The following is a 132519-nucleotide window of genomic DNA, read 5'->3' on the forward strand; positions in this document are numbered from 1 at the left end:
TTCTTCCTTGCCCCACAGGACAAGGGTTACTTTGTCTTCAATGATGTCTTTAGGTACATGGATGAAACTGAATCTACAAACACCGACTTTCTGCTGGTTAATGGTAGCATTGAAAGTGCCCCGATAGCTCCTTTAACCCCTGATCTTGGTAAACCTTCCCACCCCCCCCACTACTTAATTGTTTTTATTCAACAAATCTCTTTGAAATGAAACCATGTTAGCCTTATATTTCTATTTACTCTCCAGCTCCAGATCATCACGTGTCTGATCCTGCAACATCTATATCTGAAGAAGATCTTAACAATGATGAGGAAGCTTGTGAGCCATCTGACAATGGGGAAGGGTTAGTTGTTGAAGAAGAGGTTGTTGTGGATACTCCAGCTCATTCAAGTCAAAATGAAGTGCGACCACATGCTGAGTTAACCTCATCAAGTCAAAATGAAGTGGGACCACTTGCTGAGTCAACCTCTTCTTTGGTACAAGAGGATGCTCCGAAGAAGTCTTATGCATCAATCGTAAGTATTTGTTAATGTGGACACCTTTTTTCCATGCAGATGTAAGTTTCTTCTTGTGTATTGTGCTTAGTGAAGGAGTTGCGTACATGGTTTTAAATTTCGGCCAAAATTTAGGATTTCGGCCGGGGCAGACACCCAAAGTACCAATTTCAGTTTCAGGGCAGATTTTGGAAACTTCTGCCGAAATATTGGTAAAAAAAATGCTGGAATTTCGGCTGAAATGACCAAAAATCTGAAATTTCTAAATTTCTAAATTTCGGATTTTAATGATTATTTTTCCTTTTTACCAAATTTTGGCCGAAATTTTTTCGGTTTTGTCCGAAACCGAAATTTTAAACCTTGGTTGCGTACAGGTAAAAGGTATGAAGGAGAATAAAGCATCTGCTACAGTGCATGTGCCTACTACTACTTTCCGGGTGGCACCTGTAAACACCGAGAGACGATCGCTGGTGTCTGCATCACCTGCTCCTGTGCCGGAGACTCGTGCTCCTAGCAGCAACAATCTTCCCGATGAAGGTTTCTATCTTCCCTTCCTCATATTGATACACAGTTATCTTCCTCTGAGGTTCTAACAATTTGTTTTGACTTTGGAAGTATAAATATAATATACTCATCTAAGATAACTATTCTTTTCCTTGCAGCCGAAAGTCATTCCATTTATATCCGGGGTTTGCCTTTGGATGCAACAGTTGCTGAACTTGAGGAGGAGTTCAAGAAATTCGGGCCCATCAAACCTTTTGGCGTTCAAGTCAGAAAACTTAAGGTGTTCCTCACATATTGCCTTCTGCTACTCTTGTCCACTTTAACAATTTTTCAGTTTATAACTAGAGGAATGCTAGATTCACAGGCGCCCTTGCAAAATAAGGGGCAAAGGGCGCCCCTATTGGTCAAAAACCATTAAAGACAATTATTGATTTCAATTTTCTGTACCATATTTAATTGTATTTGACCAATAGGGGTGGCCTTTGCCCCTTATTTTTCAAGAGCGCCTGTGAATCTAGCATTCCTCTTATAACTATAACCATAATTATAACTATAACCATAATAACTATATATTCTCTTCTTTTACGTTTGCAGCCACAAGGATTCTGTTTTGGCTTTGTTGAATTTGAGTCGTCAAGCTCCATGCATAGCGCAATTGAGGTATGAGCCTTGCACTTGCCAACTCATTTTCTGACAAATATAGTCTGTTTGTGGTTTCTTACTGATAATGTTTTGCCATTTGCTAATAGGCAAATATAATTAGGCATACTTTAAAAAGTTGTCTTGCTCTTGCTTGATAAGAAATATACTGTTATCTTCAGGGTAATAGAAATTCTCTATTTCTAAGCTGCAGAGAACAGTATCTTTAAAAAAGGCCCTGGGGTATGCCCGTGGGGCACCAATATTGCACCTGCAATACATGGATGACCCTATTATCTTCACTAGGGCCTATGCCACAAATATCTCCGATATTTTCAAAATATAGCGATTTTATCGCTATATTTTGATAAAACATCAAATCCTATAATAATCCCGATAATTTAAAAATATAGTGATATTTTCATTTGATAATATCACGATATTTTTCCTATATATTTACAATTTTTATTTTTTTCTTAATCTTTATATTTTTACGTATTTTTAAATAATTTTATTTATCGTTTTTCCCTGATATAAACCTGAAAAAAATAAAAAAGATTAATATATCCCGAGATTTTCCCTTGCCTAGAAATTCCCGAGAATGATACTTGTGACACCCTTGATCTGTGAATTCAAATTAATATCTTGCATTTATCAAGGAAACAAAAAAAAAAGGGTAGCCCAGTGCACTAGGCTCCGCCATTGCGGGGTCTGGGGAAGGGCTAGATGTAAATAGGTCAAAAAGTTAATAAGATCAAATCTTATGCGGTTAGTCTCAGTGTCGACCAAGTGACTGCATATACTTTTGACTCTATCATTGGTTTTAAATTGGAGGCCATCTTGATAAATATCTTAGCCTTCCTTTGAAAGATGGATCTATTAGCCCTCCTGATTAGGATCCAGTAATAGAAAGAATTGAGTCCACATTTTAGACATATATTTCTAATCAATGAGAATCGGTCAAATTGGTCGCATATGATTTTTTCTCCTATTCGCTTCTTGATCAAGGTAGATTTTTAACATGGGTGTGTGAGCAATTGCATAGATATTTATCAACATATTTCCAGGTTGATCAGTGGCCAGAAATAAGCTGGCCTGTTGATCCAAGAATTTGGTTGTTAAGCATCTTTTCTATTCAACCCTGGCCTGTTCAGCAGCAAAAAAACTTTAGAAATGTTTCTTCTTTTTAAAAACTTCTTCCATCTATTTTTATTTGCTTATAAAGCCCCACATTCTTGTATTTTTCCTGAGCACTGAACTACCAATATTCTATTGTGTTTCCCTGCATTTGAAACATTTGGCTATTGTTATTTTTTCAGGCTTCATCTGTCACAATTGGAGGGCGTCAAGCTTTTATTGAGGAGAAGAAAACTACATCTCGAGGTGAGTGAAAGTTTTAGCAATTTTAAACTTTTGTCTGTGTCTTATAATATTCCAATACATGATATTGAAAGTATTTATGATACTTGGTGATCAACTTGAATACTACTTGGGATTGAGCCTGTAGCTCAATCAATGGTCAAGGCTTCTTCAACCTAGAGGTCGGAGGTTCAATCCCAGCTTACGTACAACAAAACAAAACTTGAATACTACCTAACTCGACTAGGTTTGTACGTGGGTGCTTGGGAACTGAGCATAAAACTCTACTGTTTTAAGATAATGCCTTGTCAGTGATGGACTTGGCTGATTATAAAATTACTCAGTTTTAGTTGAAACCTGGGGCTTAATTATCTGAATTGAATCTGAGCTTTTGGACATTGATATAGAAGCAAGTGATGTTGGGTTAACTTTGTAAGGTTTGTGAATGTGATGTTCTCTGCTTAATTTGCATTTCAGATAGTTTGTACTTGTCTAACCCAGAAATAAAAAGAGAGCTTACCATATTTTTTTGAAGGATAAAAGAGAACTTATAATTCAAAAAAATAAAAATAAAAAAATAAAATAAAAAGAGAACTTTGACAGCAATCTCACACTACTCAATTCTTAGAGTTAACCCAACTTCGCTCCTCGTCTAGCGAGTACTGCAGTCAGCATTATCATCTAGAAATTGCTCATGGATTATATAATTTATATCTACATTAACCAGAGCAACCTTAAAAAAGGAAATGTTATCAGCACGACCCTGGTTTTATAATTGCACAACTGCAGCATATCTTTTCTTTTTTATTTGGCTTGCCAGAGCTTTTTGGGAACGGCAATGACCTTTGACGGCTCTTTAAATAATAGAAAATGTGTTTGTGCAAATATCAAAACATGGTTGTGCTGATAACATTTCCCTTAAAAAACTTCTCAAAAACTGGCATTGCTGTTGTTTTCTTCAGTTGGTGGTGGCAGCGGCAGTGGTGGGAGAGGGCGTTTCCCTCCCAGAAGAGGCAATTTCCGGAACGAAAGTTTGAGAGACCGTGGGAATTTTGGTGGGCGTAGCTTCGGCAGAAGTGATTATGGTGTCAGAGGCGAGTTTTCAGGTCGTGGGCAGGGTGGTCAGAATGGGAATGGCAGAGCCACCCACTCAAGTGGGGTGAACCAGACTGCTGTTTCTGCTTGAAACCGTATGCGGGGATGAACCATAAAAGGCGATGATTTTCAACTGACCCTGTGGTTCCTCATTTCTTTTATAATTTATAGTTACAACTGTGCGTAAAAATTCATTTTTTTGTCAGTTGAGTTTAGGCGAAAGATGTGTTAATCTAATTTAGGATATTTATCGGCTTTGTTTTCATTGAGATTTATGTCTATGATGTTTGGCATTGTCAATAATTTGGATAGTGAACATCACTAGCCGAAAGAGAAAAAATTATTGAAGTTATGAAAATCTTCATGCATTTTTGTTTTCTTTATAGTTGTTGCCTCTGTAAAAATAGCGCAGGCACCCCCTGTGCACTTTAGTTTAAAACCCCTTATCTCTCATCAGTTACCCAATTAGCTTAAAAACCCGAATCTATGATCAGAGATACCCAGTCAGTTTAAACTTTATCCAGCTTCAGCAACTCGGGTCGGGTTGAGGCCAACCAGCCCAACCCGAGATAGCTTTCCCTCAACCCTAACCACCCCACCCAACCATCCAGAGCCTCAGGTTGAGGATGATCAACCCTAACCCTAACCCAACCCGCCTCTAAATTTCTCAACTATTCTTTTTTTTTTCAAATCGGGTCGGGTTGGGTTCGGGTTAGCCAAGGGAAAAACAGAAAAATACAAAAAAACAAATGTAACAGTAAGAAATCACAATCCAATTAGGGAACAGAATTGAGGTTCAGGTTGGGGCCGGTTGGGTCGCCCAAGGCCTCAACCCTAACCCAACCTAAAATTAAATTTTTCTAACCCTAACCCAACCCAACCTAAGGAAATGCTAACCTAACCTGAGGAAAAATATGCCGACCCAGACGGGTTCGGGTTGAGCCCGGCCCAAGTTACACCCTATGATTGACTTGAGGAATTCAAAAGGTGGTACTAATACTTTCACTATTTATCAAAGGGAAGCTCTTGCTTCTAGTTAGTTCTAACAAAATATGCAGCTCTCTATAGAACGGAGAGCTAGGATCATCCTATGGTAGTGATTTTTTGGGCACAACCTATTTATTTGTGGCCCATCAAATGGACGGTTTGGATCGTTCTATGGTGTGAGCTGTACAATACTTTTTGAAAAATACTAGACCAAGTCAGATCAAGCAGGCTTGGTTTGATTGAAATTGGATGTGGCCTAGACGGGTTACACCCTATCGAAATTGACAATACCATGACTTAATAAATGCACAAACTCAGTTTGTCTTTTCTTTTTTAATTGGCTTCTAAGTGCTTTTTTGGGAACTGTAATAACCATTGGCAGTGGGTCTAAACAAGAAAGGAGAAGCTGAGTTTGTGCAATTATTAGAGGAGATCTGCTAGGGACCAACGCAGAAGGCACTTGGCCGCGGCTGTTGTAACTTGTAAGTAGAGAGCAGCCACCTGAAATGAATTAAATGAATAGGACAGAATTCGAGATGTGGCCCTAGTAAAGAAATGGAGTGGCCTTACTAATTATTAAAAGGGCGAATTTTTCATTTGGGAGGACTAAAAGATGTGTTAGTGTTAGGTAGGAGTCCTCTATGTTTAGGAGTCTTTTGAAATTATCTATATTAGTTGTGATATGAACAGTTGAGTAATCATAGGAGTGATTCGTGAGTTACCTATTTGTATTTAAGGAGATAGCAATGAATAAAATGCATGAAGAAATTTATCCCCAAATTTGTGTTTTTGCATAGAAAGGAGGAACGACCCTTCCCTCGGAGTGGGTCAAGTGGCTGATCTTCCCTCTAAGAAGATCAAATCTGTTACGAACCAATTTAGGTTCATAACACCTTTCTTTTTCTCTGCCCTTAGTGCATGTTTTTGTCTTTAGTGCATTTTCTGATTCAAGTAGTTATTCTTGTGATTTATTTGACCATGTGCTGCTCTACATACATCCTTATAATTGTGGAAAATCGATGAAGAAAGGTCTGATCAAAACCCGCGATAAAAAAACAATCACACCACAACAACACACAAAGAACACACTTGGTTTACATGGTTATGCACAAAAGGTCTACGTCCAAGCGTGGTCCTGAGAATATTTCACTAATCAAGAAGTAAATAGAGATTATAATAGGTTCTAGGTTCCTCTTCCCTTACCAACCTTTCCAAAACCCCACCCATTCTTTACGTTCTCTCTTGCAGAAGAATACATAGCTTTCTCTTACCTATTGTACATGCGCTAGAGAACTCAAGAAGTGGGGTCAACAGAGATGGATTATATGCTTTGTTGCAATTTCTGTTTTTTCCCTTAATAAACTGTTAGGCCATGTTTAGATGCCCACAATATTTAGATTTGGATTTCTCACATTTGCAGTTGAGATTTGGAACTGGATTGGATCCTTCGATTTCCATATCAGCTACAACAGTGAAAAAAAAAATCTGATTTCAAATCTTTTCTGCGAGACATTATTTGGAAATTCATATTTATGGTGATCACCTTCACCCTCGCTGCTCCTTGAACTTGCTGCAACAACAGCACAACGTCCGTCCGTACGTCCCTCCCTCCCTCTCTCGTACAAGATGAGCATGAGGATGATTGATGTGTTTTATATCCAAAATTCCAATCCAAATACAAAAACATGAGGTATCCAAACGTGGCCTTACTGTTTCGAAAAATGTAAAGGGAAAAAAAACAAAAAACAACCTTTGTTTTTGCCATGGGAACATTGGAGAAGTCTGATAAATTTCAGTGGACAATGGCTGCGTGGTTCACAAAGAATACACGTTTTTGGGTTTGTTTATTTGTGGCTATTTTGTTTTTTGCTTCCAATGCTTCCAAAGGGGACTGAATCTGAAAATGTTGTCTTTTCAGAAGCTGCTGCGTGCTGTGGGCCTGTTTGCTGGCTCCATTTTTCTAATGCGTAACTTTGGTGATCTCATGGCCATTTGAAGATGGACAGATTGATGTGATATGGACTAATGAATTCTTCTGGTGCTTGCTCCCTGGACTGGTAATGGTCACACTTATTTTGATGTTTTTCTGGTTTTGATTAGGCTAAAAGGGAATGGAATGGTTAGAGAGTATTTACTTTAACTGTTGCTTGTGCAAATTTTAAGAAGCTATTGCATGTATTTTGTAGCAAGGTTGCTTTAAAGTTTTCTAGGGTTTTTGAGACCAACTGTGGTCATTATCAGTCTTAGGAATTGGAATTGGCTTCTAAAATATGTATTGTTGTTAGCCGTTCTTGAATTCATGAGAAATAGACTTAGGATTTGTCATTGTTGATCATATGGAACTGCCATTGCTGATGTTTAAGGGTGTCAATTGGCAAAGGTTTAATGGATCAAAAGGTTCCGAACTTAATTGAGCAGAACTTGGCAGAGTGGCTGGATCGTTTGGACCTGATTCAGATCTATATCTTAAGGTTTGAAATCGTTTTGGATTAGACTGAGACATAGCCACTTAGGACCATCCAATGGACGTTCCAATTCAAAAAAAAAAAAATTTACAAAATGTCTTACCTCCCCAAAATCTGTAACCAAGGAAATGATTTGGATCACAGAATAGAGAGTTCGTATTTGATTTCAGTAACTTCATCTGAACCATAAAAGTCAGAGATGATTCTGGTGAGGAAAATATATCCAAAGATTTTTAAGTTGAAAATCTTTTTCTTGTCCCAAAAGTAAAAAAGAATTGACTATGGTTGTTAGTTTACCTGATATTTTCACTGAGAGTTTGCATCAACTCCTTGGGACTTTATTGCTTTGATGGATGCCACCTTTCCTTCCATGAAGGCTTTGACAAGAAGCCAGTGAAGGTTGAGCTTGCATAGTCCAGGTATATGTAGCAGTTAAAATTTTAGGAACCTTACTGAAAAAAATGGAGATGCTTTGTATTGAAATTCTAGAGAGCTCAGAACCAGTTTCAGGAACTTCATTGAAATCAGGAGACAGGATGTGATCTTGATCATTAGAGTTCAGTTTCTATCAAGGGAAGCTGCCTGAAATATGAAATAAAAGGAAGGAATTTGGATCATGAAAAGGCTTCAGATTCAATTTCAACAAGTTTCACCAAAATCCCATTAAAAGCTTATGCTTTAGATCATTTTAGATGGTAATGAAGATCCATGAGACCCCAAGGCAGTTGTTAAACTTTTAGATAATTTGAGAACGAGTACATAAACTGCTTGTTCCTTAGCGAGATTAAATATGTCTTTCTATTATTGAAGATTAGAAATTCTTCACTTTAGGTTTAGGTAGGGGTGCAGCTGGGGTCGGTTGGGTCGGATTGAGGCCAACCCGACCCGAGTTCCAACCCTATAAGGTTCAACCGGACCCACCCTGAGGAACCCTTTTTTCCAACCTGACCTGACCTGAGTTCAACCCGAGTTGTTAAGCTTTAAATGTACAAACTAAAAACTAAAAATAAAAAATAAAAAATAAAAAAAATGTTGGGTTTCACTCGGGTCGGGTTGCAAGAGCCTGACCCAAACTTAACCCGGGTTAGGAAAACTCAACCTGAATCCGAACCAGAAAGATACCAACCTGACCCGACTTTTTTTCAGGTTGAACCTGACGGGTTCGGCTTGAACCGGACCCAAGTTGCACCCCTAGGTTAAGGTTGACAAATACACCTTTGAGAGTCAATTGACCATATTTTATACTATGGTTACATTTATACTCTGGTTCTATTTAGACTATTATCGTTCTATGGGAATTCCAAATTTTCGTTCCGGTTTTAGATTTCTCAACAACAATTCCTCTCATGGGAATCTTGACCTTAGCTAGGAAGAGAACAGAGAAGGCAATGTCCACAGCCCATCTCCACATTATGAACCCAGAGGCAATGACAGGAACCTGCACCTCTGCTTCTCCCTTCCACCTTCCCGATTATCACCAGCATTCCTGATTCAATAATCATGTTCAATGCGAAAGCAGGCCCAATAATTGTTTAGATAATCATTGCATTTTAGTGTTTTCAAAAAAACCCAAAAGACACATTGCAAACTGATGTATTTTTTTATTTTGTTTATTTTATTGGCACAAAGTTCTTAAGAAGTGCAAAATCTATTGAAAAAATCATCTCTTGTTCTTTAAATAAGATGGAATATATAAATAAAATATCAAATACTTACCACATTACTCTTACTCATACTGGTTTGTCTTTTTTATTGGAAGATTTTATAATGAGGCAAGCGTATTTTGATTTTTTTTCTTAGATAAGGGTTTAGACGGAAATTTGTTTAAAGTTGAGAGAGAGACAGAGAGCGAGAGACGATCGGATCCATGTCTAACCAAGGTTTTAAACTTTGGTTTCAGGGGTAATTTCGGTCCTCACCGAAACCGAAATTTTAGCCGAAATCCCAAAATTTCGGCCGAAATTCAGTAAAGGCATTTGAAATGTTGGTTTTTGGGCCGAAATTACCATGTCGGCTGAAATTTTGTAAAGAAATAGAAAGTTAATATTTGGTAAATTTTGGTTTTGGAATGATTCGGTTTTGTTCCTCACCAAAATCCAAAATTTTCATCCGAAATTTCGGATTTCGGCCAAAATTTAAAACCTTGCACCTAACTGCATTTATAAATATACCAAAAAATGCAGAATTAAAGGAATGATAAATGTGTGTGTGATGTAGATCCAATGGGGCACCCTTGTGGTTGGGTTTTTGCAAGGGGTATGCCTTCGTGCTGCTTTTTTTATATGGCGCCCTTCAGTCTAGCTTTCCTCATATTTCTTTTAAGGCCCTGTTTGGATTCCTTAGAATTTTTTCTTTCCACAATTTGGAGGGAAATGGTAGGGTCATTGTTTTAAATTTCCAGCGAGATGGACAGGTAAGGACCCTAGTATTTCTGTTTCTATCCTTACCGAAATGCATTTTGAAACTGAACTAGTATTGTATTAGTAGTATATTATATCACCATGTCTTATATAATTATTTATATGAATCCAACATGATGTATGTATCATTAATACATATTTATTTGAATTACATGTGAATTATGATTGTCATGCTTCATTGTTGGTTTTTTAAGTCGTGTATATTCTAAAATATCACAAAGTTTCATGTAAAAATTCTCCATTTACGTGTGATTTCGTACATTTTCCTAATTTTACAGGATTTCCACCAAAATTTCTATACGTAACCGAAATGTATCCATTTTTGTGGAAATCGAAACTTAAACTGAAACCCAAATTTAAAACCTAGGTCATGATGACTTATTTAAAGGGATGTCGTCATCAATTGAGGGTTTCTCTATACCATGCTAGTACGGTTAGGGGCCGTTTGGATATGCGGATTTTAGAAAATAGGTTTTTAGTTTGAAATCAGTGTAAAAGAGGGTTCATGATTAGGCTGTTGTGTGCTATCCTGGTTTCTTGGATTTTAAGCAAGAAAATCAGGTTTTAAAAATCTCTCCTGCAACCTGAGATTTCTAAAACCAGGAAAATGGGAGGATCTTCTACTCTCTTGCTGATGGAAAGAAGGGAGAGAAGTCAAAATGAGTCAAAAACGACGGTTGGTCCGCTTCTTCTCTTGTCTCTAACCCTCTTTTACACTATTTTCAAACTAAAAACCGGATTTCTAAAATCCGCGTATCCAAACGGCCCCTTAATGTTTTTTTCATGCATAGTCAAACAATGGAAAAATAGGTAATTCTGGAAAAGTTTTTATTTTTCAAACTGTTCCTGAATATTCCTTCAATCCAACAGTGCCTTATGGGTAGGTTGAATGGCTTTGAGAGGAGTTTTAAGAAATCATAACAGGGTGTCATTTGAGTTGTGGTGGGTTGGGTCTTTGCTAAAAAATGAATTAGAAAAAACCCGAACCCGACTTGATTTTATAGTAAAAGTTCAACAAAAATTCCAAAAGAAAAACCTGAGTTGCATCCGTAGCTATGTGAGTTTATAGGTTTCTATGAATTTTATTATGATCTATTAGGATATATTCACTCTGGATCCAAAACTTAGAAAACCATTTTAATGAGACCCAAAACTTTCACCTCTAGAGAAATAATCTTATTTTTTTCGTAAGCAAGGCTGCGTTTGAACCTCTGACCTCAAGGTTGAAGAACAAAGCCTTATATAAGTCAGAGGTTGAAGAACCTCCGACTTATATAATTTCCCCATAATTAGCTAACTTTGTTTTAAACGTTGGGTCTAAAATGTATTAAATGCATTCCAATTTTAGCTCTGATATATTTGTAAAGGAGAAAGTTTTAAAAGTATTAAACATGTTTTTCGTGTTTTCATTTATTTTGACTATTTTTTACTATGTTTTTTAGCCAATACCACATTAAACTCGAATTTTTCCTGTCCCATTTTTTTGCAATATCATGTTTTGGTAACTATGGGTGCCGCCCTTATGCTTGATCCACGACAGATTCTCATAAGGTCGACCGTGTTTGGATCAAATTTCAAGGGCGGCGCCTAGTTTACGTGGGACACCATATAAAAAATCCCACTTGCAAATGGTTTTGAAGTTAAATATGATTATTTGTAAGTGATGGTCATAATAGTAATGAAAATGATATAATTAAGGTGTCTCATTTGTATATAAGATTGAATTAAACTAATCTTATTTGCCAAAAAGACTAATTCTGAACCGATTTGATCCAACAGCAGTGAGGCATGGTCATTTCAAAAATCAGAGAAGGTGGGCCCTCCATCTCATTTATATCTGATTTTTAAATCAGAAGATGATGTTCATAACAAGCTTTCGTCTTGCGCGTTGTGTTTCCTTTGGATAGATTACTTGCCAGTTCCAACCGAGTACAGTAAAAGTTATAAAGTTTTAGTATAACTTTAGGCATGTTCAGTTGCATCACTTGACTTGGAAAAGGGATGGAAAATGACCCATTTTTGCCTGCCACATTGTTTTTCGCCACGTCATTTCCGAGGGTTACCGTCCAAAGGAAGGCAAGTGAACTAAGAACATGAAGTGAGATGTTATTTATTTTAGAAAGTCACCAACAAGTGGTAATGAAGAATTTTAAATTAAACATGAGAAGTAGATAACAACATGTAGACAATGACTTTAACATTGAATAACAAAAAAAAAACCCTATTTTTTTTTTAGGGAAATGATATTTACGCCCCTTTCATCACCAGGGACACCCATTTGCCAGTGTACTTTGCAATCAAAGCCACTAGATTTTTTTGACATAAAGTACATCATCTCCCTTTTTACCATTGATACACTGACGTTGGGTGTCCCTGGTGATCAAAAGGGGCGTAAATATCACTTCCCTTTTTTTTATCATAAGTTTGCATGATTAATGGTTGAGCCTCTAGCTCAATTGGTCAAGGCTTTGGCTTTCGGTCGGATGTTCAATCCCAGCTTACCTATCAAAAAGAAAAAAGTTTGCATGATTGGCCAGGTTGCTCAACCATAGAAGGAAAGAAGCAAAGCTTTGGCAAATTATACAGTACTAAAATAAATAAAAGGGATTGATATCCCCTCTACCATATTTTGATAATTGCGCTACCAACTTTGTTCTGATATCATCTTGAATGTAGTAACAGCCATGAAAAGCTAATTAAAACGTGAGGCTGATTATACTTTCACTGTCATGTTTTGATAATTCCATGAACTCATGTGTTTGGTTGCACAAAAGTGAGGATGGGTTAGGGATTTTGCTTACTATTTGGCTGTCTCGTCAACAAAACTCCTTGTTTGGTTGTCACTCTGACATTCAGCGGTGTCAACGGATCCACTTCGGATCGGATCCACCTATGTCTTAGTCATGATCCAATCAAATCCCTTATCGGTCGGATCGGATTCGGAGTGTTCTTCGGATCCTACTTCTTGTGCCCCTGTCACGATTCATTTCAAATTGAACCGTCCATCGGAGTGTCCTGGTAGGTCCTACTTACAAAACAACAAAAAATTCTCAACTTTCCTCATTTGAAATGAACTCCTAAACTTCCTCAATTCAGAAAAGAATTAGTCACTATATCTAATAACAACCTATGATTTTGATGAAGAATAGGATTTTATTGTTGAAAAGAACTCCAATGTTCGAGGGTGCATAATGATAAAACTTTCTAGTAACTAATCCTTGTTGAGGGTGAGTGGCAAGTTTACAGGAGAAAAACCGATTGAGGAAAGTAAGAGAAAAAAGATGTCTAGAAAGGAGGGGGAAGTGGAAAGTCATAATCAAAGAAATATTTACTTCATTTTTTATGAAAATACCCCTTCTTTAAGACAATATAAGAAATGTTTTGAGGGTATTTTAGTAAAAAGACTTTGGATCGTGACTATGAATCGAATTTTTTTGCCATGTCTTGATCACGATTCAAAATTTTTCGGATCTTACGAAGAGGATCCCACATATGTCCATAGATCCTTCTAATATGCCTAGATTAATAAGGTTCGGATTTGAACTATCCATCGGACCGTCTGTGTCCATTTACACCCTAATAACATTGAAATCTCTTGAGACTACTAGGGATGTCACCTAGTTAATCAATGAGTCTGGTGATGTGTCACCCTTATCCCCTCTTAAAATATCCAGGCTAAAACTCACAAAAAAGTGGAATTTTGCTTGGATTGCTTGGGAATGATACCTTTTTCCCCTCTTTCTCTGTCTTCCCTGTCTCTTCTCTCCCAATGTTGGTATGACACCCCTACCACAACATACGAGGTTGACACCCAAATACTTCTTACAACTAGGGTTGCAACTCTGGGTTGGGTTTTACCCGACCCGAAAATAACGGGTTTAAAGAGAAAAAAAACATGAAACTCTCGAATAATATGGTAAATTATTTTAGGAAATGGTTTCTGAGCTCTAGCTCAAATAGCTTATTTGAGCTATTTGAGCTAGAGCTCAGACATAGGGTGGGTGCCTATGTTGTTTTGGTTATGTTAGATATTGATTCTATATGACCTAATATAGATAGGGTGTTCCTAAGAAACCATCTCCATAGGATCATGCTAAGCGTTGATTTGTGGAGGTTGAAAATGGACGGCCGGAAATTGAGTCCATTTTTTGCCTCTACAAATCGAATGGTTAGGATAATCGTATGGAGATGGTTTGTTAGGACCACTCTATCTATGTCAGGATCTATAGAATTAATGGCTTGGATGAGTCAAACAGCATGTGAGATGCCTTATTTAAAAACTTTAACTCAAATAAGCTATTTGAGCTTGAGCTCATAAACCACGCCCCCAAATTATTTTCTGTTATATTGATATTATTGTTATCATTGGACTTATCATGTTTGGGATGTGAAAAAAAATAGTTTCCTTCTTAAATTTATGCACTTGATGATGTAAATTTAGGGATTTTTGGTGTGAAAATTTGTCGTTTTAGTCAATCTTTGAAATTAGTCGTTATCTTATGCTAAAAAATAAAAACCGACCCAACCCGAACCAACTCGGAAAACTATCTTGGGTATGGTTGGGTTTATGAATCTAGGGTTTTCTTGAAGAAAACTAAACCCGACCAATAATTTATAGAGTAGGGGTAGGGACCTGAAAAACCCGACTCAAGTTGCAACCCTACTTGCAACTATTCTATGAGTTAAGTTGGAGGCATGATCAACTTATGGTAATGCAAATATCGAGAAATTATATGGTGGCCGACCGTGAAATCACAAAGGGGGAGAGAGAGAGAGAGAGAACCTGCCACCTTGATTTTAGATCTAAAGAAAAGTCAAAAAGGGGGGCTTTTGACTGATTTAAAATCAAGGGAGGGGTGTTTTCTCTCTCCGACCATATAAAATCTCTGCAAATATCTATAGCCTGCAAACGTAAAACAAAATGAGGCGTGCCGTTATCAAATTAGGTTGTGGATTTAAGCTGCCTGAGTAAATAAATAATTAAATACTGCGGGTGAAAAGTACAGGTGGGGACCATTTTCTCGAATAGGCCGAACCGCTCATCTAGTGGTCCCCACTATAGATTCCCATTTCCCCCAAGCTTAAAACACAATCTTGAGTCAAGAGAGGTGGGCCCCACTTGTCTCCCGACGTGTCGCTTTACTGCACGGCCACCAAACTGAAATGACTAAACTGTCCTCAACCTCTCTCCGTCAGAAAAAGCACTTGAATTATCACAGACGCGTGTCACATGCCTATTCGCTGTACTCATAATACCACGTGTGGATGTACCCTTCCTCCTCGTGTCACCGTCAAACCGCCCAGGGACCCGAGGGAGCAGGTCATAGGTTGGGGCCACGTGGCAGCATTAGGAGGATTGGAACCTTAAAGGACACGTCCCGATGCTGACGTGTCCTTCAGATTATCCTAAGAAGATCTCTCTCTCTGTCTTTCTCTTTTTTTTTCTCTGTCTTTCTCTTTTTTTTTGACAGCTGGTGATGTCAGCAATAGCAGAGACAAAAAATAGGCAAGTTGCACGTCATCTACCCGCCACCTACCGACACGTGTCCTTCAGTAACCGCTATCGCCACGTGGCAAGAGATGCCGAATCTGTCTTTGCCAGGGAAAGAGCAAAGTTGGGCCGTGGGACCCACACTACGAAGGTTAAGGCGTTAAGCCCTCCCTCGTCCATTTCCTCGCCGATGTTTTCGGTCTAATCATTTCATTGAGTTTGGTGAAAGACTCGACGAAAATAGAGAACGTTGTACGCAGAAAGTCACTTTTACGATTAGCGGGAGATTTTATAAGGTGTAGGCCCTTATGAAATTGAGATTTTATATGGTGTAAGCCCTTGTAGTCCCTTAGTTTTCCAAAAGTAGTGTACGGACCACGCTGTAGGATGATCCAAACAGTCCATGTGATAGGCTATAACGTAAATAGGTTGTGCCCAAAAAATCATTTCCATAGGATAGGATGATACTAGCCCTCTGATCTACGGAGGAACTGCATATTTTGAAAACCTCTATAGATTGGAGAGATAGGTTCATACTATGGAAATGATTTTAGGGGCACAACTTCTTTACGGTATAGTCATCCTATGATGTGGTCCTCACCGTACTTTCTGAAAAATAATGGACTATAAGGGCTTACACCATATAAAATCTCGGATTAGTGGTATGGTTCCAAACAAGTAGGATGTAGCCAGTAGCATCTACTTAAAATAAAAAATGGTAAAGGTGACTTTCTTCTTCACTAAACGTATAGATATTATTTTTTATAGGATTTGCTACGGACAGTTGGAGAACGCATTTCGCTGGTAAGCTGTTGCATAATAGAGCTGCCACCTAAGATGAATTAAATGAATAAGTCAAAATCTGTTGAAAAGCAGGCCTATGTGGCTGCTCTGTCATGCAACAGCCGGCCCACGAAAATGCTTTCTGAAATGGTCCCTAGCAAATCCATATTTTTATATTTTTTTCCGCCAAGATGCTAAAGATAAAGAAGTTGTTACACTCATTCCCAAGGCCATGTCTGGGTCCGTGAAAGTATTTTCTATGAAATATTAGTTTATCAAGTGGTGGGGGAGGGGCAAGCAGGGTGGATGGGAGAAGGAGGGAATTGAGAAAGGCAGAGTGATGAGAGGGTGAGAAATGACTTAAAAACAGGAAAAAGGATAAAACTCAATCCATTCAAAATTGAGTTTTTGTTTTCCTTATTTTACAGCCAATTTCCATCACCTCCTCAATCATGTCCTCTCAGTTTCCCTCTCCCCTACCCCTATCTCAACACTTTGGGCCCTGTTCGCTTGAGATTGTAGCAACCGATTGTAGGGCCCAAGCGATTACAGGACTCGATATTGAAAGCAATTTTGAGTCCTGTAATCGGTTTTAGGCCCACAATCGGTTGCCACAATCTCAAACAAAATGGGCCTGGGTAAACTAATATTCCATGAAAAATATTCATGGTTACCAAACGTGGCATGCGAGACATTTAGTGGACCCCACTTTCACCTCTTATACGTGATCAGATCCATTGATACATAAACCAGATGAAGCTGGTAACAGTTTGTCTGATGATCCTACGCTCTTGATCCGTCCAGCTTCATTTAGCTTCCCTTGGTGGAATCCAAAATACTTTTGTTTCGGTTGATTGGATATTCATGTTTCTCTTTTTCCAATATTTCTAGTGATGTTGATGCAAGATATGTGTCTGATGAAGAGACAAGATCTCAACCGTTCTTCCAACGGGCCCTACATTGGACTTGATAGGGCAAAACATTGCATTTATTTGGCAATCCTAGCCATACTCAGTCCCATTTGAAATAATTTGGCGAGTAAATGATTAATTAGGGTAGTTTTTTTAGCTTGAAAATGACCATATTTGTATATCAACCTGGAAATAGCGAGTCAAGAACATTGTGGGCCTTTTTTTTTTATTTCAGCATCAATGGTGTGCGTCTCCCTAGTAACACATCGGTCACTCCATAATTAATCAAACAATGGACTAAACAAATTCCTAGATTATGCAACATTGAACAAGCAAAACATGGAGAAATAATTCCAGTTTAGAAAACAATGTGATCAATCAAAAGATAAAACCGCATCAGGATAAGGTATTCGTGAGAACAAACAATTCGAGATAAGAACTTATTCCGGAGAAAACCTATCCTGAGATCAAACAGGCCCTGTGGGTCGTACACAGTGTGACTTGTACATGTTCAGACCGTATTGGTTCTATAAACATGTGGGGTTCTATGTTATTTGCGAGGATTCAAAGCTAATGTGCTTGTTCTTTATGGGGATAGCAGCTCAGGGTTTATTTTATCCTTGGATATATCATATATAGGCTTGTAATCTTTCCTGCAATCAGGGTGCGCAATCCCAAAGTTCAACCAGGATAAAATTATCCAAATAGGGTGGCTATAATCATTGAAACAATTTATCCAAGGATTATTAACCATGTGGAGAATTGAATTGTTCAAACATAGGATAGTAAGCTCGGGAATTGAGTTGTTAAACACAGGAGAATTGAATTGTTCATCATTATAAAATGGTTTGGATTATTGAAGGCCACACTTGTACTTTCTGCTGCTTGTTTTTTAATTTCTTAAGAAAATTAAACTATTATCAAAACATCTTATCATGTAGATAAAATTATCCAAGCACAAAAGCCAAACACAGGAACAACTTATTCAAGGATATCTATTTTCATGATGTTGAACTTTTGTAAGCCTAAATAGAGGGGTAAACACCTTTCACGAAAAAGGGCACTGATATTGGCACTACCTTGTTTTGATAAATGCAATAAATCAACTTGTCATTTCTTTTCTTTTTTAGTTGGCTTCTGACAGCTCTTTGGGAATTGCATTAGCCTTTTGACAGCTGGTTAAATAATAAAAAAGGTTTTTGGAAAAGAAGTCTCCCACTTAATTTCCCTTTTGGGATTTGCTAGCGCCCATTGCATGAGGCATTTCGAGGATGGTCTGTTACATCTGACAGCAGCCACCTCGTGAATGAAGACAAAATCTGCTGAGCCTTTCAGATGCAATAGAACATCCGTGAAATGCCTTCTGTGATGGACGCTGGCAAATCCCTTTTCCTTATTTGTAAAAGGAGTCTTCCGGTACAGATGGAATCATCACATTTCATTGAATTTTACAAATCCAGTCCTGTAATTGATTTGTGACCAAATTACCCATGGTAGGTTTTTTTTCATTCGCATAGAATGACCAAAATCTATCTTTCTTTTGGGTAGGTAAATGGGGTTAGTCAAGACCCCAACCAGATATCATATAAAACACAACAGGATTACAATGAGAAGGCTACAAAACAGCCAGAATGATGGCAACACACTCCCTTGGAATTACATTGAAGAGAAGTAGAAAAGGAACTAAAGGGGCATAATATCAAGAGAGCTTCTAATCGAGGGGAAGATCCTGAAAACATCAATATCTAATATATATTTTTCTAGAGAAATCTTCAATGCAGATGGATAAAAGATCCTTTGGAAGGCTTTGCTTGGGGATGTCTTTTCCTTTGATCAGGCATTCATGCTTGGAGAGGAAATCAACACCTCTATTCGCTTCTCTCCATGTATGGGATATGATCCAATTCTGAAAAGATCCTAGTTCAGATTTTATCTGGTGCAGTATGTGTTGTTTCTTCTAAATGCAGGGAATGAGGCCTATAATGGTGTTAATTGCAAGGAGGGAATCGGATTCGATCCAAAGATTTGTTATGTTTTTTTCCTTGCCACCTTAATACCATAGAATATTGCATCGATTTCTAGTTCTTTGATTGTAGCAGCAGCAGTGTCAATGGAGAAGGCAGTTAAGGGCTCTCCAGAGTTATCTCTCAGTAACCCTCCAATAGCAGCATCAGAATTTAGCTTACACCAGCTTATTTTTGGAGGGGACCAATGACAATGTTTTGGACCAATGACATTCACAAAAAGGGTGAGCTGAAGGTTCTGACAGAGGGAATATGCTCTGCAGGAAGGGAGGTCGTTTAGACCCAGATGAACGCACCTTGATCTGATAATAAGGAGAATTTCATTGAATATTGATTTCTTGTGCTGGAATTTTTGTTCATGAATTCTTCTGTTTCATTCTGTCCAAATGTGATAGATGGAGGCATTGAAAGCAATCCGGAGACCAGTTGCTGATTTGTTTTTCCCCTTGGTGGTTTGCCTACTTAGCTTGTTAAGGATGGCTTGCCATCCTACAAAGCTGTGCTTCGGAATATGGTCATGGTAACTGAACTTCTTTCTTTCCTTTTCATTTGTTTTCTTTCAATGGAAATGTTTTAGTGAAAACTTTTCTATGGCAAAATTTTACTAGAATTTTTCTCTTTGATTGGTGGGACCTATCATCTTTAACAAATATTTTGACCAGGCCATCATTTACTAATATGGTAGGGCAAGAGTAGGCTTACAAAATTCACTCAGAAATGCTTACTTGTCAAAGTAGAAGACTGCCTCTGAAAATAAGGCAAAATAGGAGACTTCTTTTGCAAAAAACCCAACAATAAAAACCAAGTAGAGTTTCTGCAGCAATCAAATCATGGCAGTGGCAATATCATTAGCTAAAAATAGAAGGTGTAATATTTCTTAGGCTACTAATATTGGCACTCCCATATTTTAATAATTGCACTAAACTCATCATGTCGTTTCTGTTTCAATACGCTGTTAAAGATTATTATTGCAATCCCAAAAAGCTCTCGTAAGTCAATTAAAACAGAAAATACAAGCTGAGTTTATACAATTATTAAGAGTTTTTAAATGGTATAAGCTCGTATAGTTGAGTATTTTTCAAAAAGGTACCATATGACCCACACGATAGGATGATCCAACCGTCCATCTGATGGGCCACAACTTAAATAGGTTGTTCCTAAAAAAATCATTTATGTAGGATGACCCTAGCCCTCCCATCTATAGAGAAACTACATATTATGGAAACCTCTATAGATCGGAGAGATAGAATCATCCTATGGAAATGATTTTTATTGGGCAAATCCTATTTAGGCTATGGCCCATCAAATGGACGGTTTGGATCATTCTATGGTGTGGTTTTGAAAAATTGGCTACACGAGCTTCCACGATCTAAATTCTCAATTATAAAACACGGTTGTGCCAATATCATTCGCGTCTACCTCGGCGATTATTGAAATCCTTGGATTCAGAGTCGCGCAAGAAAGGGCAAATTATAAAAAAAGTAATAAAAAAGGACTCGAAGGACGAGGCTGTCTGCCACGTGTCGAGATCTCAGCAAGTAACTGGCCGCAGTTCTGGAGAACAGCTAAGAAGAGAGAGAGAGCGTTTGCACCGAACACCGACACGTGTCTATTGGTATAAAACCCCTCTTAGGGAATGAGACACCTGTCCCGATGAAGCCGAAACAGGCTAAACATAGCGTAACATGTGTCAGCTCAGGGCTCTATAGATCGACACGTGTCAATTCGGTGCACGTGGGCCTTTTCGGTATTTTGGTTATTAACACCCTCGTTTCGCTGTTCTTTCCTTTTCCTGCTTTCGTTTCTCATTTCTCTCATGGCTTCTGATGCGAGAGTTTTCTTTTCTTTTCCGGCGAGTTTCTGCCGGAATATCGCCGGATAACAAAAACCCTAGGGTTTCTCCGAACCGATCGGAGACTCGAAAAAAAAAAGAGAAAAATCGAAAAAAAAAAGAGAAAACTTTTCTGTAGATTCAATGGCGGAAGCTGGAGATATGTTACGCAGATTCGCCGGCAAAAATCACCGCCGGGAACAATCTCCGGCGGAATATTCCGGCGAGATCGAATTGAATCTCGGTCTCTCTATGGGAGGTCGTTTCGGCATAGATCCAAAAGAGAAGAAGCTGGCTCGCTCTTCGTCGATAGCCGGAATTTCAGTTTTTCCGGCCGAAGTAGACTCGCCGGCCGGCGGTGCTCCGGCGAGAACGTGTTCGCTTCCGGCGGAGAGGGAAGATGAATGGAGGAAGAGGAAAGAGATGCAATATTTGAGGAGGATGGAGGCGAAGAGGAAGAGATCGGAGAAGATAAGGAATTTTAGGGTTGGGGTTAAAGATCGAGCATCTTTGGAGAGGAATTGTGAGGAAGATAAGCGTGGAGAGGAGGAGGAGGGTTTGATAGCTCCTTTGTTTAATGAAGGGCCCGCAAACTGGTTTTCTTCGTGGGCCATGCCGGGTTGGGCTGATCGGAGGGTTGGGAATTATGCTCTGAAAACGGGGTTTCCACCTTCTTCTCAAGCCCCAGTGACATCACAGGGTAGTAGCTCGTCCGGAGTTTCGGATTTCGAGAATCGATCTGTTCAAGGTATTGCCTTTTAATTCAATTTCCGGTTTTTTTTCCCTCTTGAAGTGCACGTAGACTAGTAACAGCTTAAGCTCTTGAAGTAATTGGTTGTTTCACAGTTGGAAATTCTATGCTTAGATTCTTAACTTCTTATTTTATTTGAGCTGGTTCCTCTTTTTTTCTTTTTTTTTTCAAATTTCTATTTTGGAATTCTACTGTTTGAACATGGGACTGTTAGGAAACTAGGAATTGGAATAGTACTCTTTGAACTGGGTTTGATCATGAAATCATTTGTGAAAAATGTGATTTTTTAAATCATTAATTTTATTTGAAATTGTAGGGATTTCATTTTTTTCTTTTCTTTTCTTGTAAGATTTACTCACTTGTAATATTGTTTTGGAAATGGGTTCTTTTATTTTCTTTCTTGTCTGTCTCTCTCTAGGGCTTGAAGTTGGTGGTTTCTAGGAAGTGCTGTGTTAAGCTTTCTATGTGATTATTATAACATTCACACACAATTCTTTGGTTTTCTTTACATTGTTTTGACTGTCACTATAAATATGAGTGCTTTTTATTTGGTTAAAATATAATGAATTTACCATTTTCTTGTGTACTTTTGGCCAACTGAAAGTTCTTTTTCTTTTCTTTGGGTCAAAATTGACACTGCTGAAGCATGAGAGAAGAAGGCTGTTGAAGGAGAACACCAGCTCCCTTTGATGAAAACCCTTGAATCCATAAGGAAATAAGAGGAAAACCTTGAATACACAAGGAAAGAAGCAACTGAATTAAGTTTCTTCAATGAAAAATGTAAGTTTACACATCCAAACGTCCAATATTTATATAGATGGATTTTTCTTTCCAAACTTGAGTCAAACTAACTAAAAGACTAAAAGACCTAGAGAAGTAAGGAACATCCTACACAAAAAAATATACTCAATTTGCCTTTAATTAAATTTCTGGTTTTTTTCTATTCTAAGTAGGAAATTATGTGTATATTATTATTTTTCTTTGCGGGAGATTCTACTTAGATTCTTAATTTCTTATTTTATTTGTGCTATTTCTTCTTCTATTTTTTTCCCAATTTTTATCTTGGAATTCTACTGTTTGGACATGGGACTGTTTGTAAACTGAGAATTGGCATAATACTCTCTAGTCTCTATTGGGTTTGATCATGATATCATCTGTGAAAATTCTGAATTTTTTAATCTTAATTTCTCTTTTTTGAAACTGTAAGAATTTCATTTCTTGTAAGATTTACTCCATGGTATTGATTTTCCTAATCAAGCCCAGACATAAGTAATTCTTCAATTTCAAATCTAGTATTTGTAAAGTGTCATGAGAAATTCAAAATTATAGAAAACAATATTGTAGTGAAAACTCAAGTTTCAACCTAATGTAGGAAAGGCATGCACTTAACCATCTTATGTGCTCTTTGTTGTTTACTAATTAGAAAATAAGTATTTATTCTTGTTGTAAATGGAAAAAACAGATGCACTTTTTTTTTTTGTATTTTTCTGACTCTTTAACATTTCAAAACATCTCACAGTCTTCACCAGCTGGTAATGATTTAGACTCACCAGGTGGTAATGATTTAGACTCGGGTGAGTTTTCGGACTTGTCAACCCCAAACCTAGTTTGAATCAGGGCCAAGTCGACTTGTGAGGTGCATTGGGATTGCTGGAATCAGCCACTGGAATTTGGCATCTTATTCTGTTTCCGCCTTATTTCCACCATTTCGTTCACATAAATGGGGAGGAATTGAAACCGGGCGGAATAGATGGGGAAAAAAATGTTGGAATCTGTTTCCCACTTTTATTGGAATTTTTTCTATTCTATTTACAGGGAATCGAAATAAAATAGGAATTGAATTAAGATGCCGATTCCGATTCCTTCCTGATTCCGGCAATCCAAACACACCCAAAATGATTCAGCATGTACATTATTTCCAATTCAAAAGTGCTAATTGTAAGTTTTTTGGGTGGTTCTTTTCCCTAGGATTTAGCGGTTGTACGGATGCAAAGAGCCCAGCAAGTGACCAATCACTGCCGGAGCACATTGAGCAGAAGGCGGCGATCGGCGTCGCCCCCTCAGGCAAGAGATCTGGCAAGGCGGTGGCCGGAGAAGAGGTGGAGAATCCATGTAAGAAGGTGAAGATAGAGAATGGTGTGGTGGAGATGGGAAGGAATGTGATGGAAGAGATGCCTTGTGTTTCTACAAGAGGTGGTGGGCCCAATGGGACGAAGATTGAAGGGTTTTTGTACAGGTATAGAAATGGGGAGGAGGTGAGAATTGTGTGTGTTTGTCATGGAAGCTTTCTCACTCCTGCTGAGTTTGTGAAGCATGCTGGGGGTGGTGATGTTGCACACCCCCTTAGGCATATAGTTGTTACCCCTTCTCCTTCCCTTTTGTAATACTGCTGGGTTTTTTAAGCTGTCCTCCCCCCCTCCCCCGCTTTTCTTGAAGAAAAAGAAGGAAAGGTATGGGTCAGTACACCTTAACCATTTTTTTCTCTTTAAAAGATTTTTTTTTTTAATGTAGAGACCTTTGGTTTTTTGAGAAATAGAGAGATGCATCTCTAAATTTGTTATTAGGAAGAATAATGGTAGCTAGACAGAGAGTAAGACCGATATGGGAGAGCCGAACAATGAGAATGTGCCATGTGCGGAAGAAAAAATCCATGGTTTTTCTGGTTGATTTTCCTAAACCAAAGGGCTGGCTTACTTGTGATGTTGGGGTCATGGACCTCATGGTCATTTGTTCGGTCCCTCCTCGGTCTTACCCTAGGTCTCGTTAGCATTATTCTATGAACGTTTGGTTGTGGGGTATTTACCTTGGAGGGTAGTGGGGGTATCGCTAGCATTATTTTACAGTTGTTTGGTTGCAGTTATTTTGACCTTGGAGAGTAGTGTTGTACATAGTAAACGCGGAGGAGAGACCTAGGGTAGTGTTTGACTGTTTGGTGCGTGTGAGAATAGTGGTAGTGTTTGACTGTTTGGTGCTTGTGAGAATTAGGGGGGGGGGGGGGGTGTCATTACCAATATAGGGAGGGAAGAGAGAGATGCACACTTCCCAAGGCAAATGCGAGAGGGGGCGGGGATTTTGGCTTGAATTTCATAGGGAAGGTATAAGGGTGACATGTCAGCATACATAATAATTAACTATTATGAAGTCGGAGACAGTCTTGGGGGACTTTGAGGCATTTTAATGCTATATTGGCAGCCAAACAAGAAATTTGACACTCAAAATGCCAAGCAAAAGTCCCTTCTGGTTGTTTTGCAACCAAACACACAACCAACGAGTGGCCTGGGGAATAATTGGGGGGTGATTATATCATTTCTCTAATGATGCTTTACAGACAGAGCACTTCTACAATGATATCCACATGATTTTCTGCAAATATTAAAGATATCCACAGGATTTTCTGCAAATATTAAACTGATTTTGTGCGTTAACACCCTTCAAAAACTTACAATTCCCTTTTTTGGGAAATGTTATCAGCACTATTGTATTTTGATGAGGGCATTCCTCACTTCACTAAAAGTATGGCGCAGTATGGCGTGCACCTATGGTAGGGTTGTAAATGGATATTCGAAAATTCGATTACCGTCCGCATCCGAATCAATTTACAACGAATATTATCCGAATCCGTTTCAATTGGTTATTATCCGAATCCGTTTATGAGATATCATGCTCTTAACAGATGCGAATTTGGTAAATGGTACATCCGATCCGTTTAACATCCGAGAAGTACATCCTTTTTATTTATTATTAATAAGAGAAAACTGTTGGTGAGCTTAAGCGCATCATTTTTTTGGTGTGCTTAAGTTGTTATAACGCCTCCCATTGGTGAGCTTAAGCGAGACCCTGCAGGACCCAAACATTTAAACGAATGGGAGGTGTTATAACAACTTAAGCGTACCAAAAAAATGGTGAGCTTAAGCACACCAACAGTTCTCTCTATTAATAATATCATTAATATTTATTTTTAGTAATGACACACTATCATGGGCCCACTTCATTCTTGTTGGGTCACAACGTAAATGGATTGTACCTTGAAAAACATTTCCACAGGATGATCCTAACCCTATGATTTTTAGATGGATTGAGCATTATAAAAACCTCAATAGATTGGAGGGCTAAAGGATCATCCTAAGGCGGAGGATTTAAGGGGTACATCCTATATAAGTTGTGGCCGAACAAATGAATGGTCTGGATCATGCTAGATAGCTGTTATCTTCTAATTGTGTGTAATCTTTATTTCATGTCCATCCATCAACGGTTATCCCAAGCAAATAAACGGTCGAGATCATTTAATCAAGTTCTAAGATAAGATTTTGTGGCCATCTTTCTAAAAGAAAGGGAGTGCTGAGGAAGTATCAAGAGGCCATTGGTACTACTTTTTCACAAATTACAGTAAGCAAAGTGATTGCTATAAATCTGAATATAATAATATAAAATATAAAAAGAAGAGGATATTGTAAAGGATATTCCATTATCAAGAAAACGTTGATTTTGAGAAAAGTCAATGTTTCAAAGAAAGTCTAAGTAGAAAATCAGAGGAAGACGAGAATGGCTTCACTCTGTAAGCACCAAACCTTAATCCCAACTTCTGATTCTTTTCTATCCATGTTTTTCTCTCATTTCCAAGGTTATTTTTTTCATTTTTTGTAGGTTTCTAGTTTGGATTCTTTGATTCTGCCATGGTTTTGGGGATATCTTGTTTTGTTTAGTGGATACTTTGTTTTTTAGCTTTGCTTGCATCTGTAGTTTGATTATCTGAAGCTATTGCTTGATATTTTTTTCCCACTTTAAATTGTTTAAATTTATACTAATAAACTCCAGTCCAATCTAATTGGATTCTGGGTGGAATTTGATTGTAAACTTGCAATCTAAATTTTTATTTAGATTGCAATTTCATTCACAAATTGCACCCAAAATGGAAAAATCCAATTAGATCACACACACACACACACACACACACACTTGAGCACTTTCAATACTAATGTTGCTCTGAACAAAGGGCCCCTGCTTTCATCTAGTTCACACAAATTTGCAATGAGTTGCATATATTTGTCAAAGTTAAATACAAGTGTTTATCATAAATGGCACTCTTTGTTTACTAGAGAGGCGGGATTTCATTTTTAGAATCAGGAGAATCAATGGGTTTATTTGATCTGTGGCAGGGTATATTTCTTTTCTCCTTCTATTACTCATTGGAGGATGTTTTGGAAGGCCTTTCTACCCACTTCCAAGTAAAATGGATTATGAGAATAGACAACCCCTGCAAACATCCCGCCCATACAATATTGCGCATAGAGGTTCAAATGGGGAGATTCCTGAAGAAACTTCTCCTGCATACATGGTAACTTTTGAGTATGCTTTGAGCTTGTTATGTTGATTTAAAAACAATGAGAAATTACATATTTGATCCCATATTTCTTATTTATAAAGGAACAAGGATAGTTTCAAAAGAGAAATCATCTTTGTCGACCTCACAATTGTCAAAACCAACTCCATTGTCAGGAAACAGTTTGCTTTTGCACTGTTATTAAGGGTGATGATTATTTTGATTCAATCATAGAGTTTGTTGTCCTTCTAACTCATAATTTATTTGGGGATGGCAGAGTTAGAACTAAAAATTTTCAGGTATTTGATTGTACAATGATATTCATTGAAAGAAAGGTTATGAATGTTTCTTCTATTCTTTGACATGCGAAATCCTTATCTCTAGGTTATGAATGATGTATGGTTTAGATGTACATATCCTGTGTTATTTGTATCTTGCAAGGGTAATTGGGTTATTTTCTTTACTATGTTTATCCTTTAGATGTACATATCCTGTATTATTTGTATCTTGCAAGGGTAATTTGGTTATTTTCTTTACTTTGTTCACTTCATTCTGCCTAGATATTTCTGTTTCATTCCTTTTATCATACATACACATTGCACGGAAAATCTGAGACATGCTAGTAAAACACAATTTTCTCTTCCTTGGGAGTTTACAAATGCATTGTTGCTTTTTTGGGCTCATCTTTGCCAATGGTAGAATACTCTTTCTGCCATGGGAGTGTGGAAACTAGACGTGTTGGGCTGTATATGCTGTCGTATTTTTCTGTGGTTCCTTCCTTAATTTCTATTGATTAGGGACTCTATTCCTTTCTAATGATTTTCTTTTACTAGTATCTATTGTCACCCTTTGTGTTATTTTTTAAATATGCTACTGTTATTTAGAAACCAAAGAATAAATAAATAAAGTTTCATGTCATGTACTCACTATGTTCTTTCACTTTTAATTCTTAAATTTTCTTTTGAGAGCTGGGATGAGTCTCTAATATTTTTGGCTGGTTTTTGAAGAGAGCTATTGAAGAGGGTGCAGACTTCATTGAAACCGATATCCTTGCTTCTAAAGATGGTTCACTCGTTTCCTTTCATGATGTTATCCTTGATGATACAACTGATGTTGCGGACCATAAGGAGTTCATTGGTCGTAAGAGAACCTATGAGGTCCAAGGGATGAACATCACTGGATGGTTTGTTGGTAAGAATAAGCAGCAACTATTTAGCTGCACTCAATCCATGCTTGGATGATAATTATCGGCCATTACCTGTTTTCCCAAGGATAATACATGGTTTATTGGTATTTGTCATTAATTTTCACTTATTCTGTAAATTGTCAGCTGCCTTCTTTTCAAAGTTGCTATTTGAAAACTTTTCATAGTGCACACCCATGATTTCTTGCAATTATCATACCATTTATGACTAACCCATACTTACCAGAAACTTCCTAGTTAGATGGGAATCTCGTTTCAGAAGCTAAGTTCTTCTCGCTTCCCACGCTTCATTCCTATTCGTGGTTATGATGTTCAATATTCAAATAGCAGAGACTCACAAAGAAATATTGCGCTATTTACGTGTGAGTGATATTATTGGACCGATCCTTTGGTGGGAAATATTCTTCATTTTAGATAATGAAAGCATTCCTTCCTGCGGATCTTCCTCCAACAGAATCAATGGCATCGGATCTAACTCAACTCTCTCCCTTTCCGGCTTAGCCTACCTTATCTTCTATCCCCCTGGTCGTATTCAAAGGATCTCTTAAGAGTGAAAATAACTCTCCCCTTCTTCTGGCATCACAGCAGGGGAAATGCGCTTCCCTTATGCTTCCTACACATTTCCTCTTCATTAAGAGTACACTTCCTAGTTTTTTCCATCATATAATGCCGCAGGAGTGTATTTAAAAAAGGGTGTATTTAAAACTTAATATTCATCTGAAGTTTCAAATGAAACTTATTCGGATCTTTTTCTAGAAACTTAACACTAAATCTACATGAATAAACATGTGAAACTATAAATAAATAAAACTTGTAATTCTAATCAATCGCGACTACTCGTAATATTTACATGCATTAACCCTTCCTCCCAAACCTACTATAACCCTACTCATTTCATACACTTCTTGTTCGCTACAAATAAGGCTTATTACATGCTTCATGTTAACTTTGGTTGGTGCTTCCCACATGCTTCCTCTTTACTTTCTTTAGAACCTTTCGCTTCCCACATTTTCTCTTTTCTAAACCTCGTTTCCCGCTTTCACTCCTCGCACTCAATTCCCACTGCCAAATATGGTCGAACCAAACTTGACTTGTGTGGTTTATAGTTATCACTTCCTTTGTATATAAGAGTCATCTAGCCGTGGTCCCTTGTTAGTTGTTACTTCAACCCTCTCACTGGGACGGAAACAATTGGTTGGTGCCCTCATGCCGCTAGGTCTTTCCAGGCTACCTTGCTTACAGTCTATTCTTTGGTCTTAATTATATTCAGTTCATCGCTGGTATATTTTTTCAACTCTATTCATTCTCCATTTCATTGTTTTGAAAAAAATGGGTGTATGGAAGTAAATCCGTTATGTTCCACTACTGTGGTTAATCTGTGCCTATACTTCATTGTATTATCCTATGGCTATCTTAACAATTTGGGAAGGGGTGGTCCTACTATTTCTACTATAACTTGACGAACCTCTGTTTGCTGTATTATCCTGCTGGCTATCATATTAACTTGGGAAGGGAGTGACCCAGTTATCCGTATAATAACTGGACAGAGTTAAGCTGTGTTTATAATGACATTCCTTTTGATGCGTATTTGGTGTCTCTGGCATAAGAATATTATGATTATCAATTCAATATAAAAAAGCTGAGTGGAATGTAATATTGTAAATTTGTAATCCCAAGCCTGTCAATAATTCGATGTTTGATGGTGTTTGGTTATCACCATTCCAGTAGCAGGCCTTATATATTATACTTAAACTATTGGAGGTAAGACTCAAATATAAACAGGCCTTCTGCTTATACATCAACAATTTTTCATGGGTATCAAATCTATTGATAGAAGTGAAAACTGTGAAGTGACCAATTACTCCAAAAGCTTAAGCTATTGGAGATGGTGTTATTTAAGCTTTTATACTTTAACTCCCCCTCACGCGTGGCCCCTCTTTTTAGGGTTGGCGTACATGTGGCACGTGAGGCCCCTCTTTTGGGTTAGCCATTAAATGTGGATTTTTAATATCAAGGAGTTTTTGAACTCAGGACCTTTGCTCTGATACCATGTGAAACAACCAATGACCCAAAAAACTTAAGCTATTGGAGATGGTGTCATTTAAGGTTTTATATTAAAAAAAAACGATCTTGCCAAACTTTGTCTAACTTAAATTTTTCCCTGTATGAGAGGAATCTCGTAATCCTTTCTGTAAGCTGCTAAGAAAATTTAACACAAGCTCAAATGGATTAGTGAGAATTGGTGCATAGTATCAAGTCCAAGCTTCCATGTTAGTCTACTATACTTCTTTGTTTTTCTGAGTTCTTTTTATTCGTTTTTTAGTAATACCTAGCAGTCAAACCCAGCTCAGAAATTTGAAGTCTTTATAATCAACCTGAATAGGCATAAACAAAAATTGAAAGAATGAGAGTGGAGGTTAGAACATAACATCACACATACCAGGCCATTCTTATAGAGGAAGAGTTCTAATAACACAATTGAATAATTGAAAAGTGATTCCCAACCGCTTATAGAAAAGATGGAAGGGCTCTAAACACAAATTTCAAAGATGTCAAACTAAACTTTTCACTTGCTAACCTAAATACAAGAAAAGACATAAGATAAAACACAGAGATTTAACAAAATCTAGGACAATACTAAACTATGTAGCATTCACATCTTTAACTCTCCCCTCTAAAAGAATTAATGTTCTGAGGTCTTTCCGTCTTCAATAGAAGCTGATCTAGATCCAATGTAGTTATTTATCACAATCTACCACTCAATTAAGCAAAAATTTGCATAGATTAGATAAGCACCAATGAGTAAGGAAAAATTAGTGTACAAAAAAAAATCTGATTTCCTTCTCGAAAAAGATCAACCACGAATTGCAGCAAACAGAAAAATAAAGCGAGAAACACAATAACACAATGCAATGCAAGAAGACAAGATTTATGTGGTTCGGCAGTGTGCCTGCGTCCACTGAAGAAGATTTCCACTATTTCAGTCTAGGGTTACAAACTCTCTTCTTCTTGGCCAAGAAAACCAAAGAAAAACTTACTTCCCGTGACCCTAACATATGGCTTATATATCAGTGCTGCTACATAGAGAAAATTACCGAAATACCCTTTGGTGTAAACCCATAAACTAAATTTACCTTTCGGGACTCTGCCCTGGAAACCCCGGCAGAGGCGCACTGCTCCCTATACCCCAACTCGACCCGCATGTGTGTTGCGCACATTAGTCCATCAGGTGTCATGTATAATGCCAGAACACAAGACATCTGCACAACAAAGTACACAACATAACCTGAATATTCGATAAAAAATGAGATTCTTAAGATACAAAAATACACCAGCAATAGATCGGCATGAATAATAGAAACTAAACAAGCACAAATCATGAATGAACCTCCCTCATTTATCTGTAAACATTCAAAGCGGATTCAGAGGAAGCCTAATAATTTTCTAGAAAAGTTCAAAGTTTTGCTACACAATCTCGGTATTTCCGAAACTTGTTGGGGAACAAAAGAAATAAATGAAACTTCAAAACCAATGTTGCAGTTCTTGCGAATGCAAATAGCCGTGGGTCAGTGCCAAACCAGGAAAGTGATCAAATTAATGTATGCTCATCATGTCCAACACGTGAATCACAAATACTCCGAAAGAGCAGATGTTACTTTTAAAATAAAAGAAGAAGAAGAAGAGAGGGAACTGAAAATTCTTGAAATTTCTCCAAATTGGTTCTAGAGATTAACTATTTTGGGTTTGCATCTCTTAATAGGTAGCATGTGCTGTAATAATCTGAATCTCTCTATTTTTTATGCATAGATCATGTTTTTATGCACATGATCTTATTACCATTCAGCCTATAATTATCATTTAGCAGACATCACTCTTATACCCTTCTGTTATTCATGTTAGACAATACTCTATAAATTTTGAAGCGTAAATGACAGTCTGTTCTACTATGCTCTTAGCCTAAAAGAATTATTAAATAAAGATTAAGCCCCAATAGGGCCCTGATTTTTACATTAACTGAAGCTTATGGTGATTATGTGCAGTTGACTTCACACTAAAAGAACTAAAATCATTACGGGTGAAGCAGAGGTACAAGTTCCGGGATCAACAATATAATGGTCAGTTTCTGTCTAGGACAATTTTTTGGACTTGCCTTTTTCTAGCTTTATTGAGCTTTACATTTTCTAGTATTTACACTATTATTGGTCTTTATTTGACAGTCCAGTGGCTTGTTGTTTTGCTTATATCATGAGAAAATGATTTATTTACTAAGATTCAAGTCTGATGCATCAAAGACAATGATTCAGTCATGGCTAGATAATCCTCCTAGGCATATTTTATATATATATATATATATATAGCTGGGATAGAAGCCTGGGGTACCTTCTGATTGTGATGTTTGATACCTTCAAAATTGAGCTAGGGTTTCCAACCCACCCGACCAATTTTTACTTGCTAGAAGCCACTACTTATTTAGTTACTGTGTGCTTTAAATGTAAAATGACCATTGCCATGTTGATGATCTCTTTCTACCAACCATCACAAAATGGAATTGATATTATGTATGATTTTACAATGTGGTTATTGTCAAAGATAAGCGGCAACATGTATGCGTATGTGTGTATAAAAGACTGACCATCTGGATAGGTCTTTTGTTTCACCTTTTTCACACTTGAACTTTTGTTTCGAATTTTTGCTCTTTAATAAAACTCTTTGCATCTGGTAAAGTAAACAGATGGAAGAAATCCTAGAGGAGATCATCTGGGTACTGAGATTGATTTAGAGAAGAAGCAATAGGAGGAAATGAATAAAAGCGGAAAAAGAGAATGGAGGGCATGTAGTTGTAGGGTTTGAGAGTGCAAATCCCATGATCCCACAAGATGTCTTATATAGTAATGCACTTATGAGTCCTTACAAATTTTCCTACTAGGGCATCCATTTTGATCGGCCCCACCTCAATGACTCACTAATATCAGAAAATACATTTGAAAAGCTATGCAAAAGCCACGCAAACTTCCCATCTCTTAACACCCCTCAAGTTGGATCATAGATATCATCCATGCACATCTTGGAACAAATACTGCCTAACCGACTCCGATCAAGTGGCTTCGTGAATGTATCTACCAACTAATCTTTAGACCTCATTTATGGATTAGATATTAATTTGCTCATTGTCTTCCTGTGAAAAAAATGAAAATCTACTTCAATATACTTAGCTATCTTGTGGATCACTAGATTACTAGCAATATATGTAGCTGACTGGTTATCACATATCACTTTATTTTTATTTTTTGAAAGTTATCACATATCACTTTATTGGCTTGTCAACCTCAACCCATCTCTTTTAGTTGATTCTTGAACCACATTAAATGACATAATTTTAGCCATTGCACAATGCCCAGCCTTTTCACTTGAGCATACAACTACATAGCTTCTTGGCATGCCAAGTAACAAGGTTGTCACCAACAAGAGTACTACTACACCGTATAGTACAATGTTTGTCAAAAGGCAATCCTTTCCAATCTGCGTCAGAAAAACTTTCTAAGTAAGACATTTTTCTTAAAAACAGTTCCTCTAGTGCCATCTTTAAATACTACAGAATATGTTGAGTTTTCTTGGCTGACAAGGAGAGTTTGTAATCCTAAACCAAAATAGTGAAACTCTTCTCCCGTGGACATAGCCACACTGCCGAAACACGTAAATCTTGTGTTTTTTTTTCTTTCTCTTTTTCTTTTGCGATTGTGTTTCTTGCATCTCTTCTTGCCGTACATTGTGTTTGATCCTACTCTGAGAGATTGAAGATCTCTCGGTTTTCTACAGGTTTTGGTCTTGGATTGTTCTAATTCCCTGGATTGTTCAAGAAAGGGGACTGGTATGCATGGATTTAAATTTCGGTCTCGGTTTCGGTTTCCAGCTGAAATTGAAATTCTGAAATCCGGTAATAAAAAAGTATTATTTTTTTAATTCCACAGAAATTTTGGAATAATACTAAAAAAATTTTAAAAAAAAATCAAAATTTCAAAATTTCGGCCATTTCGCAAAATTCCGGTTTCAGTCTCAACCGAAATCTGAAAATTTCGGAAATTTCGGATTTCGGCCGAAATTTAAAACCATGCTGCTATTTAAGATTTCTTGGGATTTATGGGACTGAGGGATGGTCGATGGAATAGGGATTGGAATAAGGTTTTTTTGGTAGAGGATGCAGACACTGGATGTAGGTATTTTGGGACTGAGGAGGGTCGAAGCAAGCCCAGGGTCAGCCGTGTTGCAAGGTTAATGGATTGGTTTACTTGCACAATAAACACAAGTCGAAGCTGATGGATTCAATAACTGAAAACAAGGGATATAAATCAAATGATAAGAGAAAGTACAAACCTAGAATCACTCTAGTGTTCGTAGGAGTCACACCTAGGGCAGAGCATCACACTCCAAACTCCAAAGTATTAGGTCTGTACCAAGCAAGCTGAATATCATAAAATTCTAAAGGCCTTGCATATTTATATGCAAAGCAAACCCCATGAAAATTTGGTTGTGGGCTCTTAGGATTCTAGTCTTATTCCCACTTCAAATTTTAAAGACCAATCTCAAGCTGCCACATAGACAAGACTTTGACTCTTATTCACCGAAATCTTGGACTCCTTATTTGACTAAACACGTAAAAAGTAAAAACAGAACTTTAAATAATATTAATAGGATTCTAGCCCCTAAAAAATTTGAACTCTCCCTCATATCGCAAGTGTTTTATGGGACCTCTTGGGTCACTTAAATGACTCAAGTGAATTAAACATGTGTGGGCCCTCTTGGTTCACTTAAATGACTTAAGTGAATTAAAAATAAAAGACCAAATAAGACCAAACTACTCTTACAACTAAAAGGCAAGACAAATGTCCCCATTATCTAGGGAATCACCCCACCCTCTCCCATCATTCTCATGCCAAGCCAAGTCAAGACAAGGTCTTTGGAGTTGAGTCCTTGTTGTCTCCTTTGGTACACTTCAAGGCGCTGCTTTAGATTCCTATCATTGCCATTTACACATAAGCAATTTAATTCCAAGGAAAGAAACTGCCTGAAACTATCTTACGATACATCAAGGAAGGTTTAACAGTGACATGCTATGATACGTGGTAAAATCTACTAACATAGTCCTTGTGTTGTTGTTGATGTTGGATATGGGCATCTTCTCATGTGATTTGCTTTTGCTCCACGCATTGTGTACAGAAAACCTTTGTTCTTCATTAGCCACTTAAAACTAGTTTTATCCCTTCCCTTCTACCTGATTGAATAACACCAGATGACAGTCTCTCATTCAAACGTGTCATGCAGGGAAATTCACAATTATTACATTTGATGAATTCATTTCAATTGCGTTGGATGCCCCCAGAGTTGTTGGGATCTATCCAGAGATTAAGAACCCAGTTTTCATCAATCAGCATGTAAGTGATTTTCCTTGCTATTTGTTGCTTGAAATAGTTAGTAATGGAATGTACACTTCATGATTAGCCAATTCTTAAATGAGGAAGGGACTGCATTGTGGTTTATACTTCGTTGTATACCCTTACTGTATTAGCAAATGGTTTGCCTCTCCCCATCAAATCTTGTAGCTTTTGGACAACATTTCAATACATGCAGTTAAGGATGTTACTTTCGACAGGTCAAATGGAGTGATGGAAAGAAGTTTGAAGACAAGTTTGTACAGAAACTTCTGGAATATGGATACAAAGGTGCCTATATGTCAAAAGATTGGCTAAAGAAACCAGTATTTATCCAGTCGTTTGCTCCAACCTCACTTATATATATTTCAAACCTGACGGATTCGCCCAAAATCTTCTTAATCGATGATGTAACAGTGCCAACTCAAGATACAAATCAGGTTCATCTCTTCCCCCTTATATTGTTTCTTGTTAACTTATATTACCTACTCCTAACAGATAAGAGGAATGATTTGAATGGAACTTGCCTAGTCCTAACAGATAAGAGGAATGAATGGAATTTGATAATTTATTTTGGAGCCTGACTACATTCTGATATTTTTTACATCCTGCCTAATAAGAGTTTAATCAAGTAAGTGTGCATGTGATACTTGGACTCTTGGGAGTCATTATCTGATTTAGCTAGAAAGACCAAAGTTTCTTTCCTTGTAATAATAAAAGTGGGATTTTTTTTCTCGTAGTACAGATTTGTCTTTGGCTCTCTATTTCTTAGGGCATCATATTTATATGGATGGTTATGAAAACATTTACAACCTCGTATTAAATAAACTAGTGAGACAATATCATTTGCAGTTATGAAATAAAATATCTAATGTCCAAAGTAGTTAGAGATGTTGGATGAACCCCAATATATAGGTCATATGGTAAAGCGGTGTCAGATTCTCTATGGGGAAAGAATATTTTCTCTCCCATACAAGCGCGCGAGAGTTATCTGTACATTGAAACCAGAAAGCACTGCAAATTTGGTTTAAATACAATATCATTTTTGAAGTAGAAGCAGTGTCCTTGATCTGAGTCATGAAAAGACTGCTAAGTTGAACAAGGGAGGAAAAAGAATAGAGATAAATAAAAGGTAATGCCCCGTTCATTTAAGATTATGACAACCTATTGTGAGTGCCAAACTGATTATTGGACTCAAAATTAGACTTAAATTTGAGTCCAATAATCGGTTTATCACTCACAACGGTTGTCATAATCTTAAACAAACAGGGCCTAAGTGCCTAAGTGGAGAGAAATCGTGAGCTATTCCTATTGTGGCAATTCTCTTTTATTAGAGCCTTAAGTTGCTTCACCATTCAAAAAAACCCTTAAGTGGCTTCTAAAGCAAATTACGTATGAAATTAAAAATAGCAATATGGTATGTGCTTCATGAACACTCCCCTTCAAGCTTGGGAAAGATGTCCATCAATCATTTGCGACTTGGAAGAGTAAGAAGCTGATTTCTCGTAAGAGACTTAGTGAACACATCAGCTAATTGACACCTATTGAATGTAAAGAGTAGCGATCAATATAGTTTTAAATTTCCACTGAAACCGACACGAAACAATAAAAAAATTTCGTTTACATCCCTACCAAAAAACATACCGAAACCAAGATTGTTCCATTAAATAATTTGACATTCATTCCATTTAGCCTAACTGTATTGATTTGAAAGTAGGATTTTTCATATGATTAGAACTAAAAAGTTCCCATTTCTTGACACCCAATGGTCATATTTGATGATTGTTCTTCAGCCATTAAATATCAAACACTTCACCGCACAAACCATAAACATCATACTAGACATCACAAACTAGAGAGAAGATGCTCTACAAGTCATACAACATAGGATTTCTAAAGCCTAACTGCAACCTTCAAAACTTAAAGGAGGGCAGCAATAATGGGGATGGAGAATCAACACATCTCCAATAATAATCCTCCAATCTTCCCAAAGTCACGTCCTATTTCTCCCAGACAATGGTATGATCCTATCAGATTCATCGATGCATGCATGAGAGATCTAAATCTGAAGATCTTCACCAAACTTTTGTTTCCCAAAAAAAAAAAGAAAAAAAAAACTGGGTTTTCCAATCAACCCCTCAAAATTTTGCCCAAAAAAAAAAAAAAAAACAATAATATGTATTTTAATAATCACCTAAAATAAGGATCTTTTATATGATCAAAGGCTTGGATGGGATTAAAAGGTGCCTAGGAGCTGTACGGTTGATGTTGTCAATCACACGGCCATACGGACACAAGTGGATAAATACCTTTTCTTCAATCCAATCAATAAGAACCATACGAAATTTAGAGAGGAGAGATACCGTCCGTGGAGACCGAGAATATGAATTCTTGGGTCTCAGACAGGCTCTGATACCATGGTGAGAGAGAGAGAGAGAGAGAGAGAGAGAGAGAGAGAGAGAGAGAGAGAGAGAGAGAGAGAGAGAGAGAGAGAGAGAGTTCATATGTAAAAGCATGCAAAAGTGTCATGTCCACCTCTATCGGCTATGTTGTCTCATCTCATAATTTTACTTGGTTGCTGTTGCGACTATATTGTTTATATTATTGCCATTATTATTTACACTTGATCAAAATTTTATTTGTCTAACATTTGCTTATGAAAATTCCTATGGGTAACATGCAGTCATATTGGGAAATTACTTCAGACAGTTACTTCGAATTCATAAAGGAGTATGTGGTGGGCATTGGCCCATGGAAAGATACATTAGTGGGTACACAGAACAATTATTTGTTGACACCCACAGACCTTGTTGCCCGAGCTCATGCCAAGGACCTACAGGTATTTTATCTTGCTCTCTTGGCATTGTATGTAATAGTGTGTTACATACCTAGTTGCGCATACAGAAAAGAAGAAACCTTCATTTTTGCATGCACCCATATTAGGTAGATATTAAGCTATACATCAGATGCGAATAAGATCACTGGCTACTTCTAAACATTAGTTGAAATTGATGAAAATCTGAATAGAGCTAAGACCCTTTTTGTGCTGGTGTTGATCAGCTAACTATTAAGATTGGGTGTTCCTTTCCTCTAGTCCAGAGGATATCTTGGGGAGCATAATACTAGTTTTGTGCTGTCTTTAGTTTTGTAGTTATTCTCAAAAAGAACAAAAAAAGGCCCTTTTTGAAGATGAAATACTTGTTCCTGGATGATGCCCTTTTTGAAGATGAACAAAAAAAGGCACAAAAAAAAGCATTACGATACTGAAATGTTTTAATTTTGCATTCACTCAGACCAAAGCCAGCCATTTCATCCCTTCTATCACTTTTTTTTTAAAGAAGAGTACTTTTTTGAAGGGCCTTATCATATTTCATTGAATCAAAGCACAAACCACATACATATGTTAGTTCTCATTGATGTCAAAATTAGCATATCATAGACCCAATGGTACAATATGTAATAACTTGATCAGATCATGGCGGTCTCATCTCACTCCCACTATTAAAACTCTTCTCATTCAAAGAAGCACCAATTTACCAAGTCCATGTAATGCACACCGAATTCTGGACCACTCTTTATGAGTCATTTATTAACTCCCCTGAGTCGACTTGGCTATGACCCTACTGAGTCAATAAAAAACTCCTCTTGCATGTCAATAAGAATCTTGCTGCATCAATCATTGACTCACTCGAATCAATATTATCTTTTACCTTGGGTGATCCAAGTAAGAGTTTTCAAACATGGCTCTGCACTGATTGAGTTGAGTGGCTAATTTAGGATTTTTTTCTATTAATTCCATCAGGAATGTGACAAATTGCAGACTATGTAGATTGAATTGAGCATGTACTAGGTAGTGATGAGTATGAATATGATTTCGTAGCCCTAAACCATATAAAGCCTTCATATGCTCTATCTCACAAATATCATTCTCGGGAATTTCCCAGCAAGGGAAAATCTCAGGATATATTAATTTTATTTTTAATTTTTGGGGTTTATATTGGGAAAATTGATAAAATAAAAATATTTAAAAATATAAGCATTAAGAAAATAAAATAAAATATCATAAAAATATCACGACGTTATTGTGATATTATTGCGATAAATGAAAATATCGCTATATTTTTTTAAATTCTCGAGATTATTTCGGGATTTTGTTGTTTTATCAAAATATCACGATAAAATCGCTATATTTTGAAAATATCAGAGATATTTGTCACATAGCATATGCTTCATGTGCATCAAATCACAGTCACATACATGGCATTGGTATTTTCCAATGTATTCTGTCTGTGGATCCGTTTACTTGTCAGAGTTTCCTTTTCCTTTTAGTTCTATTATTCTGAATTGTAGGGCTCTTATCTGCAAGAGATTTATCATCTTTCTATGATTTTTTTCTTATGTTCTTATGACTCTTTCAGGTTCATCCATACACATACAGGAATGAGAACATGTACTTACACTGGAACTTTCACCAGGACCCATATGCAGAATATGATTACTGGATAAACACCATTGGAGTCGATGGGCTTTTCACTGATTTTACAGGAAGCCTCCATCACTTTCAGGATTGGAACAAACCAGCAAAGGATGATAAAGATGCATCTGATTTATTGCGTAAGATTTTATTGATGATCAACTCCTACAAAAAGGTATGAGGACTATTTTTTATTCCTTTTAGATTTTTTAAGAATAGGTTAAGAATATTGTTCTCCAGAGCTCAATGTTCACTTTGGGGTCTTTAAAATGATGTTTCTCTTTCTAGTATTATTATCTGAACATTGGCTATTTATTGCCAATTATGGAATAAAATCATAAAAATTCAACCAAAATTGCTTCTTGGGAGTTTGCTATTTTTTTTTACTACCTCAGTTACTGATTTCGTCTGCTAATGGCATTGTTTTAAAAGGCTTTTACCTATAACCACAATATCAGACTACACAAATGCGGGCAAAAATGCAACCACAGTTTCTGTTATTTGCTAGGAAACAAAGGAAGGCTATTTAGGATAATGTGTCTCCCTTGTGTGTATGTATCATGGCTTGGGAGATTGCCATGCCTCCCATAGCAAGTTACTTTGAAAAAAAAATTGTCGTAATAGATTGACCAAAATATCCCCATTCCAGGGATAAATTTTCATAGGGTTCATTGCTTACATTAGTGGTTTTGGGAGCCAGATGAGGTTACTGATGACTCTGATGTCACCCCCTTGACCAATATGGTGCTGAAAAAGAGTGGCCGATAAAAATGACCTAGAAACAGTTTGCAGAATGGATAAAAATGGCCAGAGTTTCACTGATGGGAAATGGTCTAAATCAGACAGAAAAAGTAATCTAAAACCTATCTTAATATAAACCTTAAATGATGTGGTACTCGTTTATTACCCTAAATGTGGAACTTGCAGTACTCATCTCTATCCCTTAAGGTGAAACCACAAACATGTCAACCCAATGCGATAGCCATATAACATAGATAATATTGTAAACTAGTTCTATATTCATTCATTACCGAAAGGAAGTAAGGTCTGTGATATAACATATGTAACACCTTAAATCCTCCCCGACCCAATTATTGATTTGTCTGAGTCAACTCCCTTTTACTCTGGTCTAGTTCTTGTCTGAGACCGAGTTTTTCTCTCTCAAGTCAGTCAAAACTCATGTGACTGACTCGCACATGAGTTAATGAAAAATCGACCACGCCAATCATTGACTCGCCTGAATTGATTTCATTTTACCTTGGCCAATTTCTCTTCCGAGTCCAAGTTTTATTACACTGATATATAATGTGTCTATATTTGAAAGATTAGTTATATTTCCATTGACAACCAACTTAGAAATAGGGTCCACGACATCGATATACAATGTGTCTATATCTGAAAGATCAGTTTTATTAACATTGATGACCAAGTAGAAATAGGGGTTGATTGTATATTTATATATCCAAGAAGAGAAAAAAAATCACAGAAACAAGCCCAAATTCATTACTATAAAACAAAATAAGGCATTGTAGTCCTAATCCCGTAGAAGTTGATCAATCACTGTTTCAAGAACAATAAATAGAAAGGAAATTTGTTTGATGGTTTGTATCCGATAACAGCATTGACAGTGATGATGATGAAGATGCCGATGAAGTCGCAACGGGTTCTTTAGGCAGTGGTGACAAGGAGAATTATCCGATTGAATTCATGAAAATCCACCATCTCTCTCTACGAGCTTGTTGAATTTCACTTGTTTTTTTTTGACAATTATTCTATGTACTTTTTTTGCTTCTTAGTTGGCTATATAATTTAAGGGTGTTCTCATCGTTTCACTTGTAAGGAGAAGAAACTCATAGAACAGAAACATGCCTTTTTCGTTTTTATATTAGTAAATAGAGGATAAATATTTCCTTCAAAATGTATTCAAACGGAAGAAAAAATGTTGTCTGTAGTGTTTGACTATTAACTAAGTACAGGTTTATTTCTTGGAAAAATTACAAAATACTCCATAGATTAAAATTTATCAACAAAAATCTGCTAATTTTTTGATAATTACTAGACCAATTGCCAAATCACTTGTGAAACTAACAAAAGAGGAGACCATGATATTGTGGCTTGGCAGTAATTTGGTGCTTTTATAGAAAATATGTTCTAATAAGGCAACCATGAATTTTTTTTCCATGGAAAATTAGCGTACCCACTGGTGAGGAAGGGCGGGAGAGGAAAAAGACCTGAGAGGGATTTGAGTGAGGTGAGGATACATTGTTTTCCTGTTTTTAAGCTGCTTCTCACCCTCTCCTCACTCTTACCCTCTCATTTCCCCACCTCACTACTTCATAAACGAAGTCCATGGAAACAAAATTCATGGTTGCCAAACATGACCTGAGCCTGAGGCTTCATTTTCTATTATTTTCTTTTGCTAAGGCAAAGTGTGAGGAAAATGCAGGAGGGAATATATGTCTTTTATTGTGTGAAATTTTTATACTTTTAACACTCCCTGTAACGTGTGACCCTCTATTCAGGGTTGGCCTACACGTGGCACATGTGGCCCTTCTTTTGGATTTGGCCATTGCATATGGATTTTTGCTATCAAGAGGTTTAAATTCATGACCTTTGGCTCTGATGCCATGTGAAACTACCAATTACTCCAAAAGCTTAACCTGTTGTTAATCTTTTATACTTTAACATCAAATGCATTACAAATTTACAATCAGTTGGTAGTCTGATAGCACCTCTTCGCTACCAGACTCCTAACAATTGGTAACAAAGCCCACATTCCATGGCTACCAACAGAGATAGAAGATATAGACTCAAGATTGACACACAACAACGTTCTTTTCAAGGAAAACTCCAACATCAATAAGGAGATAAACCAGACCATGAAGCTATCTTAAACCATAGCAGCAATCCGTCGATAGACTGAGTGGATTACGATGTTTGTTTCCTCGATTGAGAGGAAATCCAATCCAAGCCCATTATGTTTGCTTAGTTGATGTTTGTTTCCTCGATTGAGAGGAAATCCAATCCAAGCCCATTATGCTTGCTTAGTTTATCCTCGTTACGTTGTGCAGAACCAACATATCCGGTGTTATTAGTTTACAAGGAGAATCCAATCAATGGTTCCAATGGTATGAACGGACCCAAACCGTCGAACACTTTTGTCATAGTCATCTGTGTCCGATGCGACCCAGCCGAATATGAATTACATGGGGCAAAATTCTTCTCAAAATTACATCTACAGCATGAATTTGAATCTTGCCAAATTCTTGTGCGAACTGAGGATATACTCAAGGCATTTAAGACTCGTGAAAGCCATTATAAGTTTTTAGTAATGCCCTTTGGACTCACCAATGCTCCAACATGCGGCTCACTTACCGTTCTGCCCCAATAGACTTTACAAGGACATTTGGGACAGTGTTAATACCATATTTTAGCAAAGCCTCATCCTGCCGAAATACGGCCCTACCAACTTACAAAAAGGAAATGATGGTTGTGATTCAAACCATCAATCCTGGTGTTATTTTTGGGGATCCGGGTTGAACTTTACCATCAAATGGGGTCAGGTTCGGGTTTATTCTGATACATGCGTAGATAGGTCCCACTTAGAGTGCAATAAATTGGTTTGGATATCTAGATCGGCGTGTGTTACGTAGTTACCTTATTTTATATTTAGTAAATGGAGATTTGATAGGACTCTTAGCATATTGGCTAGAATCTTAGAATAGCAAGCTAAGGAGATTCCAGTTCATTTTTTAGCAAACCCTCAACTGACCCAACCAAAGTTGCACCCCTAATCAACTGGTAGAACATACTTACTGCATCGAAAAATTCAGATTCGAACCAATCTTAGAAGTTTGAAGTACTTGGAACAAAGGGTGACCGCTACAGAGCAGCGAAAATGGATACCAAGTTGTTGGGGGTACGACTATGATATGGTTGTACCCCTACAATGGTCTCAGATCATCCTCAAATAATTTCAATTACAAGGCACTCAATCCATCTTGGTCACTCGCCAGTACATTCAATGGAAACCAATCAAATCAGACTCATCCAAACTCATCTCGTCAAGGGCCACACGGGCAAACACGAATGCCATATCTATCAGAAAGACAACCACAATGCCCTCAAGTGTTTCTTTTGATACACGAGATCTATGAATAGCAATCCCAACATTAATTTTCATCAAGCATTTGTCAGCATGCAACTTGGGTCATCTTCACAACAGCCATATGAACACACATGATCACTGCAAGAAAGTCGATTTTCACCTGCATACATATTGCTGCAGTCACATAACACTATAAGTATAAGTAACATGTGGCGGTGGTTACATAACACTATCTGTATAAGCATACATGTACCGGTGGATAAATTATCTGTGGTAAAGGTAATACTGGCAATACCTCTAGTAGCGGACTTCCATGTTCATTCACTTTCGATCCAACCAACAATTTGTGGGAAAGTACTAGGAAACTTTGGACACCCTAAATTAGAGAGGCATTCTCCAAGCTAACTAATTCCTTAATCACAATGTATATCTTTCTATCCTTGGTTCTCTTCCATTTATCTTGAAAATCTTCGGTTGTATAATTGCCATTATCTTTAGTAACTAGAAGATTATAAAGTAATGGCTAAAACCCTTTTTGAGTTAAGGTACTTACCTCCCACATGAAAACTTTCAAGGTGAGATATATGTGGTCGATGTCGAGGTCCGAATCAAGACAATAAGTTTATATTGAGGTGCTTGGGAGAGAGAGTAGAGCCTCAATACTTTTATCAGATATAGGGTCACCTTGGCAGATGCCTCTACTGGACTGAAATTGGGGAGTTTGTATTCTCAATGACAAGATCTGCTCTGGCCGGCTTTAGAAATGCACCCAACTATTAATTACAGAATCATTCGAAAAAAAAGAAGCTATTAATTACAAAGAACATATTCAATGTAAAACTAATCAAGCATATCCTGGGCTTTCTCCAAGTCAAATCTTTTAAACAAAATTACCTGATTGGCTTTGTCCGAAAGCAAAAAATCGAACTGAGGTCTTGTTTCTCCAGCTGAGTTGAGCAACTTTTCTTTCTTTCTTTTTTTTGGCACCCAAAAGTATGGATTGCACATTCTTAATTGGTAAGAATTATCCCAGCAAACCTGGCAATGAGGTCATGGATTCAAGTGCCATGAATACATGAATTTTGCATGCCAGCCTAGGATTGCGCCTTCTAATTGTTAGGAGATTTTCCTCTTAATATAAATAATATGGCGTACCTGTTTACTGATTTCTGTGAAAAACAGAAAGAATAGATGATTAGTATAACCTTTTCGATGCGGCGAGTTGAGGCACGGACTAGGTCGCTCTCTTTAAGGTGATTTTGCGCCTCTGCGGAAAACCCTCCGGTGCAACAGATCCGAACGCAATCACCCCCAGGATACAACAGCCCGACGCACCGTCGCTATCTATCTGAAGTGCACAATCAGATAGATCCGAACCAAACAACGAACACTCCGAATGCCCAACAAATAAAACAGAACAGAGAAAAGAAAACAAAAATAACAGAAAGGAAACTGTTCTGTTTTTGCAAACGACTCAATAGAGATGGAAAAACGAATCAGCAGAGATGAAAAGCTCGTCTATCTGTTTTTTTTTTTAAACCAAAGAGAGATTCTAAAACAGATGTAAGAACTGTATTTCTAGACGTTGGAAACAATATCTTTTTATAGAGAAAACGTGTCTGTTGAAGACACCTCTTTAAAACAGTAGAGACACCTTTTTAAAAACGTCATTTAAAAAATTGCCGTTTTTTTTTTTTAAACGTTACTTAAGAGGGTTGTAACGGTTGGATTAAGTTAAAACTGAAGACACGGCATGCACACGCACACGCACACGCCCCGCCCCGACCCGGCACGGCACGGCTCGGCTCGGCGCGCGCGCGCGTGTGTGTGTTTTTTTTTATTTGATCTTGTTCTTTGTAAAACACCAAAGGCAAACAAATTGAATGCCCTTGAAAGGCCCAAGCCTTTGCTCAACACTCCCTCTTATATGGATGGGAGAATTTTTCTCAACTTCCCATCTTGGACTAAACTTTTAAGAGGTAAGAGAGCTACCTTCAAAAGTTTAAATGATTTTGGTGGGAAAGTACAAGAGAATAGAATCAATTTGACATTTTGAATTTTGGGTGGGAAGTTCAAAATTAAAAAGAAGCTTTTGCAAAAGCAAATGTCTTTTCATTTTAATTTTCTTTAGTATTAAAATACTAACAATCCCCCACTTATTTTAATAGAAAAAATACTCGTAAAACTTTACGCTGGGCAATCAGCAAAGTATCACGTATAATAAAGGTGACTATGTCTTGAACCTTTACTTAGTGTTAGTGCATTCTAACTGTAAGGAATTGACAGTGACTATGTCTTGAACTACAATCCTTGGGTACAGAGAGACGTACACCACACACATGATACATAAAGTATTCAGTTGGTTCCAAAAAAGCTCGCACATTACGGCCATGTGCTACATCCCAGTTTTCATGTAAGCATAAGAGAACAAGCCCTTATTCTCTTTGGAAGCGGCCCACTTCCGCGCTAACATGTAGGTGAGTCTATCAAGGATGCTCCTGTAGCCTATACATCCCACTCATACGAGCTATAGATCTCATTAAGAGTAATAACTCAACCTTCCAAACGCTTCAAGATATCATACTTGAGTTACACTATAGGGATGGACTTTGAGATAAACTTGAAAACAGCATGATCGTCCACAAGTTACACTATGACTCGTTTTTCCCATTGAAAACCTAGTTCTTGGGATCTCCAGTCCCTAGGTTGGGTATCCATCATAGGTAACTATTTATAAATGGGCTTTAGTCCCATCCCCCTCGATGTATTGCAGATTTTCTCCCTTGACAAGGCCTTAGTTAAGGGATCTGCCAAATTATCACCAGATCTCACAAAGTCAATGGTGATTGATCCATTAGAAATCAATTCTCTCACAGTACTATGTTTCCGGCGTATCTGTCGCGACTTTCCATTATAGTACTTATTATGTACTCTTCCAATAGCAGCTGTGCTGTCACAGTGAATCAAAATAGCGGGAACAGGTCTTTCCCAAATAGGTATATCAGATAAAATATTTCTCAACCAACTAGCCTCTTCACATGCAGAGGTTAGTGCAATCAACTCAGATTCCATAGTGGACTGAGCAATAATAGTCTGTTTCTTGGATCTCCAAGAAACTGCACCACTACCAATAGTAAATACATACCCAGTGGTAGCCTTGGAATCTTCTGATAAAGTATTCCAATCGGCATCACTGAAACCCTCTAGAACAGCAGGAAACCTATGGTAGTGAATCCCATTATTAATGGTTCGTTTAAGGTATCTCATGACTCGTGATATAGCATTCCAATGTTCTATACTTGGATTACTAGTATATCTACATAATATGCCTACCGCATATGCTATATCAGGTCTGGTACAGTCTGTAGCATACCTTAAACTACCAATAATATTAGCATACTCTTTTTGATTAACACTATCACCTTCATTAGAATACAATCTAATACTAGGATCAAAAGGAGTACATACTGGATTACAATCAAAGTACTTATACTTTTTAAGTATCTTTTCTATATAATGGGACTGGTCTAAAGATATACCACTATCAGATCTTGTAATTTTAATCCCTAAAATTACATTTGCTTCTCCTAGATCTTTCATATAAAAGTTTTGCTTTAATAGATTTTTGGTTTGTTTAACTATTTCCAAGTTAGAACCAAAAATTAAAAGATCATCAACATACAAGCAAATAATAATACAATAAGTATTAATATACTTATAATATATACACTTATCACTTTCATTGATTTTAAAACCATTTGATATAATAACATTATCAAATTTTTCATGCCACTGTTTTGGTGCTTGTTTAAGTCCATACAGTGACTTCACCAACTTACATACTTTATTTTCTTGACCTGGAGATATGAAACCACTAGGTTGGTCCATATATATCTCCTCTTCTAGACTACCATTTAAGAAAGCAGTCTTTACATCCATTTGATGAATTACCAGATTATGGATTGCAGCCACTGCAATCAAAACTCTAATGGATGTAATCCTAGTAACCGGAGAGTATGTATCAAAGAAATCTATATTTTCTTTTTGCCTAAAGCCTTTAGCAATAAGCATAGCTTTATATTTGTCTATGGTTCCATCTGGTTTCAATTTTCTTCTAAGAATCCATTTACACCCTATGGTCTTAAATCCTTGTGGTAAATCTACTAATTTCCAAGTCTGGGTTGACATCAGAGACTCCATCTCATCATTGACAGCTTCTCTCCAAAAGTCAGCATCTGACGAGGACAAAGCTTCCTCTAAAGAAGAAGGATCTCCCTCCAAACTAAAGACATAGAAATCAGAGCCAAAATCCTTGGCTATTTTGGATCTTTTACTTCTCCTAGGTTCAATTTCTACTTCAGGGTTTACCTCAGTCCTAGGCTCGGTGCCCCCACTATCTCCAATAGTCACGGTACCCCCACTATGTCTAGATTTAAAAGGAAATTTATCTTCAAAGAATTCAGCATCCATTGACTCTATTATTACACTGTTATTTAGGTCTAAAAACCTATATGTTTTGCTTGTAAGTGAGTAACCCATAAAGGCACACTCTATGGCTCTACTTCATAATTTGGGTCTCTTAATATTAGGAAGTCTTACATAAGCTAAACATCCCCAAACTCTAAAGTAACTCACATTGGGTTTCTTATTTTTCCAAAATTCAAAAGGTGAGACTTTAGTTTTGTAATTAGGAATTCTATTAAGAACATAGCAGGAAATTAGAATTGCTTCTCCCCATAAGTTAGAAGGGGCTCCTGAACTTAGGAGTAAAGCATTCGTAAGTTCCACTAGTGTTCTATTTTTCCTTTCTGCAACCCCATTTGAAGCGGGAGAGTAAGGAACGGTTGTTTCATGTATAATTCCTAATGACTTAACAAAGTCAGTGAATTCTAATGATTCATATTCACCTCCTCTATCACTTCTTAGTCTCTTAATCTTCCTATTGAATTGGTTCTCTACTTCTAATAGGTATTTCTTAAACATTTTTAAGGCTTCACTCTTATGTCTAATTAAATAAATGATTGTATACTTAGAAAAATCATCTATAAAGGTTATAAAGTATCTTTTACCACTACGGGTCAAGATACCGTCTAACTCACAAATGTCACTATGAATTAAGTGTAAAAGTTCTGAATTCCTTTCAACACTTTTGAAAGGCTTTCTAGAAATTTTAGCCTTACTACATATTTCACATTTGTTAAATTCTTCTAAGACTACTTTAGGAATCATACCTAATACACTCATGTTATGTACATATTTCCTATTTATATGACACAACCTAGCATGCCATGAATTAACAGAAGAAAGCATGTAAACAGAAGAATCACTTTCATTCATTATTTCAACATTCAGTTTGAACATTCCATCACATGCATATCCTTTACCAACAAAAGATCCAAACTTGGTTACAACATACTGGTCAGACTCTATGGTTTGTTTAAAACCAGCCTTGTTAAGAAGAAAACCAGAAACTAAGTTCTTCCTCATGTCTGGAGTATGAAGAACATCCTTCAGTATCACTTTCCGCCCTGAAGTGAAGCAAAGTTCAACGTCCCCAACACCGAGTACCTTTATTGTATGCGAGTCCCCTAGAAGCACCTTCTTCTCATTATCTGCATGAGCATACGTCTTGAACCACTTCCTGTCAAAACACACATGATGGGACGCACCAGTGTCGACCCACCACCCTTCAGATCCTCCAACGAAATTCACTTCAGTGATCATAGCCACAAGTGGCTCTTCTATCACGTTGGCTTGAGGGATTGGTGCAGTCTTCTTTCGTCGACACATCCGTGCAATATGACCATTGAGCCCACAAATATAGCACACAATTTTGGAATAGTCATTCTTTCCAGAAGTTGTGTTTTGGTTGGGACGCTTGAAGGTACCTCGGTTTTGGTTCTGTTGCTTTTTCTTCAACTTCTTTTTGGGCTTCAGATTCACTTGCGGTTTCTGATTTTGGTTCTTAACTTCAGAAATGACATTCACATTAGTTACAATTTCAGTATTCCCTTCTTTCTTATCTTGGTTACGGTTTTCTTCTTCGATCCGAAGACGAACAAGAAGACCTTCCATAGATAATTCCTTAGTTTTATGAAGAAGGGAATTTCTGAATTCTTTCCAAGAAGGGGGTAATTTGTCAATCACGGCTGCAACTTGAAATTGTTCACTTATGATCATTCCTTCTGCTAGAATGTCATGAACAAGTTTTTGCAACTCGTGAGTTTGAGAAATCACCGTCTTCTCATCTACCATGTAATATCGAAAATACTTACTTACAGCATATTTTTTAGACCCGGCCTCTTCCGTATCATACTTCTTCTGTAAGGCTTCCCAAAGTGTCATGGAATCCTTACAGTCACTATAAAAATCGTATAATTCGTCGGATAGGCAATTGAGAATAAAGTTTTAGCATAGGAAATCAGAATCTGTCCAGTTCTTTTTCAAAGTAGATCTAACTGGTTCAAGTTCTGATCGCCAAGGCTTTGGGTCTTCCAAAACATGGGCTACTTTCTTGGTGGATAAATAGAAAAACATTTTCTTCTTCCATCTCTTAAAATTAGCACCACTAAATCGAAAAGGCTTATTCGGATTTGAGGAATCCGATATAATCTCATCATGGGATGCCATATTTTAGAAAGAGGAAAACAGAAACGAGAATCACCTGAAAATTGTTAGGAGATTTTCCTCTTAATATAAATAATATGGCGTACCTGTTTACTGATTTCTGTGAAAAACAGAAAGAATAGATGATTAGTATAACCTTTTCAATGCGGCGAGTTGAGGCACGGACTAGGTCGCTTTCTTTAAGGTGATTTTGCGCCTCTGCGGAAAACCCTCCGGTGCAACAGATCCGAACGCAATCACCCCCAGGATACAACAGCCCGACGCACCGTCGCTATCTATCTGAAGTGCACAATCAGATAGATCCGAACCAAACAGCGAACACTCCGAATGCCCAACAAATAAAACAGAACAGAGAAAAGAAAACAAAAATAACAGAAAGGAAACTGTTCTGTTTTTGCAAACGACTCAATAGAGATGGAAAAACGAATCAGCAGAGATGAAAGGCTCGTCTATCTGTTTTTTTTTTAAACCAAAGAGAGATTCTAAAACAGATGTAAGAACTGTATTTCAAGACGTTGGAAACAATCTCTTTTTATAGAGAAAACGTGTCTGTTGAAGACACCTCTTTTTAAAAACGTCATTTAAAAAATTGCCGTTTTTTTTTTTAAACGTTACTTAAGAGGGTTGTAACGGTTGGATTAAGTTAAAACTGAAGAGACATGACCGTTGGATTTATAAATAAAAAATCCGTTTAGAAAACCCAACACACACGCGCCCGCGCCCCGACCCGACACGGCACGGCTCGGCGCGCGCGCACGCGTGTGTGTGTGTTTTTTTTTTATTTGATCTTGTTCTTTGTAAAACACCAAAGGCAAACAAATTGAATGCCCTTGAAAGGCCCAAGCCTTTGCTCAACACTCCCTCTTATATGGATGGGAGAATTTTTCTCAACTTCCCATCTTGGACTAAACTTTTAAGAGGTAAGAGAGCTACCTTCAAAAGTTTAAATGATTTTGGTGGGAAAGTACAAGAGAATAGAATCAATTTGACATTTTGAATTTTGGGTGGGAAGTTCAAAATTAAAAAGAAGCTTTTGCAAAAGCAAATGTCTTTTCATTTTAATTTTCTTTAGTATTAAAATACTAACACTAATCAATCCATAACTCAACGAAGGGTCTCTGGTCCGATCCAAGGTGAGCATCATAGGTGGAACATACAATGATCCCATCAAAGAATGCCACCTTGAAACTGGACATGGCAAATGCAAACTAAAAAACGACATTCTGTGGTACCCCTAAACCCCACAAGCTGATTTGGTCCTTCTGTGCAAATGGCCTATTCGACACCAAAATAGCTTATTGGATGACCCATAGAATGTAGTAAGCAACACATTTAAAGAACCTTTATAGAGAAACATTTGGAATTTTATTTGGAATGCACTTCCTCTGGTTTAGAGTAAAGATAGGCATCCAATTAGAGTTATCTCTCAGCACAACCATCCATTCTTACATTTGTTCAGTTTCTCTGCATTTCTGAAAATGGATTCAAACACGTTAGTTTCCTGCAGATTGGCTGATAACCTCAAAGATGCAGTCTGTCAGTGGTGTCAGCGGCATCAATTTTCCAAATCGCTAGGAAGAACAGAGGTCCTTTGGTGCCCTCTTCTTACACTCACCAACTTGGATTCTATTGCAGGCAAGAAATCTATCAATCATTCAATCCAAACAGTGGAATTTCATAAATCCCTTGCCATTGAATTTGAATTTATGAATTTTGTCTGCATCACCCTCCTCTTTAGCCCACTTCCTGTTAGAGGAATTAGGTCAAGCAAGAGGTTGCTTGAAGCATTACACCCAAGGTATCTAGTTTGGAATACCAAGTTTGTTGCCTCCAGCCCCTATATATATTAGATACACTAGGGTTTTAATAGGTTAGTTGGCTCTAGCCCAAAATAAGCCCACTACACCGGTCCATTATCTTATTGGGCTTATATTAGAACATACATGGGTTATATTATATACCCAACAATCTCCTCCTATGTTCTACATATAGCACAATCCAATAGATAGATAGTGTAATGTTCAAAACAAAATATTGAATCATCCACATCACCATATGTTCTATATCATAAAAGATCTGTAATCCAACTGAAAACACGAATCCTTTTATGACAAACCAAGAGTTTTAGATATACAACAAGCTAAACTCAACCAAAAGGTAGTTTCACATATAAGTGAACCCCACTGATCTTAGAGGAATTCATTCATGGGATATGATTCTTATCGAGATCCAAAATAAAGTTCCACAAAAAAGTGAACTCTATACATACTGAAATAAAAGCATAGTCTTTATGACTTTAGAAGATTTAAGTAAGTCATCTTCAACAAAGTCCAAATCAAGACAAGCTCCTCCTTTTTCGCCAATCCCTGTGAATTACCAAATATGGATTTCATGAAAATGAATCCAATCATTTGTGTAAAACACTAAAGTATCTAGTTCTACCTGAAGAAGAACTTAGTACAATTCCATAATTCACGAAAGTATCTAGTTCTACCGGAAGAAGAACTTAGTACAATTCCAAAATGACTGAAAAGTATCAGTATCACTCTCACCATAAGCAACATTGTCAAGTTTCAATAAAGAACAAGACCTAAACAGCTTCTTTTGCAAATAATCATTCATAATTATCAAGTTTCAATAAAGAACAAGACCAAATAGTTTCTTTTGCAAAGAACCATTTCATGTTTCTTTTTGGAATGTTACAATCATCTTATCCATATTTGAGTTAAGATGTATCATCAAGTTTGGAATGTACAATCTTTCCCAAAAAGGACATGTCATCAAATGTGGAATGACATATAACAATTGTAAACATCATCGAAACATATCAAGTGCTTATCTTGGCCAAGAGAGGGAGATTCGAAAAATTCAAAATAACATGGATGTAGGTTAAGACATGTCTACATGGTCTTTAACCCCATCTTCCCCACAATTTTAAATATTCGATCTTTGGCCAGTCCCTATTGTGAGAGCTTCGGCCTATTATCCTTCGATTATGTATCAATCAAAGTGATAATCCCGTGTTCTTGAGATAATTCAGCATATGGCCTGTTTCAGCCTAAGATGTCTCCTCTTACCATTAAAGAGTGAGTTCTTCACAACCATTGTTGTAGCTTGATTATCACAGAACACACATAAGGAACTAATCCTTAACCCACTAAAGAACTAATCTTTAACTGGGTCAGTGGAATGCCATAACCATAATCAGATTCTTTATCCCTTATCTGTCATCTATAGCTGAACTTAGGGCATAAAGTTCCAATTCGACTTCCACACAACAGCAATAAATTTGTTGTCCTCTGATTCTGAGCCCCAGGATACATCAGAATAAACTTCCACAAAGTGGATGGCCACCATAGTTTTGAGTGCTCTTAACATCTCATCAGTTGTATAAGGGCATCCCTATGCTCATGGCCAGGAGTGCTAGTCAAATGACTCAGCATGCCAACTATAAAGGCTAGGTCTGGTCTAGTGCAACACATAAAAAACATGAGACTACCAATCAGTTTAGAATAATCTAACTGATCCACACACTGTCTCTGCCTTAGAGATCAGCTTCTTGGTATAATCAAAATGGCGTCTCAATCGGTTTGCACTCACTGCATCCCCATAAGGAAAGTATTTTTTCATATAATGGGCTAGGCCAAAGGTGATTCCTTGCCTTTCAAAAACTTACTTTCGTACCAAGAATGGTGTTAACAACACCGAGGTCTTTTCATGTCGAATTCTTTACCCAAGGTTAGTTTCACATTAATCACCACACAGAGAGATTGGAAACAAGAAGTAACATCTACATACAAGCAAATAATCATAACCTTATTTGACACAAAATGATAGTAAAAGCATTTATCAGAGTAATTGATCAGAAAACCCAAAGCTCTTTACCACTTTGTCAAATTTTTGATGTCACAATGTAGGTGTTTGATTATGACCATAACAAAATTTTGTATAAGCACATACAAATATCTACTTACAGTCCATAGTCTTAGCCATTTTTGGCAAATCGACTAGTTGTCAAGTTAGATTTTCTAATAGAGAGCTCATTTCATCATGAATGGCTTCTGCCCATAACAAAGAGTCCCTAGATCTCATCACTTCCTGATAGGATGATGGATCATTCTCCAAAGGGTAGGTCATAAAGTCCTCACCAAAATTCTTGGGTGCTCTACCCCATATAAATGAAGTGCATATACCAAAATAATAGTAACTACTTTAACATCTTATAAAGTTAGTTATTTACCTGAAGAAAGGGCCAAGTTCGCAGTACCAGTGTGAGTGACCTCCATGTCTGCTCCACTAGCCATTGTTCCAGTCTCCTTTACTTCGATAACACCAGTGAAAAATTTCTTAGAGTAGTAAGCATGACAAATGGCTTCTGTATCTAACCACCAATCCGAAGAAGTACTGGCCTTATCTTTTCCCAACATGGCAGTGAAACTTTTAGGCTCAGCCTTATCTACCAACATAGTAGCTTCCTTATATGGTGTGTCCAAACGATTAAAGTTTGACCATCTCAAAGGGAATTGCAGTCTTGTCCATTTTAGTCAAATTTACCAAAATAAAATATGGAAAGAGTGCACCTGATTTGCGAAGCGCGATAACCAAATAAAAATAACTAAGTCGTGAACCAAATCCAAACTCGAATCCGAGATATCCAAGATGAAACCCAACAGCAAGAGATTACCACCAAGGGAAAAACCCAAACCCAACCTATTGGGATTTACAGGGGGTGAACCAAGAACAAAGAACCAGCCAAGGCGAAACCCGAGGTGAGAGTTGTTCATACTATCCAACTGTCGGCAAAACTAGTTGGCAAGAACTGGTCGAAAACCAATTGCAAATCCCAAAACAATTTGGTTTTCTGTATAACTCGCGATTTCCAAAGCTGTTTTCTTGCAAGTCTTGTCTAGATTTCTCGCCAGAAATAGCCTTGCGGCAAAAACACCAATTGCCGTGAGTAAACCCCCAATATGAGCAACAATCCAAGCCATGAGTAAACCCCCAAATTCCGAGTGATCTACGGCCTCGAGTTAAATTCCCAAAAAAAATAATCGAGAATGTAAGACCAACACCAAAACAGTAGGTTCGGCCCAAAAAGAAACAAACGTCCGAGTTTGATGAGAGTGTAACAAACGTCCCAGTTTGTTCGGATGGTAGCAACAAGGGTCTGTTTCAAACGAGAAGCCACATCACCATCTTCTTAAAAAAAATCGATTCTCAACGGTGGAGGAAAGCTTGCAAAGAAAGCTTCAATGGATTCTTTTGTTTCCCTTGAAAGAGATCTTTTGTTTCCAACAAAAGCAATCCTTCCTTAAAAAAAAAAAACTTAAGGATAGCAATCAGTTTCTTTTTTTTTTTTGCTATTTCTGCCCAAATTGTTGCTATTTCTGTCCTTTTTTGTGTGTGTGAAAAGAAATCCGCCAGAAAGTTGCAGATCCGGCAGAGGTTCCAACGGTAGTTGATGACCGACTATGGTTCCAACGTGAGTTGCAGCATGCGAAGAAAGCTTCAATGGCAGAAAGCGTTTAAAGCTTGTAAAGAAAGCTTTAATACCCACCACATCTATGAGGGAAGAAACCCACGGCAATAATAGCAGACGTAAAAGTAGACGTCCTTCTCAAACGAGCTCTGTGGGAATGCAATCCACGCTCAATTGTTCAACTCTGCCCCAGCCAAACACAAGTTATAACACTAGTTGCAGAGAGATCATGGCTGCCAAGTGAAACCCCCAAAATCGTGAGTAAGAGCCGTGTATGGTGGGGGAGGGAATAAATCTGACGGTGGGCTTTACCCAACTAGGGTTTATTAATTCCCACCACGGCCCTTTCTGCTTATGTGGAAGAAGAAACCCACTAGGGTTTCGCGAATAACCCAACCGTGTAATTCTCCCTACAAATAAAACGAGAAAAGAGAGATCGTCCCAAGAACGATTTTACAGGAGTGAAACCCACGGCCAAACAGTTTTTCTAGAGAAGATAACTACGCCTAAAAAACAATTTTGAGGGAGTCAAACCCACGGCTAAATCTTAATTCCAACGAGTGAAATTAAAACCATGAGCGAGAGATTAAAAGACGTCTTCTTCTTCTTTTTTAAGTTGAGGACGTTCCCAAAAGAGAAAATCTAATGCTTCAAGATTGTTAGAGGAATTAGGTCAAGCAAGAGGTTGCTTGAAGCATTACACCCAAGGTATCTAGTTTGGAATACCAAGTTTGTTGCCTCCAGCCCCTATATATATTAGATACACTAGGGTTTTAATAGGTTAGTTGGCTCTAGCCCAAAATAAGCCCACTACACCGGTCCATTATCTTATTGGGCTTATATTAGAACATACATGGGTTATATTATATACCCAACACTTCCAACTCTTCTCCTCTATGAACCAAACAGGCCATCTTCCTCCCACTATTACTACTAAAAAAATTACTTGGGTTCTCCACAGCTTGGGCAACTAAACTCAATTTTTATGGATTCATTAGGTAAAACCCAGCTTGAGCTACGACAGCTAAACTCAATTTTGATGGATCTTCATTAGGTCATAGAATAACTTTTTATTTGATTGATAATTATATGAAGTTGAAGATATTTTTGCCATTTGCATCAAGCTCAAAATGGATCTTCTGCAAGGGTTGGGAAACGAATGTGAGAAGCAAAACGGAAGGGGGAAACAAAGGGAGAAAATTAGAGGGGAAACAAGAATCGAGAAAGCAATAAAAAATCCTATGAGAAACACATTGAGAAACAGCTCAGGAAACGAGTTCGAAACATTTCAAAATCGATAGAGAAACGCCAAGCGAAACACATATGAAACACAAGGGAAGCACTAGAGAAATATGTGAGAAATGCAACTGATATGTTTTTATTTTTATTTTGGTTATTTTTTTAATGGTATTTTTATTTTAGTTATTTTAATATTATTACCTTTTATTTTTGAAAGGTTTATTACCCTACTTTTTTTATTTTGTTTTGTATTTTCATAATTTTTTTGAAATAACTAAAAAAATAAGCGTGGAGAGGAGGAGGAGGGTTTGATAGCTCCTTTGTTTAATGAAGGGCCCGCAGACGGGTTTTCTTCGTGGGCCATGCCGGGTTGGGCTGATCGGAGGGTTGGGAATTATGCTCTGAAAACGGGGTTTCCACCTTCTTCTCAAGCTCCAGTCACATCACAGGGTAGTAGCTCGTCCGGAGTTTCGGATTTCGAGAATCGATCTGTTCAAGGTATTGCCTTTTAATTCAATTTCCGGTTTTTTTTCCCTCTTGAAGTGCACGTAGACTAGTAACAGCTTAAGCTCTTGAAGTAATTGGTTGTTTCACAGTTGGAAATTCTATGCTTAGATTCTTAACTTCTTATTTTATTTGAGCTGGTTCCTCTTTTTTTCTTTTTTTTTTCAAATTTCTATTTTGGAATTCTACTGTTTGAACATGGGACTGTTAGGAAACTAGGAATTGGAATAGTACTCTTTGAACTGGGTTTGATCATGAAATCATTTGTGAAAAATGTGATTTTTTAAATCATTAATTTTATTTGAAATTGTAGGGATTTCATTTTTTTCTTTTCTTTTCTTGTAAGATTTACTCACTTGTAATATTGTTTTGGAAATGGGTTCTTTTATTTTCTTTCTTGTCTGTCTCTCTCTAGGGCTTGAAGTTGGTGGTTTCTAGGAAGTGCTGTGTTAAGCTTTCTATGTGATTATTATAACATTCACACACAATTCTTTGGTTTTCTTTACATTGTTTTGACTGTCACTATAAATATGAGTGCTTTTTATTTGGTTAAAATATAATGAATTTACCATTTTCTTGTGTACTTTTGGCCAACTGAAAGTTCTTTTTCTTTTCTTTGGGTCAAAATTGACACTGCTGAAGCATGAGAGAAGAAGGCTGTTGAAGGAGAACACCAGCTCCCTTTGATGAAAACCCTTGAATCCATAAGGAAATAAGAGGAAAACCTTGAATACACAAGGAAAGAAGCAACTGAATTAAGTTTCTTCAATGAAAAATGTAAGTTTACACATCCAAACGTCCAATATTTATATAGATGGATTTTTCTTTCCAAACTTGAGTCAAACTAACTAAAAGACTAAAAGACCTAGAGAAGTAAGGAACATCCTACACAAAAAAATATACTCAATTTGCCTTTAATTAAATTTCTGGTTTTTTTCTATTCTAAGTAGGAAATTATGTGTATATTATTATTTTTCTTTGCGGGAGATTCTACTTAGATTCTTAATTTCTTATTTTATTTGTGCTATTTCTTCTTCTATTTTTTTCCCAATTTTTATCTTGGAATTCTACTGTTTGGACATGGGACTGTTTGTAAACTGAGAATTGGCATAATACTCTCTAGTCTCTATTGGGTTTGATCATGATATCATCTGTGAAAATTCTGAATTTTTTAATCTTAATTTCTCTTTTTTGAAACTGTAAGAATTTCATTTCTTGTAAGATTTACTCCATGGTATTGATTTTCCTAATCAAGCCCAGACATAAGTAATTCTTCAATTTCAAATCTAGTATTTGTAAAGTGTCATGAGAAATTCAAAATTATAGAAAACAATATTGTAGTGAAAACTCAAGTTTCAACCTAATGTAGGAAAGGCATGCACTTAACCATCTTATGTGCTCTTTGTTGTTTACTAATTAGAAAATAAGTATTTATTCTTGTTGTAAATGGAAAAAACAGATGCACTTTTTTTTTTTGTATTTTTCTGACTCTTTAACATTTCAAAACATCTCACAGTCTTCACCAGGTGGTAATGATTTAGACTCACCAGGTGGTAATGATTTAGACTCGGGTGAGTTTTCGGACTTGTCAACCCCAAACCTAGTTTGAATCAGGGCCAAGTCGACTTGTGAGGTGCATTGGGATTGCTGGAATCAGCCACTGGAATTTGGCATCTTATTCTGTTTCCGCCTTATTTCCACCATTTCGTTCACATAAATGGGGAGGAATTGAAACCGGGCGGAATAGATGGGGAAAAAAATGTTGGAATCTGTTTCCCACTTTTATTGGAATTTTTTCTATTCTATTTACAGGGAATCGAAATAAAATAGGAATTGAATTAAGATGCCGATTCCGATTCCTTCCTGATTCCGGCAATCCAAACACACCCAAAATGATTCAGCATGTACATTATTTCCAATTCAAAAGTGCTAATTGTAAGTTTTTTGGGTGGTTCTTTTCCCTAGGATTGAGCGGTTGTACGGATGCAAAGAGCCCAGCAAGTGACCAATCACTGCCGGAGCACATTGAGCAGAAGGCGGCGATCGGCGTCGCCCCCTCAGGCAAGAGATCTGGCAAGGCGGTGGCCGGAGAAGAGGTGGAGAATCCATGTAAGAAGGTGAAGATAGAGAATGGTGTGGTGGAGATGGGAAGGAATGTGATGGAAGAGATGCCTTGTGTTTCTACAAGAGGTGGTGGGCCCAATGGGACGAAGATTGAAGGGTTTTTGTACAGGTATAGAAATGGGGAGGAGGTGAGAATTGTGTGTGTTTGTCATGGAAGCTTTCTCACTCCTGCTGAGTTTGTGAAGCATGCTGGGGGTGGTGATGTTGCACACCCCCTTAGGCATATAGTTGTTACCCCTTCTCCTTCCCTTTTGTAATACTGCTGGGTTTTTTAAGCTGTCCTCCCCCCCTCCCCCGCTTTTCTTGAAGAAAAAGAAGGAAAGGTATGGGTCAGTACACCTTAACCATTTTTTTCTCTTTAAAAGATTTTTTTTTTTAATGTAGAGACCTTTGGTTTTTTGAGAAATAGAGAGATGCATCTCTAAATTTGTTATTAGGAAGAATAATGGTAGCTAGACAGAGAGTAAGACCGATATGGGAGAGCCGAACAATGAGAATGTGCCATGTGCGGAAGAAAAAATCCATGGTTTTTCTGGTTGATTTTCCTAAACCAAAGGGCTGGCTTACTTGTGATGTTGGGGTCATGGACCTCATGGTCATTTGTTCGGTCCCTGCTCGGTCTTACCCTAGGTCTCGTTAGCATTATTCTATGAACGTTTGGTTGCGGGGTATTTACCTTGGAGGGTAGTGGGGGTATCGCTAGCATTATTTTACAGTTGTTTGGTTGCAGTTATTTTGACCTTGGAGAGTAGTGTTGTACATAGTAAACGCGGAGGAGAGACCTAGGGTAGTGTTTGACTGTTTGGTGCGTGTGAGAATAGTGGTAGTGTTTGACTGTTTGGTGCTTGTGAGAATAGTGGTGGTGGTGGGGGGGGGGGGTGTTATTACCAATATAGGGAGGGAAGAGAGAGATGCACAATTCCCAAGGCAAATGCGAGAGGGGGCGGGGCTTTTGGCTTGAATTTCATAGGGAAGGTATAAGGGTGACATGTCAGCATACATAATGATTAACTATGATGAAGTCGGAGACAGTCTTGGGGGACTTTGAGGCATTTTAATGCTATATTGGCAGCCAAACAAGAAATTTGACACTCAAAACGCCAAGCAAAAGTCCCTTCTGGTTGTTTTGCAACCAAACACACAACCAACGAGTGGCCTGGGGAATAATTGCGGGGTGATTATATCATTTCTCTAATGATGCTTCACAGACAGAGCACTTCTACAATGATATCTACAGGATTATCTACAGGATTTTCTGCAAATATTAAAGATATCCACAGGATTTTATGCAAATATTAAACTGATTTTGTGCGTTAACACCCTTCAAAAACTTACAATTTGATGAGGGCATTCCTCACTTTACTAAAAGTATGGCGCAGTATGGCGTGCACCTATGGTAGGGTTGTAAATGGATATTCGAAAATTCGATTACCGTCCGCATCCGAATCAATTTACAGCGAATATTATCCGAATCCGTTTCAATTGGTTATTATCCGAATCCGTTTATGAGATATCATGCTCTTAACAGATGTGAATTTGGTAAATGGTACATCCGATCCGTTTAACATCCGAGAAGTACATCCTTTTTATTTATTATTAATAAGAGAAAACTGTTGGTGAGCTTAAGCGCATCATTTTTTTGGTGCGCTTAAGTTGTTATAACGCCTCCCATGGGTGAGCTTAAGTGGGACCCTACGGGACCCAAACATTTAAACGAATGGGAGGCGTTATAACAACTTAAGCGCACCAACAAAATGGTGAGCTTAAGCACACCAAGAGTTCTCTCTATTAATAATATCATTAATATTTATTTTTAGTAATGACACACTATCTAAATTTCCTTTTTAGAAAAGAAACAAAAAACAAAAAGTGTTTTGCGTGGGAAATGGAGTAATCTCTCATTTTTAAGGGCATTCTTGGAGTTTGACATGGCTTCTTTATGAAGCAACAAATGTGGGCCGTAGGATGAAATAGACAAATGGATGATGGCGATTGAAAGAAGATGACATAGCTTCTAGAGAATTCTAAACCAAAAAGGCCATCTAGGTCATTGATGGAAAATGGACGACTCGGATCAATTTTCCAACTTAGGTTATATAAAAATCCAAAATGAAATTAAAAGAGGAGAATTCTAAGGTTTGCAAGGAGCAGTAAGAGAGGAGAAATGAGGAGGCCGAGACACCATCTCCGGTTATCCCAAACAAAGATTTTGCACGTGAAGTTAACAGCATGGGTCACCAACTCAGCATACATGGTATGTGTAAGACATCTATCATGTGCACTTTAGAATGGGGAGTAATGTTCATCAAAGAAAAAAAAAAAAATTTGCACGTGAAGTCCAGTAAATTTTAAAAAGTATCATGGGCCCACTTCATAGAATGACTAGAATGACCCAAGCCATTCATTTGTTGGGCCCACTTGAAAAACATTTCCATAGGATGATCCTAACCCTATGATTTTTAGATGGATTGAGAATTATAAAAACCTATAGATTGGAGGGCTAAAGGATCATCCTAAGGCGGAGGATTTAAGGGGTACATCCTATATAAGTTGTGGCCGAACAAATGAATGGTCTGGATCATGCTAGATAGCTGTTATCTTCTAATTGTGTGTAATCTTTATTTCATGTCCATCCATCAACGGTTATCCCAAACAAATAAACGGTCGAGATCATTTAATCAAGTTCCAATATAAGATTTTGTGGCCATCTTTCCAAAAGAAAGGGAGTGCTAAGGAAGTATCAAGAGGCCATTGGTACTACTTTTTCACAAATTACAGTAAGCAAAGTGATTGCTATAAATCTGAATATAATAATATAAAACATAAAAAGAACAGGATATTGTCAAGAATAAGCACCAAACCCTAATCCCAACTTCTGATTCTTTTCTATCCATGTTTTTCTCTCATTTCCAAGGTTATTTTTTCATTTTTTGTAGGTTTCTAGTTTGGATTCTTTGATTCTGCCATGGTTTTGGGGATATCTTGTTTTGTTTAGTGGATACTTGGTTTTTTTAGCTTTGCTTGCATCTTTAGTTTGATTATCTGAAGCTATTTCTTGATATTTTTTTCCCACTTTAAATTGTTTAAATTTATACTAATAAACTCCAGTCCAATCTAATTGGATTCTGGTTGGAATTTGATTGTAAACTTGCAATCTAAATTTTTATTTAGATTGCAATTTCATTCACAAATTGCACCCAAAATGGAAAAATCCAATTAGATCACACACACACTTGAGCACTTTCAATACTAATATTGCTCTGAACAAAGGGCCCCTGCTTTCATCTAGTTCACACAAGTTTTCAATGAGTTGCACATATTTGTCAAAGTTAAATACAAGTGTTTATCATAAATGGAACTCTTTGTTTACTATTTCATTTTTAGAATCAGGAGAATCAATGGGTTTATTTGATCTGTGGCAGGGTATATTTCTTTTCTCCTTCTATTACTCATTGGAGGATGTTTTGGAAGGCCTTTCTACCCACTTCCAAGTAAAATGGATTATGAGAATAGACAACCCCTGGAAACATCCCGCCCATACAATATTGCGCATAGAGGTTCAAATGGGGAGATTCCTGAAGAAACTTCTCCTGCATACATGGTAACTTTTGAGTATGCTTTGAGCTTGTTATGTTGATTTAAAAACAATGAGAAATTACATATTTGATCCCATATTTCTTATTTATAAAGGAACAAGGATAGTTTCAAAAGAGAAATCATCTTTGTCGACCTCACAATTGTCAAAACCAACTCCATTGTCAGGAAACAGTTTGCTTTTGCACTGTTATTAAGGGTGATGATTATTTTGATTCAATCATAGAGTTTGTTGTCCTTCTAACCCATAATTTATTTGGGGATGGCAGAGTTAGAACTAAAATTTTTCAGGTATTTGATTGTACTATGATATTCATTGAAGAAGAAAGGTTATGAACGTTTCTTCTATTCTTTGACATGCGAAATCCTTATCTCTAGGTTATGAATGAATGTATGGTTTAGATGTACATATCCTGTATTATTTGTATCTTGCAAGGGTAATTGGGTTATTTTCTTTACTATGTTTACCCTTTAGATGTACATATCCTGTATTATTTGTATCTTGCAAGGGTAATTTGGTTATTTTCTTTACTTTGTTTACTTCATTCTGCCTAGATATTTCTGTTTCATTCCTTTTAGCATACATACACATTGCACGGAAAATCTGAGACATGCTAGTAAAACACAATTTTCTCTTCCTTGGGAGTTTACAAATGCATTGTTGCTTTTTTGGGCTCATCTTTGCCAATGGTAGAATACTCTTTCTGCCATGGGAGTGTGGAAACTAGACGTGTTGGGCTGTATATGCTGTCGTATTTTTCTGTGGTTCCTTCCTTAATTTCTATTGATTAGGGACTCTATTCCTTTCTAATGATTTTCTTTTACTAGTATCTATTGGCACCCTTTGTGTTATTTTTTAAATATGCTACTGTTATTTAGAAACCAAAGAATAAATAAATAAAGTTTCATGTCATGTACTCACTATGTTCTTTCACTTTTAATTCTTAAATCTTCTTTTGAGAGCTGGGATGAGTCTCTAATATTTTTGGCTGGTTTTTGAAGAGAGCTATTGAAGAGGGTGCAGACTTCATTGAAACCGATATCCTTGCTTCTAAAGATGGTTCACTCGTTTGCTTTCATGATTATATCCTTGATAATACAACTGATGTTGCGGACCATAAGGAGTTCATTGGTCGTAAGAGAACCTATGAGGTCCAAGGGATGAACATCACCGGATGGTTTGTTGGTAAGAATAAGCAGCAACTATTTAGCTGCACTCAATCCATGCTTGGATGATAATTATCGGCCCTTACCTGTTTTCCCAAGGATAATACATGGTTTATTGGTATTTGTCATTAATTTTCACTTATTCTGTAAATTGTCAGCTGCCTTCTTTTCAAAGTTGCTATTTGAAACTTTTCATAGTGCACACCCATGATTTCTTGCAATTATCATACCATTTGTGACGAACCCATACTTACCAGAAACTTCCTAGTTAGATGGAAATCTCGTTTCAGAAGCTAAGTTCTTCTCGCTTCCCACGCTTCATTCCTATTCGTGGTTATGATGTTCAATATTCAAATAGCAGAGACTCACGAAGAAATATTGCGCTATTTACGTGTGAGTGATGTTATTGGACCGATCCTTTGGTGGGAAATATTCTTCATTTTAGATAATGAAAGCATTCCTTCCTGCGGATCTTCCTCCAACAGAATCAATGGCATCGGATCTAACTCAACTCTCTCCCTTTCCGCCTTAGCCTACCTTATCTTCTATCCCCCTGGTCGTATTCAAAGGATCTCTTAAGAGTGAAAATATCTCTCCCCTTCTTCTGGCATCACAGCAGGGGAAATGCGCTTCCCTTATGCTTCCTACACATTTCCTCTTCATTAAGAGTACACTTCCTAGTTTTTTCCATCATATAATGCCGCAGGAGTGTATTTAAAAAAGGGTGTATTTAAAACTTAATATTCATCTGAAGTTTCAAATGAAACTTATTCGGATCTTTTTCTAGAAACTTAACACTAAATCTACATGAATAAACATGTGAAACTATAAATACATAAAACTTGTAATTCTAATCAATCGCGACTACTCGTAATATTTACATGCATTAACCCTTCCTCCCAAACCTACTATAACCCTACTCATTTCAAGCACTTCTTGTTCGCTACAAATATGGCTTATTACATGCTTCATGTTAACTTTGGTTGGTGCTTCCCACATGTTTCCTCTTTACTTTCTTTAGAACCTTTCGCTTCCCACATTTTCTCTTTTCTAAACCTCGTTTCCCGCTTTCACTCCTCGCACTCAATTCCCACTGCCAAATATGGTCGAACCAAACTTGACTTGTGTGGTTTATAGTTATCTTGTATATAAGAGTCATCTAGCCGTGGTCCCTTGTTAGTTGTTACTTCAACCCTCTCACTGGGACGGAAACAATTGGTTGGTGCCCTCATGCCGCTAGGTCTTTCCAGGCTACCTTGCTTACAGTCTATTCTTTGGTCTTAATTATATTCAGTTCATCGCTGGTATATTTTTTCAACTCTATTCATTCTCCATTTGATTGTTTTGAAAAAAATGGGTGTATGGAAGTAAATCCGTTATGTTCCACTACTGTGGTTAATCTGTGCCTATACTTCATTGTATTATCCTATGGCTATCTTAACAATTTGGGAAGGGGTGGTCCTACTATTTCTACTATAACTTGACGAACCTCCGTTTGCTGTATTATCCTGCTGGCTATCATATTAACTTGGGAAGGGAGTGACCCAGTTATCCGTATAATAACTGGACAGAGTTAAGCTGTGTTTATAATGACATTCCTTTTGATGCGTATTTGGTGTCTCTAGCATAAGAATATTATGATTATCAATTCAATATAAAAAGGCTGAGTGGAATGTAATATTGTAAATTTGTAATCCCAAGCCTGTCAATAATTCGATGTTTGATGGTGTTTGGTTATCACCATTCCAGTAGCAGGCCTTATATGTTATACTTAAACTATTGGAGGTAAGACTCAAATATAAACAGGCCTTCTGCTTATACATCAACAATTTTTCATGGGTATCAAATCTATTGATAGAAGTGAAAACTGTGAAGTGACCAGTTACTCCAAAAGCTTAAGCTATTGGAGATGGTGTTATTTAAGCTTTTATACTTTAACTCCCCCTCACGCGTGGTCCCTCTTTTTAGGGTTGGCGTACATGTGGCACGTGAGGCCCCTCTTTTGGGTTAGCCATTAAATGTGGATTTTTAATATCAAGGAGTTTTTTAACTAAGGACCTTTGCTCTGATACCATGTGAAACAACCAATTACCCCAAAAACTTAAGCTATTGGAGATGGTGTCATTTAAGGTTTATATTAAAAAAAATGATCTTGCCAAACCTTGTCTAACTTAAATTTTTCCCTGTATGAGAGGAATCTCGTAATCCTTTCTGTAAGCTGCTAAGAAAATTCAACACAAGCTCAAATGGATTAGTGAGAATTGGTGCATAGTATCAAGTCCAAGCTTCCATGTTAGTCTACTATACTTCTTTGTTTTTCTGAGTTCTTTTTATTCGTTTTTTAGTAATACCTAGCAGTCAAACCCAGCTCAGAAATTTGAAGAGTCTTTATAATCAACCTGATAGGCATAAACAAAAATTGAAAGAATGAGAGTGGAGGTTAAAACATAACATCACACATACCAGGCCATTCTTATAGAGGAAGAGTTCTAATAACACAATTGAATAATTGAAAAGTGATTCCCAACCACTTATAGAAAAGATGGAAGGGCTCTAAACGCAAATTTCAAAGATGTCAAACTAAACTTTTCACTTGCTAACCTAAATACAAGAAAAGACATAAGATAAAACACAGAGATTTAACAAAATCTAGGACAATACTAAACTATGTAGCATTCACATCTTTAACTCTCCCCTCTAAAATAATTAATGTTCTGAGGTCTTTCCGTCTTCAATAGAAGCTGATCTAGATCCAATGTAGTTATTTATCACAATCTACCACTCAATTAAGCAAAAATTTGCATAGATTAGATAAGCACCAATGAGTAAGGAAAAATTAGTGTACCAAAAAAAATCAGATTTCCTTCTCGAAAAAGATCAACCACGAATTGCAGCAAACAGAAAAATAAAGCGAGAAACACAATAACACAATGCAATGCAAGAAGACAAGATTTATGTGGTTCGGCAGTGTGCGTGCGTCCATTGAAGAAGATTTCCACTATTTCAGTCTAGGGTTACAAACTCTCTTCTTCTTGGCCAAGAAAACCAAAGAAAACTTACTTCCCGTGACCCTAACATATGGCTTATATATCAGCGCTGCTACATAGAGAAAATTACCGAAATACCCTTTGGTGTAAACCCATAAACTAAATTTACCTTTCGGGACTCTGCCCCGGAAACCCCAGCAGAGGCGCACTGCTCCCTATACCCCAACTCGACTCGCATGTGCGTTGCGCACATTAGTCCATCAGGTGTCATGTATAATGCCAGAACACAAGACATCTGCACAACAAAGTACACAACATAACCTGAATATTCGATAAAAAATGAGATTCTTAAGATACAAAAATACACCTGCAATAGATCGGCATGATGAATAGAAACTAAACAAGCACAAATCATGAATGAACCTCCCTCATTTATCTGTAAACTTCAAAACCAATGTTGCAGTTCTTGCGAATGCAAATAGCCGTGGGCCGGTGCCAAACCAGGAAAGTGATCAAATTAATGTATGCTCATCATGTCCAACACGTGAATCACAAATACTCCGAAAGAGCAGATGTTACTTTTAAAATAAAAGAAGAAGAAGAGAGGGAACTGAAAATTCTTGAAATTTCTCCAAATTGGTTCTAGAGATTAACTATTTTGGGTTTGCATCTCTTAATAGGTAGCACGTGCTGTAATAATCTGAATCTCTGTATTTTTTGTGCATAGATCATGTTTTTATGCACATGATCTTATTACCATTCAGCCTATAATTATCATTTTGCAGACATCACTCTTATACCCTTCTGTTATTCATGTTAGACAATACTCTATACATTTTGAAGCGTAAATGACAGTCTGTTCTACTATGCTCTTAGCCTAAAAGAATTATTAAATAAAGATTGAGCCCCAATAGGGCCCTGATTTTTACATTAACTGAAGCTTATGGTGATTATGTGCAGTTGACTTCACACTAAAAGAACTAAAATCATTACGGGTGAAGCAGAGGTACAAGTTCCGGGATCAACAATATAATGGTCAGTTTCTGTCTAGGACAATTTTTTGGACTTGCCTTTTTCTAGCTTTATTGAGCTTTACATTTTCTAGTATTTAAACTATTATTGGTCTTTATTTGACAGTCCAGTGGCTTGTTGTTTTGCTGATATCATGAGAAAATGATTTATTTACTAAGATTCAAGTCTGATGCATCAAAGACAATGATTCAGGCATGGCTAGATAATCCTCCTGGCCATATTTTTTTAATATATATAGCTGGGATAGAAACCTGGGGTACCTTCTGATTGTGATGTTTGATACCTTCAAAATTGAGCTAGGGTTTCCAACCCACCCGACCAATTTTTTACTTGCTAGAAGCCAGTACTTATTTAGTTACCGTGTGCTTTAATTGTAAAATGACCATTGCCATGTTGATGATCTCTTTCTACCAACCATCACAAAATGGAATTGACGTTATGTATGATTTTACAATGTGGTTATTGTCAAAGATAAGCGGCAACATCTATGCGTATGTGTGTATAAAAGACTGACCATCTGGATATGTCTTTTGTTTCACATTTTTCACACTTTAACTTTTGTTTCGAATTTTTGCTCTTTAATAAAAGTCTTTGCATCTGGTAAAGTAAACAGATGGAAGAAATCCTAGAGGAGATCATCTGGGTACTGAGATTGATTTAGAGAAGAAGCAATAGGAGGAAATGAATCAAAGCGGAGAAAGAGAATAGAGGGCATGTAGTTGTAGGGTTTGAGAGTGCAAATCCCATGATCCCACAAGATGTCTTATATAGTAATGCACTTATGAGTCCTTACAAATTTTCCTACTAGGGCATCCATTTTGATCGGCCCCACCTCAATGACTCACTAATATCAGAAAATACATTTGAAAAGCTATACAAAACCCACACAAACTTCCCATCTCTTAACACCCCTCAAGTTGGATCATAGATATCATCCATGCACATCTTGGAACAAATACTGCCTAACCGACTCCTATCAAGTGGCTTCGTGAATGTATCTACCAACTAATCTTTAGACCTCATTTATGGATTAGATATTAATTTGCTCATTGTCTTCCTGTGAAAAAAATGGAAATCTACTTCAATATACTTAGCTATCTCGTGGATCACTAGATTACTAGCAATATATGTAGCTGACTGGTTATCACATATCACTTTATTTTTATTTTTTGAAAGTTATCACATATCACTTTATTGGCTTGTCAACCTCAACCCATCTCTTTTAGTTGATTCTTGAACCACATTAAATGACATAATTTTAGCCACTGCACAATGCCCAGCCTTTTCACTTGAGCATACAACTACATAGCTTCATGGCATGCCAAGTAACAAGGTTGTCACCAACAAAAGTACTACACCGGATAGTACAATGTTTGTCAAAAGGCGATCCTTTCCAATCTGTGTCAGAAAAACTTTCTAAGTAAGACATTTTTCTTAAAAACAGTTCCTCTAGTGCCCTCTTTAAATACTACAGAATATGTTGAGTTTTCTTGGCTGACAAGGAGAGTTTGTAATCCTAAACCAAAATAGTGAAACTCTTCTCCCGTGGACATAGCCACACTGCCGAACCACGTAAATCTTGTGTTTTTTTTTTCTTTTTCTTTTTCTTTTGCGATTGTGTTTCTTGCATCTCTTCTTGCCGTACATTGTGTTTGATCCTACTCTGAGAGATTGAAGATCTCTCGGTTTTCTACAGGTTTTGGTCTTGGATTGTTCTAATTCCCTGGATTGTTCAAGAAAGGGGACTCGTATGCATGGATTTAAATTTCAGTCTCGGTTTCGGTTTCCAGTTGAAACTGAAATTCTGAAATCCGGTAATAAAAAAGTATTATTTTTTTAATTCCACAGAAATTTTGGAATAATACTAAAAAAATTTTAAAAAAAAATCAAAATTTCAAAATTTCGGCCATTTCGCAAAATTCCGGTTTCAGTCTCAACCGAAATCTGAAAATTTCGGAAATTTCGGATTTCGGCCGAAATTTAAAACCATGCTGCTATTTAAGATTTCTTGGGATTTATGGGACTGAGGGATGGTCGATGGAATAGGGATTGGAATAAGGTTTTTTTGGTAGAGGATGCAGACACTGGATGTAGGTATTTTGGGACTGAGGAGGGTCGAAGCAAGCCCAGGGTCAGCCGTGTTGCAAGGTTAATGGATTGGTTTACTTGCACAATAAACACAAGTTGAAGCTGATGGATTCAAGAACTGAAAACAAGGGATATAAATCAAATGATAAGAGAAAGTACAAACCTAGAATCACTCTAGTGTTCGTAGGAGTCACACCTAGGGCAGAGCATCACACTCCAAACTCCAAAGTATAAGGTCTGTACCAAGCAAGCTGAATATCATAAAATTCTAAAGGCCTTGCATATTTATATGCAAAGCAAACCCCATGAAAATTGGGTTGTGGGCTCTTAGGATTCTAGTCTTATTCCCACTTCAAAGTTTAAAGACCAATCTCAAGCTGCCACATAGACAAGACTTTGACTCTTATTCACCGAAATCTTGGACTCCTTATTTGACTAAACACGTAAAAAGTAAAAACAAAACTTTAAATAATATTAATAGGATTCTAGCCCCTAAAAAATTTGAACTCTCCCTCATATCGCAAGTGTTTTATGGGACCTCTTGGGTCACTTAAATGACTCAAGTGAATTAAACATGTGTGGGCCCTCTTGGTTCACTTAAATGACTTAAGTGAATTAAAAATAAAAGACCAAATAAGACCAAACTACTCTTACAACTAAAAGGCAAGACAAATGTCCCCATTATCTAGGGAATCACCCCACCCTCTCCCATCATTCTCATGCCAAGCCAAGTCAAGACAAGGTCTTTGGAGTTGAGTCCTTGTTGTCTCCTTTGGTACACTTAAAGGCGCTGCTTTAGATTCCTATCATTGCCATTTACACATAAGCAATTTAATTCCAAGGAAAGAAACTGCCTGAAACTATCTTACGATACATCAAGGAAGGTTTAACAGTGACATGCTATGATACGTGGTAAAATCTACTAACATAGTCCTTGTGTTGTTGTTGATGTTAGATATGGGCATCTTCTCATGTGATTTGCTTTTGCTCCACGCATTGTGTACAGAAAACCTTTGTTCTTCATTAGCCACTTAAAACTAGTTTTATCCCTTCCCTTCTACCTGATTGAATAACACCAGATGACAGTCTCTCATTCAAACGTGTCATGCAGGGAAATTCACAATTATTACATTTGATGAATTCATTTCAATTGCGTTGGATGCCCCCAGAGTTGTTGGGATCTATCCAGAGATTAAGAACCCAGTTTTCATCAATCAGCATGTAAGTGATTTTCCTTGCTATTTGTTGCTTGAAATAGTTAGTAATGGAATGTACACTTCATGATTAGCCAATTCTTAAATGAGGAAGGGACTACATTGTGGTTTATACTTCGTTGTATACCCTTACTGTATTAGCAAATGGTTTGCCTCTCCCCATCAAATCTTGTAGCTTTTGGACAACATTTCAATACATGCAGTTGAGGATGTTACTTTCGACAGGTCAAATGGAGTGATGGAAAGAAGTTTGAAGACAAGTTTGTAGAGAAACTTCTGGACTATGGATACAAAGGTGCCTATATGTCAAAAGATTGGCTAAAGAAACCAGTATTTATCCAGTCGTTTGCTCCAACCTCACTTATATATATTTCAAACCTGACGGATTCGCCCAAAATCTTCTTAATCGATAATGTAACAGTGCCAACTCAAGATACAAATCAGGTTCATCTCTTCCCCCTTATATTGTTTCTTGTTAACTTATATTACCTACTCCTAACAGATAAGAGGAATGATTTGAATGGAATTTGCCTAGTCCTAACAGATAAGAGGAATGAATGGAATTTGATAATTTATTTTGGAGCCTGACTACATTCTGATATTTTTTACATCCTGCCTGATAAGAGTTTAATCAAGTAAGTGTGCATGTGATACTTGGACTCTTGGGAGTCATTATCTGATTTAGCTAGAAAGACCAAACTTTCTTTCCTTGTAATAATAAAAGTGGGATTTTTTTTCTCGTAGTACAGATTTGTCTTTGGCTCTCTATTTCTTAGGGCATCATATTTATATGGATGGTTATGAAAACATATACAACCTCATATTAAATAAACTAGTGAGACAATATCATTTGCAGTTATGAAATAAAATATCTAATGTCCAAAGTAGTTAGAGATGTTGGATGAACCCCAATATATAGGTCATATGGTAAAGCGGTGTCAGATTCTCTATGGGGAAAGAATATTTTCTCTCCCATACACGCGCGCGAGAGTTATCTGTACATTGAAACCAGAAAGCACTGCAAATCTGGTTTAAATACAATATCATTTTTGAAGCAGAAGCAGTGTCCTTGATCTGAGTCATGAAAAGACTGCTAAGATGAACAAGGGAGGAAGAAGAATAGAGATAAATAAAAGGTAATGCCCCGTTCATTTAAGATTATGACAACCTATTGTGAGTGCCAAACTGATTATTGGACTCAAAATTAGACTTAAATTTGAGTCCAATAATCGGTTTATCACTCACAACGGTTGTCATAATCTTAAACAAACAGGGCCTAAGTGGAGAGAAATCGTGAGCTATTCCTATTGTGGCAATTCTCTTTTATTAGACCCTTAAGTTGCTTCACCATTCAAAAAAACCCTTAAGTGGCTTCTAAAGCAAATTACGTATGAAATTAAAAATAGCAATATGGTATGTGCTTCATGAACACTCCCCTTCAAGCTTGGGAAAGATGTCCATCAATCATTTGCGACTTGGAAGAGTAAGAAGCTGATTTCTCGTAAGAGACTTAGTGATCACATCAGCTAATTGACACCTATTGAATGTAAAGAGTAGCGATCGATATAGTTTTAAATTTCCACTGAAACCGACACGAAACAATAAAAAAAATTCGTTTACATCCCTACCAAAAAACATACCGAAACCAAGATTGTTCCATTAAATAATTTGACATTCATTCCATTTAGCCTAACTGTATTGATTTGAAAGTAGGATTTTTCATATGATTAGAACTAAAAAGTCCCCATTTCTTGACACCCAATGGTCATATTTGATGATTGTTCTTCAGCCATTAAATATCAAACACTTCACCGCACAAACCATAAACATCATACTAGACATCACAAACTAGAGAGAAGATGCTCTACAAGTCATACAACATAGGATTTCTAAAGCCTAACTGCAACCTTCAAAACTTAAAGGAGGGCAGCAATAATGGAGATGGAGAATCAACATATCTCCAATAATAATCCTCCAATCTTCCCAAAGTCACGTCCTATATCTCCCAGACAATGGTATGATCCTATCAGATTCATCGATGCATGCATGAGAGATCTAAATCTGAAGATCTTCACCAAACTTTTGTTTCCTAAAAAAAAAGAAAAAAAAAAAAACTGGGTTTTCCAATCAACCCCTCAAAATTTTGCCCAAAAAAAAAAAAAAAACAATAATATGTATTTTAATAATCACCTAAAATAAGGATCTTTTATATGATCAAAGGCTTGGATGGGATTAAAAGGTGTCTAGGAGCTGTACGGTTGATGTTGTCAATCACACGGCCATACGGACACAAATGGATAAATACCTTTTCTTCAATCCAATCAATAAGAACCATACGAAATTTAGAGAGGAGAGATACCGTCCGTGGAGACCGAGAATATGAATTCTTGGGTCTCAGACAGGCTCTGATACCATGGTGAGAGAGAGAGAGAGAGAGAGAGAGAGAGAGAGAGAGAGAGAGAGAGAGAGAGAGAGAGAGTTCATATGTAAAAGCATGCAAAAGTGTCATGTCCACGTCTATCGGCTATGTTGTCTCATCTCATAATTTTACTTGGTTGCTGTTGCGACTATATTGTTTATATTATTGCCATTATTATTTACACTTGATCAAAATTTTATTTGTCTAACATTTGCTTATGAAAATTCCTATGGGTAACATGCAGTCATATTGGGAAATTACTTCAGACAGTTACTTCGAATTCATAAAGGAGTATGTGGTGGGCATTGGCCCATGGAAAGATACATTAGTGGGTACACAGAACAATTATTTGTTGACACCCACAGACCTTGTTGCCTGAGCTCATGCCAAGGACCTACAGGTATTTTATCTTGCTCTCTTGGCATTGTATGTAATAGTGTGTTACATACCTAGTTGCGCATACAGAAAAGAAGAAACCTTCATTTTTGCATGCACCCATATTAGGTAGATATTAAGCTATACATCAGATGCGAATAAGATCACTGGCTACTTCTAAACATTAGTTGAAATTGATGAAAATCTGAATAGAGCTAAGACCCTTTTTGTGCTGGTGTTGATCAGCTAACTATTAAGATTGAGTGTTCCTTTCCTCTAGTCCAGAGGATATCTTGGGGAGCATAATACTAGTTTTGTGCTGTCTTTAGTTTTGTAGTTATTCTCAAAAAGAACAAAAAAAGGCCCTTTTTGAAGATGAAATACTTGTTCCTGGATGATGCCCTTTTTGAAGATGAACAAAAAAAGGCACAAAAAAAAGCATTACGATACTGAAATGTTTTAATTTTGCATTCACTCAGACCAAAGCCAGCCATTTCATCCCTTCTATCACTTTTTTTTTAAAGAAGAGTACTTTTTTGAAGGGCCTTATCATATTTCATTGAATCAAAGCACAAACCACATACATATGTTAGTTCTCATTGATGTCAAAATTAGCATATCATAGACCCAATGGTACAATATGTAATAACTTGATCAGATCATGGCGGTCTCATCTCACTCCCACTATTAAAACTCTTCTCATTCAAAGAAGCACCAATTTACCAAGTCCATGTAATGCACACCGAATTCTGGACCACTCTTTATGAGTCATTTATTAACTCCTCCGAGTCGACTTGGCTATGACCCTACTGAGTCAATAAAAAACTCCTCTTGCATGTCAATAAGAATCTTGCTGCATCAATCATTGACTCACTCGAATCAATATTATCTTTTACCTTGGGTGATCCAAGTAAGAGTTTTCAAACATGGCTCTGCACTGATTGAGTTGAGTGGCTAATTTAGGATTTTTTTCTATTAATTCCATCAGGAATGTGACAAATTGCAGACTATGTAGATTGAATTGAGCATGTACTAGGTAGTGATGAGTATGAATATGATTTCGTAGCCCTAAACCATATAAAGCCTTCATATGCTCTATCTCACAAATATCATTCTCGGGAATTTCCTAGCAAGGGAAAATCTCAGGATATATTAATTTTATTTTTAATTTTTGGGGTTTATATTGGGAAAATTGATAAAATAAAAATATTTAAAAATATAAGCATTAATAAAATAAAATAAAATATCACGACGTTATTGTGATATTATTGCGATAAATGAAAATATCGCTATATTTTTTTAAATTCTCGAGATTATTTCGGGATTTTGTTGTTTTATCAAAATATCACGATAAAATCGCTATATTTTGAAAATATCAGAGATATTTGTGACATAGCATATGCTTCATGTGCATCAAATCACAGTCACATCCACGGCATTGGTATTTTCCAATGTATTCTGTCTGTGGATCCGTTTTCTTGTCAGAGTTTCCTTTTCCTTTTAGTTCTATTATTCTGAATTGTAGGGCTCTTATCTGCAAGAGATTTATCATCTTTCTATGATTTTTTTCTTATGTTCTTATGACTCTTTCAGGTTCATCCATACACATACAGGAATGAGAACATGTGCTTACTCTGGAACTTTCACCAGGACCCATATGCAGAATTTGATTACTGGATAAACACCATTGGAGTCGATGGGCTTTTCACTGATTTTACAGGAAGCCTCCATCACTTTCAGAATTGGAACAAACCAGCAAAGGATGATAAAGATGCATCTGATTTATTGCGTAAGATTTTATTGATGATCAACTCCTACAAAAAGGTATGAGGACTATTTTTTATTCCTTTTAGATTTTTTAAGAATAGGTTAAGAATATTGTTCTCCAGAGCTCAATGTTCACTTTGGGGTCTTTAAAATGATGTTTCTCTTTCTAGTATTATTATCTGAACATTGGCTATTTATTGCCAATTATGCAATAAAATCATAAAAATTCAACCAATATTGCTTCTTGGGAGTTTGCTATTTTTTTTTACTACCTCAGTTACTGATTTCGTCTGCTAATGGCATTGTTTTAAAAGGCTTTTACCTATAACCACAATATCAGACTACACAAATGCAGCAAAAATGCCACCACAGTTTCTGTTATTTGCTAGGAAACAAAGGAAGGCTATTTAGGATGATGTGATATGTCTCCCTTGTGTGTATGTATCATGGCTTGGGAGATTGCCATGCCTCCCATAGCAAGTTACTTTGAAAAAAAAATTGTCGTAATAGATTGACCAAAATATCCCCATTCCAGGGATAAATTTTCATAGGGTTCATTGCTTACATTAGTGGTTTTGGGAGCCAGATGAGGCTACTGATGACTCTAATGTCACCCCCTTGACCAATATGGTGCTGAAAAAGAGTGGCCGATAAAAATGACATAGAAACAGTTTGCAGAATGGATAAAAATGGCCAGAGTTTCACTGATGGGAAATGGTCTAAATCAGACAGAAAAAGTAATCTAAAACCTATCTTAATATAAACCTTAAATGTTGCGGTACTCGTTTATTACCCTAAATGTGGAACTTGCAGTACTCATCTCTATCCCTTAAGGTGAAACCACAAACATGTCAACCCAATGCGATAGCCATATAACATAGATAATATTGTAAACTAGTTCTATATTCATTCATTACCGAAAGGAAGTAAGGTCTGTGATATAACATATGTAACACCTTAAATCCTCCCCGACCCAATTATTGATTTGTCTGAGTCAACTCCCTTTTACTCTGGTCTAGTTCTTGTCTGAGACCGAGTTTTTCTCTCTCAAGTCAGTCAAAACTCATGTGACTGACTCGCACATGAGTTAATGAAAAATCGACCACGCCAATCATTGACTCGCCTGAATTGATTTCATTTTACCTTGGCCAATTTCTCTTCCGAGTCCAAGTTTTATTACACTGATATATAATGTGTCTATATTTGAAAGATTAGTTATATTTCCATTGACAACCAACTTAGAAATAGGGTCCACGACATCGATATACAATGTGTCTATATCTGAAAGATCAGTTTTATTAACATTGATGACCAAGTAGAAATAGGGGTTGATTGTATATTTATATATCCAAGAAGAGAAAAAAAATCACAGAAACAAGCCCAAATTCATTACTATAAAACAAAATAAGGCATTGTAGTCCTAATCCCGTAGAAGTTGATCAATCACTGTTTCAAGAACAATAAATAGAAAGGAAATTTGTTTGATGGTTTGTATCCGATAACAGCATTGACAGTGATGATGATGAAGATGCCGATGAAGTCGCAACGGGTTCTTTAGGCAGTGGCGACAAGGAGAATTATCCGATTGAATTCATGAAAATCCACCATCTCTCTCTACGAGCTTGTTGAATTTCACTTGTTTTTTTTTGACAATTATTCTATGTACTTTTTTTGCTTCTTAGTTGGCTATATAATTTAAGGGTGTTCTCATCGTTTCCCTTGTAAGGAGAAGAAACTCATAGAACAGAAACATGCCTTTTTCGTTTTTATATTAGTAAATGGAGGATAAATATTTCCTTCAAAATGTATTCAAACGGAAGAAAAAATGTTGTCTGTAGTGTTTGACTATTAACTAAGTACAGGTTTATTTCTTGGAAAAATTACAAAATACTCCATAGATTAAAATTTATCAACAAAAATCTGCTAATTTTTTGATAATTACTAGACCAATTGCCAAATCACTTGTGAAACTTACAAAAGAGGAGACCATGATATTGTGGCTTGACAGTAATTTGGTGCTTTTATAGAAAATATGTTCTAATAAGGCAACCATGAATTTTTTTTCCATGGAAAATTAGCGTACCCACTGGTGAGGAAGGGCGGGAGAGGGAAAAGACCTGAGAGGGATTTGAGTGAGGTGAGGATGAGAAAAGGTAGAAAAACAAGGCAAAATAAAAATAAAAACTCCACTCAAAATCCAATACATTGTTTTCCTGTTTTTAAGCTGCTTCTCACCCTCTCCTCACTCTTACCCTCTCATTTCCCCACCTCACTACTTGATAAACTAAGTCCATGGAAACAAAATTCATGGTTGCCAAACATGGCCTGAGCCTGAGGCTTCATTTTCTATTATTTTCTTTTGCTAAGGCAAAGTGTGAGGAAAATGCAGGAGGGAATATATGTCTTTTATTGTGTGAAATTTTTATACTTTAACACTCCCTCTCACGTGTGACCCTCTATTCAGGGTTGGCCTACACGTGACACATGTGGCCCTTCTTTTGGATTTGGCCGTTGCATGTGGATTTTTGCTATCAAGGAGGTTTAAATTCATGACCTTTGGCTCTGAGGTCATGTGAAACTACCAATTACTCCAAAAGCTTAAGCTGTTGGGGAAGGTGTTGTTAAATCTTTTATACTTTAACATCAAATGCTTGGCCTTGGGACAAGTTACAAATTTACAATCAGTTGGTAGTCTGATAGTACCTCTTCGCTACCAGACTCCTAACAATTGGTAACAAAGCCCACATTCCATGGCTACCAACAGAGATAGAAGACATAGACTCAAGATTGACACACAACAACGTTCTTTTCAAGGAAAACTCCATCATCAATAAGGAGATAAACCAGACCATGAAGCTATCTTAAACCATAGCAGCAATCCGTCGATAGACTGAGTGGATTACGATGTTTGTTTCCTCGATTGAGAGGAAATCCAATCCAAGCCCATTATGTTTGCTTAGTTGATGTTTGTTTCCTCGATTGAGAGGAAATCCAATCCAAGCCCATTATGCTTGCTTAGTTTATCCTCGTTACGTTGTGCAGAACCAACATATCCGGTGTTATTAGTTTACAAGGAAAATCCAATCAATGGTTCCAATGGTATGAACGGACCCAAACCGTCGAACACTTTTGTCATAGTCATCTGTGTCCGACTCGACCCAGCCGAATATGAATTACATGGGGCAAAATTCTTCTTAAAATTACATCTACAGCATGAATTTGAATCTTGCCAAATTCTTGTGGGAACTGAGGATATACTCAAGGCATTTAAGACTCGTGAAAGCCATTATAAGTTTTTAGTAATGCCCTTTGGACTCACCAATGCTCCAACATGCGGCTCACTTACCGTTCTGCCCCACTAAACTAGACTTTACAAGGACATTTGGGACAGTGTTAATTCCATATTTTAGCAAAGCCTCATCCTGCTGAAATACGGCCCTACCAACTTACAAAAAGGATATGATGGTTGTGATTCAAACCATCAATCCTGGTGTTATTTTTGGGGATCCGGGTTGAACTTTACCATCAAATGGGGTCAGGTTCGGGTTTATTCTGATACATGCGTAGATAGGTCCCACTTAGAGTGCAATAAATTGGTTTGGATATCTAGATTGGCGTGTGTTACGTAGTTACCTTATTTTATATTTAGTAAATGGAGATTTGATAGGACTCTTAGCATATTGGCTAGACTCTTAGAATAGCAAGCTATGGAGATTCCAGTTCATTTTTTAGCAAACCCTCAACCGACCCAACCAAAGTTGCACCCCTAATCAACTGGTAGAACATACTTACTGCATCGAAAAATTCAGATTCGAACCGATCTTAGAAGTTTGAAGTACTTGGAACAAAGGGTGACCGCTACAGAGCAGCGAAAATGGATACCAAGTTGTTGGGGGTACGACTATGATTTAGAGTAAAGATAGGCATCCAATTAGAGTTATCTCTCAGCACAACCATCCATTCTTACATTTGTTCAGTTTCTCTGCATTTCTGAAAATGGATTCAAACACGTTAGTTTCCTGCAGATTGGCTGATAACCTCAAAGATGCAATCTGTCAGTGGTGTCAGCGGCATCAATTTTCCAAATCGCTAGGAATAACAGAGGTCCTTTGGTTCCCTCTTCTTACACTCACCAACTTGGATTCTATTGCAGGCAAGAAATCTATCAATCATTCAATCCAAACAGTGGAATTTCATAAATCCCTTGCCATTGAATTTGAATTTATGAATTTTGTCTGCATCACCCTCCTCTTTAGCCCACTTCCAACTCTTCTCCTCTATGTTGGAATCTGTTTCCCACCCAAGAGGTGGTATTCTGTTTTTATTGGAATTTTTTCTATTCTATTTACAGGGAATCGAAATAAAATAGGAATTGAATTAAGATGCCGATTCCGATTCCTTCCTGATTCCGGCAATCCAAACACACCCAAAATGATTCAGCATGTACATTATTTCCAATTCAAAAGGGCTAATTGTAAGTTTTTTGGGTGGTTCTTCTCCCTAGGATTGAGCGGTTGTACGGATGCAAAGAGCCCAGCAAGTGACCAATCACTGCCGGAGCACATTGAGCAGAAGGCAGCGATCGGCGTCGCCCCCTCAGGCAAGAGATTTGGCAAGGCGGTGGCCGGAGAAGAGGTGGAGAATCCATGTAAGAAGGTGAAGATGGAGAATGGTGTGGTGGAGATGGGAAGGAATGTGATGGAAGAGATGCCTTGTGTTTCTACAAGAGGTGGTGGGCCCAATGGGAGGAAGATTGAAGGGTTTTTGTACAGGTATAGAAATGGGGAGGAGGTGAGAATTGTGTGTGTTTGTCATGGAAGCTTTCTCACTCCTGCTGAGTTTGTGAAGCATGCTGGGGGTGGTGATGTTGCACACCCCCTTAGGCATATAGTTGTTACCCCTTCTCCTTCCCTTTTGTAATACTGCTGGGTTTTTTAAGCTGTCCTCCCCCCTCCCCCCTCCCCCCTCCCCCGCTTTTCTTGAAGAAAAAGAAGGAAAGGTATGGGTCAGTACACCTTAACATTTTTTTTCTCTTCAAAAGATTTTTTTTTTTTAATGTAGAGACCTTTGGTTTTTTGAGAAATAGAGAGATGCATCTCTAAATTTGTTATTAGGAAGAATAATGGTAGCTAGACAGAGAGTAAGACCGATATGGGAGAGCCGAACAATGAGAATGTGCCATGTGCGGAAGAAAAAATCCATGGTTTTTCTGGTTGATTTTCCTAAACCAAAGGGCTGGCTTACTTGTGATGTTGGGGTCATGGACCTCATGGTCATTTGTTCGGTCCCTCCTCGGTCTTACCCTAGGTCTCGTTAGCATTATTCTATGAACGTTTGGTTGTGGGGTATTTACCTTGGAGGGTAGTGGGGGTATCGCTAGCATTATTTTACAGTTGTTTGGTTGCAGTTATTTTGACCTTGGAAAGTAGTGTTGTACATAGTAAACGCGGAGGAGAGACCTAGGGTAGTGTTTGACTGTTTGGTGCGTGTGAGAATAGTGGTAGTGTTTGACTGTTTGGTGCTTGTGAGAATAGTGGTGGGGGGGGGTCATTACCAATATAGGGAGGGAAGAGAGAGAGATCCACATGATTTTCTGCAAATATTAAAGATATCCACAGGATTTTCTGCAAATATTAAACTGATTTTGTGCGTTAACACCCTTCAAAAACTTACAATTCCCTTTTTTGGGAAATGTTATCAGCACTATTGTATTTTGATGAGGGCATTCCTCACTTCACTAAAAGTATGGCGCAGTATGGCGTGCACCTATGGTAGGGTTGTAAATGGATATTCGAAAATTCGATTACCGTCCGCATCCGAATCAATTTACAGCGAATATTATCCGAATCCGTTTCAATTGGTTATTATCCGAATCCGTTTATGAGATATCATGCTCTTAACAGATGCGAATTTGGTAAATGGTACATCCGATCCGTTTAACATCTGAGAAGTACATCCTTTTTATTTATTATTAATAAGAGAAAACTGTTGGTGAGCTTAAGCGCATCATTTTTTTTGGTGTGCTTAAGTTGTTATAACGCCTCCCATTGGTGAGCTTAAGCGAGACCCTGCAGGACCCAAACATTTAAACGAATGGGAGGTGTTATAACAACTTAAGCGTACCAAAAAAATGGTGAGCTTAAGCACACCAACAGTTCTCTCTATTAATAATATCATTAATATTTATTTTTAGTAATGACACACTATCTAAATTTTCTTTTTAGAAAAGAAACAAAAAACAAAAAGTGTTTTGCGTGGGAAATGGAGTAATCTCTCATTTTTAAGGGCATTCTTGGAGTTTGACATGGCTTCTTTATGAAGAAACAAATGTGGGCCGTAGGATGAAATAAACAAATGGATGATGGCGATTGAAAGAAGATGATATAGCTTCTAGAGAATTCTAAACTAAAAAGGCCATCTAGGTCATTGATGGAAAATGGACGACTCGGATCAATTTTCCAACTTAGGTTATATAAAAATCCAAAATGCAATTAAAAGAGGGGAATTCTAAGGTTTGCAAGGAGCAGCAAGAGAGGAGAAAGGAAGAGGCCGAAGATTTTGCACGCGAAGTCAACTCAGCATGGGTCACCAACTCAGCATACATGGTAGGTGTAAGACATCTATCATGTGCACTTTAGAATGGGGAGTAATGTTCATCAAAGAAAAAAAAAAGATTTTGCACGTGAAGTCCAGTAAATTTTAAAAAGTATCATGGGCCCACTTCATTCTTGTTGGGTCACAACGTAAATGGATTGTACCTTGAAAAACATTTCCATAGGATGATCCTAACCCTATGATTTTTAGATGGATTGAGCATTATAAAAACCTCAATAGATTGGAGGGCTAAAGGATCATCCTAAGGCGGAGGATTTAAGGGGTACATCCTATATAAGTTGTGGCCGAACAAATGAATGGTCTGGATCATGCTAGATAGCTGTTATCTTCTAATTGTGTGTAATCTTTATTTCATGTCCATCCATCAACGGTTATCCCAAGCAAATAAACGGTCGAGATCATTTAATCAAGTTCTAAGATAAGATTTTGTGGCCATCTTTCTAAAAGAAAGGGAGTGCTGAGGAAGTATCAAGAGGCCATTGGTACTACTTTTTCACAAATTACAGTAAGCAAAGTGATTGCTATAAATCTGAATATAATAATATAAAATATAAAAAGAACAGGATATTGTAAAGGATATTCCATTATCAAGAAAACGTTGATTTTGAGAAAAGTCAATGTTTCAAAGAAAGTCAAGTAGAAAATCAGAGGAAGACGAGAATGGCTTCACTCTGTAAGCACCAAACCTTAATCCCAACTTCTGATTCTTTTCTATCCATGTTTTTCTCTCATTTCCAAGGTTATTTTTTTCATTTTTTGTAGGTTTCTAGTTTGGATTCTTTGATTCTGCCATGGTTTTGGGGATATCTTGTTTTGTTTAGTGGATACTTTGTTTTTTAGCTTTGCTTGCATCTGTAGTTTGATTATCTGAAGCTATTGCTTGATATTTTTTTCCCACTTTAAATTGTTTAAATTTATACTAATAAACTCCAGTCCAATCTAATTGGATTCTGGGTGGAATTTGATTGTAAACTTGCAATCTAAATTTTTATTTAGATTGCAATTTCATTCACAAATTGCACCCAAAATGGAAAAATCCAATTAGATCACACACACACACACTTGAGCACTTTCAATACTAATGTTGCTCTGAACAAAGGGCCCCTGCTTTCATCTAGTTCACACAAATTTGCAATGAGTTGCATATATTTGTCAAAGTTAAATACAAGTGTTTATCATAAATGGCACTCTTTGTTTACTAGAGAGGCGGGATTTCATTTTTAGAATCAGGAGAATCAATGGGTTTATTTGATCTGTGGCAGGGTATATTTCTTTTCTCCTTCTATTACTCATTGGAGGATGTTTTGGAAGGCCTTTCTACCCACTTCCAAGTAAAATGGATTATGAGAATAGACAACCCCTGCAAACATCCCGCCCATACAATATTGCGCATAGAGGTTCAAATGGGGAGATTCCTGAAGAAACTTCTCCTGCATACATGGTAACTTTTGAGTATGCTTTGAGCTTGTTATGTTGATTTAAAAACAATGAGAAATTACATATTTGATCCCATATTTCTTATTTATAAAGGAACAAGGATAGTTTCAAAAGAGAAATCATCTTTGTCGACCTCACAATTGTCAAAACCAACTCCATTGTCAGGAAACAGTTTGCTTTTGCACTGTTATTAAGGGTGATGATTATTTTGATTCAATCATAGAGTTTGTTGTCCTTCTAACCCATAATTTATTTGGGGATGGCAGAGTTAGAACTAAAATTTTTCAGGTATTTGATTGTACTATGATATTCATTGAAGAAGAAAGGTTATGAACGTTTCTTCTATTCTTTGACATGCGAAATCCTTATCTCTAGGTTATGAATGAATGTATGGTTTAGATGTACATATCCTGTATTATTTGTATCTTGCAAGGGTAATTGGGTTATTTTCTTTACTATGTTTACCCTTTAGATGTACATATCCTGTATTATTTGTATCTTGCAAGGGTAATTTGGTTATTTTCTTTACTTTGTTTACTTCATTCTGCCTAGATATTTCTGTTTCATTCCTTTTAGCATACATACACATTGCACGGAAAATCTGAGACATGCTAGTAAAACACAATTTTCTCTTCCTTGGGAGTTTACAAATGCATTGTTGCTTTTTTGGGCTCATCTTTGCCAATGGTAGAATACTCTTTCTGCCATGGGAGTGTGGAAACTAGATGTGTTGGGCTGTATATACTGTCGTATTTTTCTGCGGTTCCTTCCTTAATTTCTATTGATTAGGGACTCTATTCCTTTCTAATGATTTTCTTTTACTAGTATCTATTGGCACCCTTTGTATTATTTTTTAAATATGCTACTGTTATTTAGAAACCAAAGAATAAATAAATAAAGTTTCATGTCATGTACTCACTATGTTCTTTCACTTTTAATTCTTAAATCTTCTTTTGAGAGCTGGGATGGGTCTCTAATATTTTTGGCTGGTTTTTGAAGAGAGCTATTGAAGAGGGTGCAGACTTCATTGAAACCGATATCCTTGCTTCTAAAGATGGTTCACTCGTTTGCTTTCATGATGTTACCCTTGATAATACAACTGATGTTGCGAACCATAAGGAGTTCATTGGTCGTAAGAGAACCTATGAGGTCCAAGGGATGAACATGACTGGATGGTTTGTTGGTAAGAATAAACAGCAACTATTTAGCTGCACTCAATCCATGCTTGGATGATAATTATCGGCCATTACCTGTTTTCCCAAGGATAATACATGGTTTATTGGTATTTGTCATTAATTTTCACTTATTCTGTAAATTGTCAGCTGCCTTCTTTTCAAAGTTGCTATTTGAAAACTTTTCATAGTGCACACCCATGATTTCTTGCAATTATCATACCATTTGTGACGAACCCATACTTACCAGAAACTTCCTAGTTAGATGGGAATCTCGTTTCAGAAGCTAAGTTCTTCTCGCTTCCCACGCTTCATTCCTATTCGTGGTTATGATGTTCAATATTCAAATAGCAGAGACTCACGAAGAAATATTGCGCTATTTACGTGTGAGTGATATTATTGGACCGATCCTTTGGTGGGAAATATTCTTCATTTTAGATAATGAAAGCATTCCTTCCTGCGGATCTTCCTCCAACAGAATCAATGGCATCGGATCTAACTCAACTCTCTCCCTTTCCGGCTTAGCCTACCTTATCTTCTATCCCCCTGGTCGTATTCAAAGGATCTCTTAAGAGTGAAAATATCTCTCCCCTTCTTCTGGCATCACAGCAGGGGAAATGCGCTTCCCTTATGCTTCCTACACATTTCCTCTTCATTAAGAGTACACTTCCTAGTTTTTTCCATCATATAATGCCGCAGGAGTGTATTTAAAAAAGGGTGTATTTAAAACTTAATATTCATCTGAAGTTTCAAATGAAACTTATTCGGATCTTTTTCTAGAAACTTAACACTAAATCTACATGAATAAACATGTGAAACTATAAATACATAAAACTTGTAATTCTAATCAATCGCGACTACTCGTAATATTTACATGCATTAACCCTTCCTCCCAAACCTACTATAACCCTACTCATTTCATACACTTCTTGTTCGCTACAAATAAGGCTTATTACATGCTTCATGTTAACTTTGGTTGGTGCTTCCCACATGTTTCCTCTTTACTTTCTTTAGAACCTTTCGCTTCCCACATTTTCTCTTTTCTAAACCTCGTTTCCCGCTTTCACTCCTCGCACTCAATTCCCACTGCCAAATATGGTCGAACCAAACTTGACTTGTGTGGTTTATAGTTATCACCTCCGTTGTATATAAGAGTCATCTAGCCGTGGTCCCTTGTTAGTTGTTACTTCAACCCTCTCACTGGGACGGAAACAATTGGTTGGTGCCCTCATGCCGCTAGGTCTTTCCAGGCTACCTTGCTTACAGTCTATTCTTTGGTCTTAATTATATTCAGTTCATCGCTGGTATATTTTTTCAACTCTATTCATTCTCCATTTGATTGTTTTGAAAAAAATGGGTGTATGGAAGTAAATCCGTTATGTTCCACTACTGTGGTTAATCTGTGCCTATACTTCATTGTATTATCCTATGGCTATCTTAACAATTTGGGAAGGGGTGGTCCTACTATTTCTACTATAACTTGACGAACCTCTGTTTGCTGTATTATCCTGCTGGCTATCATATTAACTTGGGAAGGGAGTGACCCAGTTATCCGTATAATAACTGGACAGAGTTAAGCTGTGTTTATAATGACATTCCTTTTGATGCGTATTTGGTGTCTCTGGCATAAGAATATTATGATTATCAATTCAATATAAAAAGGCTGAGTGGAATGTAATATTGTAAATTTGTAATCCCAAGCCTGTCAATAATTCGATGTTTGATGGTGTTTGGTTATCACCATTCCAGTAGCAGGCCTTATATGTTATACTTAAACTATTGGAGGTAAGACTCAAATATAAACAGGCCTTCTGCTTATACATCAACAATTTTTCATGGGTATCAAATCTATTGATAGAAGTGAAAACTGTGAAGTGACCAATTACTCCAAAAGCTTAAGCTATTGGAGATGGTGTTATTTAAGCTTTTATACTTTAACTCCCCCTCACGCGTGGTCCCTCTTTTTAGGGTTGGCGTACATGTGGCACGTGAGGCCCCTCTTTTGGGTTAGCCATTAAATGTGGATTTTTAATATCAAGGAGTTTTTGAACTCAGGAGCTTTACTCTGATACCATGTGAAACAACCAATTACCCCAAAAACTTAAGCTATTGGAGATGGTGTCATTTAAGGTTTATATTAAAAAAAATGATCTTGCCAAACCTTGTCTAACTTAAATTTTTCCCTGTATGAGAGGAATCTCGTAATCCTTTCTGTAAGCTGCTAAGAAAATTCAACACAAGCTCAAATGGATTAGTGAGAATTGGTGCATAGTATCAAGTCCAAGCTTCCATGTTAGTCTACTATACTTCTTTGTTTTTCTGAGTTCTTTTTATTCGTTTTTTAGTAATACCTAGCAGTCAAACCCAGCTCAGAAATTTGAAGAGTCTTTATAATCAACCTGATAGGCATAAACAACAATTGAAAGAATGAGAGTGGAGGTTAGAACATAACATCACACATACCAGGCCATTCTTATAGAGGAAGAGTTCTAATAACACAATTGAATAATTGAAAAGTGATTCCCAACCGCTTATAGAAAAGATGGAAGGGCTCTAAACACAAATTTCAAAGATGTCAAACTAAACTTTTCACTTGCTAACCTAAATACAAGAAAAGACATAAGATAAAACACAGAGATTTAACAAAATCTAGGACAATACTAAACTATGTAGCATTCACATCTTTAACTCTCCCCTCTAAAATAATTAATGTTCTGAGGTCTTTCCGTCTTCAATAGAAGCTGATCTAGATCCAATGTAGTTATTTATCACAATCTACCACTCAATTAAGCAAAAATTTGCATAGATTAGATAAGCACCAATGAGTAAGGAAAAATTAGTGTACCAAAAAAAATCCGATTTCCTTCTCGAAAAAGATCAACCACGAATTGCAGCAAACAGGAAAATAAAGTGAGAAACACAATAACACAATGCAATGCAAGAAGACAAGATTTATGTGGTTCGGCAGTGTGCGTGCGTCCACTGAAGAAGATTTCCACTATTTCAGTCTAGGGTTACAAACTCTCTTCTTCTTGGCCAAGAAAACCAAAGAAAACTTACTTCCCGTGACCCTAACATATGGCTTATATATCAGCGCTGCTACATAGAGAAAATTACCGAAATACCCTTTGGTGTAAACCCATAAACTAAATTTACCTTTCGGGACTCTGCCCCGGAAACCCCGGCAGAGGCGCACTGCTCCCTATACCCCAACTCGACCCGCATGTGCGTTGCGCACATTAGTCCATCAGGTGTCATGTATAATGCCAGAACACAAGACATCTGCACAACAAAGTACACAACATAACCTGAATATTCGATAAAAAATGAGATTCTTAAGATACAAAAATACACCAGCAATAGATCGGCATGATGAACAGAAACTAAACAAGCACAAATCATGAATGAACCTCCCTCATTTATCTGTAAACTTCAAAACCAATGTTGCAGTTCTTGCGAATGCAAATAGCCGTGGGCCGGTGCCAAACCAGGAAAGTGATCAAATTAATGTATGCTCATCATGTCCAACACGTGAATCACAAATACTCCGAAAGAGCAGATGTTACTTTTAAAATAAAAGAAGAAAAAGAGAGGGAACTGAAAATTCTTGAAATTTCTCCAAATTGGTTCTAGAGATTAACTATTTTGGGTTTGCATCTCTTAATAGGTAGCATGTGCTGTAATAATCTGAATCTCTGTATTTTTTGTGCATAGATCATGTTTTTATGCACATGATCTTATTACCATTCAGCCTATAATTATCATTTTGCAGACATCACTCTTATACCCTTCTGTTATTCATGTTAGACAATACTCTATACATTTTGAAGCGTAAATGACAGTCTGTTCTACTATGCTCTTAGCCTAAAAGAATTATAAAATAAAGATTGAGCCCCAATAGGGCCCTGATTTTTACATTAACTGAAGCTTATGGTGATTATGTGCAGTTGACTTCACACTAAAAGAACTAAAATCATTACGGGTGAAGCAGAGGTACGAGTTCCGGGATCAACAATATAATGGTCAGTTTCTGTCTAGGACAATTTTTTGGACTTGCCTTTTTCTAGCTTTATTGAGCTTTACATTTTCTAGTATTTACACTATTATTGGTCTTTATTTGACAGTCCAGTGGCTTGTTGTTTTGCTGATATCATGAGAAAATGCTTTATTTACTAAGATTCAAGTCTGATGCATCAAAGACAATGATTCAGGCATGGCTAGATAATCCTCCTAGCCATATTTTTTTAATATATATAGCTGGGATAGAAACCTGGGGTACCTTCTGATTGTGATGTTTGATACCTTCAAAATTGAGCTAGGGTTTCCAACCCACCCGACCAATTTTTACTTGCTAGAAGCCAGTACTTATTTAGTAACTGTGTGCTTTAAATGTAAAATGACCATTGCCATGTTGATGATCTCTTTCTACCAACCATCACAAAATGGAATTGACATTATGTATGATTTTACAATGTGGTTATTGTCAAAGATAAGCGGCAACATCTATGCGTATGTATGTATAAAAGACTGACCATCTGGATATGTCTTTTGTTTCACATTTTTCACACTTTAACTTTTGTTTCGAATTTTTGCCCTTTAATAAAAGTCTTTGCATCTGGTAAAGTAAACAGATGGAAGAAATCCTAGAGGAGAACATCTGGGTACTGAGATTGATTTAGAGAAGAAGCAATAGGAGGAAATGAATCAAAGCGGAGAAAGAGAATAGAGGGCATGTAGTTGTAGGGTTTGAGAGTGCAAATCCCATGATCCCACAAGATGTCTTATATAGTAATGCACTTATGAGTCCTTACAAATTTTCCTACTAGGGCATCCATTTTGATCGGCCCCACCTCAATGACTCACTAATATCAGAAAATACATTTGAAAAGCTATACAAAAGCCACGCAAACTTCCCATCTCTTAACACCCCTCAAGTTGGATCATAGATATCATCCATGCACATCTTGGAACAAATACTGCCTAACCGACTCCGATCAAGTGGCTTCGTGAATGTATCTACCAACTAATCTTTAGACCTCATTTATGGATTATATATTAATTTGCTCATTGTCTTCCTGTGAAAAAAATGGAAATCTACTTCAATATACTTAGCTATCTCGTGGATCACTAGATTACTAGCAATATATGTAGCTGACTGGTTATCACATATCACTTTATTTTTATTTTTTGAAAGTTATCACATATCACTTTATTGGCTTGTCAACCTCAACCCATCTCTTTTAGTTGATTCTTGAACCACATTAAATGACATAATTTTAGCCATTGCACAATGCCCAGCCTTTTCACTTGAGCATACAACTACATAGCTTCTTGGCATGCCAAGTAACAAGGTTGTCACCAACAAAAGTACTACACCGGATAGTACAATGTTTGTCAAAAGGCGATCCTTTCCAATCTGTGTCAGAAAAACTTTCTAAGTAAGACATTTTTCTTAAAAACAGTTCCTCCAGTGCCCTCTTTAAGTACTACAGAATATGTTGAGTTTTCTTGGCTGACAAGGAGAGTTTGTAATCCTAAACCAAAATAGTGAAACTCTTCTGCCGTGGACATAGCCACACTGCCGAACCACGTAAATCTTGTGTTTTTTTTTCTTTTTCTTTTTCTTTTGCGATTGTGTTTCTTGCATCTCTTCTTGCCGTACATTGTGTTTGATCCTACTCTGAGAGATTGAAGATCTCTCGGTTTTCTACAGGTTTTGGTCTTGGATTGTTCTAATTCCCTGGATTGTTCAAGAAAGGGGACTCGTATGCATGGATTTAAATTTCGGTCTCGGTTTCGGTTTCCAGTTGAAACTGAAATTCTGAAATCCGGTAATAAAAAAGTATTATTTTTTTAATTCCACAGAAATTTTGGAATAATACTAAATTTTTTTTTAAAAAAAATCAAAATTTCAAAATTTCGGCCATTTCGCAAAATTCCGGTTTCAGTCCCAACCGAAATCCGAAAATTTCGGATTTCGGCCGAAATTTAAAACCATGCTGCTATTTAAGATTTCTTGGGATTTATGGGACTGAGAGATGGTCGATGGAATAGGGATTGGAATAAGGTTTTTTTGGTAGAGGATGCAGACACTGGATGTAGGTATTTTGGGACTGAGGAGGGTCGAAGCAAGCCCAGGGTCAGCCGTGTTGCAAGGTTAATGGATTGGTTTACTTGCACAATAAACACAAGTTGAAGCTGATGGATTCAAGAACTGAAAACAAGGGATATAAATCAAATGATAAGAGAAAGTACAAACCTAGAATCACTCTAGTGTTCGTAGGAGTCACACCTAGGGCAGAGCATCACACTCCAAACTCCAAAGTATAAGGTCTGTACCAAGCAAGCTGAATATCATAAAATTCTAAAGGCCTTGCATATTTATATGCAAAGCAAACCCCATGAAAATTTGGTTGTGGGCTCTTAGGATTCTAGTCTTATTCCCACTTCAAAGTTTAAAGACCAATCTCAAGCTGCCACATAGACAAGACTTTGACTCTTATTCACCGAAATCTTGGACTCCTTATTTGACTAAACACGTAAAAAGTAAAAACAAAACTTTAAATAATATTAATAGGATTCTAGCCCCTAAAAAATTTGAACTCTCCCTCATATCGCAAGTGTTTTATGGGACCTCTTGGGTCACTTAAATGACTCAAGTGAATTAAACATGTGTGGGCCCTCTTGGTTCACTTAAATGACTTAAGTGAATTAAAAATAAAAGACCAAATAAGACCAAACTACTCTTACAACTAAAAGGCAAGACAAATGTCCCCATTATCTAGGGAATCACCCCACCCTCTCCCATCATTCTCATGCCAAGCCAAGTCAAGACAAGGTCTTTGGAGTTGAGTCCTTGTTGTCTCCTTTGGTACACTTAAAGGCGCTGCTTTAGATTCCTATCATTGCCATTTACACATAAGCAATTTAATTCCAAGGAAAGAAACTGCCTGAAACTATCTTACGATACATCAAGGAAGGTTTAACAGTGACATGCTATGATACGTGGTAAAATCTACTAACATAGTCCTTGTGTTGTTGTTGATGTTAGATATGGGCATCTTCTCATGTGATTTGCTTTTGCTCCACGCATTGTGTACAGAAAACCTTTGTTCTTCATTAGCCGCTTAAAACTAGTTTTATGCCTTCCCTTCTACCTGATTGAATAACACCAGATGACAGTCTCTCATTCAAACGTGTCATGCAGGGAAATTCACAATTATTACATTTGATGAATTCATTTCAATTGCGTTGGATGCCCCCAGAGTTGTTGGGATCTATCCAGAGATTAAGAGCCCAGTTTTCATCAATCAGCATGTAAGTGATTTTTCCTTGCTATTTGTTGCTTGAAATAGTTAGTAATGGAATGTACACTTCATGATTAGCCAATTCTTAAATGAGGAAGGGACTACATTGTGGTTTATACTTCGTTGTATACCCTTACTGTATTAGCAAATGGTTTGCCTCTCCCCATCAAATCTTGTAGCTTTTGGACAACATTTCAATACATGCAGTTGAGGATGTTACTTTCGACAGGTCAAATGGAGTGATGGAAAGAAGTTTGAAGACAAGTTTGTAGAGAAACTTCTGGACTATGGATACAAAGGTGCCTATATGTCAAAAGATTGGCTAAAGAAACCAGTATTTATCCAGTCGTTTGCTCCAACCTCACTTATATATATTTCAAACCTGACGGATTCGCCCAAAATCTTCTTAATCGATGATGTAACAGTGCCAACTCAAGATACAAATCAGGTTCATCTCTTCCCCCTTATATTGTTTCTTGTTAACTTATATTACCTACTCCTAACAGATAAGAGCAATGATTTGAATGGAATTTGCCTAGTCCTAACAGATAAGAGGAATGAATGGAATTTGATAATTTATTTTGGAGCCTGACTACATTCTGATATTTTTTACATCCTGCCTGATAAGAGTTTAATCAAGTTAGTGTGCATGTGATACTTGGACTCTTGGGAGTCATTATCCAATTTAGCTAGAAAGACCAAAGTTTCTTTCCTTGTAATAATAAAAGTGGGATTTTTTTTCTCGCAGTACAGATTTGTCTTTGGCTCTCTATTTCTTAGGGCATCATATTTATATGGATGGTTATGAAAACATATACAACCTCATATTAAATAAACTAGTGAGACAATATCATTTGCATTTATGAAATAAAATATCTAATGTCCAAAGTAGTTAGAGATGTTGGATGAACCCCAATATATAGGTCATATGGTAAAGCGGTGTCAGATTCTCTATGGGGAAAGAATATTTTCTCTCCCATACACGCGCGCGAGAGTTATCTGTACATTGAAACCAGAAAGCACTGCAAATCTGGTTTAAATACAATATCATTTTTGAAGTAGAAGCAGTGTCCTTGATCTGAGTCATGAAAAGACTGCTAAGATGAACAAGGGAGGAAAAAGAATAGAGATAAATAAAAGGTAATGCCCCGTTCATTTAAGATTATGACAACCTATTGTGAGTGCCAAACTGATTATTGGACTCAAAATTAGACTTAAATTTGAGTCCAATAATCGGTTTATCACTCACAACGGTTGTCATAATCTTAAACAAACAGGGCCTAAGTGGAGAGAAATCGTGAGCTATTCCTATTGTGGCAATTCTTTTTTATTAGACCCTTAAGTTGCTTCACCATTCAAAAAAACCCTTAAGTGGCTTCTAAAGCAAATTACGTATGAAATTAAAAATAGCAATATGGTATGTGCTTCATGAACACTCCCCTTCAAGCTTGGGAAAGATGTCCATCAATCATTTGCGACTTGGAAGAGTAAGAAGCTGATTTCTCGTAAGAGACTTAGTGAACACATCAGCTAATTGACACCTATTGAATGTAAAGAGTAGCGATCGATATAGTTTTAAATTTCCACTGAAACCGACACGAAACAATAAAAAAAATTCGTTTACATCCCTACCAAAAAACATACCGAAACCAAGATTGTTCCATTAAATAATTTGACATTCATTCCATTTAGCCTAACTGTATTGATTTGAAAGTAGGATTTTTCATATGATTAGAACTAAAAAGTCCCCATTCCTTGACACCCAATGGTCATATTTGATGATTGTTCTTCAGCCATTAAATATCAAACACTTCACCGCACAAACCATAAACATCATACTAGACATCACAAACTAGAGAGAAGATGCTCTACAAGTCATACAACATAGGATTTCTAAAGCCTAACTGCAACCTTCAAAACTTAAAGGAGGGCAGCAATAATGGGGATGGAGAATCAACACATCTCCAATAATAATCCTCCAATCTTCCCAAAGTCACGTCCTATATCGCCCAGACAATGGTATGATCCTATCAGATTCATCGATGCATGCATGAGAGATCTAAATCTGAAGATCGTCACCAAACTTTTGTTTCCCAAAAAGAAAAAAAGAAAAAAACTGGGTTTTCCAATCAACCCCTTAAATTTTGCCCAAAAAAAAAAAACAATAATATGTATTTTAATAATCACCTAAATAAGGATCTTTTATATGATCAAAGGCTTGGATGGGATTAAAAGGTGTCTAGGAGCTGTACGGTTGATGTTGTCAATCACACGGCCATACGGACACAAGTGGATAAATACCTTTTCTTCAATCCAATCAATAAGAACCATACGAAATTTAGAGAGGAGAGATACCGTCCGTGGAGACCGAGAATATGAATTCTTGGGTCTCAGACAGGCTCTGAGACCATGGTAAGAGAGAGAGAGAGAGAGAGAGAGAGTTCATATGTAAAAGCATGCAAAAGTGTCATGTCTACCTCTATCGGCTATGTTGTCTCATCTCATAATTTTACTTGGTTGCTGTTGCGACTATATTGTTTATATTATTGCCATTATTATTTACACTTGATCAAAATTTTATTTGTCTAACATTTGCTTATGAAAATTCCTATGGGTAACATGCAGTCATATTGGGAAATTACTTCAGACAGTTACTTCGAATTCATAAAGGAGTATGTGGTGGGCATTGGCCCATGGAAAGATACATTAGTGGGTACACAGAACAATTATTTGTTGACACCCACAGACCTTGTTGCCCGAGCTCATGCCAAGGACCTACAGGTATTTTATCTTGCTCTCTTGGCATTGTATGTAATAGTGTGTTACATACCTAGTTGCGCATACAGAAAAGAAGAAACCTTCATTTTTGCATGCACCCATATTAGGTAGATATTAAGCTATACATCAGATGCGAATAAGATCACTGGCTACTTCTAAACATTAGTTGAAATTGATGAAAATCTGAATAGAGCTAAGACCCTTTTTGTGCTGGTGTTGATCAGCTAACTATTAAGATTGGGTGTTCCTTTCCTCTAGTCCAGAGGATATCTTGGGGAGCATAATACTAGTTTTGTGCTGTCTTTAGTTTTGTAGTTATTCTCAAAAAGAACAAAAAAAGGCCCTTTTTGAAGATGAAATACTTGTTCCTGGATGATGCCCTTTTTGAAGATGAACAAAAAAAGGCACAAAAAAAAGCATTACGATACTGAAATGTTTTAATTTTGCATTCACTCAGACCAAAGCCAGCCATTTCATCCCTTCTATCACTTTTTTTTAAAGAAGAGTACTTTTTTGAAGGGCCTTATCATATTTCATTGAATCAAAGCACAAACCACATACATATGTCAGTTCTCATTGATGTCAAAATTAGCATATCATAGACCCAATGGTACAATATGTAATAACTTGATCAGATCATGGCGGTCTCATCTCACTCCCACTATTAAAACTCTTCTCATTCAAAGAAGCACCAATTTACCAAGTCCATGTAATGCACACCGAATTCTGGACCACTCTTTATGAGTCATTTATTAACTCCCCCGAGTCGACTTGGCTATGACCCTACTGAGTCAATAAAAAACTCGTCTTGCATGTCAATAAGAATCTTGCTGCATCAATCATTAACTCACTCGAATCAATATTATCTTTTACCTTGGGTGATCCAAGTAAGAGTTTTCAAACATGGCTCTGCACTGATTGAGTTGAGTGGCTAATTTAGGATTTTTTTCTATTAATTCCATCAGGAATGTGATAAATTGCAGACTATGTAGATTGAATTGAGCATGTACTAGGTAGTGATGAGTATGAATATGATTTCCTAGCCCTAAACCATATAAAGCCTTCATATGCTCTATCTCACAAATATCATTCTCGGGAATTTCCCAGCAAGGGAAAATCTCAGGATATATTAATTTTATTTTTAATTTTTGGGGTTTATATTGGGAAAATTGATAAAATAAAAATATTTAAAAATATAAGTATTAAGAAAATAAAATAAAATATCATAAAAATATCACGACGTTATTGTGATATTATTGCGATAAATGAAAATATCGCTATATTTTTTTAAATTCTCGAGATTATTTCGGGATTTTGTTGTTTTATCAAAATATCACGATAAAATCGCTATATTTTGAAAATATCAGAGATATTTGTGACATAGCATATGCTTCATGTGCATCAAATCACAGTCACATCCACGGCATTGGTATTTTCCAATGTATTCTGTCTGTGGATCCGTTTTCTTGTCAGAGTTTCCTTTTCCTTTTAGTTCTATTATTCTGAATTGTAGGGCTCTTATCTGCAAGAGATTTATCATCTTTCTATGATTTTTTTCTTATGTTCTTATGACTCTTTCAGGTTCATCCATACACATACAGGAATGAGAACATGTCCTTACACTGGAACTTTCACCAGGACCCATATGCAGAATTTGATTACTGGATAAACACCATTGGAGTCGATGGGCTTTTCACTGATTTTACAGGAAGCCTCCATCACTTTCAGAATTGGAACAAACCAGCAAAGGATGATAAAGATGCATCTGATTTATTGCGTAAGATTTTATTGATGATCAACTCCTACAAAAAGGTATGAGGACTATTTTTTATTCCTTTTAGATTTTTTAAGAATAGGTTAAGAATACTGTTCTCCAGAGCTCAATGTTCACTTTGGGGTCTTTAAAATGATGTTTCTCTTTCTAGTATTATTATCTGAACATTGGCTATTTATTGCCAATTATGCAATAAAATCATAAAAATTCAACCAAAATTGCTGCTTGGGAGTTTGCTATTTTTTTTTACTACCTCAGTTACTGATTTCGTCTGCTAATGGCATTGTTTTAAAAGGCTTTTACCTATAACCACAATATCAGACTACACAAATGCAGCAAAAATGCCACCACAGTTTCTGTTATTTGCTAGGAAACAAAGGAAGGCTATTTAGGATGATGTGATATGTCTCCCTTGTGTGTATGTATCATGGCTTGGGAGATTGCCATGCCTCCCATAGCAAGTTACTTTGAAAAAAAAATTGTCGTAATAGATTGACCAAAATATCCCCATTCCAGGGATAAATTTTCATAGGGTTCATTGCTTACATTAGTGGTTTTGGGAGCCAGATGAGGCTACTGATGACTCTAATGTCACCCCCTTGACCAATATGGTGCTGAAAAAGAGTGGCCGATAAAAATGACATAGAAACAGTTTGCAGAATGGATAAAAATGGCCAGAGTTTCACTGATGGGAAATGGTCTAAATCAGACAGAAAAAGTAATCTAAAACCTATCTTAATATAAACCTTAAATGTTGCGGTACTCGTTTATTACCCTAAATGTGGAACTTGCAGTACTCATCTCTATCCCTTAAGGTGAAACCACAAACATGTCAACCCAATGCGATAGCCATATAACATAGATAATATTGTAAACTAGTTCTATATTCATTCATTACCAAAAGGAAATAAGGTCTGTGATGTAACATATATAACACCTTAAATCCTCCCCGACCCAATTATTGATTCGTCTGAGTCAACTCCCTTTTACTCTGGTCTAGTTCTTGTCTGAGACCTAGTTTTTCTCGCTCAAGTCAGTCAAAACTCATGTGACTGACTCGCACATGAGTTAATGAAAAATCGACCACGCCAATCATTGACTCGCCTGAATTGATTTCATTTTACCTTGGCCAATTTCTCTTCCGAGTCCAAGTTTTATTACACTGATATATAATGTGTCTATATTTGAAAGATTAGTTCTATTTCCATTGACAACCAACTTAGAAATAGGGTCCACGACATCGATATACAATGTGTCTATATCTGAAAGATCAGTTTTATTAACATTGATAACCAAGTAGAAATAGGGGTTGATTTTATATTTATATATCCAAGAAGACAAAAAAAAAAATCACAGAAACAAGCCCAAATTCATTACTATAAAACAAAATAAGGCATTGTAGTCCTAATCCCGTAGAAGTTGATCAATCACTGTTTCAAGAACAATAAATAGAAAGAAAATTTGTTTGATGGTTTGTATCCGATAACAGCATTGACAGTGATGATGATGAAGATGCCGATGAAGTCGCAACGGGTTCTTTAGGCAGTGGCGACAAGGAGAATTATCCGATTGAATTCATGAAAATCCACCATCTCTCTCTACGAGCTTGTTGAATTTCACTTGTTTTTTTTTGACAATTATTCTATGTACTTTTTTTGCTTCTTAGTTGGCTATATAATTTAAGGGTGTTCTCATCGTTTCCCTTGTAAGGAGAAGAAACTCATAGAACAGAAACATGCCTTTTTCGTTTTTATATTAGTAAATGGAGGATAAATATTTCCTTCAAAATGTATTCAAACGGAAGAAAAAATGTTGTCTGTAGTGTTTGACTATTAACTAAGTACAGGTTTATTTCTTGGAAAAATTACAAAATACTCCATAGATTAAAATTTATCAACAAAAATCTGCTAATTTTTTGATAATTACTAGACCAATTGCCAAATCACTTGTGAAACTTACAAAAGAGGAGACCATGATATTGTGGCTTGACAGTAATTTGGTGCTTTTATAGAAAATATGTTCTAATAAGGCAACCATGAATTTTTTTTCCATGGAAAATTAGCGTACCCACTGGTGAGGAAGGGCGGGAGAGGGAAAAGACCTGAGAGGGATTTGAGTGAGGTGAGGATGAGAAAAGGTAGAAAAACAAGGCAAAATAAAAATAAAAACTCCACTCAAAATCCAATACATTGTTTTCCTGTTTTTAAGCTGCTTCTCACCCTCTCCTCACTCTTACCCTCTCATTTCCCCACCTCACTACTTGATAAACTAAGTCCATGGAAACAAAATTCATGGTTGCCAAACATGGCCTGAGCCTGAGGCTTCATTTTCTATTATTTTCTTTTGCTAAGGCAAAGTGTGAGGAAAATGCAGGAGGGAATATATGTCTTTTATTGTGTGAAATTTTTATACTTTAACACTCCCTCTCACGTGTGACCCTCTATTCAGGGTTGGCCTACACGTGACACATGTGGCCCTTCTTTTGGATTTGGCCGTTGCATGTGGATTTTTGCTATCAAGGAGGTTTAAATTCATGACCTTTGGCTCTGAGGTCATGTGAAACTACCAATTACTCCAAAAGCTTAAGCTGTTGGGGAAGGTGTTGTTAAATCTTTTATACTTTAACATCAAATGCTTGGCCTTGGGACAAGTTACAAATTTACAATCAGTTGGTAGTCTGATAGTACCTCTTCGCTACCAGACTCCTAACAATTGGTAACAAAGCCCACATTCCATGGCTACCAACAGAGATAGAAGACATAGACTCAAGATTGACACACAACAACGTTCTTTTCAAGGAAAACTCCATCATCAATAAGGAGATAAACCAGACCATGAAGCTATCTTAAACCATAGCAGCAATCCGTCGATAGACTGAGTGGATTACGATGTTTGTTTCCTCGATTGAGAGGAAATCCAATCCAAGCCCATTATGTTTGCTTAGTTGATGTTTGTTTCCTCGATTGAGAGGAAATCCAATCCAAGCCCATTATGCTTGCTTAGTTTATCCTCGTTACGTTGTGCAGAACCAACATATCCGGTGTTATTAGTTTACAAGGAAAATCCAATCAATGGTTCCAATGGTATGAACGGACCCAAACCGTCGAACACTTTTGTCATAGTCATCTGTGTCCGACTCGACCCAGCCGAATATGAATTACATGGGGCAAAATTCTTCTTAAAATTACATCTACAGCATGAATTTGAATCTTGCCAAATTCTTGTGGGAACTGAGGATATACTCAAGGCATTTAAGACTCGTGAAAGCCATTATAAGTTTTTAGTAATGCCCTTTGGACTCACCAATGCTCCAACATGCGGCTCACTTACCGTTCTGCCCCACTAAACTAGACTTTACAAGGACATTTGGGACAGTGTTAATTCCATATTTTAGCAAAGCCTCATCCTGCTGAAATACGGCCCTACCAACTTACAAAAAGGATATGATGGTTGTGATTCAAACCATCAATCCTGGTGTTATTTTTGGGGATCCGGGTTGAACTTTACCATCAAATGGGGTCAGGTTCGGGTTTATTCTGATACATGCGTAGATAGGTCCCACTTAGAGTGCAATAAATTGGTTTGGATATCTAGATTGGCGTGTGTTACGTAGTTACCTTATTTTATATTTAGTAAATGGAGATTTGATAGGACTCTTAGCATATTGGCTAGACTCTTAGAATAGCAAGCTATGGAGATTCCAGTTCATTTTTTAGCAAACCCTCAACCGACCCAACCAAAGTTGCACCCCTAATCAACTGGTAGAACATACTTACTGCATCGAAAAATTCAGATTCGAACCGATCTTAGAAGTTTGAAGTACTTGGAACAAAGGGTGACCGCTACAGAGCAGCGAAAATGGATACCAAGTTGTTGGGGGTACGACTATGATTTAGAGTAAAGATAGGCATCCAATTAGAGTTATCTCTCAGCACAACCATCCATTCTTACATTTGTTCAGTTTCTCTGCATTTCTGAAAATGGATTCAAACACGTTAGTTTCCTGCAGATTGGCTGATAACCTCAAAGATGCAATCTGTCAGTGGTGTCAGCGGCATCAATTTTCCAAATCGCTAGGAATAACAGAGGTCCTTTGGTTCCCTCTTCTTACACTCACCAACTTGGATTCTATTGCAGGCAAGAAATCTATCAATCATTCAATCCAAACAGTGGAATTTCATAAATCCCTTGCCATTGAATTTGAATTTATGAATTTTGTCTGCATCACCCTCCTCTTTAGCCCACTTCCAACTCTTCTCCTCTATGTTGGAATCTGTTTCCCACCCAAGAGGTGGTATTCTGTTTTTATTGGAATTTTTTCTATTCTATTTACAGGGAATCGAAATAAAATAGGAATTGAATTAAGATGCCGATTCCGATTCCTTCCTGATTCCGGCAATCCAAACACACCCAAAATGATTCAGCATGTACATTATTTCCAATTCAAAAGGGCTAATTGTAAGTTTTTTGGGTGGTTCTTCTCCCTAGGATTGAGCGGTTGTACGGATGCAAAGAGCCCAGCAAGTGACCAATCACTGCCGGAGCACATTGAGCAGAAGGCAGCGATCGGCGTCGCCCCCTCAGGCAAGAGATTTGGCAAGGCGGTGGCCGGAGAAGAGGTGGAGAATCCATGTAAGAAGGTGAAGATGGAGAATGGTGTGGTGGAGATGGGAAGGAATGTGATGGAAGAGATGCCTTGTGTTTCTACAAGAGGTGGTGGGCCCAATGGGAGGAAGATTGAAGGGTTTTTGTACAGGTATAGAAATGGGGAGGAGGTGAGAATTGTGTGTGTTTGTCATGGAAGCTTTCTCACTCCTGCTGAGTTTGTGAAGCATGCTGGGGGTGGTGATGTTGCACACCCCCTTAGGCATATAGTTGTTACCCCTTCTCCTTCCCTTTTGTAATACTGCTGGGTTTTTTAAGCTGTCCTCCCCCCTCCCCCCTCCCCCCTCCCCCGCTTTTCTTGAAGAAAAAGAAGGAAAGGTATGGGTCAGTACACCTTAACATTTTTTTTCTCTTCAAAAGATTTTTTTTTTTTAATGTAGAGACCTTTGGTTTTTTGAGAAATAGAGAGATGCATCTCTAAATTTGTTATTAGGAAGAATAATGGTAGCTAGACAGAGAGTAAGACCGATATGGGAGAGCCGAACAATGAGAATGTGCCATGTGCGGAAGAAAAAATCCATGGTTTTTCTGGTTGATTTTCCTAAACCAAAGGGCTGGCTTACTTGTGATGTTGGGGTCATGGACCTCATGGTCATTTGTTCGGTCCCTCCTCGGTCTTACCCTAGGTCTCGTTAGCATTATTCTATGAACGTTTGGTTGTGGGGTATTTACCTTGGAGGGTAGTGGGGGTATCGCTAGCATTATTTTACAGTTGTTTGGTTGCAGTTATTTTGACCTTGGAAAGTAGTGTTGTACATAGTAAACGCGGAGGAGAGACCTAGGGTAGTGTTTGACTGTTTGGTGCGTGTGAGAATAGTGGTAGTGTTTGACTGTTTGGTGCTTGTGAGAATAGTGGTGGGGGGGGGTCATTACCAATATAGGGAGGGAAGAGAGAGAGATCCACATGATTTTCTGCAAATATTAAAGATATCCACAGGATTTTCTGCAAATATTAAACTGATTTTGTGCGTTAACACCCTTCAAAAACTTACAATTCCCTTTTTTGGGAAATGTTATCAGCACTATTGTATTTTGATGAGGGCATTCCTCACTTCACTAAAAGTATGGCGCAGTATGGCGTGCACCTATGGTAGGGTTGTAAATGGATATTCGAAAATTCGATTACCGTCCGCATCCGAATCAATTTACAGCGAATATTATCCGAATCCGTTTCAATTGGTTATTATCCGAATCCGTTTATGAGATATCATGCTCTTAACAGATGCGAATTTGGTAAATGGTACATCCGATCCGTTTAACATCTGAGAAGTACATCCTTTTTATTTATTATTAATAAGAGAAAACTGTTGGTGAGCTTAAGCGCATCATTTTTTTTGGTGTGCTTAAGTTGTTATAACGCCTCCCATTGGTGAGCTTAAGCGAGACCCTGCAGGACCCAAACATTTAAACGAATGGGAGGTGTTATAACAACTTAAGCGTACCAAAAAAATGGTGAGCTTAAGCACACCAACAGTTCTCTCTATTAATAATATCATTAATATTTATTTTTAGTAATGACACACTATCTAAATTTTCTTTTTAGAAAAGAAACAAAAAACAAAAAGTGTTTTGCGTGGGAAATGGAGTAATCTCTCATTTTTAAGGGCATTCTTGGAGTTTGACATGGCTTCTTTATGAAGAAACAAATGTGGGCCGTAGGATGAAATAAACAAATGGATGATGGCGATTGAAAGAAGATGATATAGCTTCTAGAGAATTCTAAACTAAAAAGGCCATCTAGGTCATTGATGGAAAATGGACGACTCGGATCAATTTTCCAACTTAGGTTATATAAAAATCCAAAATGCAATTAAAAGAGGGGAATTCTAAGGTTTGCAAGGAGCAGCAAGAGAGGAGAAAGGAAGAGGCCGAAGATTTTGCACGCGAAGTCAACTCAGCATGGGTCACCAACTCAGCATACATGGTAGGTGTAAGACATCTATCATGTGCACTTTAGAATGGGGAGTAATGTTCATCAAAGAAAAAAAAAAGATTTTGCACGTGAAGTCCAGTAAATTTTAAAAAGTATCATGGGCCCACTTCATTCTTGTTGGGTCACAACGTAAATGGATTGTACCTTGAAAAACATTTCCATAGGATGATCCTAACCCTATGATTTTTAGATGGATTGAGCATTATAAAAACCTCAATAGATTGGAGGGCTAAAGGATCATCCTAAGGCGGAGGATTTAAGGGGTACATCCTATATAAGTTGTGGCCGAACAAATGAATGGTCTGGATCATGCTAGATAGCTGTTATCTTCTAATTGTGTGTAATCTTTATTTCATGTCCATCCATCAACGGTTATCCCAAGCAAATAAACGGTCGAGATCATTTAATCAAGTTCTAAGATAAGATTTTGTGGCCATCTTTCTAAAAGAAAGGGAGTGCTGAGGAAGTATCAAGAGGCCATTGGTACTACTTTTTCACAAATTACAGTAAGCAAAGTGATTGCTATAAATCTGAATATAATAATATAAAATATAAAAAGAACAGGATATTGTAAAGGATATTCCATTATCAAGAAAACGTTGATTTTGAGAAAAGTCAATGTTTCAAAGAAAGTCAAGTAGAAAATCAGAGGAAGACGAGAATGGCTTCACTCTGTAAGCACCAAACCTTAATCCCAACTTCTGATTCTTTTCTATCCATGTTTTTCTCTCATTTCCAAGGTTATTTTTTTCATTTTTTGTAGGTTTCTAGTTTGGATTCTTTGATTCTGCCATGGTTTTGGGGATATCTTGTTTTGTTTAGTGGATACTTTGTTTTTTAGCTTTGCTTGCATCTGTAGTTTGATTATCTGAAGCTATTGCTTGATATTTTTTTCCCACTTTAAATTGTTTAAATTTATACTAATAAACTCCAGTCCAATCTAATTGGATTCTGGGTGGAATTTGATTGTAAACTTGCAATCTAAATTTTTATTTAGATTGCAATTTCATTCACAAATTGCACCCAAAATGGAAAAATCCAATTAGATCACACACACACACACTTGAGCACTTTCAATACTAATGTTGCTCTGAACAAAGGGCCCCTGCTTTCATCTAGTTCACACAAATTTGCAATGAGTTGCATATATTTGTCAAAGTTAAATACAAGTGTTTATCATAAATGGCACTCTTTGTTTACTAGAGAGGCGGGATTTCATTTTTAGAATCAGGAGAATCAATGGGTTTATTTGATCTGTGGCAGGGTATATTTCTTTTCTCCTTCTATTACTCATTGGAGGATGTTTTGGAAGGCCTTTCTACCCACTTCCAAGTAAAATGGATTATGAGAATAGACAACCCCTGCAAACATCCCGCCCATACAATATTGCGCATAGAGGTTCAAATGGGGAGATTCCTGAAGAAACTTCTCCTGCATACATGGTAACTTTTGAGTATGCTTTGAGCTTGTTATGTTGATTTAAAAACAATGAGAAATTACATATTTGATCCCATATTTCTTATTTATAAAGGAACAAGGATAGTTTCAAAAGAGAAATCATCTTTGTCGACCTCACAATTGTCAAAACCAACTCCATTGTCAGGAAACAGTTTGCTTTTGCACTGTTATTAAGGGTGATGATTATTTTGATTCAATCATAGAGTTTGTTGTCCTTCTAACCCATAATTTATTTGGGGATGGCAGAGTTAGAACTAAAAATTTTCAGGTATTTGATTGTACTATGATATTCATTGAAGAAGAAAGGTTATGAACGTTTCTTCTATTCTTTGACATGCGAAATCCTTATCTCTAGGTTATGAATGAATGTATGGTTTAGATGTACATATCCTGTATTATTTGTATCTTGCAAGGGTAATTGGGTTATTTTCTTTACTATGTTTACCCTTTAGATGTACATATCCTGTATTATTTGTATCTTGCAAGGGTAATTTGGTTATTTTCTTTACTTTGTTTACTTCATTCTGCCTAGATATTTCTGTTTCATTCCTTTTAGCATACATACACATTGCACGGAAAATCTGAGACATGCTAGTAAAACACAATTTTCTCTTCCTTGGGAGTTTACAAATGCATTGTTGCTTTTTTGGGCTCATCTTTGCCAATGGTAGAATACTCTTTCTGCCATGGGAGTGTGGAAACTAGATGTGTTGGGCTGTATATACTGTCGTATTTTTCTGCGGTTCCTTCCTTAATTTCTATTGATTAGGGACTCTATTCCTTTCTAATGATTTTCTTTTACTAGTATCTATTGGCACCCTTTGTATTATTTTTTAAATATGCTACTGTTATTTAGAAACCAAAGAATAAATAAATAAAGTTTCATGTCATGTACTCACTATGTTCTTTCACTTTTAATTCTTAAATCTTCTTTTGAGAGCTGGGATGGGTCTCTAATATTTTTGGCTGGTTTTTGAAGAGAGCTATTGAAGAGGGTGCAGACTTCATTGAAACCGATATCCTTGCTTCTAAAGATGGTTCACTCGTTTGCTTTCATGATGTTACCCTTGATAATACAACTGATGTTGCGAACCATAAGGAGTTCATTGGTCGTAAGAGAACCTATGAGGTCCAAGGGATGAACATGACTGGATGGTTTGTTGGTAAGAATAAACAGCAACTATTTAGCTGCACTCAATCCATGCTTGGATGATAATTATCGGCCATTACCTGTTTTCCCAAGGATAATACATGGTTTATTGGTATTTGTCATTAATTTTCACTTATTCTGTAAATTGTCAGCTGCCTTCTTTTCAAAGTTGCTATTTGAAAACTTTTCATAGTGCACACCCATGATTTCTTGCAATTATCATACCATTTGTGACGAACCCATACTTACCAGAAACTTCCTAGTTAGATGGGAATCTCGTTTCAGAAGCTAAGTTCTTCTCGCTTCCCACGCTTCATTCCTATTCGTGGTTATGATGTTCAATATTCAAATAGCAGAGACTCACGAAGAAATATTGCGCTATTTACGTGTGAGTGATATTATTGGACCGATCCTTTGGTGGGAAATATTCTTCATTTTAGATAATGAAAGCATTCCTTCCTGCGGATCTTCCTCCAACAGAATCAATGGCATCGGATCTAACTCAACTCTCTCCCTTTCCGGCTTAGCCTACCTTATCTTCTATCCCCCTGGTCGTATTCAAAGGATCTCTTAAGAGTGAAAATATCTCTCCCCTTCTTCTGGCATCACAGCAGGGGAAATGCGCTTCCCTTATGCTTCCTACACATTTCCTCTTCATTAAGAGTACACTTCCTAGTTTTTTCCATCATATAATGCCGCAGGAGTGTATTTAAAAAAGGGTGTATTTAAAACTTAATATTCATCTGAAGTTTCAAATGAAACTTATTCGGATCTTTTTCTAGAAACTTAACACTAAATCTACATGAATAAACATGTGAAACTATAAATACATAAAACTTGTAATTCTAATCAATCGCGACTACTCGTAATATTTACATGCATTAACCCTTCCTCCCAAACCTACTATAACCCTACTCATTTCATACACTTCTTGTTCGCTACAAATAAGGCTTATTACATGCTTCATGTTAACTTTGGTTGGTGCTTCCCACATGTTTCCTCTTTACTTTCTTTAGAACCTTTCGCTTCCCACATTTTCTCTTTTCTAAACCTCGTTTCCCGCTTTCACTCCTCGCACTCAATTCCCACTGCCAAATATGGTCGAACCAAACTTGACTTGTGTGGTTTATAGTTATCACCTCCGTTGTATATAAGAGTCATCTAGCCGTGGTCCCTTGTTAGTTGTTACTTCAACCCTCTCACTGGGACGGAAACAATTGGTTGGTGCCCTCATGCCGCTAGGTCTTTCCAGGCTACCTTGCTTACAGTCTATTCTTTGGTCTTAATTATATTCAGTTCATCGCTGGTATATTTTTTCAACTCTATTCATTCTCCATTTGATTGTTTTGAAAAAAATGGGTGTATGGAAGTAAATCCGTTATGTTCCACTACTGTGGTTAATCTGTGCCTATACTTCATTGTATTATCCTATGGCTATCTTAACAATTTGGGAAGGGGTGGTCCTACTATTTCTACTATAACTTGACGAACCTCTGTTTGCTGTATTATCCTGCTGGCTATCATATTAACTTGGGAAGGGAGTGACCCAGTTATCCGTATAATAACTGGACAGAGTTAAGCTGTGTTTATAATGACATTCCTTTTGATGCGTATTTGGTGTCTCTGGCATAAGAATATTATGATTATCAATTCAATATAAAAAGGCTGAGTGGAATGTAATATTGTAAATTTGTAATCCCAAGCCTGTCAATAATTCGATGTTTGATGGTGTTTGGTTATCACCATTCCAGTAGCAGGCCTTATATGTTATACTTAAACTATTGGAGGTAAGACTCAAATATAAACAGGCCTTCTGCTTATACATCAACAATTTTTCATGGGTATCAAATCTATTGATAGAAGTGAAAACTGTGAAGTGACCAATTACTCCAAAAGCTTAAGCTATTGGAGATGGTGTTATTTAAGCTTTTATACTTTAACTCCCCCTCACGCGTGGTCCCTCTTTTTAGGGTTGGCGTACATGTGGCACGTGAGGCCCCTCTTTTGGGTTAGCCATTAAATGTGGATTTTTAATATCAAGGAGTTTTTGAACTCAGGAGCTTTACTCTGATACCATGTGAAACAACCAATTACCCCAAAAACTTAAGCTATTGGAGATGGTGTCATTTAAGGTTTATATTAAAAAAAATGATCTTGCCAAACCTTGTCTAACTTAAATTTTTCCCTGTATGAGAGGAATCTCGTAATCCTTTCTGTAAGCTGCTAAGAAAATTCAACACAAGCTCAAATGGATTAGTGAGAATTGGTGCATAGTATCAAGTCCAAGCTTCCATGTTAGTCTACTATACTTCTTTGTTTTTCTGAGTTCTTTTTATTCGTTTTTTAGTAATACCTAGCAGTCAAACCCAGCTCAGAAATTTGAAGAGTCTTTATAATCAACCTGATAGGCATAAACAACAATTGAAAGAATGAGAGTGGAGGTTAGAACATAACATCACACATACCAGGCCATTCTTATAGAGGAAGAGTTCTAATAACACAATTGAATAATTGAAAAGTGATTCCCAACCGCTTATAGAAAAGATGGAAGGGCTCTAAACACAAATTTCAAAGATGTCAAACTAAACTTTTCACTTGCTAACCTAAATACAAGAAAAGACATAAGATAAAACACAGAGATTTAACAAAATCTAGGACAATACTAAACTATGTAGCATTCACATCTTTAACTCTCCCCTCTAAAATAATTAATGTTCTGAGGTCTTTCCGTCTTCAATAGAAGCTGATCTAGATCCAATGTAGTTATTTATCACAATCTACCACTCAATTAAGCAAAAATTTGCATAGATTAGATAAGCACCAATGAGTAAGGAAAAATTAGTGTACCAAAAAAAATCCGATTTCCTTCTCGAAAAAGATCAACCACGAATTGCAGCAAACAGGAAAATAAAGTGAGAAACACAATAACACAATGCAATGCAAGAAGACAAGATTTATGTGGTTCGGCAGTGTGCGTGCGTCCACTGAAGAAGATTTCCACTATTTCAGTCTAGGGTTACAAACTCTCTTCTTCTTGGCCAAGAAAACCAAAGAAAACTTACTTCCCGTGACCCTAACATATGGCTTATATATCAGCGCTGCTACATAGAGAAAATTACCGAAATACCCTTTGGTGTAAACCCATAAACTAAATTTACCTTTCGGGACTCTGCCCCGGAAACCCCGGCAGAGGCGCACTGCTCCCTATACCCCAACTCGACCCGCATGTGCGTTGCGCACATTAGTCCATCAGGTGTCATGTATAATGCCAGAACACAAGACATCTGCACAACAAAGTACACAACATAACCTGAATATTCGATAAAAAATGAGATTCTTAAGATACAAAAATACACCAGCAATAGATCGGCATGATGAACAGAAACTAAACAAGCACAAATCATGAATGAACCTCCCTCATTTATCTGTAAACTTCAAAACCAATGTTGCAGTTCTTGCGAATGCAAATAGCCGTGGGCCGGTGCCAAACCAGGAAAGTGATCAAATTAATGTATGCTCATCATGTCCAACACGTGAATCACAAATACTCCGAAAGAGCAGATGTTACTTTTAAAATAAAAGAAGAAGAAGAGAGGGAACTGAAAATTCTTGAAATTTCTCCAAATTGGTTCTAGAGATTAACTATTTTGGGTTTGCATCTCTTAATAGGTAGCATGTGCTGTAATAATCTGAATCTCTGTATTTTTTGTGCATAGATCATGTTTTTATGCACATGATCTTATTACCATTCAGCCTATAATTATCATTTTGCAGACATCACTCTTATACCCTTCTGTTATTCATGTTAGACAATACTCTATACATTTTGAAGCGTAAATGACAGTCTGTTCTACTATGCTCTTAGCCTAAAAGAATTATAAAATAAAGATTGAGCCCCAATAGGGCCCTGATTTTTACATTAACTGAAGCTTATGGTGATTATGTGCAGTTGACTTCACACTAAAAGAACTAAAATCATTACGGGTGAAGCAGAGGTACGAGTTCCGGGATCAACAATATAATGGTCAGTTTCTGTCTAGGACAATTTTTTGGACTTGCCTTTTTCTAGCTTTATTGAGCTTTACATTTTCTAGTATTTACACTATTATTGGTCTTTATTTGACAGTCCAGTGGCTTGTTGTTTTGCTGATATCATGAGAAAATGCTTTATTTACTAAGATTCAAGTCTGATGCATCAAAGACAATGATTCAGGCATGGCTAGATAATCCTCCTAGCCATATTTTTTTAATATATATAGCTGGGATAGAAACCTGGGGTACCTTCTGATTGTGATGTTTGATACCTTCAAAATTGAGCTAGGGTTTCCAACCCACCCGACCAATTTTTACTTGCTAGAAGCCAGTACTTATTTAGTAACTGTGTGCTTTAAATGTAAAATGACCATTGCCATGTTGATGATCTCTTTCTACCAACCATCACAAAATGGAATTGACATTATGTATGATTTTACAATGTGGTTATTGTCAAAGATAAGCGGCAACATCTATGCGTATGTATGTATAAAAGACTGACCATCTGGATATGTCTTTTGTTTCACATTTTTCACACTTTAACTTTTGTTTCGAATTTTTGCCCTTTAATAAAAGTCTTTGCATCTGGTAAAGTAAACAGATGGAAGAAATCCTAGAGGAGAACATCTGGGTACTGAGATTGATTTAGAGAAGAAGCAATAGGAGGAAATGAATCAAAGCGGAGAAAGAGAATAGAGGGCATGTAGTTGTAGGGTTTGAGAGTGCAAATCCCATGATCCCACAAGATGTCTTATATAGTAATGCACTTATGAGTCCTTACAAATTTTCCTACTAGGGCATCCATTTTGATCGGCCCCACCTCAATGACTCACTAATATCAGAAAATACATTTGAAAAGCTATACAAAAGCCACGCAAACTTCCCATCTCTTAACACCCCTCAAGTTGGATCATAGATATCATCCATGCACATCTTGGAACAAATACTGCCTAACCGACTCCGATCAAGTGGCTTCGTGAATGTATCTACCAACTAATCTTTAGACCTCATTTATGGATTATATATTAATTTGCTCATTGTCTTCCTGTGAAAAAAATGGAAATCTACTTCAATATACTTAGCTATCTCGTGGATCACTAGATTACTAGCAATATATGTAGCTGACTGGTTATCACATATCACTTTATTTTTATTTTTTGAAAGTTATCACATATCACTTTATTGGCTTGTCAACCTCAACCCATCTCTTTTAGTTGATTCTTGAACCACATTAAATGACATAATTTTAGCCATTGCACAATGCCCAGCCTTTTCACTTGAGCATACAACTACATAGCTTCTTGGCATGCCAAGTAACAAGGTTGTCACCAACAAAAGTACTACACCGGATAGTACAATGTTTGTCAAAAGGCGATCCTTTCCAATCTGTGTCAGAAAAACTTTCTAAGTAAGACATTTTTCTTAAAAACAGTTCCTCCAGTGCCCTCTTTAAGTACTACAGAATATGTTGAGTTTTCTTGGCTGACAAGGAGAGTTTGTAATCCTAAACCAAAATAGTGAAACTCTTCTGCCGTGGACATAGCCACACTGCCGAACCACGTAAATCTTGTGTTTTTTTTTCTTTTTCTTTTTCTTTTGCGATTGTGTTTCTTGCATCTCTTCTTGCCGTACATTGTGTTTGATCCTACTCTGAGAGATTGAAGATCTCTCGGTTTTCTACAGGTTTTGGTCTTGGATTGTTCTAATTCCCTGGATTGTTCAAGAAAGGGGACTCGTATGCATGGATTTAAATTTCGGTCTCGGTTTCGGTTTCCAGTTGAAACTGAAATTCTGAAATCCGGTAATAAAAAAGTATTATTTTTTTAATTCCACAGAAATTTTGGAATAATACTAAATTTTTTTTAAAAAAAAATCAAAATTTCAAAATTTCGGCCATTTCGCAAAATTCCGGTTTCAGTCCCAACCGAAATCCGAAAATTTCGGATTTCGGCCGAAATTTAAAACCATGCTGCTATTTAAGATTTCTTGGGATTTATGGGACTGAGAGATGGTCGATGGAATAGGGATTGGAATAAGGTTTTTTTGGTAGAGGATGCAGACACTGGATGTAGGTATTTTGGGACTGAGGAGGGTCGAAGCAAGCCCAGGGTCAGCCGTGTTGCAAGGTTAATGGATTGGTTTACTTGCACAATAAACACAAGTTGAAGCTGATGGATTCAAGAACTGAAAACAAGGGATATAAATCAAATGATAAGAGAAAGTACAAACCTAGAATCACTCTAGTGTTCGTAGGAGTCACACCTAGGGCAGAGCATCACACTCCAAACTCCAAAGTATAAGGTCTGTACCAAGCAAGCTGAATATCATAAAATTCTAAAGGCCTTGCATATTTATATGCAAAGCAAACCCCATGAAAATTTGGTTGTGGGCTCTTAGGATTCTAGTCTTATTCCCACTTCAAAGTTTAAAGACCAATCTCAAGCTGCCACATAGACAAGACTTTGACTCTTATTCACCGAAATCTTGGACTCCTTATTTGACTAAACACGTAAAAAGTAAAAACAAAACTTTAAATAATATTAATAGGATTCTAGCCCCTAAAAAATTTGAACTCTCCCTCATATCGCAAGTGTTTTATGGGACCTCTTGGGTCACTTAAATGACTCAAGTGAATTAAACATGTGTGGGCCCTCTTGGTTCACTTAAATGACTTAAGTGAATTAAAAATAAAAGACCAAATAAGACCAAACTACTCTTACAACTAAAAGGCAAGACAAATGTCCCCATTATCTAGGGAATCACCCCACCCTCTCCCATCATTCTCATGCCAAGCCAAGTCAAGACAAGGTCTTTGGAGTTGAGTCCTTGTTGTCTCCTTTGGTACACTTAAAGGCGCTGCTTTAGATTCCTATCATTGCCATTTACACATAAGCAATTTAATTCCAAGGAAAGAAACTGCCTGAAACTATCTTACGATACATCAAGGAAGGTTTAACAGTGACATGCTATGATACGTGGTAAAATCTACTAACATAGTCCTTGTGTTGTTGTTGATGTTAGATATGGGCATCTTCTCATGTGATTTGCTTTTGCTCCACGCATTGTGTACAGAAAACCTTTGTTCTTCATTAGCCGCTTAAAACTAGTTTTATGCCTTCCCTTCTACCTGATTGAATAACACCAGATGACAGTCTCTCATTCAAACGTGTCATGCAGGGAAATTCACAATTATTACATTTGATGAATTCATTTCAATTGCGTTGGATGCCCCCAGAGTTGTTGGGATCTATCCAGAGATTAAGAGCCCAGTTTTCATCAATCAGCATGTAAGTGATTTTTCCTTGCTATTTGTTGCTTGAAATAGTTAGTAATGGAATGTACACTTCATGATTAGCCAATTCTTAAATGAGGAAGGGACTACATTGTGGTTTATACTTCGTTGTATACCCTTACTGTATTAGCAAATGGTTTGCCTCTCCCCATCAAATCTTGTAGCTTTTGGACAACATTTCAATACATGCAGTTGAGGATGTTACTTTCGACAGGTCAAATGGAGTGATGGAAAGAAGTTTGAAGACAAGTTTGTAGAGAAACTTCTGGACTATGGATACAAAGGTGCCTATATGTCAAAAGATTGGCTAAAGAAACCAGTATTTATCCAGTCGTTTGCTCCAACCTCACTTATATATATTTCAAACCTGACGGATTCGCCCAAAATCTTCTTAATCGATGATGTAACAGTGCCAACTCAAGATACAAATCAGGTTCATCTCTTCCCCCTTATATTGTTTCTTGTTAACTTATATTACCTACTCCTAACAGATAAGAGCAATGATTTGAATGGAATTTGCCTAGTCCTAACAGATAAGAGGAATGAATGGAATTTGATAATTTATTTTGGAGCCTGACTACATTCTGATATTTTTTACATCCTGCCTGATAAGAGTTTAATCAAGTTAGTGTGCATGTGATACTTGGACTCTTGGGAGTCATTATCCAATTTAGCTAGAAAGACCAAAGTTTCTTTCCTTGTAATAATAAAAGTGGGATTTTTTTTCTCGCAGTACAGATTTGTCTTTGGCTCTCTATTTCTTAGGGCATCATATTTATATGGATGGTTATGAAAACATATACAACCTCATATTAAATAAACTAGTGAGACAATATCATTTGCATTTATGAAATAAAATATCTAATGTCCAAAGTAGTTAGAGATGTTGGATGAACCCCAATATATAGGTCATATGGTAAAGCGGTGTCAGATTCTCTATGGGGAAAGAATATTTTCTCTCCCATACACGCGCGCGAGAGTTATCTGTACATTGAAACCAGAAAGCACTGCAAATCTGGTTTAAATACAATATCATTTTTGAAGTAGAAGCAGTGTCCTTGATCTGAGTCATGAAAAGACTGCTAAGATGAACAAGGGAGGAAAAAGAATAGAGATAAATAAAAGGTAATGCCCCGTTCATTTAAGATTATGACAACCTATTGTGAGTGCCAAACTGATTATTGGACTCAAAATTAGACTTAAATTTGAGTCCAATAATCGGTTTATCACTCACAACGGTTGTCATAATCTTAAACAAACAGGGCCTAAGTGGAGAGAAATCGTGAGCTATTCCTATTGTGGCAATTCTTTTTTATTAGACCCTTAAGTTGCTTCACCATTCAAAAAAACCCTTAAGTGGCTTCTAAAGCAAATTACGTATGAAATTAAAAATAGCAATATGGTATGTGCTTCATGAACACTCCCCTTCAAGCTTGGGAAAGATGTCCATCAATCATTTGCGACTTGGAAGAGTAAGAAGCTGATTTCTCGTAAGAGACTTAGTGAACACATCAGCTAATTGACACCTATTGAATGTAAAGAGTAGCGATCGATATAGTTTTAAATTTCCACTGAAACCGACACGAAACAATAAAAAAAATTCGTTTACATCCCTACCAAAAAACATACCGAAACCAAGATTGTTCCATTAAATAATTTGACATTCATTCCATTTAGCCTAACTGTATTGATTTGAAAGTAGGATTTTTCATATGATTAGAACTAAAAAGTCCCCATTCCTTGACACCCAATGGTCATATTTGATGATTGTTCTTCAGCCATTAAATATCAAACACTTCACCGCACAAACCATAAACATCATACTAGACATCACAAACTAGAGAGAAGATGCTCTACAAGTCATACAACATAGGATTTCTAAAGCCTAACTGCAACCTTCAAAACTTAAAGGAGGGCAGCAATAATGGGGATGGAGAATCAACACATCTCCAATAATAATCCTCCAATCTTCCCAAAGTCACGTCCTATATCGCCCAGACAATGGTATGATCCTATCAGATTCATCGATGCATGCATGAGAGATCTAAATCTGAAGATCGTCACCAAACTTTTGTTTCCCAAAAAGAAAAAAAGAAAAAAACTGGGTTTTCCAATCAACCCCTTAAATTTTGCCCAAAAAAAAAAAACAATAATATGTATTTTAATAATCACCTAAATAAGGATCTTTTATATGATCAAAGGCTTGGATGGGATTAAAAGGTGTCTAGGAGCTGTACGGTTGATGTTGTCAATCACACGGCCATACGGACACAAGTGGATAAATACCTTTTCTTCAATCCAATCAATAAGAACCATACGAAATTTAGAGAGGAGAGATACCGTCCGTGGAGACCGAGAATATGAATTCTTGGGTCTCAGACAGGCTCTGAGACCATGGTAAGAGAGAGAGAGAGAGAGAGAGAGAGTTCATATGTAAAAGCATGCAAAAGTGTCATGTCTACCTCTATCGGCTATGTTGTCTCATCTCATAATTTTACTTGGTTGCTGTTGCGACTATATTGTTTATATTATTGCCATTATTATTTACACTTGATCAAAATTTTATTTGTCTAACATTTGCTTATGAAAATTCCTATGGGTAACATGCAGTCATATTGGGAAATTACTTCAGACAGTTACTTCGAATTCATAAAGGAGTATGTGGTGGGCATTGGCCCATGGAAAGATACATTAGTGGGTACACAGAACAATTATTTGTTGACACCCACAGACCTTGTTGCCCGAGCTCATGCCAAGGACCTACAGGTATTTTATCTTGCTCTCTTGGCATTGTATGTAATAGTGTGTTACATACCTAGTTGCGCATACAGAAAAGAAGAAACCTTCATTTTTGCATGCACCCATATTAGGTAGATATTAAGCTATACATCAGATGCGAATAAGATCACTGGCTACTTCTAAACATTAGTTGAAATTGATGAAAATCTGAATAGAGCTAAGACCCTTTTTGTGCTGGTGTTGATCAGCTAACTATTAAGATTGGGTGTTCCTTTCCTCTAGTCCAGAGGATATCTTGGGGAGCATAATACTAGTTTTGTGCTGTCTTTAGTTTTGTAGTTATTCTCAAAAAGAACAAAAAAAGGCCCTTTTTGAAGATGAAATACTTGTTCCTGGATGATGCCCTTTTTGAAGATGAACAAAAAAAGGCACAAAAAAAAGCATTACGATACTGAAATGTTTTAATTTTGCATTCACTCAGACCAAAGCCAGCCATTTCATCCCTTCTATCACTTTTTTTTAAAGAAGAGTACTTTTTTGAAGGGCCTTATCATATTTCATTGAATCAAAGCACAAACCACATACATATGTCAGTTCTCATTGATGTCAAAATTAGCATATCATAGACCCAATGGTACAATATGTAATAACTTGATCAGATCATGGCGGTCTCATCTCACTCCCACTATTAAAACTCTTCTCATTCAAAGAAGCACCAATTTACCAAGTCCATGTAATGCACACCGAATTCTGGACCACTCTTTATGAGTCATTTATTAACTCCCCCGAGTCGACTTGGCTATGACCCTACTGAGTCAATAAAAAACTCGTCTTGCATGTCAATAAGAATCTTGCTGCATCAATCATTAACTCACTCGAATCAATATTATCTTTTACCTTGGGTGATCCAAGTAAGAGTTTTCAAACATGGCTCTGCACTGATTGAGTTGAGTGGCTAATTTAGGATTTTTTTCTATTAATTCCATCAGGAATGTGATAAATTGCAGACTATGTAGATTGAATTGAGCATGTACTAGGTAGTGATGAGTATGAATATGATTTCCTAGCCCTAAACCATATAAAGCCTTCATATGCTCTATCTCACAAATATCATTCTCGGGAATTTCCCAGCAAGGGAAAATCTCAGGATATATTAATTTTATTTTTAATTTTTGGGGTTTATATTGGGAAAATTGATAAAATAAAAATATTTAAAAATATAAGCATTAAGAAAATAAAATAAAATATCATAAAAATATCACGACGTTATTGTGATATTATTGCGATAAATGAAAATATCGCTATATTTTTTTAAATTCTCGAGATTATTTCGGGATTTTGTAGTTTTATCAAAATATCACGATAAAATCGCTATATTTTGAAAATATCAGAGATATTTGTGACATAGCATATGCTTCATGTGCATCAAATCACAGTCACATCCACGGCATTGGTATTTTCCAATGTATTCTGTCTGTGGATCCGTTTTCTTGTCAGAGTTTCCTTTTCCTTTTAGTTCTATTATTCTGAATTGTAGGGCTCTTATCTGCAAGAGATTTATCATCTTTCTATGATTTTTTTCTTATGTTCTTATGACTCTTTCAGGTTCATCCATACACATACAGGAATGAGAACATGTGCTTACACTGGAACTTTCACCAGGACCCATATGCAGAATTTGATTACTGGATAAACACCATTGGAGTCGATGGGCTTTTCACTGATTTTACAGGAAGCCTCCATCACTTTCAGAATTGGAACAAACCAGCAAAGGATGATAAAGATGCATCTGATTTATTGCGTAAGATTTTATTGATGATCAACTCCTACAAAAAGGTATGAGGACTATTTTTTATTCCTTTTAGATTTTTTAAGAATAGGTTAAGAATACTGTTCTCCAGAGCTCAATGTTCACTTTGGGGTCTTTAAAATGATGTTTCTCTTTCTAGTATTATTATCTGAACATTGGCTATTTATTGCCAATTATGCAATAAAATCATAAAAATTCAACCAAAATTGCTGCTTGGGAGTTTGCTATTTTTTTTTACTACCTCAGTTACTGATTTCGTCTGCTAATGGCATTGTTTTAAAAGGCTTTTACCTATAACCACAATATCAGACTACACAAATGCGGGCAAAAATGCAACCACAGTTTCTGTTATTTGCTAGGAAACAAAGGAAGGCTATTTAGGATGATGTGATATGTCTCCCTTGTGTGTATGTATCATGGCTTGGGAGATTGCCATGCCTCCCATAGCAAGTTACTTTGAAAAAAAAATTGTCGTAATAGATTGACCAAAATATCCCCATTCCAGGGATAAATTTTCATAGGGTTCATTGCTTACATTAGTGGTTTTGGGAGCCAGATGAGGCTACTGATGACTCTAATGTCACCCCCTTGACCAATATGGTGCTGAAAAAGAGTGGCCGATAAAAATGACATAGAAACAGTTTGCAGAATGGATAAAAATGGCCAGAGTTTCACTGATGGGAAATGGTCTAAATCAGACAGAAAAAGTAATCTAAAACCTATCTTAATATAAACCTTAAATGTTGCGGTACTCGTTTATTACCCTAAATGTGGAACTTGCAGTACTCATCTCTATCCCTTAAGGTGAAACCACAAACATGTCAACCCAATGCGATAGCCATATAACATAGATAATATTGTAAACTAGTTCTATATTCATTCATTACCGAAAGGAAGTAAGGTCTGTGATATAACATATGTAACACCTTAAATCCTCCCCGACCCAATTATTGATTTGTCTGAGTCAACTCCCTTTTACTCTGGTCTAGTTCTTGTCTGAGACCGAGTTTTTCTCTCTCAAGTCAGTCAAAACTCATGTGACTGACTCGCACATGAGTTAATGAAAAATCGACCACGCCAATCATTGACTCGCCTGAATTGATTTCATTTTACCTTGGCCAATTTCTCTTCCGAGTCCAAGTTTTATTACACTGATATATAATGTGTCTATATTTGAAAGATTAGTTATATTTCCATTGACAACCAACTTAGAAATAGGGTCCACGACATCGATATACAATGTGTCTATATCTGAAAGATCAGTTTTATTAACATTGATGACCAAGTAGAAATAGGGGTTGATTGTATATTTATATATCCAAGAAGAGAAAAAAAATCACAGAAACAAGCCCAAATTCATTACTATAAAACAAAATAAGGCATTGTAGTCCTAATCCCGTAGAAGTTGATCAATCACTGTTTCAAGAACAATAAATAGAAAGGAAATTTGTTTGATGGTTTGTATCCGATAACAGCATTGACAGTGATGATGATGAAGATGCCGATGAAGTCGCAACGGGTTCTTTAGGCAGTGGTGACAAGGAGAATTATCCGATTGAATTCATGAAAATCCACCATCTCTCTCTACGAGCTTGTTGAATTTCACTTGTTTTTTTTTGACAATTATTCTATGTACTTTTTTTGCTTCTTAGTTGGCTATATAATTTAAGGGTGTTCTCATCGTTTCACTTGTAAGGAGAAGAAACTCATAGAACAGAAACATGCCTTTTTCGTTTTTATATTAGTAAATAGAGGATAAATATTTCCTTCAAAATGTATTCAAACGGAAGAAAAAATGTTGTCTGTAGTGTTTGACTATTAACTAAGTACAGGTTTATTTCTTGGAAAAATTACAAAATACTCCATAGATTAAAATTTATCAACAAAAATCTGCTAATTTTTTGATAATTACTAGACCAATTGCCAAATCACTTGTGAAACTAACAAAAGAGGAGACCATGATATTGTGGCTTGGCAGTAATTTGGTGCTTTTATAGAAAATATGTTCTAATAAGGCAACCATGAATTTTTTTTCCATGGAAAATTAGCGTACCCACTGGTGAGGAAGGGCGGGAGAGGAAAAAGACCTGAGAGGGATTTGAGTGAGGTGAGGATACATTGTTTTCCTGTTTTTAAGCTGCTTCTCACCCTCTCCTCACTCTTACCCTCTCATTTCCCCACCTCACTACTTCATAAACGAAGTCCATGGAAACAAAATTCATGGTTGCCAAACATGACCTGAGCCTGAGGCTTCATTTTCTATTATTTTCTTTTGCTAAGGCAAAGTGTGAGGAAAATGCAGGAGGGAATATATGTCTTTTATTGTGTGAAATTTTTATACTTTTAACACTCCCTGTAACGTGTGACCCTCTATTCAGGGTTGGCCTACACGTGGCACATGTGGCCCTTCTTTTGGATTTGGCCATTGCATATGGATTTTTGCTATCAAGAGGTTTAAATTCATGACCTTTGGCTCTGATGCCATGTGAAACTACCAATTACTCCAAAAGCTTAACCTGTTGTTAATCTTTTATACTTTAACATCAAATGCATTACAAATTTACAATCAGTTGGTAGTCTGATAGCACCTCTTCGCTACCAGACTCCTAACAATTGGTAACAAAGCCCACATTCCATGGCTACCAACAGAGATAGAAGATATAGACTCAAGATTGACACACAACAACGTTCTTTTCAAGGAAAACTCCAACATCAATAAGGAGATAAACCAGACCATGAAGCTATCTTAAACCATAGCAGCAATCCGTCGATAGACTGAGTGGATTACGATGTTTGTTTCCTCGATTGAGAGGAAATCCAATCCAAGCCCATTATGTTTGCTTAGTTGATGTTTGTTTCCTCGATTGAGAGGAAATCCAATCCAAGCCCATTATGCTTGCTTAGTTTATCCTCGTTACGTTGTGCAGAACCAACATATCCGGTGTTATTAGTTTACAAGGAGAATCCAATCAATGGTTCCAATGGTATGAACGGACCCAAACCGTCGAACACTTTTGTCATAGTCATCTGTGTCCGACTCGACCCAGCCGAATATGAATTACATGGGGCAAAATTCTTCTCAAAATTACATCTACAGCATGAATTTGAATCTTGCCAAATTCTTGTGGGAACTGAGGATATACTCAAGGCATTTAAGACTCGTGGAAGCCATTATAAGTTTTTAGTAATGCCCTTTGGACTCACCAATGCTCCATCTGTGCCACGTGGACAGAACATGCGGCTCACTTACCGTTCTGCCCCACTAGACTTTACAAGGACATTTGGGACAGTGTTGATCCAAGATGGCAGGTTAATACCATATTTTAGCAAAGCCTCATCCTGCCCTACCTACTTACGAAAAAGAAATGATGGTTGTGATTCAAACTATCAATCCTGTTGTTTTTTCCGGGGATCCGGGTTGAACTTTTACCATAAAATGGGGTCAGGTTCAGGTTGATTCTGATACATGACTAGATGGGTCCCACTTAGAGTGCAATAAATTAGTTTGGATATCTAGATTGGCGTGTGTTACGTAGTTACCTTATTTTATATTTAGTAAATGGAGATTTGATAGGACTCTTAGCATATTGGCTAGACTCTTAGAATAGCAAGCTATGGAGATTCCAGTTCATTTTTTAGCAAACCCTCAACCGACCCAACCAAAGTTGCACCCCTAATCAACTGGTAGAACATACTTACTGCATCGAAAAATTCAGATTCGAACCGATCTTAGAAGTTTGAAGTACTTGGAACAAAGGGTGACCGCTACAGAGCAGCAAAAATGGATACCAAGTTGTTGGGGGTACGACTATGATATGGTTGTACCCCTACAACGGTCTCAGATCATCCTCAAATAATTTCAATTACAAGGCACTCAATCCATCTTGGTCACTCGCCAGTACATTCAATGGAAACCAATCAAATCAGACTCATCCAAACTCATCTCGTCAAGGGCCACACGGGCAAACACGAATGCCATATCTATCAGAAAGACAACCACAATGCCCTCAAGTGTTTCTTTTGATACACGAGATCTATGAATAACAATCCCAACATTAATTTTCATCAAGCATTTGTCAGCATGCAACTTGGGTCATCTTCACAACAGCCATATGAACACACATGATCACTGCAAGAAAGTCGATTTTCACCTGCATACATATTGCTGCAGTCACATAACACTATCAGTATAAGTATACATGTGGCTGTGGTTACATAACACTATCGGTATAAGCATACATGTACCGGTGGATAAATTATCTGTGGTAAAGGTTATACTGGCAATACCTATAGTAGCGGACTTCCGTGTTCATTCACTTTCGATCCAACCAACAATTTGTGGGAAAGTACTAGGAAACTTTGGACACCCTAAATTAGAGAGGCATTCTCCAAGCTAACTAATTCCTTAATCACAATGTATATCTTTCTATCCTTGGTTCTCTTCCATTTATCTTGAAAATCTTCGGTTGTATAATTGCCATTATCTTTAGTAACTAGAAGATTATAAAGTAATGGCTAAAACCCTTTTTGGGTTAAGGCACTTACCTCCCACATGAAAACTTTCAAGGTGAGATATATGTGGTCGGTGTCGAGGTCCGAATCAAGACAATAAGTTTATATTGAGGTGCTTGGGAGAGAGAGTAGAGGTGCTTGGGAGAGAGAGTAGAGCCTCAATACTATTATCAGATATAGGGTCACCTCGGCAGATGCCTCTACTGGACTGAAATTGGGGAGTTTGTATTCTCAATGACAAGATCTGCTCTGGCCGGCTTTAGAAATGCACCCAACTATTAATTACAGAATCATTCGAAAAAAAAGATGCTATTAATTACAAAGAACATATTCAATGTAAAACTAATCAAGCATATCCTGGGCTTTCTCCAAGTCAAATCTTTTAAACAAAATTACCTGATTGGCTTTGTCCGAAAGCCAAAAATCGAACTGAGGTCTTGTTTCTCCAGCTGAGTTGAGCAACTTTTCTTTCTTTCTTTTTTTTTGGCACCCAAAAGTATGGATTGCACATTCTTAATTGGTAAGAATTATCCCAGCAAACTTGGCAAGGAGGTCATGGATTCAAGTGCCATGAATACATGAATTTTGCATGCCAGCCTAGGATTGCGCCTTCTAATCAATCCATAACTCAACGAAGGGTCTCTGGTCCGATCCAAGGTGAGCATCATAGGTGGAACATACAACGATCCCATCAAAGAAAGCCACCTTGAAACTGGACATGGCAAATGCAAACTAAAAAACGACATTCTGTGGTACCCCTAAAAACCCCACAAGCTGATTTGGTCCTTCGGTGCAAATGGCCTATTCGACACCAAAATAGCTTATTGGATGACCCATAGAATGTAGTAAGCAACACATTTAAAGAACCTTTATAGAGAAACATTTGGAATTTTATTTGGAATGCACTTCCTCTGGTTTACAGTAAAGATAGGCATCCAATTAGAGTTATCTCTCAGCACAACCATCCATTCTTACATTTGTTCAGTTTCCCTGCATTTATGAAAATGGATTCAAACACGTTAGTTACCTGCAGATTGGCTGATAACCTCAAAGATGCAATCTGTCAGTGGTGTCAGCGGCATCAATTTTTCAAATCACTAGGAAGAACAGAGGTCCTTTGGTGCCCTCTTCTTACACTCACCAACTTGGATTCTATTGCAGGCAAGAAATCTATCAATCATTCAATCCAAACGGTGGAATTTCATAAATCCCTTGCCATTGAATTTGAATTTATGAATTTTGTCTGCATCACCCTCCTCTTTAGCCCACTTCCAACTCTTCTCCTCTATGAACCAAACAGGCCATCTTCCTCCCACTATTACTACTAAAAAAATTACTTGGGTTCTCCACAGCTTGGGCAACTAAACTCAATTTTTATGGATTCATTAGGTAAAACCCAGCTTGAGCTACGACAGCTAAACTCAATTTTGATGGATCTTCATTAGGTCATAGAATAACTTTTTATTTGATTGATAATTATATGAAGTTGAAGATATTTTCGCCATTTGCATCAAGCTCAAAATGGATCTTCTACAAGGGTTAGGAAACGAATGTGAGAAGCGAAACGGAAGGGGGAAACAAAGGGAGAAAATTAGAGGGGAAACAAGAATCGAGAAAGCAATAAAAAATCTTATGAGAAACAGCTTAGGAAACGAGTACGAAACATTTCAAAATCGATAGAGAAACGCCAAGCGAAACACATGAAACACAAGGGAAGCACTAGAGAAATATGTGAGAAATGCAACTAATATGTTTTTATTTTTATTTTAGTCATTTTTTTAATGGTATTTTTATTTTAGTTATTTTAATCTTATTACCTTTTATTTTTGAAAGGTTTATTACCCTACTTTTTTTATTTTGTTTTGTATTTTCATAATTTTTTATGATTTTTTTTTCGCTTGGTTGTGGATTTGGAATTTGTTAATTTCAAACTTTTTGGAGCTTTTGCGCATACACACACACATGCATTGGAATTTGTTAATTTCAAACTTTTTGGAGCTTTTGCGCGCGCACACACAAATATGCATTTATAATTTTTAGTTATATTAGAGGCATATGTATATGATTTATGTGTCCTTTACGCATTTTATTTGAATATACTATTTTGTAGTATGATAAATGATACTATTTTTCTTTTTAATATGCATTCCACAAATTTTTTTGGTGTGATTTCTTAAAAACACCTCTTCCCACATGTTCCACATCCGTTTCCTATGTATTTTCACAAGCGTTCTCCATACGTTTCTCACGTGTTTCACACATATTTCACATAAGTTCCCCATGTGTTTCCCACGCATTTCCCATGCGTTTCAGAAAACTTTCCACAAAATTTTTGTCACGTTTCTGAAATGCATTTTCAGGAAAACATGTTTCCCACACTCCCAAGGTGTTTCTGGCAACTATGCTCTGGCAATTAAACAACAGACTTTCGTTCGGTTAAAACCCAAGTTAATCTTGAGCCACTAAGCTCATTTTTTACAGAACTTCATTAGGTAAAAACTCAAGTTAGGATCGAGCAAATAAACTCAATTTTGATGTATCTTCATTACGTAAAAACCCGAATTGCAGGCAATTAAACTCAATTTTGAGAGAAAAAGGAAATAAACTAAAGCTTGATGGTTCTTCGCTAGGCAAAAACTTAAGTTCGGCTGGGGAAACTAAACTCAATTTTGATGGATCTTCATTAGGCAAAACCCGAGTCAGGCTCGGACAGGAGTTTCTACAACTCAATAAATGATAAATTTATTGCAGCCTAAATTTTTTACTTTTAATATAAAAAAAAATCCACAGCCACATAGTTGCATACACCTTGCACTTTAGATGAACACCTTTGGCGTTACAACAACAAATTAATAACTAATAGCTACGATTTGTGGACACAGACACAAGTGTCGCATGTTGACACTGCAAATTCCAAAAAGTAAGAAACGGGCATACAGCTAAAATAGAAAGTACATGTAGTCATGATTTGTGGACACGGATTTGTGTGCTGAGTTTCGACACGGATACGAAGAATCTGAAATGGCAACCCCTAAAAATCTAGAAATAGTACCACGCTCATACACATACATACATATAAAGTCACTGACACTTTAGCAATACATTTAAAGGTGTCTAAAGGAGTGTCGACACATGTGGACAAAGGTGTCGAGTTGGACAAGACACGACACGTGTGTCAGCAATAAATTCAAAGTGTCGGCCAAATCATAGACTTATAGAAAAGGGTAAACATGCCGATGCGATTGAGTAGAAACTCGTATTAATATTATGTTAAGAAAAGGCGATCAATTATGCTAAGAAAAGGTAGGGGTGTCAACGGATCCACTTTGGGTCGGATCCACCTATGTCATAGTCACGATCCATTAAAATTCCTTATCGGTCGGGTCGGAGTCGGATTGTTCTTCGGATCCTACTTTCCAAGTCATGATCACGATTCATTTTAATTCGGACAGTCCATCGGAGTGTCCTATTATGTCCCACTAAGCTAAGTAAACAATTAATTTTTAAAAAAAGAGATAGAATGGAAGTCCACTATTTGTTTGTCTCTATGCATTTTCTTCAACTAAATAAAAAATTTATCAATGTTTAATCTATGTGTATAATAATGCTTGTAAACAATAAAACTAATCAAAATTATATACACAAATATAATGTATAACTATTATCAAAGAATATGATCCATAAAGAACAAAACCTTTTCCTTCGTGAAAGTATGAAATGAAACGACTGAAATGAGTGAAATCGCATTCCCATCCTATTCATTAAGTCATAAGAGAGGTTTTGACCAAAATACCCTTCATAGAAGGGTTAGCATTAACAAAATTTGGAGGGTATTTTTGTAAACCATTTCGGATCGTGACTATCCAATGGACATATGTGGCGTGCCCATACACAATCGAAAATTTTTCGGATCCCAGATTTGATGATCCGAAATATGCCCATGGATCCTATTCATATGTTTAGATCCCGTTCATTAACGTTCGGATTCGGACGATCCATCGGACCGTCTGGATCCATTGACACCCCTAAGAAAAGGCAATCAATCAATCAATCAAAGGAAGCCAATATTAATAGAAACAGAGAATAAACATGCCGATTGAATAGAAACTCATATTATGGTGAGTAAAGGCAATCAATCAAAGAGGGTTTTTTGAGAAAAAGCTCAAAGTGTAGTGGCAAAAAACATAGGTGTACTGGGTAGTGGCAGAAAATCAAGGAATTGAGAATTCCTCCAAAACCCAGTTTTCAGAAATAGTGATTTGCCAATTTTCCCACTCGGTTATATAATGAATTAAATAAAATAAAGAGTAGAAGAGAAAAAAAAGAAACAGAGAAAGAAAAAGAGAAGAATGAACCTGAATTTTGACATCATTGTGGAGAAATCAGGAAGAGATAAGAAGATGTGGAAATGGAGAAAAAAACAATCTTCCTTTGTAAGAGGGCATGGATAGAAGGACAGAAGAACATCCACAGTGCAAAATTTCTGACCATGAAAACATAAACATCATGGGAAGAATCTTTGCACTGTGGATGCTCTTCTTGCAGTTTCAGGCCCTCTTTAGGAAGATTGTTTGTTTCCACACAAATCCCATCTATTGTAAGGGTAGAAGAAAGAGTCTCTGAATATAAAGGAGAAATCGTGGGGTGGGGTGGGGTAGTTGGGTCCTTCTTATTTTGCCTTTTGCCGACTCAACACTCACAACCCTAAAAAAAGATAAGGGTGAAGTAAGATTTGATCCGGCATTCCACTCCCATTATTGAATAGGTCAGTCATAAAGTGATATTCCCCCCACCCCCCTCTTTTCTTTGTGTTTTCTAGGTCTCAATTGACCCGGATGGTCCGATGGACTATCTGAATCCCAACTGAAAGGATCCACCGACACATTTCCGGACCCTTTCGTAGGATCCAAAATTATTATTGATCAGATCCAAACAGCCAATAGAGGCAGACTTAAATCCAATTTTAATATACTGATGATCTCAAAATTCTTGCTTGCGCCTCCGGGGAGCTCCGTAGATGAACTCGGCTGCTGGGGATGACTTGCGCCCAAAGAACACGACGTTAGAGGGCCCGGGAGTTTGGTCTCCGAGGGCACCCTCCGACGCTCAAGTCATCAAATTATAGCACAAAACAGAATCCAAGCACTTTTCAAAAGCAACCCTTGCTCATCCAAGCACTTTTTCAAAAGCAACCCTTGCTCATCCTTTTGGCGTATCTTAAGAGGGGCTATGGATTGGCTTTTTTGCCCTGCCTTGCTCCATAAAAGGAACCGATTCACGTGCTTTTGGCAATTCCCATGCTCCATGATGCCTATTTGTGACCAAGGTTTAAAATTTCGGTTTCGGTAACCGTTTCGGACCACACCAAAAACCGGGTCCGAAATTTGGTTCCAAATTCCGGACCCAAATTTCGAAAAATTTCGACCGAAATTTTGTAACACTTTTTTTTTAATAAATAATGTCATTAAACCGAAATTTCGGATTTCGGTCGAAATTTGGTAAAGGGTTCGGATTTCGGTCGAAATTTGGTAAAGGGCGAAAAATGGAATTTCGAAAAATTCTGGTTTTGGTCCCCACCGGTAACCGAAATTTCGGATTTCAGTCGAAATTTTAAACCATGTGTGTGACTATAGAGAACAAGAGCTTGAGTATAATTATGGGGTGGAAGAAGATGGGTACCTTTGAGCGCGGGGTCCCTTTTATAGACTTGGAGTCTTTGGTAGCATAAAAAGCTTGCCTATCTCGAGTCTTTCTTTATTGGATGACTTTCCCATCGAATTAGATTCAATGTTTTAGAGTCCATGTTTATCTGGGTAATCCTAGAGTTTCCTTGTGAAACTCGGATTTTTATTATATCCACGATTTTGGGGAAATTGCCGTGTTGGGCACTTTCCTATTTGGTCCGCTCCGCTCAATTGTGGGCAAATTTTCACCCTAACATATGCTAATTTAAGAAAATACCCTCTAATTTTTATAACTCTAACTATTATTTTAAGGGTCTTCTAGTAAAAATAAGCCATATGCATTTTTTCGGATGATTGTTATTTTTAATAGTTTTTTACTTCCAAGTCTCTAGTCACCATTTTCTCTTCTCTAACCATTGACCCTAAATCCCTAACCCACGTCGCCGTCGCCGTCGCCGCTGTGGCTCTCCCCACAGCTATCGATCACACTCGTGCTCGAATGTTATCTACGTATAGAATAGGACCTACTAGGACACTCCGATAGATGGTCCGATTTAAAATGGATTGTGACCAAGACACATGAAGGAAGATTTGAAGAACACTCCAAATCCGATCCAACCAGTAAGAGATTTGAATGGACCGTGACGAAGACATAGGTGGATCGGTTGACACACCTAGTGTTTTCCTGAAAATAAATCTTTATGAAGGATGAGAATTGTGGAAATGAAGTGAAAGAATGGTTTAACATTTATTTCGGCTACTGATATTGGCACTACCATGTTTTAATGATTGCAGTAGACAAGTTGAGTCTGCAATTATTAAAACATGGTAGTGCCAATATCAGTAGCCTTTATTTATATGTTATAATTTTTGCAAGAAAAATAGGGTGGGGAAGAATATACGTGGGGCCAGCTCATTAATGATCCAAGCTGTCTGAGCCATTTTGAGTCTTCGGCCGGCCTTCCTGGTTCCCGTTTGCCACACACTAGAGCAAGAGAACCTATTTAGCAAATGAACTTCCAACTATAAAAAGGGATTTGTTTGGTAGGGAGGATAGAAATTGGTTAGAACCCACTTCGGATTTTTTGAAAAAATGGTGAAAAAGTGGGAGAAGCCAGGCTCTCAATGGGACGGCAACCGAACGTGAGGCTAACGAAATGTTGGCAGATTTTAACCCCTTTTACCCACCATTTTCTGGGGCAAGTGCACCAACTGGCAAAAGGATTGAGAAAATAGGAATGATAACAGTAAAAAAGTCTATAAATTGAAGGGTTAGAATTCTTCAGCAGCGCTAAGCAAATTTTTTTTTTTTTTTTTTTAATAATGACACACCTCCAGTTTGGTAAACACTAACATTTCCCTAATTAGCTGGTGATAGCTTTTGGGCAGTGATAAATCGACCCCCCCAAATGATAAATCGACTCCCCATGTGTCTATCTCTCTCTAACCCAGAGGAGAGAGAAAGACACATGGGGAGTCGATTTATCACTCTCCTAGCTTTTATAGGAATTGCAAAACAGCTATGTAGAAAAAGTAGAAAGAGTGGAATCCCTTTATTAAAAACAATGGGACTGCATATGCCATTTACTTTTAAAAGTCTCATTTACCGAATCCTAGCAAAAAACAAAGGCATGGATTTATGTTTATTGGTCGTATCAATGGACGTGATCATGTCCACAGGACAGACATGGCCCCTAAAAAGTGACCATACCGTAGAAAGAATAATATTAATCTGTCTTTTAGCATCTTTGGCATTTCAAAAGCCTCATTTGTAGGTGATGGGCCCCATAAATATCGATTCCCATTATTCTAGACCTTTGATCATGATGAAAAGGATGTCTTTTAAGATCTTAAACCGTTGATTTTTTTTTTTGTAGGCATCAATCTTGCGAATGAGGTCGATTTTTTTGGAATGACAAGAGACATCTCTCTAGTCATTCACCAGAATGAGGTCGATTTTGATATCTATTAACATCCTTTCTCTACACGTCTTTTTTCCCTTGAATACGTGATTGTTCCTCCCCTTCCTTTTATATATATGGAACCAAAACTGAAAGATCATGGCAGCATTACCTAATGGTCGACCGACCGCTCTATTAAGGATTATACCAAACACCCAAGAAAATTCGAAACTTCTGATGATAGATCGGCAGAGACCAATAGAAAATCAGCAATGTACCAAGAGATGGTCGACAGATTCTTCCTCCTTGCATAAGATACATCAGCTTATGAGAAGAAAATTCCCCTTCCTCAGATGGAAACATGTGTTGATTTTTTTTTGCCGCCATCGGGTTCAAGAAAATTCCCCTTTCACTTTTTTTTTTCCTGACCCCCAACTAGTTTGGGACATCGGCTTTGTTGCGTGATCGTTCAAGAAAAGGCCATCACACACACGGGGAGGTGTCATAGATTTCAAAAGCCTTGCAAAATGGGTTTTCTGTCTTTTCCTTACTAATTGACCTCGGATAAGAATGACCATATAGGAAGTGAAACCTGGGTATCATGGGTCCACACTCTATGGTCAAGACAGAGGGGTGAGCAATACCAGGAGCTAACGAGACTTAATAAGGATGAAAGGCTTTCAATTTCACTACGCTTCAGGTAAAGCCTAAGTCGAATAAACCACGCACATCCCCACTCCTATCCAAGGAATCACAAACTCTAGGCCCTCTATCAGTCGCTGATAAGTATAGGCTCGAAAATGCATGGCGCAAAGAAGACTCGTCTGTCTAGAGAGCTACCCAAAATCTCGTCTCCTCACTCTAAATCTAACCTGTTGCTTATACAGTGATCTAGTAACACAAAATCGACTTCCATGCACAGTAACGGGGTTTTTAGTCTCTCAAAACAGGCAACTGTTGTTCAACCACCCCTCTTTAAGAACTCCTTGAGTTGGCTCGGTTTTACCTTAGCCTAGGCTGAATTTTGCACTACCAAGCCAATTCAATCAAAACTCATTTTGACTCCCCAGAGTTAATGCCAATCATCTGAACACTTGCTCATATTGGAACTGTGTGGGTGCAAATGACAGGCAATCTTGAAATCCTTCTGCAGCACAACTGAATGAGATATACATCATCTCAGCAAGATAGAAACAGTAAAACATGGCAAACAAAAAGATCACGGATTGTACTCTGTCTAGCTTCCATTGGTGGGATAAAGGGCCCACATTATCATTTAACTGGGTAATCATTTCCAGCAATAGTAGTGCACATATCAAAACCAGTCTTGTTCTATATATGAAAAACTAAATGAACT

The 132519-nt window shown here is 37.1% G+C and overlaps 5 protein-coding genes, 1 long non-coding RNA gene and 1 pseudogene across 16 annotated transcripts in view; 6 read left to right on the forward strand and 1 right to left on the reverse strand.

The window, feature by feature from the left end:
• Nucleotides 1-4470, forward strand: part of LOC143846692 (nuclear transport factor 2-like) — an 8254-nt gene extending 3784 nt beyond the window's left edge. For both annotated transcript variants that reach the window (XM_077355196.1, XM_077355195.1), the window contains exons 4-10: nt 1-148; nt 247-515; nt 869-1031; nt 1157-1278; nt 1593-1658; nt 2957-3020; nt 3959-4470. The exon at nt 1-148 is cut by the window's left edge and continues 156 nt beyond it. In XM_077355196.1, the coding sequence (XP_077211311.1) occupies nt 1-148; nt 247-515; nt 869-1031; nt 1157-1278; nt 1593-1658; nt 2957-3020; nt 3959-4182 (1056 nt within the window). In that variant the 3' untranslated portion in view covers nt 4183-4470. The remainder of the gene's footprint in view (nt 149-246; nt 516-868; nt 1032-1156; nt 1279-1592; nt 1659-2956; nt 3021-3958) is intronic.
• Nucleotides 4471-20946: 16476 nt separating this feature from the next.
• GDPD6 (PLC-like phosphodiesterases superfamily protein) lies at nt 20947-42097 on the forward strand. 3 transcript variants are annotated; one of them, XM_077355198.1, is made up of 9 exons: nt 20947-21751; nt 26911-27089; nt 28082-28265; nt 32319-32393; nt 35599-35708; nt 35927-36145; nt 38389-38544; nt 40124-40354; nt 41799-42097. In XM_077355198.1, the coding sequence occupies exons 1-9, from the start codon at nt 21148-21150 to the stop codon at nt 41802-41804; spliced, it is 1764 nt and encodes a 587-aa protein (XP_077211313.1). In that variant the 5' UTR covers nt 20947-21147; the 3' UTR covers nt 41805-42097. The 3 variants fall into 3 exon arrangements, with proteins under 3 accessions (XP_077211313.1, XP_077211315.1, XP_077211314.1); XM_077355200.1 differs by lacking the exon at nt 20947-21751 and adding an exon at nt 26156-26309; XM_077355199.1 differs by lacking the exon at nt 20947-21751 and adding an exon at nt 26265-26375.
• A 15820-nt stretch (nt 42098-57917) lies between these two features.
• On the forward strand, nt 57918-60535 carry LOC143846701 (ninja-family protein AFP3-like). Its single transcript, XM_077355208.1, has 2 exons — nt 57918-58130; nt 60102-60535. Exons 1-2 carry the CDS (start codon nt 57995-57997, stop codon nt 60515-60517), a joined length of 552 nt encoding a protein of 183 aa, XP_077211323.1. The 5' UTR covers nt 57918-57994; the 3' UTR covers nt 60518-60535.
• Nucleotides 60536-63117: 2582 nt separating this feature from the next.
• Nucleotides 63118-78791, forward strand: LOC143846700 (glycerophosphodiester phosphodiesterase GDPD6-like; annotated as a pseudogene). Its single transcript, XR_013234818.1, has 9 exons — nt 63118-63174; nt 63683-63861; nt 64857-65040; nt 68969-69043; nt 72240-72349; nt 72568-72786; nt 75006-75161; nt 76730-76960; nt 78409-78791. The product of XR_013234818.1 is annotated as a glycerophosphodiester phosphodiesterase GDPD6-like (transcript).
• Nucleotides 78792-80884: 2093 nt separating this feature from the next.
• LOC143846699 (glycerophosphodiester phosphodiesterase GDPD6-like) lies at nt 80885-99682 on the forward strand. 4 transcript variants are annotated; one of them, XM_077355204.1, is made up of 9 exons: nt 80885-81056; nt 84781-84959; nt 85955-86138; nt 90075-90149; nt 93335-93444; nt 93664-93882; nt 96060-96215; nt 97794-98024; nt 99476-99682. In XM_077355204.1, exons 1-9 carry the CDS (start codon nt 80900-80902, stop codon nt 99479-99481), a joined length of 1317 nt encoding a protein of 438 aa, XP_077211319.1. In that variant the 5' UTR covers nt 80885-80899; the 3' UTR covers nt 99482-99682. The 4 variants fall into 4 exon arrangements, with proteins under 4 accessions (XP_077211319.1, XP_077211321.1, XP_077211320.1 ...); XM_077355206.1 differs by lacking the exon at nt 80885-81056 and adding an exon at nt 81526-81675; XM_077355205.1 differs by lacking the exon at nt 80885-81056 and adding an exon at nt 84000-84257.
• Nucleotides 99683-101951: 2269 nt separating this feature from the next.
• On the forward strand, nt 101952-120839 carry LOC143846705 (glycerophosphodiester phosphodiesterase GDPD6-like). Of its 4 annotated transcripts, none has more exons than XM_077355214.1 (9): nt 101952-102123; nt 105848-106026; nt 107022-107205; nt 111142-111216; nt 114402-114511; nt 114731-114949; nt 117127-117282; nt 118861-119091; nt 120541-120839. In XM_077355214.1, exons 1-9 carry the CDS (start codon nt 101967-101969, stop codon nt 120544-120546), a joined length of 1317 nt encoding a protein of 438 aa, XP_077211329.1. In that variant the 5' UTR covers nt 101952-101966; the 3' UTR covers nt 120547-120839. The 4 variants fall into 4 exon arrangements, with proteins under 4 accessions (XP_077211329.1, XP_077211331.1, XP_077211330.1 ...); XM_077355216.1 differs by lacking the exon at nt 101952-102123 and adding an exon at nt 102463-102742; XM_077355215.1 differs by lacking the exon at nt 101952-102123 and adding an exon at nt 105070-105324.
• Nucleotides 120840-122947: 2108 nt separating this feature from the next.
• LOC143846708 (uncharacterized) lies at nt 122948-128153 on the reverse strand. The gene is made up of 2 exons (XR_013234821.1): nt 127933-128153; nt 122948-124567 (listed from the first exon to the last, which is right to left on the reverse strand). It is a non-coding gene; the product is annotated as an uncharacterized LOC143846708 (long non-coding RNA).
• Between the last annotated feature and the right edge of the window lie 4366 nt (nt 128154-132519).

The sequence above is a fragment of the Tasmannia lanceolata genome, unplaced genomic scaffold (genome assembly GCF_043159265.1).
Source record: "Tasmannia lanceolata isolate RefF3 unplaced genomic scaffold, GAP_Taslan_0.1 ptg000015l, whole genome shotgun sequence".
NCBI classification, from domain to species: Eukaryota; Viridiplantae; Streptophyta; class Magnoliopsida; order Canellales; family Winteraceae; genus Tasmannia; species Tasmannia lanceolata.

Bases quoted from the DNA above. Each gene is read 5' to 3' on its own strand.
- GDPD6 (XM_077355198.1), top strand. From the start codon at position 21,148: ATGGCGGAAGCTGGAGATATGTTACGCAGATTCGCCGGCAAAAATCAC. The intron at 28,266-32,318 runs GTAAGAATAAGC...GATTATGTGCAG, and splicing joins CATCACTGGATGGTTTGTTG to TTGACTTCACACTAAAAGAA. The intron at 38,545-40,123 runs GTATTTTATCTT...TGACTCTTTCAG, and splicing joins CTCATGCCAAGGACCTACAG to GTTCATCCATACACATACAG.
- LOC143846701 (XM_077355208.1), top strand. From the start codon at position 57,995: ATGCCGGGTTGGGCTGATCGGAGGGTTGGGAATTATGCTCTGAAAACG. The intron at 58,131-60,101 runs GTATTGCCTTTT...TCTTTTCCCTAG, and splicing joins CGAGAATCGATCTGTTCAAG to GATTGAGCGGTTGTACGGAT.
- LOC143846699 (XM_077355204.1), top strand. From the start codon at position 80,900: ATGGATTCAAACACGTTAGTTTCCTGCAGATTGGCTGATAACCTCAAA. The intron at 90,150-93,334 runs GTCAGTTTCTGT...CGTGTCATGCAG, and splicing joins CCGGGATCAACAATATAATG to GGAAATTCACAATTATTACA. The intron at 93,883-96,059 runs GTTCATCTCTTC...GGTAACATGCAG, and splicing joins CAACTCAAGATACAAATCAG to TCATATTGGGAAATTACTTC.
- LOC143846705 (XM_077355214.1), top strand. From the start codon at position 101,967: ATGGATTCAAACACGTTAGTTTCCTGCAGATTGGCTGATAACCTCAAA. The intron at 107,206-111,141 runs GTAAGAATAAAC...GATTATGTGCAG, and splicing joins CATGACTGGATGGTTTGTTG to TTGACTTCACACTAAAAGAA. The intron at 114,950-117,126 runs GTTCATCTCTTC...GGTAACATGCAG, and splicing joins CAACTCAAGATACAAATCAG to TCATATTGGGAAATTACTTC.